This window comes from Bos taurus, chromosome 23, assembly GCF_002263795.3.
Source record: "Bos taurus isolate L1 Dominette 01449 registration number 42190680 breed Hereford chromosome 23, ARS-UCD2.0, whole genome shotgun sequence".
In the NCBI taxonomy this organism is placed as follows: Eukaryota; Metazoa; Chordata; class Mammalia; order Artiodactyla; family Bovidae; genus Bos; species Bos taurus.
In genome coordinates this window covers 47,769,763-47,912,129 of record NC_037350.1, presented here as the reverse complement: position 1 = coordinate 47,912,129, position 142,367 = coordinate 47,769,763, and the positions used below count along the sequence as shown (strand labels likewise).

At 46.2% G+C, this 142,367-nt stretch overlaps 2 protein-coding genes, 2 non-coding genes and 1 pseudogene across 7 annotated transcripts; 3 read left to right on the top strand and 2 right to left on the bottom strand.

The window, feature by feature from the left end:
• Positions 1 to 43,962: 43,962 nt before the first annotated feature.
• Positions 43,963 to 88,021, top strand: DSP (desmoplakin). Of its 2 annotated transcripts, none has more exons than XM_005223866.5 (24): positions 43,963 to 44,416; positions 56,102 to 56,204; positions 57,467 to 57,615; positions 59,386 to 59,560; positions 63,161 to 63,289; positions 64,160 to 64,210; positions 65,100 to 65,261; positions 65,990 to 66,094; positions 67,475 to 67,570; positions 67,891 to 68,016; positions 68,555 to 68,707; positions 69,862 to 70,016; positions 71,172 to 71,298; positions 72,070 to 72,271; positions 72,652 to 72,878; positions 73,559 to 73,725; positions 74,157 to 74,295; positions 75,255 to 75,448; positions 77,037 to 77,199; positions 78,323 to 78,406; positions 78,980 to 79,087; positions 79,685 to 79,783; positions 80,780 to 81,277; positions 84,047 to 88,021. In XM_005223866.5, the coding sequence occupies exons 1-24, from the start codon at positions 44,217 to 44,219 to the stop codon at positions 87,305 to 87,307; spliced, it is 6,873 nt and encodes a 2,290-aa protein (XP_005223923.2). In that variant the 5' UTR covers positions 43,963 to 44,216; the 3' UTR covers positions 87,308 to 88,021.
• TRNAE-UUC (transfer RNA glutamic acid (anticodon UUC)) lies at positions 67,186 to 67,258 on the bottom strand. Its single transcript has one exon. It is a non-coding gene; the product is annotated as a tRNA-Glu (tRNA).
• On the top strand, positions 78,463 to 78,564 carry LOC112443890 (U6 spliceosomal RNA). Its single transcript, XR_003032298.1, has one exon. It is a non-coding gene; the product is annotated as a U6 spliceosomal RNA (small nuclear RNA).
• Positions 88,022 to 95,613: 7,592 nt separating the features above from the next.
• On the top strand, positions 95,614 to 114,290 carry SNRNP48 (small nuclear ribonucleoprotein U11/U12 subunit 48). 3 transcript variants are annotated; one of them, XM_005223893.5, is made up of 10 exons: positions 95,614 to 95,809; positions 99,005 to 99,118; positions 99,377 to 99,437; positions 100,251 to 100,325; positions 104,833 to 105,021; positions 105,456 to 105,577; positions 107,139 to 107,227; positions 107,531 to 107,695; positions 111,590 to 111,659; positions 111,962 to 114,290. In XM_005223893.5, exons 1-9 carry the CDS (start codon positions 95,651 to 95,653, stop codon positions 111,636 to 111,638), a joined length of 1,023 nt encoding a protein of 340 aa, XP_005223950.1. In that variant the 5' UTR covers positions 95,614 to 95,650; the 3' UTR covers positions 111,639 to 111,659; positions 111,962 to 114,290. The 3 variants fall into 3 exon arrangements, with proteins under 3 accessions (XP_005223950.1, XP_002697643.1, XP_059736671.1); XM_002697597.7 differs by having other exon boundaries at positions 111,952 to 114,290; XM_059880688.1 differs by having other exon boundaries at positions 111,590 to 112,666.
• A 20,920-nt stretch (positions 114,291 to 135,210) lies between these two features.
• On the bottom strand, positions 135,211 to 135,734 carry LOC783337 (mitochondrial ribosomal protein S14 pseudogene; annotated as a pseudogene).
• Positions 135,735 to 142,367: the final 6,633 nt, after the last annotated feature.

The window sequence follows — 142,367 nt, the reverse complement described above, 5'->3', positions numbered from 1 at the left end:
CCCTGCGCTTCTGTGATGAGAGGGGGCCCCCGGCCTCTGGGCCTCAGCCCCAGGGCAGCAGGCCAGTCTTCACACACCTAACATCACACAGCGATGGAGGTGAACAAATGGCCATGACTTGCAAAGTGGGTTTTAGACACAGGCATACAGTGAAATGTCTGTACCTCAGAGGCTTTCAGAGAATCTCCTGGAAGAAGTGATTGCAAACGGGCAGCTCCCAGAGCAAAACACATCTCAGGTGCGCCTGGCTTCAGAGAGTTCGGTACACGTAATTCAGAGAATTCGGTACACGTAATCCAAGCATCTCAGATTAGTGAGGGGGAGGCGGTGTGATGCCTGACGTCATTCAAGACTTTGACAGCAGGACTCACCTATGGCTCTTTTTCAATTGTAGAAAGCATCAAATAACGTAACCGTCTTCACCATTTTTAAGTGTACGGTTCAGCGGCATGAAGTCCCTTCACGATGCTGCCACCACCCCACCATCCGTCTCCAGAGCTTCTCCATCTTCCCAACTGAACGGGGCTTCCCAGGTGGCTCAGTGGTAAAGCATCCGCCTGCAATGCAGGAGACCCGGGTTTGATCCCTGGGTCTGGAAGATTCCCTTGGAGAAGGAAATGGCAGCCCACTGCAGTATTCTTGCTGGGAAAATGCCATGGACAGAGGAGTCTGGCGGGCTACAGCCCATGGGGTCGCAGAGAGTCAGACATGTCTTAGTGACTGAACAACAAACTGAACCTCTGTCCCTGTGAATCACTAACTCCATCCCTCCCTCCCCCAGCTTCTAGCAACTTCCCTTCTTTCTTCCTATGAATCTGATGAGGCTAGGAAACTCATACATGTGGAATCATACAGTATTTGTCCTTCTGTGACCAGCTTATTTCTCGGAGTATAATATCTTCAGGGTTCAGCTATGTTGTAACGTGTCAGAATTTCGTTCCTCTTTAAGCCCAAATAATACTATATTCCTTTATGTGGATAGACCGCATCTTGCTTATCACCCGTCGGTGGACACATGGGTTGTTCCACCTTTTGACTCTTGAGAATAATGCTGCTGGAAACATGAGTGGGCTTCCCTGGTGGCTCAGTGGTAAAGAGCTCACCTGCCACTGCAGGAGAGGCAGATTTGATCCTTGGGTCCAGGAGATCCCTTAGAGAAGGAAATGGCAACCCACTCCACTATTCTTGCCTGGAGAATCCCATGGACAGAGGAGCCTGGCTGGCTGCAGTCCACGGGGTCTCAAAAGAGTCAGACATGACTTAATGACTAAGCACCAAAAAAGGAACAAGCGTGTCCAAATAACTCTCTGAGCCCCTGCTTTCAATTCTTTGGGGGTAATACTCAACAGTGGAATTGTTGTATCATCTGGAATTTCTATGTTAAAATTTTTGGTTGAAACCATATCACTTTGGTTTCAATTTATCCACTTCCTTGTGCTCAGTTGCTCAGTCGTGTCTGACTCTTTGCAATCCCATGGGCTGTAGCCCATGAGGCTCCTCCATCCATGGGATTTTCCAGGCAAGACTACTGGAGTGGGTTGCCATTTCCTTATCCAGGACATCTTGCCAACCCAGGGATTGAACCTGGGTCTCCCGCATTGTAGGCAGATGCTTTACCATCTGAGCCTGCAGGGAAGCCCCTGTCTTTGGAAACTCTGGCCTTTAAGAGAGGCAGAGTAAAACTCAAGATTGATTTCTAAAGCATCAAAAACAGTAAAGCATGTAGATTTAGTAAAGCCTTACTTGCTTTTTGTTACATTAGGTGCAAAGTTGAAGGGTTGCTTTTTCAATCCATGTTCCCCAGGTCCGAGGGGTCTAACAGCACTGAAAACAAGTAGTCAAAACCCCAACCTGAAGTCCTGTGGGACCTTGGCCCAGGGGCTCGGGGGTCAGGTGGTTGGAGCACACCTCAGGCTGTGATGGGAGCACCCAGACTGGTGGCACCGTGGGACAAGCTTGCCACCAGGCCTGGGTGGTGTTATCCCACATGGGTGTGGGTCAAGAATGAGAAAACTGCCTCTGATTTATCTGCTAGGTAGCTTTTGCAGGGAGCGAAAATGACTTTACATAAAAACTCTAAAGAGAAATTCACCAAAACTGATATTGGCCATTCAGTTCAGTTCAGTTCAGTCGCTTAGTCATGTCCGACTCTTCGAGACCGCATGAATCGCAGCACACCAGGCCTCCCTGTCCATCACCAACTCCCGGAGTTCACCCTGACTCACGTCCATCGAGTCAGTGATGCCATCCAGCCATCTCATCCTCTGTCGTCCCCTTCTCCTCCTGCCCCGAATCCCTCCCAGCATCAGAGTCTTTTCCAATGAGTCAATTCTTCGCATGAGGTGGCCCAAGTACTGAAGTTTCAGCTTCAGCATCATTCCCTCCAAAGAAATCCCAGGGCTGATCTCCTTCAGAATGGACTAGTTGGATCTCCTTGCAGTCCAAGGGACTCTCAGGAGTCTTCTCCAACACCACAGTTCAAAAGCATCAATTCTTCGGCGCTCAGCCTTCTTCACAGTCCAACTCTCACATCCATACATGACCACTGGAAAAACCATAGCCTTGACTAGACGGACCTTTGTTGGCAAAGTAATGTCTCTGCTTTTGAATATGCTATCTAGGTTGGACATAACTTTCCTTCCAATGAGTAAGCGTCTTTTAATTTCATGGCTGCAGTCACCATCTGTAGTGATTTTGGAGCCCAGAAAAGTAAAGTCTGACACTGTTTCCACTGTTTCCCCATCTATTTCCCATGAAGTGGTGGGACCGGATGCCATGATCTTTGTTTTCTGAATGTTGAGTTTTAAGCCAACTTTATCACTCTCCACTTTCACTTTCATCAAGAGGCTTTTTAGTTCCTCTTCACTTTCTGCCATAAGGGTGGTGTCATCTGCATGTCTGAGGTTATTGATATTTCTCCCGGCAATCTTGATTCCAGCTTGTGTTTCTTCCAGTCCAGCGTTTCTCATGATGTACTCTGCATATAAGTTAAACAAGCAGGGTGATAATATACAGCCTTGATGTACTCCTTTTCCTATTTGGAACCAGTCTGTTGTTCCATGTCCAGTTCTAACTGTTGCTTCCTGACCTGCATACAGATTTCTCAAGAGGCAGGTCAGGTGGTCTGGTATTCCCGTCTCATATTGGCCATTACATTATCTATTTTTTTAAAGATCTTTCTTGATGTGGACCATTTTTAAGGTCGTTATTGAACCTGTTACAATACTGCTTTTGTTGTTTACATTCTGGTTTCTTGGCCCTGAGACACGTGGGCCATCTTAGCTCCCTGGCCAGGCATTGAACCCAAACCCCCTGCATTGGAAGGCGAAGTCAACCCCTGGACCGCCAGGGAATTTCCTAAATTATCTCTTGGTAGAGGGATTGATATGTTTGATAACTTCTTCATATTTTAGAATTTTGTAATGAACAGTACTAATTTTAAATCTTAAAAAGATGCTGTTTTTAAGCATAAAAGGAAATATCCAGAAAAGGCAGAATGATGAGACTACTATTGCTTCATTCAAAAAGATAATGGAAAATAGAATATTGTCAGGCTTAACGTTCAGAAATGACCCTGGAGAGCCAGGATCACAGGCCACGTTTAACCCTGTCACAAACTGGGGACGGTCCTCGGCGTTTTCTGAATCCCTCATACACTCGAGGAAGAAAGGATCTGAAAGAGACCCTGTGACAGCGTGCCGGCCCCGCACACAGCATCTCAGGAAGGGACAATGACTTGCTCAGACTCACTCAGAATCTATTTTTTTCCTACTGTGTGAGCTGTCCTTCTATCTTGAAAGTTTTGAAAGTCTCAGGCACATGAGGGCAGATAAATGTTGAGCTGTAATTCTTAGCTGTGACGTTTCAATTCCTAAAAAGAGAAAGATTTAATGCCTCTGATGGGAGCATGACACCTTCTAAAACAAAGGAAGTCACTAAGACCTGAGATAGACGTTGGAGATTTGGTTGGTTTGGCTGAGAGGAAGCTAGTCTTCTAAAAGACAGGCATGGCTGCTCTGAAATTCAACTTCCATGAGTATTTGTGGGTAGGTAGGGAGAGAGGTGGAAATTGTGTTTGGGGTATATATTCTTGTTTTTAATAAAAAAAATTTTTTTTCCCATGCTCCTGAATTGAAATGTTCCTTCCTCAAATAAAAGATGCTATTTAGCTATGGCCACACCTCATGGCCTGTGGGATCTTACTTCCCCAACCAGAGATCAAACTCATGGCCCCTGCAGGGGAAGCCAGAGACTTAACCACTGGGCCACCAGGGAAGCCTCTTTCTCTATATGGGCCTCGTGAGAAGGGGGCCTGATGGTCTGGAATCTCTAGACCTGAGAAGTGAAGTGCTGGTCCTGCGAGCTGCGGCTTGTGTTGGCAGGTGAATGAATGTGCTGCCGCAGGTGGGGGGCAGAAGCTTGCTGCGTCCCACACCCATTCCTGATTTGCAAGAAAAAAGCCTACCCAGAAGCTGGAAGGAATCCAGAAGACATGGACCAACCCACAGCTGCTCCCTAGAGAGAGGTGTGCCTGCTCGCTTCTCAGGCTTACTGAGTTTTAAGATTAATGAGGGGTTGCTTGCCCAGGAGGCTGTTCCCGGAGGCAGGCTTAGTCCTGACCAGCAGTGTGCCAGGCCGTCAGGACACACGCTCGGGGCCCTGTGAAATCCCCTAAATCACCTTTGCTGACTTAGAATTTTGTAGACCCTCTCGGTCTTTTCAGGCCAAAGGAACTCAGGAGCAAACACTCCCAGGGAGATCTTCCTTTCCTCATCACATCTTCAGAATAAATTGTGTATGTGTGTGCCCAGTTGTGTCTGACTCTTTGCGACCCCATGGACTGTAGCCCACTAGCCTCCTCTGTCCATGGGATCTCCAGGCAAGAATCCTGGAGTGGGTTGCCATTTCCTCCTCCAAGGGATCTTCCCGACTCAGGGATCAAACCTGCCTCTCCTGCTTTGGCAGGCAGATCCTTTACCATAGTGCCATCTGAGAAGCCCCTCAAAGTAAATTAAGGTGAATGTTTTTGCTAATCTGGCTAATCTCAAGGTCCCTTTTAACTTTACCTCACCTGGGAAGAACTGCCTTCCCTCAATTGTGATTCAGGGTTATGCACTCTGCCAAAGCTTGGCGATAGGTAAGAATAACCGGAGGAGCCTTTTAAACTGCTGGATAATGGGCCTTCGCCCAGACCAGTTAAATCAGAACCTCTAGAGTGTGAGGCAGAGAAGGCAATGGCAACCCACTCCAGTACTCTTGCCTGGAAAATCCCATGGATGGAGGGGCCTGGTGCGCTGCCTTCTATGGGGTTGTACAGAGTCAGACACAACTGAAGCGACTTAGCAGCAGCAGAGTGTGAGGCCCATGTGTTGGTAGAAGAAATGCCCGACTGAGCTCAGCCCAATTTGCCGACCTTCAGAATCATGAGCAAATAAAATGGTGGCAATTTTAAGCTTCGAGATGATTTGTTTCACGGCCACAGATCATGTTACTGAAAAAGTGTACGTGCTGGGGTCCGGTTGCTCGACACCCAGAAAGCCAATAAACAGGCCAGGTTGGTGGAAAGGAGAGTTTGGTTTTCAGATGCCGGCGCCTGGGAGAGGGAGGCGGACGTCCGTCCGAAGGCCAGCTCCTCCCGCCCACTCTGGCAACCAGTGGGGCAAGAGCTCTCACAGACGGAAGGAGGGGCCACGTGCGGGAACAGACGGTCGGCCCTGCCAGTCAGCTTCAGATTGGTCAGCGGTGGTCCGACCAGGGTCATCTTGTTGTTTTAGGTACAGTTCCTCTTCGGTTCCGGAGTCCACGGGTTCCCATTTCTTTGAGGCCAGTTCTCAGAATCGTGGCAGCTTGTGTCACGGGTACGTTCTGGTCATCGTGTAGCTAACTGCTTCCACCTGGGGTTTTAGCATCTGTAAGACAGCTCACAGGTTATGGTTCCGAGTATCACCCGTAGCCCTTGAGAAAGAACTGAAGGTCCCTGACGATGCTTTACGGCTACATTATTACTATTTGATCTCCTTTGACTGTTTTCCTTTGTTTCTGCATTCCGCATTTCTCTGATTAAACTTACTCTTCTGCGAAAGTTTTCCACAGACAGAAGGCAAGCAAAGGACACGGAGGGGTGGGGGCAAGACCATAGGGTCCTGCTCCGTTTCAATTAACTGAGATAAACTCTGTATCTCAGCTGAGAAAAACTGAAAGTTGCTCAGGTGTCCGGCTCTTTGCAACCCCAAGGACTAGCCAGGCCAGAATGCTGGAGTGGGTAGCCTTTCCCTTCTCCAGGGTGTCTTCCCAACCCAGGGATCAAACGTAGGTCTTCCACATCGCAGGTGGATTCTTTACCAGCTGAGCCACCAGGGAAGCCCTAGAATACCGGAGTTGGTAACTATCCCTTCTCCAGGGGATCTTCCCAACCCAGGAATCGAATTGGGGTCTCCTGCATTGCAGGCGGATTCTTTACCAACTGAGCTAGCAGGGAAGCCCATCTCAGCTGAGAACCTCTTTGTTAAACTTTACTGCAGGGTTTTGCTTTTGCTCTAGGAATGTAGGATATAGTTTCTACTCTATCATGAGTGGGGCGGGTGGAAGCTGATTTGAAATTGGGTATGAGGTATCTAGGTATCTCTTTTAGAACCAAATTTTTGGGAGTTTTTTATCATTTTTTTTTGAGGGGTTGTGCTGGGTCTTAGTTGCTGCGGGGGCAAGGAAAACAGGAAAACCTGTTTTCAGGGGACCCGGTTTCCCCCTTTGTGTTGGGGGATGATAATAGCAAGACTGTCACCTCCTGGAGGCAGAGATAGCAGCAGCATCCTTGCCCTGTCGTGATTTCCTGATGTAGCTGCACTCAACATCCGTGTATCTCTAGTTGTGGGGGGCGGGATTCTCCCGGCAGTGGCAGTGGCTTCTCTTGTTGCAGAGCACGGTCTCCATGGCGCAGGCTCAGTAGTCACAACACACAGGCTTAGTTGCTGTGCGGCCTGTGGGATCTTCCGGGATCAGGCACCACTAGGGAAGTCTGCCACATTTTGATCAGAGGGAAATCGGAAGTGAGAGGCAAGCCCCCCCGCCCCGTGTGGCCCCCATCAACACCGGGCCGCTCTGTGCGGTCTCAGCTCTGTGCCGCCCTGAGCAGCAGAGGTCCCAGAAGGAGTCAGGAGAGGGAGTGTTGATAGATTCCAAGGCGGGGAGGCGGTCAGGGGTGCGAGGAGGATTGCCAGCAGCAGCCCCTGGGAGACGGGGAGCTGTGCCCCCTGCAGGGGCCTGGACTCTGCGACCTAAAAACTGCCCGTCCTCCAGACTGCTTTACCAAGGGGGCACATCCTCCCTGCCACCCACTCTGCTGCTGCGTCTCCTCCTTCTGGACCCAGGACACCAGCCGCCCACAGCAGGGCCCAGGGGCTTTCAGCCCCACCTCTGACTGGCCCTCTTCTGCCTTGCTTACTTGTGACAGACTGAGAGTTTTTAAATTGGGGTTGGGGGAGTGGCAAGAGAGACTCTGGTTTTAAATGATCAATGTATTAATTAATTTACGTGGCGGTGCCGGGTCTTAGCTGTGGCCCGAGGGATCTTCGGTCTTCGTTGCAGCCTGCAGGATGTTTGGTTGCAGCTGGTGAACTCTTGGCTGCTGCATGTGGAGTCTAGTTCCCTGACCAGGGATCGAACCCAGGTCCCCTGTATTGAGAGCTGGGAGTCTTAACCACTGGACCACCCGGGGGAGTCCTGAGAGACTCTTATTTTGATACTACTGGCTCTCCGAACAGTATCCCTGAGCATTAAGAGTCTTCATTCAGTTCCTCTTGGGACCGCTCCTTCTAACTCAGTTGTCTTTTACGATCCAATAACTCAACTTACGTTGTGTATGTTAAGATGAAGATGAATTACCTGTTATTACATATGATGATAAAGTATAGAAATCCCTGGCCCTACCTTGTATTTTCAGTCTCATCTGCCATGAATTCACCCTCACCTTCATAGCAAGATAGGTCTACAGAGTTGTCCCAAGCCCACTACTCCTTATTGTGTTTGGGGTTCCTTTGCCCATGCTGTTTGCTCTTCCTGGAGTGTTTGCTTGACTTTTGTAAGCCATGAAAATGCCTATTCATTCTTCAGTATTTGGTTTTGATTTTTCCAACCCCATGAAGACCATCACCATCCTTCAACCCCGACTCACTTCTTTTTGTGCCTTTATCAGACTTTATTTTAATGGCCTTCTTAAATGCCAGTCTCCTGTGCTATCTTATGAGTGCCTTGAATACAGGATTGTATCCTTTATTGTTTATATCTGTTTTTCCAACACAGGACTGTCCTTTGTTCATGTGAGTGTGATCAACATTTCTGGAATTTTACACTGAAAGACAAAAAAAGTTAATAAGGGGAATTCCTGAACTTATTTTACTCCAACAGGTTAATGATCTTCTCCTGGGGTTGTTTCCATCTTAGTTATTGCTTAGAATGAAAATTACACCCTTTTGGGGACACTCCCAGAAAAGCTAGTAAATGTTCTCGAAGTCTTTGTTTATCTATAGGATGGCATAATGCCATAAATGAATAATTACACATGTGAAGTATATAATATGCTGTGTAATTAAAGACGATCTGCTAATAGAATCTACCTACCTACAAGAGCTGCCTCTTAGCAAGTCGTCTTCAGGGCCAGTTGTGCAACGTGTCTGCGGAGGACATTCCAAGTAGAACGGAGAAACCATAATAAAGGAAAACCGAGACTTCCCTGGTGGTCCAGTGGTTAAGACTCTGCGCTTCCACTTCCGGGGGCATGGTTTTGATCCCTGGTCCGGAAACGAAGATCCTGCATGCTGTGCAGAGTGGCCAGATAAACCAAACAAAATAAAGGAAAATCAAGCAAAGTAGCCGCCGTAAGAAATCTAACCAAACATCACTTATGCAGAAGTATGTGTATCTATCTCATGCGCGTACGAAAGGCTCTCTTTTCATTTTTCGTTTGTGCTTTTCAGGAGGACCGTTTTCATTTAGGGGTTTAAATATTCAAGGACGTGTCCGATTTGCTGGCAGCTCACTCTTAAATTCAATCGTACAGATCCCTGAAAATCGGCTTCCTGATCCAATCGGAGGTTTAGCATCATCCAAATAAAACCACAGAGATCTTTCAAGAGGCTGGAAGTACATAAGGACCATACATGCTCTCTTTTAAACATGTCTCTCTTTGAAAGCTGAATGTAAACTTCTTCGGTATCCGGGATGTCGTTTTCTTTCCTCCTCACCATCCCCTCTTCACACTTCTTTGTCCCTCTCACGGGGAGCTGGAATTCTCTGTATTTCACAAACACATTTGAGCAGCTACAGTGTGCCAAGCACCACCTTGTACACTACCTCAGTACTCATGCTTTTCTAGAGACGGATGGGAAAACGGCAGCCCCAGACCAGTGTCGGGGGGCAGGGGCAGACGAGGGTGCAGGCGGTGCTGTCCTGGTGCGTGCTCAGTCGCTCAGTCCTGTCCGACTCTTTGCGACCTCATGCACTCTAAGCCTCCAAGCTCCTCTGTCCCAGGCAAGAATACTGAAGTGGCTTGCCATTTCCTATGTACAGATGGTGAATCCCCGACACCTGAGGAGGAGGGTTTGCAATCAGATCCCTGTGCAGAGGGAGCACAACTTTATGAAGCTTTCTCTCTCTCTTGTTTTTTTTAAAAATATCTATTTATTTTTGGCTGTGCTGGGTCTTCGTTGCTGCGAGCAGGCTTTCTCTGGTTGTGGTGAGTGCAGGTTACTCTATTTTGTGATGCACAGGCTTCTTATTGTGGTGACTTTTTTTTTGCAGAGTCTGGGTTCTACTTTATTTAGAAAATAAAGGAAACCCTGCCAACTCTTCTTTTAAAAAATGTGTTGGTGTCAAATATATTTACCAGAAAATTTGCCACTTTAACCATTTTAAGCATACTGGTCAGTGGCATTAAGTACATTCTCAATGTTGAACAAGGATCACCGCTGTTTTCAAATCTCTTTCACCACCCTGAGCAGAAACCCTGTAAGCATCAAGGGTAGAGTGCTACCTGAACAGTAGTAGTCACTTAGGGCTGTGTGAACAAGGCTGTGTATAAACCAGGGCTTCAAAGATGGACAGGATTTCCACAAACAGGGAAGAGGAGAGAGGAAGCCTGGTAGGTGTATAAATGGTGTGATGAGGGATTGTTGTTCAGTCGCTAAGTCATGTCCGACCCTTTGAGGCCTCAGGAACTGCAGCACGCCAGGCTTCCCTGTCCTTCATCATCTACCGGAGTTTGCTCAAGTCCATTGAGTCAATGATGCCATGCGACCATCTCATCCTCCAAGACATGGTGGAAGTGAGTTTAATGCCTTTGTGAACCAAGAAGAATCTGTCTTGGTGTAACTCACCCATCTGGGAGAGAAGAGAGGACCCAGCTACAGAGCAAGGATGGGGCTGAGTTGAAGGGGCCTTGAAGCAAAAGAAATTGTCTGGATTCACGGGTCCCTGGACCTACGAGCTCACCTTACACAGCTTCCCAGGTGGCGCTAGTGGTAAACAGCCCAACTGCCGGTGCAGGAGATGCAAGAGACGCGGGTTCCATCCCTGGTCAGGAAGATCCCCTGGAGGAGGGAACGACAGCCCCCTCCAGTATTCTTGCCTGGAGAATCCCATGGACAGAGGAGCCTGGTGGGCTATAGCCCACAGGGTCACAGAGTCAGACACGACTGAAGAGACCTAGCACGCATGCGCGTACACAGCTTTGGTAAGCATCGCCTTTCCAGTTTCCAGAGGACTGATTGTTCTCTAGTTAGAGGTGGCACGTGGTCCCCAGAGACGCATCCGCTGGAGCAGGTGCCTGGAACAACCACGAGGCACGCCCCTTCGTCTCCAGCTTTTATTCTGTGGCCTCCACCCTGGTCAAGGCCCTTATCACTGCACACCTGGAGTGACTGCATTGGCCTCTCATCTGGCCTCCCTGCCTCCAGCCTGACCTCTGCACCAGCCCACGGGCAGCCCCACGCCATCTGATGAGCCTGAAGTGGTATCTCCCACAGGGCACTCCTTTGCACCAGAGCCCCAGTGCTGGAGTGGGAGGTCTCCCTGCGGGGCTCAAGGCCCTCCGTGGTCTGTCCTGCAGTGAGTGTCCCGGAGCTCCCCACCGTAGCCGCAAACAGAACAACTGCATTCGCCTCACTCATTCGGTTCTTCAGCCGTTTTCTCACCATTCATTACACCTCAGGTGCAGCCAGAGTGGTGGCTGAATTGTGCCTCTTCTAAATGCATAAAGTCTTTTTAAAAAATAAATGTTAGTCAGTCAGTCATGTTCAACTCTTTGCAACCCCATGGACCGTAGCCCGCCAGCCTCCTCTGTCCGTGGGATTCTCCAGGCAAGAATACTGGAGGGGGTTGCCATGCCCTCCTCCAGGGGATCTTCCCAACCCAGGGATCAAACCCAGGTCTCCCACATTGCAGGCAGATTCTTTACTGTCTGAGCCATCAGGGAAGCCCCTAATGTTAGGTCCATGAATCAAGGTACATTTTAAAATATACACATATATTATTAAAATATAAATATTTTTAAAGTATTTTTTCATTTATTAATTTGGCTGCGTTGGGTCTTAGCTGTGGCGAGCGGGATCTTTCAGTTGCTGCATGTGGGGTCTGGTTCCCTGACCAGGGATTGAACCCAGGCCCCTGCACTGGGAGTGCAGAGTCTTAGCCACTGGACCGCCAAGGAAGTCCCTGAAACTCACACTTTCTGTGGGAAGGACCACAGGAGCCACCTTCTAGGACTCCCAGGTTTTAGAATTGCAAAAACAAAGGCCTGGACCAGGATTTAATGACCCCTAAGATCATTCCCAGGGATCAGATTTGACCTCTAGGTTGGGAAGATCCCCTGGAGGAGGACATGGTAACCCACTCCAGTATTCTTTCCTGGGAAATCCCATGGACAGAGGAGCCTGGCAAGCTACAGTTCATGGGGTGGAGAAAGGGTTGGACACGACCGAGTGACTGAACACACATGCGCTCACACACACACAACTTAGGGACTAAACAAGATCATTCCCAAGGTAAATGCTCAAACCAACAGAAGAATTCAAACTTCCAGGGTTATCCTCGTTCTATCTCAGCGCTGCTGAAACAGAGGGACCACCAGGCCCTCCCCAGGTTACATGCTTCTCTTCTGTCCAGTCATTTTATTAATAAGGAATCAAAAATCAGAACTAAGTGTAACCTTGGAGGTCAGTTGATCTAACCTCATCTTATAGATGAGAAAACCAAGGACCAGCGTGGCCTGGAAGGGTTTTGCCTGCGATCAACAGTTTCTTATAACTGAAGTCACACAACGCGCGGCCTTTTGTGCCTGACTTTTTATGAAACGTCAGTCACATTGTCTCCTCGGTCCCTATTTCACCCGCAGGGACGCACACGCTCTTTCCCACGGCCTCAGAGCTCCTCCCGGCTGCCCCCCAGGCTCATCCTCTCCCCTGCTCACCTCGCTTCTGTCCTTTGCCTCGAGTTTTAGATTCTACTTCTGTTGTCACACGGTACTTCTCTTTCTCGAAGTTCCCTTGATTCACTGATCTCTAGTTCCAGCCACGTTGCTGCCTGTCCTGTGTTCTTGCTTAAAGAAACCAGATAATTGTTTTTGTTTTAAATTTATTTTTATCGTATAGTACATACAACTTATTTTATCTTAGTCTAACTTAGCTTATTGAAGTATAGTTGATTTACAGTGATTCAGGTATACAGCAAAGTGATGCAATTACACCTACAAATATATATTCATTTCATTTGTTTCCATTATAGGTGATTGCAAGATTGAGTGCAGTTCCCTATGCTATAGAGCAGCTCCTTGCTGTTGATCTGTTTTATACAGTAAAGTGTATCTGTTAATACCAAGCTCCTAATTTACCCTTCCTCCCTCAGCCCTGCCTTTCCTCGTTGGTAACCATAAATCTGTTTTCTGTGTCTGTGCATCTTTTTGTTCTGTATATAAGTTCATTTGTATCTTTTTTTATTTTTTATTTATTTATTTTTTTTGTATCTTTTTTTAGATTCCACATATTAGGGATATCAAATGATACTTGTTTTTGTCTGACTTATTTCGCTTGGTATGATCATCTCTAAGTCCATTGCAAATAGCATTATTTCATTCTTTTTTAAGGCTGTTATTCCACTGCGTATATGTACTACATCTTTTTTTTTTTTTTACTACATCTTTTTTTATCCATTCATCTGTCTATGAGCATTTGGGTGGTCTCCATATCTTGACTGTTGTAAACAGAGCTGCAATAAACATAGGGGTGCATTTTTTTTAATTATAGTTTAGTCTGGATAGATGCCCAGGAGTGGGATTGCTGGAGCATATGCTGACTTGGATTTTTTAAGGAACCTCCAGGCTGCTGTCCACAATGGCTACACCAGTTTGCATTCCCACCAACCAACAACGGGCGATTTTTAACGCGTCAGCATACACCCAAACCTAGCTGACCGCCCTCACTGAGCACACCAGTCCTTCGGCATCCTGATTACAGCTGGCCTTGCTCCAGGTTGGGAGTGGTCCTCCCTCTGAGAGGGGCCGCTCCGCTCAGCAGGCCTTTAGACCAGAGCTTGCTCTCAGACTGTCATGGCTCCTGAGTCGGGAGCCCGGGTCCGGGTGCTCCCGGAGTCCTGGTGGAGCTGCGGCTGCCTCCCCTGCGGGGCTCCAGGGGGCCATGACTCACCACCACGTAACTCCAGCCCCAGCTTCCCAGGGAGCCTGGAAGCAGGGAAGGCCTGAGAGGCTGAAGCAGACGAGGGGAAAGCGGCGCGCCCAGGGTGGGGCCCTGCGGGGAGGTGCCAGGCCTGACTCAGCCGGCTGTCTGCAGGGGCGGCCACGCCTTGTGCCCAGGTTCCGAATGCCAGGTGGGGAATGTGCCTGCACCAGGCTCCCTCGATCAAGTCAGAACAGGTCTCCTGAGAAGAGTGTTCCCATTAAAGTGAATGGAGTCAAAACAGGCTGACCTCTCTGGAAACATAATTTACTTTCTTTTCTAAATGTTTCCTAAGTGCTCAGGAAACCCATGTTCAATCCCTGGGCGGGGAAGAGTCCCTGGAGAAGGAAATGGCTACCCATTCCAGTACTCTTGCCTGGCAAATTCCATGGACGGAGGAGCCTGGTAGGCTGCAGTCTGTGGGGTCACAAAGAGTCGGACACGACTGAGCGACTTCACTTGCAGTGAACCCTGAGAATGTCAGTTCAGTTCAGTCGCTCAGTTGTGTCCGACTCTTTGTGACCCCATGAATCGAAGCACTCCAGGCCTCCCTGTCCATCACAAACTCCCGGAGTTCACTCAGACTCACGTCCATCGAGTCAGTGATGCCATCCAGCCATCTCATCCTCTGTCGTCCCCTTCTTCTCCTGCCCCCAATCCCTCCCAGCATCAGAGTCTTTTCCAATGAGTCAGCTCTTCGTGTGAGGTGGCCAAAGTACTGGAGTTTCAGCTTCAGCATCATTCCTTCCAAAGAAATCCCAGGACTGATGTCCTTCAGAATGGACTGGTTGGATCTCCTTGCAGTCCAAGGGACTCTCAAGAGTCTTCTCCAACACCACAGTTCAAAAGCATCAATTCTTCTCCACTCAGCCTTCTTCACAGTCCAACTCTCACATCCATACATGACCACAGGAAAAACCATAGCCTTGACTAGACGAACCTTTGTTGGCAATGTCTCTGCTTTTGAATATGCTATCTAGGTTGGTCATAACCTTTCTTCCAAGGAGTAAGCGTCTTTTAATTTCATGGCTGCAGTCACCATCTGTAGTGATTTTGGAGCCCAGAAAAATAAAGTCTGACTCTGTTTCCACTGTTTCCCCATCTATTTCCCATGAAGTGGTGGGACCGGATGCCATGATCTTTGTTTTCTGAATGTTGAGCTTTAAGCCAACTTTTTCACTCTCCTCTTTCACCTTCATCAAGAGGCTTTTTAGTTCCTCTTCACTTTCTGCCATAAGGGTGGTGTCATCTGCATATCTGAGGTTATTGATATTTCTCCCGGCATTCTTGATTCCAGCTTGTGCTTCTTCCAGTCCAGCGTTTCTCATGATGTACTCTGCATATAAGTTAAATAAACAGGGTGACAATATACAGCCTTGACGTACTCCTTTTCCTATTTGGAACCAGTCTGTTGTTCCATGTCCAGTTCTAACTGTTGCTTCCTGACCTGCATACAGATTTCTCAAGAGGCAGGTCAGGTGGTCTGGTATTCCCATCTCTTTCAGAATTTTCCACAGTTTATTGTGATCCACACAGTCAAAGGCTTTGGCGTAGTCAATAAAGCAGAAATAGATGTTTTTCTGGAACTCTCTTGCTTTTTCCATGATCCAGCGGATGTTGGCAATTTGATCTCTGGTTCCTCTGCCTTTTCTAAAACCAGCTTAAACATCAGGAAGTTCACGGTTCACGTATTGGTGAAGCCTGGCTTGGAGAATTTTGAGCATTACTTTACTAGCATGTGAGATGAGTGCAATTGTGTGGTAGTTTGAGCATTCTTTGGCATTGCCTTTCTTTCTTTGGGATTGGAATGAAAACTGACCTTTTCCAGTCCTGTGGCCACTGCTGAGTTTTCCCAAATTTGCTGGCATATTGAGTGCAGCACTTTCACAGCATCATCTTTCAGGATTTGAAATAGCTCAACTGGAATTCCATCACCTCCACTAGCTTTGTTTGTAGTGATGCTTTCTAAGACCCACTTGACTTCACATTCCAGGATGTCTGGCTCTAGGTCAGTGATCACACCATTGTGATTATCTGGGTCATGAAGATCTTTTTTGTACAGTTCTTCTGTGTATTCTTGCCACCTCTTCTTGATATCTTCTGCTTCTGTTAGGTCCATACCATTTCTGTCCTTTATTGAGCCCATCTTTGCACGAAATGTTCCCTTGGTATCTCTAATTTTCTTGAAGAGATTTCTAGTCTTTCCCATTCTGTTGTTTTCCTCTATTTCTTTGCATTGATCGCTGAGGAAGGCTTTCTTATCTCTTCATGCTATTCTTTGGAACTCTGCATTCAGATGCTTATATCTTTCCTTTTCTCCTTTGCTTTTCGCTTCTCTTCTTTTCACAGCTATTTGTAAGGCCTCCCCAGACAGCCATTTTGCTTTTTTGCATTTCTTTTCCATGGGGATGGTCTTGATCCCTGTCTTCTGTACAATGTCACGAACCTCATTCCATAGTTCATCAGGCACTCTATCTATCAGATCTAGGCCCTTAAATCTATTTCTCACTTCCACTGTATAATCATAAGGGATTTGATTTAGGTCATACCTGAATGGTCTAGTGGTTTTCTCTACTTTCTTCAATTTAAGTCTGAATTTGGCAATAAGGAGTTCATGATCTGAGCCACAGTCAGCTCCTGGTCTTGTTTTTGTTGACTGTATAGAGCTTCTCCATCTTTAGCTGCAAAGAATATGATCGATCTGATTTTGGTGTTGACCATCTGGTGATGTCCATGTGTAGAGTCTTCTCTTGTGTTGTTGGAAGAGGGTGTTTGTTATGACCAGTGCATTTTCTTGGCAAAACTGTATTAGTCTTTGCCCTGCTTCATTCCGTATTCCAAGGCCAAATTTGCCTGTTACTCCAGGTGTTTCTTAACTTCCTACTTTTGCATTCCAGTCCCCTATAATGAAAAGGACATCTTTTTTGGGCTCTCACTCTATGAGAGTGTAGAAGAGAGAAAAAAAGCAGACCTTGACATCAAGGAGGCTGGAGGCTAGAACAACGGGGAGGTTTTATATGATCCATCGTGGCCACCTAAAGAAACCAAGCTGAGTGCAGAGAGGAGTGGTGTGGGTGTGAAGCCTCACAAGTTCCTGCATTGTGATCAGGATCTTTCCATTGTGTGTGTATTCATGGGCACAGCTACTACTGACTTAAGAAAAGTTCTGGAAGGGAAAGACTTGATATACAATTAATTTTCAAAAGCTGAGGGATAGCTGCTGTTAAAAAAAAAAAAAACCCTCCAAACCTTGAAAGCAAGTGGGGCTGGCATGTGGACAGATTGGAATCCTCTTGCCCTGGTGGTGGGAGTGTAAAATGATTCAGCCCCTGTGGAAAATACTTTGGCAGTTCCTCAAAAAATTAAGCACAGATTTACCATATGACCCAGCAATTCCGCTGCTGGATATATACTCCAAAAGAAAGCAGGATCTTAAAGAGATGTTTGTACACCCATGATCATAGCAGCATTATTCACAGTAGCCAAAAAGTAGATGTATCCCATGTATTAATAGGTGAATGGATAAACCACATGTAGTCTGTACATACAGTGGAATATTTCGTGTGTACTCAGTCGCTCAGTTGTATCCGACTTTTTGAGACCCCCATGGACTGTAGCCTGCCAGGCTCCTCTGTCCGTGGAATTTCCCAGGCAAGAATCCTGGAGTGGTTGCCATTTACTTGTCCAGGGATCTTCCCGACCCAGGGATCAAATCCATGTCTCCTGCACTGGCAGGCAGATTCTTTGCTGCTTAGCCGCCTGGGAAGGCACCATGGAATATTATTTGCCTTAAAAAGGGAGAATATTCTGACATATGCCACCACATAGGTGGGCCTTGAAGACATTCTTCCAAGTGAAATAAGCCAGTCACAAAAAGATAAATGATTCCATAAAAGATAAATGATTCCATTTGTATGAAGTACTCAGGGTAGTCAAATTCATAGAGACAGAAAGTAAAAGGGCTGGGGGAGGGGCAGTAGGGACTCAGTGTTTGGTGGGGACAGAGTTTCAGTTTGGGAAGATGAAAAATTCTGGAGATGATTTTGACGATGGCTGCATAACAACGTGAATGTGCTTAATGCCACTGAGCTGTACGCCTAATGGGTACAGTGGGCAATTTTATGACGTGTGTATTTTACCATAACTAATCTACACACACACGCCTTGGGGACAGACCTTCAGGGTTTGAATCCCTGTTTCATGGTTTGCCAGAAATATGAGCTTGGTCAGATTACTCAAGGAGCGTGAGGTTTTTGCCATCTGTGAAATGGGCTGTTTCAAGGTCTGAGTGAGACACTCAGGCAGGGCACTTGGCACAGAGCTTGGCAGACGCTAGAGGCTCAGGAGCAGTGGCTATTGTATTGTTGAGGCTTCGGGCGTTGTGGCTGAAGGTCAGCGAGAAGCTGGCCACGGGCAGTCTTGTTTAACGTGTCCTTTTGAACTTGGTCCCCCAAATAAAACAATAAATTCCCACCACATCTATGTACACCTGTGAATACATGCCCACTAAGACCCACGTGGAGAACAGATGAGCCAATATCTCTAGTCAGCACATTTGTGGCATGTGTTCTAAGTCTGTCTTCTCTGCTGCTGTACCAGAGTCTTGCTTTACCCTTAGGTACACGTGTGTAAGGCAGAGATGTCTTGTGATTATGGACACCACTGGACATTTGTTTTCTAGGAGGAACAGCTGGAGTCGTGTCGCACATGTTAAGGTGCTGTCTGCATAGGTCTCAGAGCGAGGCCTGCACGAATGAGCCAGGTGTGCAGTTAGGGTGGCCACAAGGGCAGAACCCCACCCAGGCCCAGCCCCAGAATCTCACTCCTGGACCCCCTGAGGCCTTGGTGTGTTCCCTGGTGCCGGGGGAGTGTCTGGGAAGTGCATCTGCTGGAGGCCCAAGAAAGTCAAGGCAAGGAGAAGAGCAGGAAAGATGCTGAGGAGATGCACCCTGTGGGCCTGAGGTCTTTGAGACACTATTCTGGGTGAAATATGAAAACGTGCATGTATGATTTTGCAATTCCAGTGACTATTTACGGAACAGTGGTTCTTACCTGAGCTCGGGGGTCATGTTATGTGGGGACTCTCTGCTTCTGCTCTGCACCTCCAGGGGACATGCAGCCAAGTCTGAAGGCATTTCCGTTTATCACAATGGGTGTCAGCGATGAGGGTGACAGGGTGTTGGGGGTATAGGGCAGGGTGGGGGTGCCCCTGGCATCTAGTGGGTAGACCAGCTTGTTGTTGTTCAGTCACTAAGTCGGGTCTGACTCTTTGCAACCCCATGGGCTGCAGCACGCCAGGCTCCCCTGTCCTTCACTATCTCCCAGAGTTTGCTAAAACTCATGTCCATTGATGAGGAGATGAGAAGTGAAGTCGCTCAGTCGTGTCTGACTCTTTGCGACCTCATGGACTGTAGCCTACCAGGCTCCTCCATCCATGGAATTTTGCAGGCAAGAGTACTGGAGTAGGTTGCCATTTCCTTCTCCAGGGGATCTTCCCGACCCAGGGATTGAACCCAGGGCTCCTGCATTGCGGGCAGATGCTTTACCTTCTGAGCCACCAGGGAAGCCCAAGAGAAAGGCCTTGCTGGGATTCAAACCCAGGATCTCCTGTTTCCTAGACAGGCGCTTTAACCGATGAAGCCATGAAGCCCCCATTGAGTTGGAGATTCTATCCAACCACTTCATGTTCTGTCGTCCCCTTCTCCTGCCCTCAGTCTTTCCCAGCATTAGGGTCTTTTCCAGTGGGTCGGCTCTTCGCATCAGGTGACCAAAGGATTGGGGCTTCAGCATCAATCCTTCCTGTGAGTGTTCCTGGTTGACTAGAGATGCTGCTGAAAACCATCCGGTGCTGAGGATTCTCCACGCTGCGTTGTCAACAGGGCCCAGGTTGAGAAATCCTGCTCTACAACAGCCAGAAGGGATTAAAAGAAATCACTTCCTAGCTGAGAGGAGGAAAGAAAAGAGCTATTAGAGTTGGATGGTTAAAGGGAATTCCCTGGCAGATCAGCTGTTAGGACTCTGAGCTTTCATTGCTGTGGGTCTGGCTTCCGTCCCTGGTGGGGAAACTAAGGTCCCGTAAGTCACGAGGTGCAGGCCAAAAAAGAAGAAAAAAAATTGAACGGATATAGAGGAGGCCCAGAGACAAAGAGTGCCTTTTGGATACAATTTGGTGTTTTTAAACTTTCTCACCTTTTTCTTAACACACACACACACACACACACTGCTGGCCAGAGGCTGTGTGTGACATTGATTTATCTTCTATTCTGCAATAAAGGTATTAACTGTTAAAATTGCATTTGGTTAGGAGGGGAAATTTGCTTTATAAACTATTCAGTGCTTCTTTATTTAGACTTTCATTGTATTAGTCAGAACTTGTTTCTTATCTTGCTCAACCTTCAAAAGAAATTTGTCCAAACATGAAAGCCTTTTAAGCTTCACAGTGAGTTATACCTGGGAAACTGCTTTATAAGCCACAGATTAAAGTGTGAAAAAGGTTTGGAAAAAGATGTGCTAAAATTTCTGTGGAAATTATGACGGAATATGAGGCTCCCCCATGGGGTGGGATCCGAAGACACGACTTCACACGTCCCCCCAAACACCACCTTCGACAGAACAAATAGCAAAACAGGTTCTGAGTCTGCTGCCTGGGTTTCTATGCTGTTGTCAGGAGACAAGCTGGGTGACCCTGGGCAAGTTACTGAAGTCTTCTATGCCACTATTTTCTCATCAAAAAACGGGGATAACGATAAAATGTGCCTTGGGACTTCCTTGGAAGTCCAGTGGGAAGGACACACTTCCACGGCAGGGGTTGGGGAACTAAGACCCTGCCTGCTGCATGGGGTGTCAAAACAAAGAGCAACCCCCACAAAGCAAAACAAACAAAAAACCCCCAATAGAATGTGTCTCAGGGCTGTTGGGTAGATGAACTGAGACAGCTAACACAGTGATACAGCGAGCCCAGTGCCATGGCCGCGCAAGGCCTCTACAAGAGCTAGCTGTTACAGATGGGCTCTGAAGGCAGGACAATGAGACCTTTCTAAAGGCTGGAGGACAGAAGAGATTTACTTTTAGATATAATCAGTTTTTGATGTCTCTCTGGTTCAAAACAATCATTAAATTTTTTTTTCTAACTCTTCATTTTATTTTTTAAAATGTTATTTATTTATTTGGCTGTACTGGGTCTTCACTGCTTTGTGTGGGCTTTCTCTGGGTGTGGCGAGCAGGAGCTCCTCTCTACTTGGGGTGCTCGGGCTTCTCATTGCAGGGGCTTCTCTTATTGCAGAGGATGGGCTCTGGAGCACGGGTTCAGTAGTTGGGGCACGCGGGCTGAGTTGCTCTGAGGCATGTGGAATCTTCCCAGACCAGGGATCGAACCCATGTCCTCTGCACTGGCAGGTAGATTCTTAACCGCTGGACCTCCAGGGAAGTCCTATTCATTTTATTTTACTTGATTTTATTGACATATAGTTGCTTTACAATGTTGTGTTAGTTTCAGGTATACAGCATAGTGATTCAGTTATGTATAACTATTCTTTTTCAGATGCTTCTCTCTTAAAAGCTATTACAGAATACTGAGTCTATTACAGAATACTGAGCTACTACAGAATACTGGTTATCTGTTGATATCGTAGTGTGTATATGCTTAAGTTGTTTTAAAACTGTCAAAAGGTAATTAATTTTCTTTCCCGCTCTCAGAAAATAATAAGCCATTGTGATAGTGGCAACAATGAATGCTTACAAAATTAGAAAAGAGGATTCATGAAAAAAGAGCCCAAGAAAGAGCATTTAGATGATTTACTGCAAAAGGACATTAAAGAACAGGTTTTGTGTTTATGCATATTCCAGATGTTCAATAAACATTTATTGGCAAATAAAGCTAGGAGGTACTTCTTGGAAGAGGAGAAGAAATGTGATAAGGGAAGCTGCTGCTGCTAAGTAGCTTTAGTCGTGTCCGACTCTGTGCGACCCCATAGACGGCAGCCCACCAGGCTCCCCCGTCCCTGGGATTCTCCAGGCAAGAACACTGGAGTGGGTTGCCATTTCTTTCTCCAATGCGTGAAAGTGAAAAGTGAAACTGAAGTCGCTCAGTTGATAAGGAAAGGCTGGGTAGTAAAAATGAGAGAAGTCACTGTGTAGCTGAGACACTGACTTACAAACTGCTGCAGGAGTTTTAACGTGCTCCAGCAAGGATGCCGAGGGAATGGTTTTTACCCCTGGCTGCACACTGGGGGCATTTTTAAGAATCCTAAATCCCAGACTGATAAAATCAGACTCTTGGGGGCTCGAACCTGGGAATCTGTATTCTGGAGTCCCTATCAATTCCAACGTGCAGCCACGGCTGGGAGACAATGCTCTACATGAATTCTTCTCAAACTTGAATGACATGAGAGTTGCCTGTAGATTTTAATTAAAACTTTCATTAAAACTGGTTCAGTGGGGTGTGTGTAAGGGGAGGGAGCAGAGGGAGGAAGCAAGAGGCTACAATGACCCATTTTTAGGAAATTCCCAGGAGAGGTCCATTCTGCAGTTCTAGGGGTCCCATTTGGAGCTGCAAGTCTCAGAAGCTTTGAAAATGACTCCATGTAAACACCAGTATGTTATCATTCTAAAGTGCTACCGTTCTTCTTTGAGAGGAAATTCATTCCTTCAACAAATGTGTAAAAACCTTGTGTAGCTTCGTGCTTTTGGAGGGCTGCGAAGATGAATAAGTAGCTCCCTTCCCGTGAGTTGTTTACCTCTCATCTTATAACGAGGAAATGGTAACCCACTGCAGTGTTCCTGCTTGGAGAATCCCAGGGACAGCGGAGCCTGGTGGGATCGCACAGAGTCAGACACCACTGACACGACTTAGCAGCAGCAGCAGCATCTTATAACGGATGGCATTTAAGTTAAGAAGAAAAGAGAACTTCCTGACTGTGTGGTGTTCTGATGGCAGTGAAATGGGGTGGATATCGAGGGGTATTCGGGTTGGAGGATACTAGGAGCAGGAGCTTTGCTTCAGAGAAGTACCGAATGAAGACTATCTGTGCGAAGCAATAGCAGAGGCTGGAACATTCAGGAAGGAGGTGGAGGCAATGGATAGGTGAGGAGACCGAGTATCTAGGGTTTCATAAAAGGAGCCTGTACATGGTGGTGAAGATTTGGAGGTATCTGAGGGAAGAGACCTTGCATCTGAGGTTTTATTTGGGAACCTCCATTGGCCTCTTTTATTCATGGGGCTTAGCAGGTAAACCAAACACAGAAGCTCAACAGCAGAATTTCTCTAAAATCTCATCCACGTGTCATTTGCATCTTCTGACTTTCAAACCACGTGCTTTTTGCATCTGATTTACAAATGCCCAGGCCAACTTAGTCACATGCCAGCGCCCAGGAAAGCTAGAGCATGAATCTTCCTAAGCAATCTTCCCCTCACATCCCCACATATTTAACATTGTCCAAAAAATGATGGCTACCCAGCGTGAAGGATGCTTAATTCAGGGACTTGCCTGGTGGTCCAGCAGTTAAGACTTGGCCTTTCAAGGCAGGGGCTTTGATCCCATCCCTGGTCTGGAAACTGAGATCCCGCATGCCTGCAGCCAAAAAACTAAAACATGAAACAGCAACTATATTGTAACAAATTCAATAAAGACTTTTAAAAATGGTCCACATTTTTTAAAAAAGTGCTTCATTTATTCCCATGTTGTCAGAATTGGCAGCAAATGGATGAATGGCCTAGTTATTGGGAGCTTCATGTTCATCAGTCACACGTCTGATACCAACTTTGCTGAGCCTGGCCAGCGCATCACCAGGACTGCCAAATCCCCAGCTGCTTATGGAAGCACCAGATCTGCTGGATCTTCATAAAGCAGGACAAAGCTGCTGCTCCTTACCGCATGCCAACAGGACAGGAGTGCCTTGGACCATCCCTGCCCCAAGCTTGAGAGCAATTACATTTTCAAAAGGAGGCCGTGTTCCTTTATCTCATGAAAAAGTAATACTTGTATGAGACTTCCCTGGCAGTCCGGTGGTTAAGACTTCACCTCCAATGCAGGGGGTGTGAGTTCAATCCCTGGTCGGGGAGCTGAGATCGCACATGCCTCGTGGCCAAGAAACCAAAACAGAAAACAGAGGCAATATTGTAACAAATTCAATAAAGGCTTTAAAAATGGTCCATATTAAAAAAAAGTTTAAAAAAGGTAATACTTGTACTTGATAAAACATTTAGGAAACATAGAAAAAGATAAGGGAGAAAATAAAAAGCACCACAGCCCCTTTGTACCAAGATAGGTCCTGTTAATATGTTGATAAATTTCTTCCCTGCCATGTTTATTCCAGATGTGGGATTATGCACCCTAGACAGCTTGGCTAGCCTACTTGTTTGCTTATTGTTCTTGTTAAATAACGTAGAAGGGGGAATTTGTTTTCCTTAGTCATCTTCTCTGATGCTGGGAAAGACTGAGGGCAGAAGGAGAAGAGGGCATCAGAGGATAAGATGGCTGGATGGTATCACCAATGCAATGGACATGAGCTTGGGCAAACTTTTGGAGATGGTGGGGGACAGGAAGGCCTGCTGCAGTCCATGGGGTCACAACGAGTTGGACACAATTGGGCAACTGAAAAACAAGTCTTCTCAAATCCATTCAGGCAAATAGCTCTCCTTGGGTATGAACTCTGACTGGTGGGCCACATCCTCCATGATCACATCCTCAGTTTCTTCCCTACAGAGCGCAGTGTCTGGTAAGTTAATTGTCCTGTTCTCCAGAGCCTTGAGCCTGGATTACTCTTAAACTCAGTCAAGAGTGATTCTGTCTGTGATAGGAATTAGTTAAGGTTGGTAGACTTTGTTCATTCCCACTCTCGAAACATCTTTGGGTCTATGGAGATCCCAGGCTTAGGGTGGGTAGCCTCTATTGCTCCTAAAGGGCCACCTGGGCGTTTGTAAAATAAGGTAACATTTGCTTGACTGACTGTATCATCCACCCTCGGGACCTTTTCATGCTAAATGCTCATTATTTCTTAGGCTGGCCCTTCCCTTCTCACCTGTCCATTAACACTAAGCCTCATTAGCCAAGTCTATCAGCAAGCTTTTATTGCCCGTTGTCAGCTCTGGAATTTTAAGAATGGCCATGAGCAGGTCCCTGAAGCTTCCCTGGGAGGCGACTGAGACTAGAGATTCATGGTTCATGGAGCCCACGAGCAGTGGTTCTCATCCGTGGTGACAGGTTGGAGTCACCAGGTTTTGCGCTGAGGCTGAGCCTCAGACCAGGTGAATCAACATCTGTGAAGATAGGATTCTGGCTTGTAGCCTTTGAAGCTCTCCCGAGTGACTCCAGTGGGTACCCAGGCTGGAGAACAAGAACCGTGGAGAACTGATTTTCATCTAACTGGCTGCACCTGGGGATATTATTAAAACATTTAAATGCCTAGGCCCCACCCCACAATGAATGAGTTGGAATCCATGGAAAAGGAGTTCAGGAAACTGTATGTTTTCCCAGCTCCTTCAGATGACCTGAGACAGAGTGTGTGGTGGGAACCATTGCCGTCGGCGATCTAGTGAATGAGAAAAATCTAGATTTGAACCCATTTTGGGCTCTTTGGCTTTGCAAGCCATGCATGACTGTAAGATGATAAGTTTGCTCCAGGAAGCCACGTGGGGGAATGGACACAGCCCTGGGCTGAGCGGGAAGGACCCTTAAAGCCATGACTCACGACTTGCTGTGTGATGCTGGACAAGTTCCAGAACCTCTCCGGTCAGGAGCCCAGATCTGCCTCCCTGTGATTTCTACCCAGCTTTGTGTTTTCAGACTTTCTTTATTCTTTAATTGGTGTCCTATTGGTTTTCATCTGGGATCAGCATATAGCATGATGATCAATTTCTATATGGTTCTTCATATAAGTATTGATACATTTTAAGGCAATGTAATTATAATTCTTCCAGTTATTCTATTGACTTTCCAGCTTAAAGTTTGGCAATAAATTGTTCTTTAAAAGAGGACTCCCCTGGTGGTCCAGTGGTTAAGAATCCTCCTTGCAGGGCAGGGAACTTGGGTTCAGTCCCTGGTTCGGAACTAAGATCCCACACGTCCCAGAGCAACTCAACCCGAGCACGCCACAACTAGAGTCCGTGGGCCCCAAGGAAAGATCCACATGATGCAAGGAAGATCCTGCCTGCCAAACCTGAGACCCAGCGCAATCAGAACACAGACACAGACACACACACACACACACAGGAAACAAAACGAGGCTCGCAGAGGACCTTGAGGGCCTTCTGCTAAGTGCAATAAGTCAGGCAAATATTGTATCATCTCGCTTATCTGTGGGATCTTAAAAAACAAACCTAGAGAAATAGTCACGTGGTGGTTCCCGGGGACTGAGGCGTGGGGGGAAATGGGGAGCTTTTACCCGAGCCTACAAACCCCAGGCATAAGATGGATAAATTCCAGGAATCTAATGTACAGCAGGGTGACCGCAGGGACAAATCCTGAATTACAGGTTTACTGGCCACAGAGATGGGATTGTCTCTGGGCAGGCAGTGGGGTGTCCCGTTGTGGAATTCAGATACATTTAACTTGAAAATCTCACTGCTTTTTCATGCAGTGATGCAAAGACTTTTAGTGCGGAGTATGAAAAAGTGACAAAAGGCCTTTAAGAGGTTTTTTTTTTTCCTAAATGGGAATGACTTGTTCCTTCTGCCAGTTCTTGAAGCTGGAGAAAGCAAGGTAGAGGGCGGACGCTGGAAGAGAAGGCTTGGGAGCTAATGGTTCTTACGATCCTGCTGCTGGGGGTCGGGGAGGGGGCGGGGTGGAGATTAGGAGAGGCATGGCAGCCAAACCTGAAGGCCCAGTATGCAGGGACCTGAGCCCCGGTGTTCGGTGTTCGCACGTGGTTTGCCTTCTTCCTCCAGGAGTGCTGATGGACAAGGAGAGGGGCGGTTCCTTCTGAGCGAGAACGTGGTGGGGAGGCAGCTGTGCTCTGCCAGGTCACCCCACTGAACCACCAGGCGCTCAGCCCCATAGACACACCCACTGAGCCACCCTCTTAGGTGACCCGTGACCTTGATTAATGGCCACTATTCTGTATTCATTGCTTACCAGCAGGTGAATAAGGCCTTTGGTCACACCAGAGAAGAAAACAATTAGGAGAGGACAGGCTAGATGACCTTGTGACCTGCAGAGCCTAGACGCTTATCTGGCCCATCGGTTTGGGCTCCACAGAAAGTGTAGCTCCACTTTAATAAGGCAGGCCGTGCTCCTTCTCCTCCTGGGGAAGCTCCAAACACTTGCCTCATGAAGACACACGCTACTCCTGATTGTTGGTTTCTAACCACCAGTCACCTTCTTTAGAGAAAATGTATACAGTTTTGAAATTGCTTCTTCTTTTATTCAGATTCAGTTGGCAATGAAATAGCCTTGACATGTCTATGTAGGCATTTTCAGTCAATTTTCGAGTATAATATACACCCATTGTGTGTGCACGCTAAGTCACTCAGTCGTGTCTGACTCTTTGTGACCCCATGGACCGTAGCCCGCCAGGCTCCTCAGTCCAAGGGATTATGCAGGCAAGAATACTGGAGTGGGTTGTCAAGCCCTTCTGCAGGGGATCTTCCCAATTCGGGGATCGAACCTGCATCTCTTAAGTCTCTTGCATTTGCAAGCGGGTTCTTTACCACTAGCGCCACCTGGGACGCCCCATACAAGCATCAATACGTGAAATCGTGAGTGTACAGGTTTGTGCATTCTCATACCCAGGTACACACTGTCTCCAGGTTGAGAAATGGAAGCTTACCTTCACCTCAAAAAGCCCCTTCTCTAGTTACTGCCCACCCGAGGTAAACACTACCGCCACTCTAACACCAAACCACTGAGCTCTGCTGTGCTCAGTCGCTCAGTCGCTCAGTCGTGTCCGACTCTCTGCAACCCCATGGACTGTAGCCCGCCGGGTTCTTCTGTGCCATGGGGAGTCTCCAGGCAAGAATACTGGAGTGGGTTGCCATGCCCTCCTCCAGGGGATCTTCCCAACCCAGGCATTGAATCAGGGTCTCCTGCACTACAGAAGGATTTTTTACCAGCTGAGCTACCAGGGAAGCCCACCAAACCACTGCTGCTGCTAAGTCGCTTCAGTCGTGTCCGACTCTGTGCAACCCCATAGACGGCAGCCCACCAGGCTCCCCCGTCCCTGGGATTCTCCAGGCAAGATCACTGGAGTGGGTTGCCATTGCCTTCTCCAACGCGTGAAAGTGAAAAGTGAAAGTGAAGTTGCTCAGTCATGTCCAACTCTTAGCAACCCCATGGACTGCAGCCTACCAGACTCCTCCATCCATGGGATTTTTCAGGCAAGAGTACTGGAGTGGGGTGCCATTGCCTTCTCTGCTCCAAACTACTACAACAGTCTAATTTTGAACTTTCCCATTTTCACAGTTAACTAGTTTAAACTGGTCCAATGGATAGAGCTTCCTTGGTAATATTTTTATGTCCGCTATTCTTAGTCGTTCAGTTGTGTCCGACTCTTCTGACTCCATGGACTGTAGCCTGCCAGGCTCCTCTGTCCATGGAATTCTCCAGGCAAGAATACTGGAGTGGGTTGCCATGCCCTCTTCCAGGGCATCTTCCCAATCCAGGAATTGAACCCAGGTCTCCCACATTATAGGCGGATTCTTTATCATCTGAGCCACCAGGGAAGCCCCTCCCCACCTTTTTTTAATGTCAGCGATCATAATTCTAAAGATGCTATTTTGCTTCAGCATCCCACCAGGCTGATGCAAAGCCACGGAGCTTACAGGATAAAGCATCTTTCCCACAGGTGAGGTCAGTCTTTTTGTTTAATCCTTTTGTCACGGAGGAAGCAAGATGTGCTGTGAACGTCTCCAGGCAGCTGGTGCCTTTCATGGATTATTTGTGGCTCAAATTCAAGCTAAATATGTTTGCAAATTCTGTGCACTTGTAGACTATGCATGTGAGTGTGCACACAAATACCCTTTTTTCTGTTTTGATTTCTTGTTTTCCTTTTTCTGTCCTCAGAAGACCACCTTCTCCACTCTGTGCTCCCCTGGCACACAGACCCTCCTCAACAAATCCTGCTCTCCAGTATTCATCACCGCTGCACACACTGCCTTGAACTGCTTTTACTGTTTATCACACAAAAGGCATAACTTTTATCACACATAAGTTATCACACATAACTTCAGAGGATACCTTTTTCACTTCTGCTTTTGATATAAAGACTAGGAAATCCAGACCTGGAAGGGGAAGAACAGATAGTAGAACCAACCATTAGCATGTGTGACCAGCCTGAGGGTCAGGCCTGAGTTTCCCATGAATGAGGGGATCTGTAGTTATAGATTTGTTTGCTGAAGGCAAGGTGCCATGTTTATTAACTCACTCATTAACTCATTCGTTCACTTCCTGAGCCCTTTAATGTGCCAGGCTTTGTGTTAGAGGCTGGATTTGCCAAGGAGGACCTCTGTGCTTTACACCCAGGGAAACCTTGCAATAGATAATGCATCTGACCACAGATCAGAAGATTCCAGGTTCAGCCTCTGGCTGGCTCAAAACCCTGATAGCTCAGCAGTAAAACATCTGCCTGCAATGCAAGGACAGACAGGAAATGTGGGTTCCATCTCTGAGTCGGGAAGATCCCCTGGAGGAGGGCACAGCAACCCACTCCAGCGTTCTTACCTGGGTAATCCCATGGACAGAGGAGCCTGGTGGGTTACACTCCACGGGGTTGCAAAGAGTTGGACATGACACAGCACACACGTGTGCACAGACTGACGTATGATCTACGTCAAGAAATTAGGTGTACAAGAAACTCTTGATTTCCTAAAATAGAATATTGGTGCTTTTAATGATGCCCTATATATATTATAGCACTCTAAATGCATTTTCGGATAAAGATAAGAGTATTGTGCATGTTTCTCTATAATAAATCAGGACAAATTCTGTATTGGTCAGCTTGTCATAAATCCAGTTCATTATTACTTTATAAATTAAACCCAATCTCTTCGCTGGTTAATTAGCAACAATGTGTTGCCATCCTCCAGGGCTTGCCTCCCTGGAGGTAACGGCTAGCTCACATTTAGCTGACCTCTGTCCTTTCAGCTCTACAGCAAGAGTGAGAATCACCCACCAACATCTACGTGTTGCTGTGAGATCTGTTGGCGGTCCAGTGGTTAAGGCTCTGTACTTCCGATGCAGAGGTTGTGGGTTCAATCCCCGGGTAGGGTACTAAGATCCCACATGCTTATGGCTTGGCCAAAACAAACACAAGGTTCTGGTTAAAAAAAAAAATAGAGTCTCATGTCAGAAGAATATCTAGACGTCTTCAAGGAAGTATTCAGTAAGTGTATGAAAACACATTGAATAGTCTTTGAGTTGTGCAATAAGTTGTCAGTTCTGTGTGTCAAATGCTTTCCTGCAGGTTCGTGGCCACAAAGAAGAGGGACAATTAGAGTTTCGCCCATGGCACAGGGTGGAGGGCGATTCTCTTCTTCCGGTGGCACACAGCCTGTTAGCAGTTGACCGTTGGCTCATTTCCAGCTGACGGAACTCATACCTGTCAGCTTGGATTCCTCTGAGGCCCGGACTGCAGAGAGGAAAGAGGCGGGTCAGATGAACTCGCTCAATGGGATTTAAGTTTATCCGACGGAACCCACTACTGGAAATCCCTTTATCACCTGCAGTAATTATACTGTGTCGTCTGTGGGCTGAGATACCACCCTAGCCCCCATTCTGTATCCTTGTTGAATACGGAAGAGACATCAGTATCAGAGCTCTGCCCCAAATTAACACTCCTTCCCATAGAGAATTCTAGACCCAGAAGGGACGAGTGCCCCTTTACAAGGTGCCTTCACGTGCCTGCTCTCAGCTCAGGGTCAGCAAACTCACAGGTCAATGCTTTCTAGTCTCTGGGATGTGGACGCCTGAGGGGGAGAGGGCTTTTGTTGTGGGTTTTCCAGTGTTATCCATAGCTGAGTAAATCACGTTTTATATCTGCAGGTTGTTCTTGTTGAATTCTCAGTCACGTCCAACTCTTTGCCACCCCAGGGACCGTAGCCCACCAGATTTTGCTATCCATGGGATTTCCTGGCAAGAATACTGGAGTGGGTTGTCATTTCCTTCTCCAGGGGATCTTCGCAACCCAGGGATTGAACGTAGGTCTCCTGCGTATCCTACATTGGCAGGCGGATTCTTTACCACTGAGCCGCTAGGGAAGCCCAGATCTATCTGTACTATCCAACCAGTCCATTCTGAAGGAGAGCAGCCCCGGGGTTTCTGTGGAAGGAATGACGCTAAAGCTGAAACTCCAGTACTTTGGCCACCTCACGCGAAGAGCTGACTCATTGGAAAAGACTCTGATGCTGGGAGGGATTGGGGGCAGGAGGAGAAGGGGACGGCAGAGGATGTGATGGCTGGATGGCATGACTGACTCAATGGACGTGAGTCTGAGTGAACTCCGGGAGTTGGTGATGGACAGGGAGGCCTGGCGTGCTGCAATTCATGGGGTCGCAAAGAGTCAGACACGACTGAGCGACTGAACTGAACTGAACTGAGGAAGATGTGATTAGGATTCATAAAACATCAATTGGTTTCAAAACCTTGTTATATGCATGGCAGTGTTTCTCATTATGTACTTCCTCCATTGGTTGCTAAAAGAAGCATGATTTTGTTTATGGGCAGATTTGCAATTTTTAATAATAAAGTGGTCCTCATAATTTAAAAGTTTGGGAGTCACTGTTTGACAGTGTTAGCAGTCTATGTTTAACTCATGGATGACTTCCTCCAAGCTGCATAAAACATTGAGGTGTGGTCATTGCAAAGCTGCTGTCATTGCGATCTTTGAGTCCTTTTCTGTAAAGGTCAAAAATATTATTTTATTGTGGCACTCTAGCTCAGTAGTTGAAGCATGTGGGCTTAGTTGCACCACAGCATGTGGGATCTTAGTTCCCTGACCAGGGATTGAACCCACATCCCCTGCATTGCAAGGGTGATTCTTAACCACTGGACCATGAGGGAAGTCCCCATTGCATTATTCTTGACTGCATCCTTTTCCGACTCCTTCTGTCTAGCTTGGGAAATACAATTTAAGCACATAAGAGATTAAAAGTTAAGAAAACGCAGAGTGAAAACATGCGGTATTTGATCAATTGTCAAAGGCTTTGAGCTCAGAGGAAAGAGTGGGATGAGGGGAAGGAGACAGAAAGAGAAGCACAGAGTGCCACCCAGGAGTCCGGACATTAGATCAGGTTTCATGCTGCTAAGTCGATTCAGTCGCGTCCATCCGACTCTGTGCGACCCCAGAGACGGCAGCCCACCAGGCTCCCCCGTCCCTGGGATTCTCCAGGCAAGAACACTGGAGTGGGTTGTCATTTCCTTCTCCAATGCATGAAAGTGAAAAGTGAAAGTGAAGTCGCTTAGTCGTGTCCAACTCTTAGTGACCCCATGGACTGCAGCCTACCAGGCTCCTCCGCACATGGGATTTCCCAGGCAAGAACACTGGAGTGGGTTGCCATTTCCTTCTCCAGGGCAGGTTTCATAGACTCTGCTAATTACCGTTGGAGTGCCCGGGATCTGATTGCCTGACCATGGTGAGCCCCTGTTCTGTTGTCAATAAAATCAGGATTATAATGCCTCCCTCACAGTGTTATTGTGAAGATGGTTTATGACAATGTGCTCTAAATGCTTTGTACTACACCTGGGACATGGCATGTACAAGCTAATGGTGGCTATTCTTTGTTTTATTGGATTGTCATCCCATCAGCATTGAAAGGATGACATTTATTTATGCTTCCCCAGAACCCAGCACAATGCCTGACTCATAATAGGTACTAAAAGAAAATGTTTGCTGAATGAAAGGATGGAAAGATCGTAGGATGAATTGTATTAATGAGTCATGTGAGCTGGGAGGGTCTCACGGAGAAGCAAGACTTAAGGTGACTCCAGCAGAAAGCACAGAGAAGGTGGGTGAGTGTTGCCCGGGGGGATGGGCAGGAACTGAAGCACAGAAGCAGAAAAGTGCAGGGTGGGTAGAGGGTAGGTTGGGGTACAGTTGTGCAGGGCTCTGGATCCTAAGGCTGGGAGTTTGCGTCTTGTCTGCTGCCAGCAGGGAGTCAGTGTGATGTTGAGATGGTGAGTAAGGTGAGGAGGGAAACTTTCAGAAGGTTAGTCTGGAGCAGGAAAACGATATCCACACCACGTGTCCATCCCGAACAGACGGAGTCCCTGACCAGTCAGTCAGTCAGTCAGTCAGTTTAGTCGCTCAGTCATGTCCAGCTCTTTGCAACCCTGTGGACTGCAGCACGCCAGGCCTCCCTGTCCATCACCAACTCCCGGAGCTTATTCAAACTCTTCTCCATTGAGTTGGTGATGCCATCCAACCATCTCATCCTCTGTCGTCCCCTTCTCCTCCTGCCTTCAATCTTTCCCAGCATCAGGGTCTTTTCCAATGAGTCAGTTCTTCACATTAGGTGGCCAAAGTGCTGGAGTTTCAGCTTTGGCAACAGTTCCTCCAATGAATATTTAGGACTGATTTCCTTTAGGATGGACTTGTTGGATCTCCTTGCAGTCCAAGGGACTCTCAAGAGTCTTCTCTAATACCACAGTTCAAAAACATTAATTCTTCAGCACTCAGCTTTCTTTATAGTCCAACTCTCACATCCATACATGACTAATGGAAAAACCGTAGCTTTGACTAGATGAACCTTTGCTGGCGAAGTAATGTCTCTGATTTTTAACACGCTGTCCAGGTTGGTCATAGCTTTTCTTCCAAGGAGCAAGTGTCTTTTAATTTCATGGCTGCAGTTACCATCTGCAGTGATTCTGGAGCCCCCCACAATAAAGTCTCTCACTGTTTCCATTGTTTCCCCATCATCTGCCATGAAGTGATTGGACCAGATGCCATGATCTTAGTAACAACTATGGAAGCAGAGAGAGAGCGTTTAATAGCATAATAAGAGATAATGGGACTTCCCCAGCTGGTGGCTCAGTGGTAAAGAACCCGCTTGCTAATGCAGGAAACACGGGTTCGATCCCTGGGTCTGGAAGATCCCCTGGAGAAGGAAACGGCAACCCCCTCCAGTATTCTTGCCTGGGAAATCCCATGGACAGAGGAGCCTGGTGGGCTATGGTCCATGATAACGCAAGAGTCAGACGTGACTTAGCAACTAAACAAGAACAACAAAGGAAATAATAGAGATTAAGGAGAGCCTAACTGTCTCTGTGTCTTATCTTGTCTCTATGAATTCTTCATGTGGTCATTTAAACCATTGGCCAACACACATACTGATGATTCTGAGATGTACAAGATGACATTTTAAAAACCACGGCAGGTGAATGTTTAGCTACAGAGGAGACATGCTGAAATTGGAGGGTCAAGGAAGAGAGGTGATTTGAGCTCCAGGCTGGGCGTTTTCCTCTCGGAGACTTGGGAAGATAAAACAGTCGTTCGATTAAGGTGGGTAGTGGAAATGGGTTACTTCAAGAGAGGAAAAACTGAACCAAGCAGCTAAATTGCCGACAAGAGAGACTCGGATTGCAAGGAGGAAGGTGGTTGCGGAGCAGGGGGAGCCCGCTGGGTGGGGACACAGGGCCGACTGACAGGGATGGAGAGGAGCCGGAAGGCGGTGGGAGGAGCCAGGTGCGGCCCCGCCTCCTCCTGCCGTCGCCTGGGCTGGCCTGGGCCCGCCCCTCCGCACTCGGCGTCGCCTGAGCAGGAGGAAGCGGGTGGAGCCTGGAGGTGGCGCTGGAGCGGGCTGCCTGCCTGTGTTTCGTTTTCAGGAAAGAGGGCTGAGTGACTGTGGAGGAAGTTATTCTTCCAGATGAAGGAACCATTTCTGGAAAGGGATACAGGTGAAAGAGAGAAAGAAAGAAGGAAGGAGAGAAAGAAAGAAAAGGGCCTTCCTTTCCCCTATTCTTAAGGGAGTCCATTCATTCATGGACCATATTTATTAAATTGAAAAAGCCCCACTTTCATTTTCTTCCTGTAACCGCCATGTTTACTGACTGCTGATTTTATTGCCACAAAACTCTCTGCCAGCCATAATATACTTGTTTTCTCCTACACTGGGGAAATGCAAGAAGGATGTTTAGGTTGAACCCACCTCCCCTGCAAGTTTTTAAAAAAAAATAATTTTATTTATTTATTTACTTTTACTTTTGGCTTATTAGAAAAGACCCTGATGCTGGGAAAGGTCGAAGGCAGAAGGAGAAGGGGACAACAGAGGATGAGATGGTTGGATGGCATCACTGACTCAATGGACGTCAGTTTGAGCAAGCTCTGGGAGTTGGTGATGGACAGGGAGGCCTGGCGTGCTGCAGTCCATGGGTCGCAAAGAGTCAGACCCGACTGCGCGACTGAACTGAACTGATTTGGGGCTGTCCTGGGCCCTTGTTGCTGCGCGGGCTTTTCTCTAGTTGCAGCGAGCAGGGCCTACTCTCTTGTCGAGGCGCACGGGCCCCAGGGCCTGTGGGCCTCCATAGTTGAGGCTCCCCAGCTCTAGAGCACAGGCTCGGTAGCTGTGCCGCATGGGCTTATGTGCTCGAGGCATGTGGGATCTTCCTGGGTCAAACCTGTATCAGATGGATTCTTTACCACAGAGCCAACCGGGAAGGCTTCCTGCCAGTTTCGTGTTTGAAAAATGATAGAACATCCTGATAACTGAAGGTTTCATAAAATGTACCAAGAACCCGAGTGGCTTTGGACCTCTTGACCACAGTTCCACAAACAGTAGACAATGGAACAAGACTTCCAACAATCAGAGGGAAAATATTTCTCTTCTAGATTTCCATACCCAACCAAATTATCAGCTAAGTATGTGTAGTAGTGGGAAAAGAATGCTTTGGGACACACAAATTCTCAAAAATTTATCTCCCAGGTACTTCTCAGTAAAGTAGGTGGAAGACGTGTGTGATCAAAATGAGGGAGTGAACCAAGAGAGGGAAAGGCACGGGAAGCCAGAACACAGGGTCCAGCCAACACTCAACGGGCAACGGGGACCCTTAGCGGGAGGATGGAACTTCCTCTCAACAGTGGAGGAGCAGGTCTGGAGAGCAGTGGACCCAGATTAGAGCAAGTCAGAACATTCCAGGACGGATTTCTCCCTTTCTTTCTCTTGTTATCTCCTTTTTAAAAAATATTTTGTGGCTGCCATATCTTTTTGAAGAAAAAATTGTAATACTTTTATTGAGGTATAATTGACTCAAAACATTATATTAGTTTCAGGCATGTAACATAATGATTCAATATTTGTATATACTCTGAAACGATCACCACACATAGTAGGTCTAGTGAACATCTGCCACCACACATAGTTACAAAAACAATTTTTTTCTTGTGATGAGGACTTTTGATTTACTTTTTTATCAGCTTTCTTTTTTTAACTGAAGTATAGTTGATTTATAGTATTAGTTTCAGGCATATAGCAACACCGCGATTCAGTTAGATATGTGTGTTTTTCAGATTCTTTTTCATTATAGGTTCTTACAAGATAATGAACATAGTTCCCTGTGCTCTGCAGTAAATCCTGTTGCTTATCTATTTTATGTACAGCAGCGTGTTATCTGTTAATCCCATCGTCGTTGTTGTTCAGTCGCTAAGCGTCCACCTCTTTGCGACCCCAGTCTGCCAGGCTTCCCTGTCATTCACTCTCTCTCGGAACCTGCTCAAACCCAGGTGCATTGAACCGGTGTTGCCATCCAACCGTCTCATCCTCTGTTACCCGCTTCATACTCCTAATTTATTCCCCCTCCTTCCTCTTTGGTAACCATAAGTTTGTCTTCCATGTATGAGGACCATCTCTGTGTGAGAAGATGGGAGAATTCTGGAGATGGATGGTGGTGATAGTCGAACACCTTCGTGAATGTACTAAATGCCACTGAACTATACACTTAAACACAGTTTAAAGGGTGAATTTTATGTTACTATATTTTTAAACAATTTTGAAAATAAAAACTATAAGTGCTGCACAAATGAATTGAGTTATAATTATTTTTCACATACTGATATATATCAGACTTTTAAGACTCAAGTATTAAAGGACCTCACTTTTATTTTCAAAACCAGGTACAAAGGCTACGTTTTTCTTTTAAAATTGCACATGTTTGTTTAAAAGATCTATGACTAGAAATGTGTATTCTAACAAATAGATCTTCCAGTAATAACATCTATGTTTTTTTATGTCTTGTAATCATGTTTAATGTAAAAAAAGTACCATTTTTAATGTAAAAAATTATAATTTTAATGTAAAAAATCTGACCGTATGACTTAAAAATTGCCTTTTTTACTTTACATTTTCCCTTCAGTCTATGCAAGCACTCTCATTTTCTTCAAATTTTAAAAAGATTTTAGATTTACACACCATTTTCTTAACATTTATTTTTAATGATAACTCTGACCAAAGTGTAATATTAATGTAAGTGCCTCTTACAAGTCAAGTCCCTCTGTAGTTAAAAAGGAGGTTTTAAAACCCTCCTTTTGTGTATTACATATTTTCTCAGGAATACATTAAATAGGAATACTGACTTTTGTTTTAGGAATACAGTAATTCAGATTTTAAATTGAGAGATTATTTTTTGCCTTATTCAGTAAAGAAAAACAAAAGCTTGTTCAGAGATGACAGATGACATCTCTTCTGAGGGCCAGGGTGGGAAAGGACTCCAGATGCTTTGCTTGATTCCACCTGGAGCCAAATTGCTAAGTGGTTACAACTCCCAGGGGCCGTCAGACAGGTTTCACGGTTTCACGGGAATGACGAGTAGCTCTCCACACCCACCTCTGCAAGACCGAACAGCTTCAGGGGTTGCTGAAACTGCCTCAGAACTGTGCTATAACTTTTTCCTGAATGTGAAACGTTTCTGGCTGATGTCAGCAAGGTTTAAATGTTTCAGGTTAAATTCTGAAAATCAGTAAAAAGAAAAGCACAAATTAAGTTAGACTGGATGTCAAGGGCATTGATTTATGGCAGCAGAAACACTCCTCCATAGTCTCCTCTCGATTTTGGATGACTTTTTGTTGAGCCCAGCTCTTGCTAAAGGGAAGCCAGGGCTAAGGAAGGATCACTGGGAAGACCCTCCAAGCACTTTCCTGCATCCCTAGGGCAGGACTGTTTCTCTAACACGCCTTTGGATATGGTCATAACCACCTTCCTCGGATTGCTCCCTGCTCCAGCCCTGCCTCACCCTCTGTTTCTCATCCACAGGGAATGCGATTTGCCATTAATGTGAACCTTCTAGAACAGAGGTGTGCTGTATAGAAAGCTCGAACAATTGCCCCTTACCACTTTTAAGAAGCCTTTTTAAAACAACAAAATAATACCCTTAAAAAAAAAAAAAGGCAATACTAACAAGACATTTTAAATGAGGTTGGAAAATGCTCATAACATAATGCTAACTTAAGAAATTGGAAATGAATCTGTATGGGGAATCTGACATCAGTTTGGTTAAAAAAAAAAAAAAATTATTGGGGAAAAAACCTAGAAGAAAATCTACAAAAATTGTTTAGCTTGATTGCTTTGGTCTGGATTGTACATTTTAGGTGAAATTTTCTTACCTGTTCTATGTTCCCTTCTACTTTTTGTGAGCCTCCTACAGCAAACACACACACTGTTATAACCAAAGGGTGGGGGAACCCCAGCTTTAGACTCATCCTTCTAAGCAAGCCCCTTGCTTGATTTGCTAGCAAACTGTCCGCTAGCATCGAGGTCTGCCCTCACAGGCTGAGAGCGGGGCAAGAAGTGTAAATTCTCATGGCCTCTTTCCACTGTGTATAATCAGGAGTTCGAAGTGTTTCTTCCTAATGGTCTATAATCTTTCCAAGTCTGTGACAAAATTAAACTGTCATAACCTTAGAGTCAGAAAAAGCTGAGGATGGGTTTTTTTTCCCCCTCCCCTAGCTCCTGCTCTATTTAGATTCCCACTTTCTGTGTTTTTGTAATACTACCAGTTGACTTCGGTTTCATATTCTGCCTCCTGCTTTAGCTGCTTTAGTTGTCAACATAATTGAAGACAGGAGTTTTTAAAATTTTATTTTGTAATATTATTTTTTTAGTTTTAAAATTATATTGAAGAATGCTGATTTATAATGTTATGTTCATTTCTTCTATGCAGCAGATGACTCGGCTATACATGTATATTCTTTTTCATATTCTTTTCCAGTGTGATTTGTCACAGGGCGTTGAATGTAGCTCCCTGTGTGTTTTACTATTATTATTTTAAGGAACTTATTCTTTAAACTTCCTTGTGTGGACACTTCTCTCTGAAGCAGGGAAACAAGGTGAATGCAATAAATTCTTCATGACGATAAAGTGATAATGGTTGGAGGAACTTGCCTGTGAATGTCTACAGTTTGGAATAATGGTCACTTCAGACAGTAGGTGACATTTGGTTTGCCCTAGACTCTACCCAAAGTTAGGTGTCAGATCATTTATGGCTTCATTTCCATTCTGACTTCATGTTGTTTGTGTATGAATCTCTAGTTTCACTTTTCCTAAAAGATGGAGGCCATATTAAAAGCCAACAACAGTTCACCCAAACCAAATCGAAAATATGCCCTGTGACTTGAAGGAGTCAAGAAAGACAATCAATCAGCTCATCTATAGGAATGTGGTTAAAAATGATGAGTAGTCTTTTTGATGTAGCTTCTGCAAAGCATGCTGATTACTTTCTTGTCACTGCTTTTCCAAACATCCTATGTCTAGTGTAGGAAAGTAACAGTTGATAATTTTTGGTTTCAAACTAGCACCAATCATTGCTCAGAAAGATATCCTTTCATGCCTGATTGGACAGGAATTTTGACCTTGTGGAAAGGGCATGAGACTGGAAACAGAATTCTGACATTTTACTTATTAAGTAACTCAAGGAGGCTTCTTAACCTCTCTGGGACTCCCTCTTTCCTGTCACTAACTTGTGGTTTTCGGTTTATAGGCTCTCGTGTTGAGGGAACGCAGTGGATAGGACTGAGATCCCAGCAGGCTACAGCCAGCCTGGCCCCACCACGACCCAGCCAGCTGCTGGCTGTCCTCACAGGGTTTCTTTGACAGAGAGAGCTCTGAGGCTTTCAAAGTTTTGAAAGCACCTGGGATAAACGTTCTTCAAAGCAGATTTCGTTTCTGAAATCCTCTGTGGAATATACATTTTGAATTCTTTCAGTAAAGGCTGAGTGTGGCTGTCGTTCAGTTGCTGAGTCATGGCCGACTCTTTGCGACCCCAGGGACTGCAGCAGGCCGGGCTCCTCTGTCCTCCACTGTCTCCTGGAGTTTGCTTAAATTCACGCCCACTGAATTGGTGATACTGAGTAGCTATTCATAATTTTCTTCATGGAGCTCTTAGCACATTACGTATCCGTGTGGTGCTGGTGGCTTATTATCTGTATCTCGACTCTGTAGAACTTTGTGTAAGTGTTCCAGTCCCAAGACTGTAGAACGGTAGTCCCTCACAAGTGTAAGCTTAGAAAACTCCTTTGAGAGCATATTTTGAAGGCTAGCTTATTTCGCTCCTGTATCCTATTCAGTGACTGTATGCTTGCCCAAGAAAATTAATGTGAATTATTGTTTAGCTTGCTGGGTTAGAAGTCACTCGGCCAAGGGCACAGGTCTCTTCTGTGTACCATACCTGTGCGTATCGTCAGCCATGCCTCTGACTTCCAGCCTCCCGATCTTGCAACCTGGGGCTCTTAATGAAAGAAGATTAGGCAGGAAAGGACAGATGAATCTCCAGTATCTATGCTGTCCAGCTAAAGGGAGTCAAAAAAACATGCTCAAAACACGCAATTTATTAGATATCATCTGTCCCCAAACCAAGGGGCAACTCCTCAGTACAGAAACAGAAAGTGTATTTGAGATGTTTCTCTCAGCTCTACAATTTCTGAAAAGTTAATCCCCCTCCTCTGGCAAAAACGAAAAACCACTAGAAACAGAAAAATTCTTCTGTTCCCGGGCCCTTGAACCAAGGAAAATAGAGTTCTGGGCTAATTTATATATTTCACAAACATTTTCCCATTTCTGAAATGGAATTTCTGTGGGTTTATGAAACTGCTTTCTTCATTTAAAGCTTCGGACAGTTTCAACAACTTTAGGAGAGATTGATCTTATTTTTTATAATACCGAGAACACAGATTTATGATTTCTGGAGGATTATAACTTATTCATAAAAATAGAAAAATAAAAGTTCCAATTAAAGAATCCTACTTCCCTGGGAATTCCCCGGGGGTCCCGTGGTTAGGACTTGATGCTTTCACTGCCAGTATCTGGGTTTGATCCCTGCTCAGGGAACTAAGATCTCTCAAGCCTCATGGTGAGGTCAAAAAAGAGAAAAAGGATACAACTTCTGTGGCAGGCAGGAAGAACAGCTATTTTAACTCGCAAGTTGTAAATCTTTTCTGTGGTAAAGGATTATCATTTATCCCCAAAGAGATAGGAGACAGTTCCCGTGGGATTTTGACCAAGTAAATGGTTTCGCTTAATCTCATTGAAATCAAGGGGCTCTGTTTCATTTAAAAAATATGTTCAGGATAGGACTGATGCCTGTTTCCTAACCGCAAGGTCATTTTTAAGGTCAGCTAGAGAGAAAGTGACTTGTCAGTGATGTGTCTCTAACAGTACGAGGGGACCTATCTACAAGTGGAAGGAAAAAATAGCCGACCTTCCTCGGGTCAGCTAGTGAGGACTGTGCCAGATGTTGGAGTCTAAACTTCAGCAACCTAGTTGTAAGGAAAAAAGCTACTTTTTAACCCCTTTCCTGTACCCCAGAAATTCTGAAGACATACCATGTAACAGCAGACCTAATATTGTATTGCAATTATTTGTTTTCCTACTGCAGATGAAATCCTACATGAGTGCCCAGTAATGAGCCTACAGTAGACGCTTTATAACTGCTTTCTAAATGTGTGTGCGTGTCAGTCTCTCAGTCGTGTCCGACTCTTTGCCACCCCATAGACTGAAACCGCCAGGCTCCTCTGTCCTTGGGATTCTCCAGGCAAGTGCAGTGGGTTCCCATTCCCTTCTCCAGGGGATCTTCCCTGGATCAAACCCGCATCTCTCGTGTCTCCTGCTTTGGTGAGCGGATTCTTTACACTGTGCCATGGACTACCCAGTGTGAATTATCAGGGAGACCCTGCCTCTGCCACCCGCCCTCCCTGCCCCAAGTTGAGCAGAGCTTTTGCCACAGTGGGAGCTGGTTCACAGATGAGTGTTGTGGTTAAGGAGGCTTCTACTGTGACCTTCTTACTACACATTATTGAAATAAAGAAATCCCTGAATTTTTAACATTGAAGTTTTACTATAATGTTTTTGAGGACAGTCTGTGTGTTTTCCACAGTCTAACATTGGTCCTTCTGCATAAGAGGTTATAACTACTTGATGAATGAAGAGGTACATAGAGGTATTTTATACATTATGGACTGATATCCTGGAAAGGTTTCTCCCCTCCCATCCATGGGTATCAGCCACTTGTACCGATGCGGACTTCCAGCCACTGATTCAGTTTCAGAAGAAGCACTGTTCTTGTCCGTGTGTGTGTGTGCTCACTCAGTTGTGTCTGACTCTTTTGCGACCCCATGGACTGTAGTCTGCCAGGCTTCACTGTCCATGGAATTTTCCAGGCAAGAATACTGGAGCAGGTTGCCATTTCCTTCTCCAGGGGAATGTTCTTGTCTATATATCTGTGTTTGTGAAATCTTTTGAACACTATCACATTTGCCTTTATTAGAAGAGGAAATTGAGAAAATGTTGGGAATTACTGAGCGTGCTAACAGTGGTAAACTTTTATCTCATGATATCTTTAACTGCTTGGACTTAGGCTGGTGACCTCTGCAGTTCGTGGTGGAGAAAAAGGATATGCTGTCCAAGATTTGTGCCTAAAAATTGAGGGGAAATTTGGAGTGCTATAAAATGGGATCTTTAGAGAACTTCCATTCTCTTTACAACATGCAAATATACATACAAAGATAGTTTGATTTTTGTTCTTTTCAGTTTATACATATACATACAAATATAGTTTCAGTTTATACACATACATACAAATACAGTTTGATTTTTGTTCTTTTCAGTTTACACATATATATACTAATATAGTTTGATTTTTGTTCTTTTCAGTTGATAAACATTGCAGAAATATATTGTATAAGATGATGAGTTAACTGTCATTGTTTAGAGAGAGGACAAGTATTTATTATAAAGATCTTTAAATGGTGTTTATTACAGAGTAATTGAACACTTTTTCTGAAGTATAAAAACAGCTTTTTATGGACGGTGTGACAAAGACCGCGGTGTGGGTCACACTCAGGCACTAACTGGGAGCGGTCCTAGATCAAGTTGCTGGAATGTTCTGCTTTACTCATCTGTAGCCAGTGGACAATCTCTGTCCAGGGTTCTCTGCTGCTCTCAGGGAGGCTGAAGCTCCCTGACTTGTGGAAAAGCTGTTTCTAAAAGGATGGGTCCAAGGTGCTGGTGCCCAGGGGCGCGCAAAACAGGAGTGGTCCCCGAGTTTTTTAAGTAAAATTTGGAAACGGTCTCAGGGTGGCAGTCTTTGCAATTTCTCGTTTAAAATGACTGATCATCATCAGACAGAATGAAAGAAACTGCAATTTATAGTTTCACGGTGCCCTGTGGAAACCGTAGTGTTTTCTTCTTTATCTTCACGCCAAAGAAATTAGTTATTTACGGTGAAGACTTCCCCGGAAAGCAGTGATTCTGGCTAAGGACTCGTTTCACGCGTCGGAAAACGGACTTCTTCAGTATTCTGAATTACCAGACTAAAAGAAAATTTTTAAAAAGCCTCCAAACAAAACCTCATCATCTACGCGTTCTCTCAATAGTTTCTAGAGGAGGCTTGGCCGGCACCGTTTCCAGGGATAATCAAAAGTAAATGTTTAATAAGTAACTGTGCAATCGAATGACTTCTATTTTTCAGCTTATTTCCGCCCCGGGGGCCGTAAAATCCTCAAAAAAGGGGGGGCCGTCTCCCTCCCCTCCACTCCAGCTCGGGGCGGCGCGCACGCCCTGCCCTCGGCCCACCGCGCGCCCCAGGCGCTCGGGTCCCGGGCCCCTGCCCCGTCGAGTTACTCAGGCCCCGCGCGCAGGGCGGAGCCGCGGGCCGGCGGCGCAGGTGGGGAGGGGCGGCCGGGGCGCGTCGGTGACACCCGCGGGGGAGCGGGGAGGAGCAGCGGCCGCACCCCGCCCTGGGAAGAAACCGGCCAGGTGTGGCTTCGGCGCCCGGCGCCAGCGGGGAGGAGACTCGCGCCCCCGCCAACCAACACCACCACCCGCCCGCGGCCCGGCTCCTCTGCGCCCTCGCCGCGCTGCGAGCCGCAGCTCCCGCTCCCGGCCCGTCCCCGGCGCCCTACCCCCGCCCGCTTGCCGCGCTCGCAGCGGCCGGGCCGGCCGCAGTAGAGAGGCGCGACCTCGCGATCCTTCTGCGTCCCCAGCTCAGCCCCGGCGTGGGGCCTCTCCCGGGAGCCCCTCGCCCTCTCCGAGCCGGCCGGCCCTCGCGTCCGCCCCGGAGCTGAGCGGCGCTCCGAGTACCCGCCAACATGAGCTGCAACGGAGGCTCGCACCCGCGCATCAACACGCTGGGCCGCATGACCCGCGCCGAGTCCGGCCCCGACCTGCGCTACGAGATGACCTGCGGCGGGGTCGGCGGGGGCGGCGGCGGCGGCGGCGGCGGGGGCACCAGCAGGATGTACTACTCGCGGCGCTGCACGGTCACCGACCAGAACTCGGACGGCTACGGGTGGGTACCGGGCCGGGGCCGCCACCCTCCCCTGGTACCCTGGGACCGGGAGGGATCCCTGACCGACGGGGAAACTCAGGTCCCGAAATGGGACGGTCGGTCAGTCCGAGGTCCTGCGCGCATTCCTCGCTCGCGCTGGGGCCTGATCGGCGTGTCCCGCGCGCGCCGCGCTGACCGTGGGGGGCGCGTGCGCCCGGGGAAGGGAGCCGCTCTTACGCGCCCGCGGCCGGCCGGTGAGGGTGCCGGCGGGGCGCGGGGGTCCCGGCTGCCCCCCGGAACTATCCTTTGCGCGGCGTCGCGTTAGTCTAGGGCCACAGATGGGAGGTCAGGCGGACGGGGCTGCGACCACCAAAGCCAACTTCTCTAACTGTAACCAAAAGTAAAGCAGTACAGAAGCGGGGGCTCCGGCCTGCGCGCGGGCCGGGGTGGACTCGGCGGGCGCTACTGCTCATCGCCAACTCGTGGTCACCCCGAGACCCCGTCCGCAGCGGCGCCTGGGCAGCTCGGCCGCCGGGGGAGGCTTTTGTGTAGAGGCTGCGCGTCCCGGCCTCTGGGGGTCCCGGGTCGAGAAGGCTCCGCTTTGTCGGCTTCTCCTGCTACCTAGACCGAGTTGCCTGGAGGGGGCGGCGGCCTGTTCCCGCGCCCCCCGGCCCCCCAGTCCGGATAGGCCACGCCGCAGCTCCGGCTGGGGAGCACACCTGTGGCCCCGCGCCTGCGCCCTTTGTCTCCTGGTTTTTCAAATGCACCCGAGAAACGACCTCGGTGTCGGGGTGGCGGAGGGCGGGCGCAGACTCCTGCGCTCCGAGCCGGGGCTCGCGGAGGAGCGGCGCCGCGTCCCACCCCCGCCGGCCCGCCACGCCGGGGGCGCCCTGGTCCAGGTGCCCCGGGGAGAGCGGTGGGAAGAGGGCCAGGTCTGCCTCCGAGTCAGCGGGGAAATCCAGCGAGGGGGGTCACTCGGGTGGGGGCGGAGAAAATAACGAACCTACATTTACCCGGTCCCTGGAGCCGGGGTCACCCACCTGAATCGTGAGAATTTCTCGGCCCTCACCCCGCTTTCCGCCCCCTGCAAGTCCTTGCCTTGTAGGGCTTTGGGGAAAAGAGGCCTGGGTTCCAGAAACTGCCGACCTTGCCTTGTGGCCTTAGGCTGGGGAGGAGCAAATTGAATCCTCTCCCGGGGGTTTTGTTTTGCCAGCGGTTTTGGAGGCGGGGACGGACTCGAGTTGCAACGTGCTTTCTGCTTCGATTTATTCATTTCTTTATCTTCCTGGAGCAACTTGAAATTTTATTTTCCCTTTCTGAGTGAACAAAGAACCGTCTCAATCTTGGCGCTCTTTCTTTTCTTACTAATTTTCTTTAAAAAATTGGATGGCTCTCTTTAATGAACAAAATCCGCCTGGGGGTTTCCAGAACAATGTGCCAAGCCACTAGGGAGGCTGGGAAGAAACTTTTGCTCGTTTTCACTTTGGTGTTTAAGTTAGTTTGAAAACTTGGCCAACCATTTAAATCCGAAACTTTACTTCCCCCTCCAAGTCTTCCAGTATTTGGAAAGCACATGCTTTTAAATCCACCAATACATTTAAAGCCATTTAAACCCAAGTCAGAATTAGCAAGGCCACTTCTTTCCCGTATTTTATGAACCAAATTGTTTTTCTTTTTTTAAATGCTCCTGTTATCCTGTTTTAAATTGACAATACACATTATTATTAATGGACTATTTCATCCCCTTGGCTTCTCCTAGAAGTAAATTTGTAATTAATATCTTGCTTAATGAACCGCATAAAAAGACACGTGGTTTTTAAGAATTCTTAAATTCTTAAACCTTAAATTTGGGCGCGGTTCAATGTTTTCGCATAGTAGAACATAATTTTTTTGTGTTTGGTTTTCCCAACTTGAAGGGTGTTTGTAAATCTGTCAAGTTTTACATCTCTGTGGGAAGGGAAAACTGACTCAAGTGAAAAATGACCTAACTTCGAGGGAGGTTGTTTTTCTGCTCTTTGCTGTGGAGCTGCCAGGCCGAGGGGCGGCGGGGGGCTGGTGCGGGCCCTCAGCTGGCATGTGGCCGGGGGTCTCTGTGGATCCAGGGACTGGAGTTTCTCCTGGCCTGCCCCTGCCTGGCGGGTGCTGTCGCCCTTAGAGGCCGAGCATTATCAGCACACACACAAAAGCCAGCAGAAGCTGAGGTCTGCATTTTACTGAAACAGCGACTGAGGGTCCCTGCACACGGCACACCTGTTTTCCAGGTTTTGGGTTTTTTTTTTTTTTGTGGTCTTGTGCCGAGGGAGTTTGTTAGTCCCTGGCAGGGACTTTGCAGAAGCAAGATGCCATCTCTCACCCGCCTGCCCTCTGCCAAATGAATGTTGAGGAAGGATTTTAAAAGCACTTTTCTGGCCAGAAGTTTTTCTAAATTGAGGTGCTTTGTTTTTAAAGGAAAAACAAAAGGAAAACAAAAAGAAGCCCCTCTAAACCAGCATGAGAGCGACTGGTTGAATCTAAACTCCTTTGTTTCTAAAACTCCCACTTTATTGGCTGAATTGGATTGGTGATTTTTTTTGCGTGATCCGTGTTTGCATGTAGCCCTTCCCTAAATACACTGATTTGATTGTGAACAGAGCCCAGATCTTATTTTTCCTTTGGAAGTGGCTTTACAGTCTCTTGCCTTGGTCGGTCCTTTTCTTCGAACAGTTGTCACTGTTTAGGACCTAACCGTTCTCACTCTGACAATCCCTCCTTCCCTCGTCTTTTTCGGCTTTGTTTCAGACTGCATGGAGTCTGCAGTGACTTTATTTACCTTCTGCTGCTCTAGCTTAATATTTTCAAGTTTAGTACATACTACATGCTTAATAATGAAAGAGGTTTATTTTTGAAAATTTAAACTTTGGATTTTTCCTATGTAGGATGTTACTGTTCTCAATGAAGGAGAATCACTCTAGTCTTTCCTGTAGAAATCACAAATCTGTAGTGAAATTTGGTGGCCAAGTGGCCAAGTCCTCCAGTTAGATCTTCCGCTGATAAAAGTGTGGAATTTGTAGGATTACCAGCCAAATACAGTCACTGAGGGCTTCCCTGGTGGCTCAGCTGGTAAACTGAATGCCTGCAGTGCAGGAGACCTGGGTTCGATCCCTGGGTCGGGAAGATTCCCTGGAGAAGGGAAAGGCTACCCACTCCAGTATTCTAGCCTGGAGAGTTTCATGGACTGTATAATCCATGGGGTCGCAAAGAGCTGGACACAAGAGTGGCTTTCACTTCACTGTCACTAAGCCACAGAAATATGTCATATAATGGTAACGCTTTTCTCCAGAACTCACAGTTTCCAAACCAGAATGTGTGTGGTCCCTGTGCTGTGCTGTGCTTAGTGGCTCAGTTCTGTCTGACTCTTTGTGACCCCATGGACTGTAGCCTGCCAGGCTCCTCTGTCCATGGGATTCTCCAGGGATTGCAGGCGGCTTCTTTACCATCTGAGCTACCAGGGAAGCCTCACTATTTGGTACCTATTTTAAACTACCTTTTAAGAGAAGCCTGTTTCTTAGCATGAAATTAAACAGGCATATTTGCATTTAATTTTAGAGTGGGAAGGGGATGCTGGTGAGGACATAAACCTCACTTTCCCACTTGAGAGACAAAGAGATTAAGACTTGCCCCGAATCCCAGAGTCCACGCGTGGCTCGTCCGTCTGCCCTCTGCCCTCTTGTACCTTCAGACCATGTGCTGAAGTGTATGAGACTGGACAGTCCTGTCCTTCCAGGAAGAAAGTACATTGAGTGCGTGTATTCGTTCACTCAGCCAATGCTTCCTGAGCATCTGCTGTGTATTAGATGTTGGGGAGATTCAAAGGTGGGAATACAAAGACTTATGGAAGGGAGCGGATGCTCTTTAAGGGAAGATAAGGACATAAGTACTCTGTTACATAGGAGGGGCGCCCATGACTCAGGCTTCATAAGGGACATGATAACGTCTATAGTGGCGGCACTTGGAAGACTTTGTTATTAAGGCAGTGGTTGAATTGGACTTTGGGGAATTTCAGCTGGTAGAGACAGGTGGGCAGAGAGTGCTCCAGTGGGAGGGAAGAACAGGAGAAGAATATGAGAGCTGGAAAACCGGGAGCAAGTTCAAGGGTTAGAGAGTGGTGGTCTCCTTATGGAGCATTTGCTGAAGTGGGGACACAGTAAAGAAGTAGGGAGGCAGGGTGGGCTGGGGCAGAGCCTGGGAGACCCAGACTCCGTGGTGGGAGATTTGGGTAGGCACAGGGGGCCCGCTGCAGGTTTCATCCAAGCCAGTCAGGGTCTCTGTTGAAGGAGCAGGGAGATGAGACCGTCACAGAGAGCTCTGAGACTGTTTTCAGGGCTTGTACAGGTGAAGGTGGGAGGTGATGAAGGCGGGAGGTGATGAAAGTCTGGTCAAGTTTGGTGGCAGTGGGACAGGAGGTAGATGTGATGGAGTGGCAGCTTCAGCTCAGAATTGGATCAGAGAGGCAGCGGGGAATCTGAGAAAACAGGCTCAGGGGTGGGTGACTCAGAATGGTCATTCTAAATGTTTAAATGGGAAATGATGGCGAAGTAAGATTTAGTGTCGCTTAATATAAGGCAGGTGATACCACTTACATAGTGATTAAGTTTAAGTAATATATTTGATACAAATATCAGATCTGTGGTTAATAATAGTTACATCACCACAGGGCAGACACCCACGATGGGCCAGGTATATTGTTGTCTCAAGCTTCAGGACAGACTTCCCATTTCACAGATGGAAAACTGAGGTTAACGTAGTTCCGTGACTTGGCCTAGGTCACACAGCTAGTTAGCAGTTAAGCTGCCTTTGCGTCCAGTATACCATCACGGCTCAAGAAAAGATCAAACCTGAACATCTCTTCTCCTTGTAAACTCTTTATCCAATGCGTTTTTACTTCTTTTTAAATTGTTGCATTCCTGGGATGTATTTTGTAACCATCGTGTTCTTTGATTCACACTCCTGTAGAGTTTCCATCTGCTGAGGAATGCAATTAAGCCCACTAATTGCTGGGCAGATCTACAGAACAGCTTCCAACAAGTAGTTAATTTTTTCTCTAAATATGGGCATAATTTCATTGTTGTTTAGGTGGCTGAAATGTCTTGGGAAAGACAAAAAGTGCTGATGCCTCCACGCTGACTTCTTGGGGTGGATCCCAGGAGGGCTTGGGTGTGTCTTGGGGAGTCTAACTCTCAGCCGACCAGTCTTTCCGGACTTCTCAGAGGTTCTGGAAGGAGTGGCTGAGTCCGAGGCCTTGGTGCCTGGGGCCCTGCTCCCCACCCTTTGCTTTTCTCTGTCTCCCTCTTGCAATCCTGGGAAAATGGGCAGGTGTGGTTCTGATGTGGAAACCACCGCCCTACAGACCCCAAGACTCCGAGAGACAGCATCTCGTAAAATGCAAGCATGGCCCCATCATCACGGGCACCTTAGCACCAACCCCCTGGGCTGGGGAGGATCCAGGACCTTCAGAGACCCTAGGAATTCGAAATCTAGATTTCATGAAGATGATGACCCAGGAGTGGGAGGCTGTAGCCGATAGGTCTAAGTTTTTGCTTGGAATTCAGTCTTGACATGTAGACATTTTTCCCTTGCTTCATCTGGCACCTGAAAAAAAAAAAATTGAAATTTGAGTTGGCTTTTTGGGTAGTGGCTCAGATGGTAAAAAAAAAAAATATGCCTGCAATGGAGGAGACCCGGGTTGGATCCCTGGATGCGGAAGATCCCCAGGAGAAGTGCGTGGCAACCCACTCCAGTGCTCTTGCCACGAGAGCCCATGGACAGAAGAGCCTGGCAGACAACAGCCCGTGGGGTGGTAAAGAGTCAGACATAGCTGAGAGACTAACAACTTCAATTTTTTCACTTCTTGGTGGATAACTAGATAACTTCTACATGACTTTTTTTTTTTTTCCTATAGACATCAGAAGGACTGTAAGTTTTCACATAGGGACAGAATTCAAAATAGAAATCCGTATTTTGGCTTTGAATTTTTAAGGGTCAAATATTCATCCCCACTTAATACAGGAAAAGAAAGCATGTTTTTCTGATCCTTTTAAAAAATGTCTTTCATGCAGTTAAAATGTATCACTCTCTTTGAAGTGTCTCACATTTTATTTTAGATCTTACAGATAATTTAGGAATTAAAAATTACTTGACAAAGTCTGAAATGCCTCGCACTTAGTACTCAGTCATCATTTCTCCTTTTTTTTTTGCTTCTCATTCTACCCTCAATTTGCTGCAAGATATCCTTAAAATTAGGCAAAGTTCAATATTATAAATTGGGGCAAAAACCACAAAGTGAAAAATCAAAGGGAAATCTAAGAATCATTTCACAACAGCAGCCTCTGCTCCTCTGTAAGAGCGACCCGGCAGGAGGATTTAGTTCCTGTGGGGCTTTCACCCTCGGGGGCTCCTCCTCTAAACATCAGGCCAGCCCTGGGAGGTGGCTGTGTTCCTGCAGAAACCCCAGGCCCCTCCAGTCTAACTAACTTACTCCAAGTCACAGGCTGTCTTGCCGGAAGTGGCCGAGCAGGGGGTGGCCCCCAAACTCTTTTCTGAAGTTAATGATCTGTAATCGGGTTGCCCTCCCCACCCCACCCCCACCTTTCACCAACAAACCGTGTGAAAATGGTAAGCATGGAGAGGAAGTGGACCTTGATTAGAGTACTGGTTCCGCAGATTCTGGGTGAGGACAAAACGAAGGATCAGAGGAAGGCTTCTTTCTAACATTGATAGAAAAACAACAACAGCAACAGCATTTTTTTGCCCACTCTTCGGGTGAGGTAAATGCGCTACCTGATGGATCTTTGGAAATACCAGCCTTTGATTCGCCTTTTTCTTCCCCTTTCCTAAACCAAACAAACACGCATTAGAGAGCTTCTGTGTGCACAGCCCTGTGTTGTCAGGTGTGTGTAGGAGTTGAAAGCAGCTGAGATGTGGGACTTTGCTCTCCAGGAGCAGGCCAGACAGGTGTGTAAATAACTGCAGAATGGGGGCAGAGGTGTGCCGGGAAGCTCTGTGCATGGAGGCCGCAGCCCTGGGTGTGTAACTTCTGATACATGATGTTTCCACTGACATGTATTTAGTGAGTCTTAAAGGTAGGGTATTTTCCTTAGATGAAGTAAGCGATTTTTTAAAAAACAAACTCCATGGATGTTTTACTTAAGCTCTTTTAAAGAAACTCAAACAATGTATGGAACGTGTTTTGAACCTTGTAAGGAGCTAAGCAGATAGACTTTAAGTCTATGTTAATGAAAGTAAGTTTCAAGAGTATTACGTAATCATCATAATTTCCATCAAATATTTATTGAGTTTTTCCAAGGTCATTATTCCATGAATCTGAATACACATAAGACATCATTTCTGGCACACGTCCAGGGTCCTGTGTTGGTGGAATGAATAAAAAGAGAGAGATAGACAGAGAAGAGACCGAGCGAAGGAAGGAGGAAGAAACGAAAGAACGAACCGAGTGGGAGAGAAAATATGTACACGAGAAATACAGAGTTGGGGACACCGGTCAAATATCTAATGAACAGCATGAACGATTGTAAAAGACTTTTATAAAGCAAAGTATTAAAAAAAAAAAGTCTTAGTCTTGTAATGTTGCACGCCCCTTTTCGAAATATTTTTCTCGTGTTTTTTTCTATAATCTTGGGAAAAGTGCTAAACTAATGACGTCACAGTTAATTTTGGAATTTTTTTTTTCTTTAAGAAATGACTGTTACTTGTAGGTAGTAAAATAAAACAGAAAGCTCTATAATACCGGTCTTGCTTTCATGTGGCCCAGTTGGATGAAAATCCTGACCATGTTTTCCATTTAGCCTCTGATGAAGGGAGCTTTATGTAAACCTGCTGCAACCCTTACTTGTTTAAACAAGTTTTAGGAAGGATTTTCAGAAAAAGTGTAGGCAGGTCCTTTGTTGTATGAATCATTTGTCTTTGTGAGTTTGAAGATAAAACAGGATTTCAGAGATGTTAAAGACTTTTAAGGACACGTGTTGTTTTTTCAAGGCAAGCTATTAATTTTGGTCAAAATTATTTTTTATTGATTTGACCCAAATGAGTTTTCTTTTCTTTCTTTCTTTTCTTTTTTTTTTGCATTGATATCCTTCATCATTCATGTCACTGAAATAAAATTTAAAAAATGAACTTTGACGTCTTTAGTTCAGTTCCTAACATGGTTTAAAATCTCTGCACCCCTAACACCAGTTTGTACTGGTTCTGAAAATTTCTTTGAGGCTAAGGATTTGTAAAGTCCTTATGTGCTTGTTAAATAAGTATTTATTTAAAAGTGATTTCTTCCTGTCTGATGGAATTTCGCATTTTCCCAAAATGCACTATATGAAGAGGAAACTTTATTATCTTTAAACAGAACGTAGACTTTTGAATTATTTTCAATAGGAGTAGTGCGTTTGTTGGCTTCATAAAATAAAGTTACAGAACAAATGAGCTAAGGAAATTTTAGATAGACTCTATCTAGCCTAACAGATGAGTTAACTGAGATCTAAAAAATGTCAGATATTAACTAAAAAAGATCTAAAATTATGTGAAAAAATCTTTTTGCCTTAAAAAAAATTTGAATGACAAAAAACCATCAGTGTTTCCTGAAGCAAGCTCTCCTGGCTCCTCTGCTGTAAGGTCCAGCCTTGCAAAGCATCTGGGTGTCTGGTGAGTCAGAATCCTGAGCAGACACAGCCTCCTTGATTTAAGTACAGCCGGTTCTGTGTGGGTCTGTCACAGGGCGGATACAGGACCGCTGAAATGTCAAGTTGGATTCTCTTTCCTCGTCAGTAAACCTCAGGGGGCCTGGGTCTCCCTTCCTCTGGTCTCATTTTGACAGTGTTTCCCAAGGATGTTCAGACTGAAGTAAGATTTTAACAGACGACAGACGGGAGCTGTAGGTCTTGCTTTAAGGACCAGTCTTGAAAGGTTGTGTCTAAGAGAAAATTTGCTTCATCAGATCATACTTTCCTATCGACCAATCACAGTACCAAGCGTTCTTCATTACACTGTGCTTGCAGTTTAGCTTTTCATTTTTCTTTTTTTATACTTTTAAAGAGATTAGATTTTTGTGCATGACAGCTGTTAATCTATTTCCTAACATGCCAAGGCAAACACAGAGGGTTTTAGCGGCTGTCAAGGGTGTGTATAGTGAACACAAGCATGTCTTTTAGTAAAACATGAAGAATTCTTTTTAGTATTATTAACAGACTGTGGAGTTACTTTTTTTTTTAAGTGCAAATTCATAATATTTTAAGCCAACATTTAATTGCTTTTCCTCTTTTTCCTGGATACAGTTCATTTCTAAGTGTCATGTAACTAACTACTCTAGTAGTTGGGTAAAGAGAGCTGATGAGTTAATTTTGTTGTCAAAGGAATCTAGTGGCATAAAGTCACTTTAAAAAGACCTATATAGGGACCTGCCTGGCAGTCCAGTGGTTAGGATTCTGTGCCTCCACTGCAAGGGGCGTGTGGGCCCAAAAAGATTTGCATATATATACTTAGAGACTTTCATTCGCAAGTTTGGCCTCTCTGCTTCCTTTTACTTTTTTAGTGTTTATTGTTTTAATTTTTTACGATACGGACAACCCCCAGCGAACATCTTGGCCAAGCCCTTCCCTTACCCAGAGTTCCCATCTGCACCTGCCTAGGAACTCCCTGTGCCAGTTTTTATAGTCCCACACATGATTAAGTCATTTAAGAAACTCAGACTTTGCACTGTGCTGAGAGTGCCCTCTCTGCGTGGGAGGGACTGGCATTCTTTGTGGGAATCACCCTCTGAACCCAATCTCGTATCAGAAAGACCCAGTGTTTCAGAAGAAGGTCCTCTCATGCCTCTGCAACTAGGAAAACAAATGTAATTCACAGGACTCCCTAATTGCCTACCCATCCTCGATTCTCAGTGACGCTTCTGTGCTTCTTAATGTCTCTGTCTCCTGAAGTTCTTTCCTCCCTATTACAATAGGTGCCTTTTGGAAAGTGTTCTAAGTCAATTGGAATTTTGCACAGGTTTTGACAAGGGCTGGAGTCCTGTTTATATCTCAGCAATCCCAGAAGGTGTGCCAGGCCTCCTGCCTGATTCGGCGTGGGAGGCGGAGAAGGGTGGCATTCATGCGGGGAGGGTGGGGCGCCCTGGTTTTGTTGGGTGGGCGGTGCCCGGCCTGCCTGGAGCAGCCCGGGCCCCACCTGGCAGCGGTTCCCAGGGGAGCTGGTTTTTCACCCACGCACTCTCAGCCGGTGCTGGCATGTCGGGAGCCCGGCTGGCAGGGACGGACTGCCAACGGGTGGCAGCGAGAGAAAGTGCCTCTCTGAGGTGAGATGAGGCGGAATCAGGAGTGGAGGGAAACATCCCACATTCTTGTAACCCTACCCCATCTCTGCCTAGTACAGCCTGTGCTTTTCAAACTTTTTTTTTTTTTTTAACGGTGAAATTCTTCCTTTAAAATGCACAGACACCCTTCCCGACACACACACACATGAAAGAAAGTCCAGTGCATTGAGCCGGCGTCTGTTTTATCTGAAAGCTTGGGCTGGCCTGACTGGTGGCTCTGAACGCTGGCAGGAGCTCAGGTTTCTTGTAGGACACCCTTAAAGTCTTTCCTGAACAGTAATAATTTAATGGGCTTTAAAGGTCTCTTAAGCTAAGCCGTAGTGGGCTGTGCTGTGGCATAAGGTATCTTGGCAAATTAAAAAAAATAAGACTTGTTTTATTATAGATGACTCTTTATGTATATCTGGAACAGACTGAATTTCTTTAATTTCTTTCTTTAAAATGTAGAATATCTAGGACTTCCTCTGTGGTCCCGTGGCTAAGACTGCGCTCCCAATGCAGGGGGTAGAGGTTCGATGCCTGCCTGGGAATGCCGCAACTAGGAATTCACATGCGCAATTAAGACCTTACACAGCCAAACAAATGAATAACAAATAAACTGTTTTTTTAAAGTGTAGAATATCTACAACCTTCTCCTTAAACACCACCCTTGTTTTAAGGTTTCTGCCACTTCTCTTGCAGTAAAGTGCTGCATTTGCAATACACTTGTGGCTGAGCATCGTCATACAGGATAATATTCCATGGTCATCTTGAAAGGAAAAGTGCCTTGTTTTTGCATTAAAGATACTTAAATTTGCCATCACTTTCTTCATTCTGTATTTTCTTAACCATTATCATCTTTTTCTGTAATTGCAGAAAATAGTTTTGCAGAATAAGCTTTTCTTTCATCTCCTATAAGTGTCCTCACAGACTGGTCGGGGAAGCCCTGCAGCTCTGGGCTGAAGCCCCCTTTTCCAGAGGGACTTTTGATGGCATTGACGTCGGATGAGTGACAGAGAAGATGCTAGAAATGCATTTCCACAACTCGTCCAGATTAGACCTTGTGCTGTGCTTAGTTGCTCAGTCGTGTCCAACTCTTTGCCACCCCTGGACTGTAGCCCACTAGGCTCCTCTGTCCGTGGAATTCCCCAGGCAAGAATACTGGAGTGGGTTGCCAGGGGATCTTCCTGACCCAGGGATCAAACCTGCATCTCCTGTGAAGCACACATACAAAAAGGGGAGGGGGACACAGAGACCCAGCCGATGTGAACAACTGGGAGACCTGGGTGAAGTGTTTTTGCATCTTTTCTGAAAGTTTACAGTTTTTCAAAATTGAAAAAAATTTACCACCTGCCTTCTCTGTGTTTTTCCTTCAGTCAAACGGGAACGATGTCCAGGCACCAGAATCAGAACACCATCCAGGAGCTCCTGCAGAACTGCTCCGACTGCCTGATGAGGGCGGAGCTCATCGTGCAGCCCGTAAGCGCGCTCCCCCCACCACCCCCAGTGCCGACCGCAGCTGCTTCTGTTCCTGGGCTTGCTCCTACTGATGTAGACTCATGGACCTCTGCAATCTCACCCCTCACTTCCTTCACACACACAGCACGTAGCGATGCTTTGGCTCAGAACAGACTCCCCCGCCTACCTGCAGGGTTGCTTTCACCATGGGAACTAGTTTTCACGCCTTTTCCCCAGCAAATGCATACTCTGTGGACTGCCGCCCTTTTGGGATTGCGGTCACCTGTGATTGTTTATGTGACTTGGTAACACTTTCTCCTCCTAGAGATGGACCCTGACGTGTGTATGTCACTGGGTTGTCATGGATTGTGATGTACACCATCAATTTCATGTCATTTTTTCAGGAAAATTTACCATCTTGTGAGAACAGTTCTACAGGAGAAACGTTACAAAGTATGGGAAAGTGAGCAATTAAAACCTGAGGGGAGATGGTAACATTGGTGAAGGCCTCACGCTCCTGGATGTTACTGAGATAGCGTAGGATCTCACTGAAACAGGCGTAGAAGTCAAGGGATGCGTGATTTTACCTGAGTGCCCATCATTCAGCTCCCTCCGAAAGTGGCGTTTCGCTAAGTATCACTCATCATCAAAGTCAGGGCAGTTATTGGCTCAGTGCAACCACCCAGACAGTTTTTTTTTTAAGAACTGAAAAGTTAAAAAAAAAAAAAAGAACTGAAAAGTTATTTCCTACAAGATGCAGGAAAAACTCAGTTTGTGTGTTAAAAAAAAAAAAAAAAAAAAGACCTTATCTGGCATAATGATACAGGGCTTTTACCACAGCAGAATTCTAGTTAGATGAATGGCTTGCGTAAATAAGAAAGATAGGCATTTAACATTGAAGCAAGGGCGAGATTAGCAATCTTTGGATATGCTTTTAAAGGCCTCTCAAAATTTAAAATACAGTCTACAATTTTGGTTTGTAACAGTGAAAGTCTCACCCCATGGACTGTAGCCTGTCAGGCTCCTCTCTCCATGGAATTCCCCAGGCAAGAAGAATGGGTAGCCATTCCCTTCTCCAGAGGATTGAACCCAGGTCTCCTGCATTGCTGGCAGTTTCTTCAAATTAATAAGATAATTTTCATTTAAAGATTTTTTTTGCAGTTACATGGAATGGGGGGGGAGCTTATTTAAGTTTATAGCAGAAACTTTCGCTTCCAGTTAGCACACATGAAGCTCTTCTTTCCCATATCGTGTGTTCCCTTCACGTGACTTCTTTCTTGTAGGAACTGAAGTATGGAGATGGAATTCAGCTGGCCCGGAGCAGAGAGCTGGACGAGTGTTTCGCCCAGGCCAACGATCAGATGGAAATTACTGATAGCTTGATCAGAGAGATGCGGCAGATGGGCCAGCCCTGTGATGCTTATCAGAAAAGGTATTGCAGGGACTTCCCTGGCGGTCCAGTGGCTAAGACTTGCCTACTTGCACTGGGGTGCAGGGGACCTGGGTTCGATCCCTGGTCAGGGAACTAGATCCCACGTGCCGCAACTAAAGATCCCTCACGTGACTACAACATCCTGAATGCCACAACGAAGATACCGAGTGCCAGCTAAGACACAGCGAAGCCAGATAGACATTTTTAAAAAAGAGAGAAAGAAAAAAGGTATTGTCCACAGAGCGAGCATGGTGCAGACGGGCCTGCAGACTCCTGCAGGGGTTGTGCAGATGTGGTGCAGGAGTTATACTCAGTCCTCGGACCCTGGTCTTCCCATGAGGGAAGCACAGACGTTCTCCGGGAAAGGCCCCCTTGCTTGATAATTTCGCCTCTTTTTTGGGTCTCTAATACAAATCACCTAAACCCACTACCTTCATCTTTTGTGGAATCACGAAGCTGCCGAGCAGTGAATTAAACAGGCCTGCCCAGGAGGGTGTGCTCCTTTTCAAAAGTCGAGTTTGCTGTGAGGTGTTCACCGTACTTCCACTTAGGGGGCAACAAAAGCCTTTGGCGCGGTCGTTGACTTTTGAGTCTGAGATTAAGTTGAGGACTTCCCTGGTGTCCCAGTGGCTAAGACTGGGTGCTCCCACTGACGGGGGCCTGGGGTACATCTCTCAGCGAGCTAGAGCCCACATACCCCAACTAAGAGTTCACCCTGCAATGAAGATAGAAGGTCCTGCATGCTGCAGCTGAGACCTGCTGAATAAATATTTTAAGTGAATAAATATTTTTAAAAGAATGAATAAAATAGAGCTCAGCTAAGTTTACTGCATACAGAAATGAGACTCATAGAGTTGAAGATGCCGTTTTATGCAGAGGTGTGTAGTCTGATTTTGTGTGATCATGGTATTCAGAGCGTGGGGTCCTAGGAGACCCCCGGGCTGGAACTCATGAGAAAGTAGAAGATGCTACCAGGTTGGGCAAAGGCAATTACCCTTCCTGTGATGCTTCAGGCTTGGAGCAGCAGAATACTTAAGGTTTTGTCTATGACTAAGGTTAAAAAAAAAGCCTATAAATAAAACATTCGTGGGCTTCTCTGGTGGCTCAGAAGGCAATGGCAACCCACTCCAGTACTCTTGCCTGGAAAATCCCATGGGCGGAGGAACCTGGTAGGCTTTAGTCCATGGGGTCGCTACGAGCTGGACACAACTGAGCGACTTCATTTTGACTTTTCACTTTCATGCATTGGAGAAGGAAATGGCAACCCACTCCAGTGTTCTTGCCTGGAGAATCCCAGGGATGAAGAAGCCTGGTGGGCTGCCGTCTATGGGGTCGCACAGAGTTGGACACGACTGAGGCGACTTAGCAGCAATAGCTGGTGGCTCAGTGGTAAAGAATCCACGTGCCAGTGCGGGAGATGAGGGTTTGAGCCAGGAAGATCCCACATGTCTCAGAGCAACTAAGCCTGTGCTGATGCTACCTAGCCTGTGCTCTGGAGCCTGGGAGCTGTAGCTAGTGAAGCCCGTCCGGGTGCCCTAGAGCCCATGAGAAGCCCCCGCGTTGCCACGAAGAGTAGCCCTCACTCTCTGCAACGAGAGAAAAGCCCCTGCAGCAATGAAGACCCAGTGCAGACAAAATAAATAAAATTATAAAAGAAAAAAGAGGTCATAAAAAAAAGAGCACGTGTGGTCCCTGTACTGACCCAAAGGGGGATGGTTGCTTCAGGGGCTGTCTTCCTGCCGCGGTGTGATGGTTCCCCTCTCCTTTCAGGCTGCTGCAGCTGCAGGAACAGATGCGAGCCCTCTACAAAGCCATCAGCGGCCCCCGCGTCCGCAGGGCCAGCTCCAAGGGCGGCGGAGGGTACACCTGCCAGAGTGGCTCCGGGTGGGACGAATTCACCAAGCGCCTCACCAGCGAGTGTCTGGGGTGGATGAGGCAGCAGAGGGTAAGCAGCTTCCGGCGGGAGGAGGTTGGTGCTCAGAGTTCCCGGCCCTGCGTGCGAACCGGGGCAGCTGGGGCAGTGACCCGGGCCTCTTGCTGTTTTCTCCTTTTCCTCATCTGCTTTTATTTTGGAATGAAGGCTTTTATTTAGAAATAAATGAAACTTCCGGGGATTTTTTTCTTCTTCTTCTTCCTCCTGTGGCTTAGGGAACCAGCCTCATGGCTTTATAGTCGTACTTTATCACTCGAGTAATATTTAACAGGTATGATTGAATTGGTAGGTTGTGAAAATCTAGTTCTTACAGGATCATCTGTTATGGGAGTTCATGGGCTAAAACATTTCATCCCTGAGCTCATCAGGTGTTACCGAGAGGTCCCTAAGAGAAAGAAGGAGAACGTTGTGGAGGTTCATTTAAAATGGTAAGGAATTGGAGGAGCTGGACAGGCAGGGAGACTGGATCTTCCAGTTTGGGCTCATGGGTTGTTTCATCTTGTATTTTTGAAGTGTCAGGCGTCTTGTGCAAGCGTGACATCACTGATGTGGGAGTGAAGTGAGGTGCTGGCACCCGATGTGCTGAGCCCCGAGAATTGGAGTTTCTACAAAGGATTTTTCACTGCTAATGATTGTTTTGTTGTTCTATGTAGTAATTAGGAGCTGTAATGAACAGGTGGCAGGAGGAATGTACCATCATCATGTAGATGGGAATTTTATAGTGAGTACTGATCCTGACGAACCATCCTTCTCTTGAGAACGTGGGCGTGTTAGAATGATCAGTTGTGCAGAGGTGGGATCGCGGTTGTCAGAAATCGTGGTTTTATGACTTGTTCTTGGAAGAGTTTGGCAGTGGTTCTGAAGTTTCTCAATCTTTTTTGTGGGTGTTCTTTCCCAAGTGTGAGGGCTTTTGGGACTAAACATTCATTCATTCGCTCAGTTAACCTTTTCTCCCGTGTCTGACAAACGCTTTGTAACACTCTTATAAGAAGGTGGGGCTTATAGAAGAGCAAAGTTGTAATTCCAGAAACGTAAATACAAACCTATTTGCAGGTTTCCGAACTCCCTTTAAATCTTTGAACACACGTTTCCGAAGCGTTTGCTATATGTTGACTCCATGCCAGAAAATGAGGGTTCCAAAGTTGTGTCCCATAGCCCTAAAAGCGAATATTACTGAAGAAAAAAAAGATATATACGCACCCAAGTGCCAAATTTCTATGCAGAGCAGTGTGGGGTTGATAGCTGGGTTTGAGCTGTAATAAAACCGTGCTCAGATAGGAGTAGGGAGGGGATGGAACCATCAGAGAAAGCTGGGCAGAGCTCCTGGAGCCTGGACTATGTCGGGAGGATCAGTGACATTAGGTGAAACAACCTTTGAACCAGACGACTTCTAAAATGGCAGATCCCCTTACTTCTTCTTAGTCACTATGACAGTTCTATAAAATGACAGTTCATACTTTGTCACTTTCTGAATTCATGTTGAGTGTAGCTTTGTGAGAATCCTTTGTAGCAAAGGCTCAACTTTTTTTTAATCTGTAAACATAGCATTTTATTAACAAAATGTTTACACTATCCCTACAGTACAATAAGTTTTGTAGTGACTTAGCATGGTATCCTCTAGAAAAGTTTGGTATAGAATATTCAAGCTAAAACAGTAGTTTAAAAGTATGCCAAGGCTCAACATTTTTGTTTAGTTGATAACTTGTGTCCAACTCTTTGTGACCCCATGGACTGTAGTCCGACAGACTCCTCTGTCCATGGGAATTCCCAGGCAAGAATACTGGAGTAGGTTGCCATTTCCTTCTCCGGGGAATATTCCTAACCCAGGGGCTGGCAGATTCTTTACCACTGAACCACCAGGGAAGCCCCAAGGCTCAGCATTTTCAAATTTTGAGCATTTGAAAACAGCATTATCACATGGACTCACTTTTCCATTGTGGTGAGGAAGGGGGGCGTCTTCTAATGGATGATATTGATGAGGGTTTCAAAGGAACTGTGAGCTGTTTTATCCCTTGTTGCCGGTTTGCTCTGAGCTTCTCCAGCCTTCCCTCTTATCCCTGCTTCCTGCAAGCCTGCATTCTTCCTGTCATTCCCGGGGGACTGAGCCGCAGGGCCAGCTGATAAGGGAGAGGTGTCTCCAGCAGCACGATTGGCACACAGTCGCACAACTCCTGGGCCAGGGTCTTGTTTCCCTGATTTGTGTTTCTGCTGATGAACAGGGCAGATACTGCACACCTGGCTGGTAATGAAGGCGGGCTTGGTCATTTCATTAACTTCCCGGAGCACTCGCTTGCTTTGCTTTAAGGTTGAAAGGAGCCATGGGAGGGCAAGGTCAGAGTCCCGGGTAACTTACGGTTGTCTGGTGGGCTGCCTTTTCTGAAGGCTCGTCAGGTACATGCGAACGTGGATGTGGCTCAGAACAGCATGTGTTGTCCCCACTGCAGTACTGTTCTGGAATGTCTGCGCTCGCCATGTCCGAGAGGTCTGGCAATTGACACGAGCTCGTGCCAAAGAAAGATGAGATGATAGACTCGCCCCAGCGTGCAGCTTGTGAAATAATTTGTTGGATTCTTATTATTTGGCACTCTGAAATTGAAGTAATGGAATTAGAAAGTTAGGTTTGCTTTTTAGAAAGCTAACATTAATCCATAATCTTAATATTGCCAATATTCATTGAACTGAAGGTGTTGGATATATATTGTCACTTCTCTTTGAAATGGGCCGTGGAGAGTTTTGCAACCCACAAGGCAGTGCTAAATTCTGGATTTAAAGAGCCAACAACTGCATTACTCAAAACAAGTTGAAGAAACAAACAATGAAAAATTGTCTTAGGCCAACTGTTAAGCTTGGGAAGTAGTACTTGATTGAGCTTAATGAACTACTTTTGATGCCCATTTAAAAGCAACTGAATATAGAAACTTCTGTCAGCATCTTACCACACTGTGTCATACTTAGATCTGCACTCACAGCTGTGTATACACACAGGTCACTTGGACGTGCACAGGTAGATTTTTTTTTTTTTTCCCTTCAGAGTGCACGGTCTAGGTTTCAAGGATCTCATTACAGAATCATCTCTGCTCAGCCCATCTTGAGATGAGGGCAGATAAGTTGAGGGAACCCCCAGCTTTTACTGTATTGGGCAACCCCCACGAGCTCTTTGGGATTCCCTAGCCTTTACAACGGAGAAGGCAATGGCACCCCACTCCAGTACTCTTGCCTGGAGAATCCCATGGGTGGAGGAGCCTGGTAGGCTGCAGTCCATGGGGTCGCTAAGAGTCGGACACGACTGAGCGACTTCACTTTCACTTTTCACTTTCATGCATTGGAGAAGGAAATGGCAACCCACTCCAGTGTTCTTGCCTGGAGAATCCCAGGGACGGGGGAGCCTGGTGGGCTGCCGTCTATGGGGTTGCACAGAGTTGGACACGACTGACGTGACTTAGCAGCAGCAGCAGCCTTTACAAACTTTTTTTTTTTGGTTTCAAAAATATCGATTAGTTACAGCTTCATTTCTTTCTGAGTGGAAGCTTAATATGCGCCGCAGCCGCCTGGCCACCAGGGGTGCTGTCGAGGAGGGAGTTGGAAATAAGGGCCCTCTGTCTCCCGTGGCAGGCGGAGATGGACATGATGACCTGGGGCGTGGACCTGGCCTCGGTGGAGCAGCACATCAGCAGCCACAGGAGCATCCACAACACCATCGGGGACTACCGCTGGCAGCTGGACAAGATCAAAGCCGACCTGGTACTTGGAACTCTTCCTTGTAGAGGCTTCCAACAGTGTACTGAAGGGCGCTGTAGTTACGCCATCCCAGGCAGCCCAAACAGGAGTCTGTGATTTCTTCCCCAACAGACTGGGATTTTTTTTCATCTTGGCCTGTAGGCATTTTTTTGAATATCGAAGTGTAGTTGATTTACAGTGTTGCGGTTAACTTCTGCTGTACAGCACAGGGATTCAGTTATACCTGTATGCATTATTTTTCATATTCTTCTCCACGACGGCTTATCGCAGCATATTGAGCACAGTTCCCTGTGCTGAACAGCAGGAACTTGCTGTCTATCATCCTGTATATACTGGTTTACGCCTGGTAATCGAAACCCCCAATCCACCCCCGCCCGCACTGCCCGCTGGCAGTCTGTTGTCTGCATAGGCTCTGTTTCTGCTTCGCTGATGAAGTTCATTCGTACCGTTTACATCACTGACTTTTGTCCTTAGCCCGAGATGCTCGTCCTTACTTCTTCCACTCTTTTTTTTTTTTAATCTACTTTTATCTGCTTGAGTATCTGATCAGGTCTCTCCCTCTTTTCTCTAAGTTCTGAGGAGTCCTAAATGATATTTTCAAACTTTTAAAAGGTTGTGTAACAGCGAGTCTGTAAGTGATAGGGATGAGCCCTTAACTTTGTAGGGGTGCCACCACCAGGCCCGTGAACTTTGCCCCCAGACCGACTGGGAAAGGTCCCTGTGGGTAAAAGTTTCCATAGAACAGCTATTTCTTGCTACTGGGGAATCGGAAGTTAATATGTGTTTGACAGAAGGAGGTTTGGAAGGGCTGTTCTTTCTATGTAAACCCTCAAGGGGAATTAAATAATTAACTCGCTGTTGGTCTTCTTCTAGCGGGAGAAATCTGCAATCTACCAGTTGGAGGAGGAGTATGAAAACCTACTGGTAAGACGACTTATTTCTGAAAGCTCTGTGTTTAGTGCAGTTCGGTCTTGTAAATGTGGACCTGGGGATTAAAGCACCTGCTTGGCGCTATCCTCAAGGACTCTGGAAGTACCTGGAAGTATATGAGGGACTTGCAGGTGCTAATTTCATTTCTGCTGCTGTTTTCTTTATAAGGGAATTTTAAAAGAATTTTTTCTGAAGACAGTACTTAGTGCTACTCTGTTTGCAAGCTGAAGGGTCCCGTCAATAGCCCTTGTTAAATACTTGCAGTTAAAGCCGTAAAGCTTTTCCACTTGTGAACTGCAGCCTTTTTACCAAATATAAGCAAAACTAAGACTTGTTTCTTTAGAGAGAGGTTTTCCAGACCATCCTTACCGTTTTATGAAAAACTGAATCAATTCCTTGACTCATGAAAAGAGGTATTTCTATTCTTCTGCCTATTTGAGTCACCCTGTCTTCACTTTTCCAGTGTTTTCCCAGTTGGCCATGATACTATTTAAATAACATGGCTAGTAGCGACACAGCTATTTTCCAAGGTGATGACACTTTGAATTTCGGGGACGTTGGAGAGGGCAAAGAGAGCTTGGTTTATCTTTGTAAGAATCTGTTTTCTCTTTATAGTCCAAAGCTAATTAGTGAAGCCAAACATCAGTACATGAATCAAGACCCGTCTGGATCAAGCTAGTTCATTGAATCTAAAATTGTCCCCTTGTTCCTAAGTTTGGGTGGGTCCTTTCTACCTCCCAGCTGATCACTGACTGCAAGAGATTTGACTGACTCTTGGGATTTTTGTTGGTGAAAGGAACCAGCCAGGGTTTATCTGTGACGTCTGCAGGGAGCACCATTCATCTGCATATTGTCCTAACGCTGCTTTGACCGTCCTATGCAGAAAGCGTCCTTCGAGAGGATGGACCACCTTCGGCAGCTGCAGAACATCATCCAGGCCACGTCCCGCGAGATCATGTGGATCAACGACTGTGAGGAGGAGGAGCTGCTGTATGACTGGAGCGACAGGAACACCAACATCGCCCAGAAGCAGGAGGCCTTCTCGGTAAGCCCCCGGGAGTCGCGTGGCAGTGATTGAGGCATTTGTAATCGTGTAATCGGCCACCTGTCATTCAGCCTTGGTGGAGAGAGCGTGAAAAACCATTCCTTTCTGAAGGCTTTTCAGTGCCTTAAGATGGGCAGCGCGGTGCTTAGCATCTCAGAAGACAGAGGAGTGAGGTAGTTCAGTCAGATGTCCCTGAGTGCACAGCGAAGAACGTGGTGGCTTAGACCTGAGAAGTAGACAGTCTCAGTGTGTGCTATGGGCTTCCCAGCTGGCTCAGTGGTAAAGAATCTGCCTGCAATGTAGGAGACCTGGGTTCGATCCCTGGGTCAGGAAGATCCCCTGGAGAAGGAAATGGCAACCCACTCCAGTATCCTTGCCTGGAGAATCCCGTGGACAGAGGAGCCTGGTGGGCTACAGTCCACGGGGTCACAAAGAGTTGGACACGACCTAGGGACTGAGCCACAGCAACAAGTATGTGTTGTGACTGTCACTTCACCTGTGTGAATTCGGATGAGACGTGTCACCTGTCTGGCCTCAGCCACATACTGGATCTCAGGCATCCTTTCTGGTCTTAAAAATGCTACAGTTCTTGAGGAACACATCACACAGTTCTCTGGCATTGTTCATTTCCAAGATGCAGTTTTGTATTTGATTCCTTTAAGGATGGTGGGAGGGATGGAAAGCTGCCAGTGACTTACTCTAAGGATTTGCTTCTCTTTCATTCACAGATACGCATGAGTCAGCTGGAGGTTAAGGAGAAAGAGCTCAATAAGCTTAAACAAGAAAGTGACCAACTTGTCCTCAATCAACATCCAGCTTCAGACAAAATTGAGGTGGGTTTCATGAGATTTATATTTTTATCAGGGGAAGAAAGGGGACACTTTTCAAAAAATAAGACTATCTAAGAAACAAAAAAGACCATACAAATGAGTAGTTTTTGCCCATTGCAAAGCCATGACAAGTTTATTTATCAACACCCTAGACCAGGGATTGGCAAACTTTTTCTAGAAAGAATCAAATAATATAATATTTTAGACTGACAGGCCATTTGGTCTTTGTTGAAATTAACTCTGCCGTTGTAGTGTGAAAGCAACTGTAGCAACATGTAACTGAATGAATGTGGCTGTTTGCCAATAAAACTTTATTTATAAATGCAAGTAGTGGGCCGGATATGGCCCTTGAGCTGTAGCTTGCTGACCTCTGTCCTAGACTGGGATCTATGGGATGTACTCAAGGCAGACTCCTTGTCCAAAGGCTGACTCCCTCTACTGACAATCAGTGGGCAAGAACTTTTATGGATGGTGGGAGGGGCTATATGCAGATATAGCACATTCAGCTCTGATAGTCATCTCAAAATTAGTCATGCAGTGATGACTGGTGTCATCTTGATGCTTTTAAGTACAGTTAGTCTTTAGTTTCAGGATCAGTCTGTTCACATTTATTTGAGGCCAGTTCTCAGAATTGCGGCAGCTTATGTCATGGCTACAGTCTAGTCATCATGACAACTCACAGGATATAGCCCTTGAGGAAGAACTAAAGATCCTTGACTTTGCTTAATGACTAAACTATTAATATTTAGTCATGTTGGACCATATTCCTTTGTTTCTGCATTTTCTCACTTCTCTGATTAAGCTCATTGTTTGGGTAAAGTTTTTCCACAGACAAAAGGCAGTTTGAGGACATGGGCGAGGGGGTGGGGGCACGGACCATAGGGTCCTGCTCCGTTTCTCCTTGAGCCTCCCTGTGATCTAACAGCTAAACAGGAATAGGACTTGATGCCCCTGCTTTATCCTTGTTCTGACTGGTCTGTTATAATTGGTCAGGAGCTATGTCATTTGGATGAATATTTTAACTAATACTTGTAAGGATACCCATTTGTTAAAACTAGGTCTTTTTTTTAACTGCACAGCCTACAGGATCTTAGTTCCCTGACCAGGGATTGAACCTGGGGCCACAGCAGTGAAAGTGCTGAGTCCTAACCACTGGACCACCAGGGAATTTCCAAAATTGGTCTTAAAATTTAATTTCTACCATACCAAAAGGTTCCTGTTGGGAAATTCTAGTTTCAGTTTTTAGAAAAAAACTTTACTTGATTTGGAATTAGATTTAAAGAACTGCTTCAGACTTCTCACTGAGGCTCACCCATCTGTGGATTGACGGATGCCTCTCCACGGCTGGGTGGTGGAGAGACGGCTGCTGTTCTCTTGTTTCAGGCCTATATGGACACCCTGCAGACCCAGTGGAGCTGGATTCTTCAGATCACCAAATGCATTGATGTTCATCTCAAAGAAAATGCTGCCTACTTTCAGGTTTTTATCCTCAGCAACCATTTAAACTGTCTTTTGGGTCTTGATGCCTTCTCTTTTGAATGTGTTTGAAAAAGCACTGAAAACAGTATTTACAATATTTCGTAAATACTATTTGTTGGGGTTTAGCATAGAGGAGCGTAGACGAGTCACCAGTCTTTCAGATAGTCTTGCGCTGTCCTGTAAGTTTCTGCTCTAATCTTTTCCTTTAACCACCTGTCAGATAGACTCGTAGGGAAGATACTCCTGCAAGTTGAAGTACTAGGTGATGCTGCGTGTTCAGTTGCTTTTAACTGACATGGAGTCACCCCCGTTCTTCACAGTTTTTTGAAGAGGCTCAGTCGACGGAAGCCTACCTGAAGGGTCTCCAAGACTCCATCAGGAAGAAGTACCCTTGTGACAAGAACACGCCCCTGCAGCGCCTGCTGGAGCAGATCAAGGAGCTGGAGGTAGCGTCTCAGACGCAAGCCCTTTCCTGGGAATAAAACAAACGCACCCAACCATGGATTCAGACTGCTGTTTGGATTTGTGTTGCTCTGCAGAGCAGTGAGTGCTCAAAGCTCAAGCAAACCTTATCTTCACTTTCAGTGGCTTTTCTCAAATACATTTCTCTGCATGCTTAGCTACTGTTGCAGATTACTTCTGCTTCAGTAGTTACCATTGCTCTAAACAAAACGGGAGAGAACGCTGATGACCTAACATGAAGATCCCTTTGGAAAAGCGTACGTCACATGTTATCAGCATAGTCCTCTCACACAGTGATATGCTTCCCCGCCCCTAATTCATGGCTGTGTTGCCTCTGTAGTGGCTTCTTATGAAAGGTACCTATGGTCCCTGCACACAAATGAATGGGTGGCTTTTTACAGCTAATGCAAATACAAACTACTAATTTGTATTGTCATGATAGCTACAGGAATGCCATTTCAAGATCTCACCTAATTTTCAGAGAGTATGTATGTTCAAGGATGATTTTATTTGCAATTGCAGAAAGAACGGGAGAAAATCCTTGAATACAAGCGCCAGGTGCAGAGCTTGGTAAACAAGTCCAAGAAGATTGTGCAGCTGAAACCGCGTAACCCGGACTACAGAAGCAATAAACCCATTATTCTCAGGGCTCTCTGCGACTACAAGCAGGACCAGGTGTGTGCTGTTACTCAGAATGCTGCCGAAGTGTTCCCTTTCTCTATGGGTGGATTTCTGTCCATCGAGAGAGCAGAATTGAATTTAGGTTTCAGGGAGCACCCTAGTAAGTGTCTTTCTTTTGTATACCAAGGGGCAGCTGTTGAAAGAATGGAGTGATTTTGTTCTGAATCATGTGATAATCATCAATAAGTAGGACAACAAGTATTTTTAAACTACTCTAATTCTGTTTTAAGGCTTAAGACTTCTTTTCTTCTGAGATTAAAAGCAAACAAGATACATGGCCACTATGCTGCATGTAAAGGGAATGTCACTGCGGATTTTATGTATTAAATGAACACATCAGTTCCGTAGGCTCTGTAGTCAATACAAACATTTATATGGAAAGATGGCTCCATTTTAGCAAGTTTTAATGAAATTCCCTCAACTCTATTTTCTTATAAAAATTATGGAGGATTTAATAAATGAAAATGTGACTAGTTGATGAGATGAACATAAAACAATGGAGTTTATTTTACCATGCAGAAATGGTTTTAGAACTTGGCTGGAGAGAAGGAAGAAATTGAAATGGAGATTGAAATACCTACTTGTCAAACTTGTTACGTTAATAGTTAAGATAGATGTCTTAATTTACCCATTTTTTTTTTTTAATTTACCCATTTTAAGAAGCTATCTAGTTGATTTAGAAAAGAAGCAATTAGATGTTGGAGTTAATTTAGAAAGTTGTTTTTCTGGGGACCTGATACCAGAAATTTTTTGTTTTTATTTAAAAATTTTAACAAGTGAATGAGATGTGATGTCCACACACTGAAATCTACTATATGAAACAAAAACTCAAAAGTGTGGAAAAGTCAGGGGGTGAATTTTTGCTCTATAAAAGGATTTATCACTTCACTGGGGGACTCCCCTGGCTGTCTCCTGGAAAGTCACTCCTCCTAATTCCCTTCAGATACACCTTGTAGACTCACCTGTTGTATTTAAAGCATCAGTCCTGTTGGGTTGTGTCAAGGTCAGCTTGAATGGAGGAGCACTTAAGTGTTTCAAAGCTTCAGCACTTTGCATGTTGTCCTTGTGGCTGCTTCTGTTTTTTGAGCAAAAAGATACAAATGTGGGCCTGTGGATCAAGCCAAAACACGGTGCTGCTTGCCTTGCAGAAAATTGTCCACAAAGGGGACGAATGTATCCTGAAAGACAACAATGAGCGGAGCAAGTGGTACGTGACCGGCCCGGGGGGCGTGGACATGCTCGTGCCCTCTGTGGGCCTCATCATCCCTCCGCCCAACCCTCTGGCCGTGGACCTCTCGAGCAAGTACGTAGTTCAGGTTCTTGCTGGCTGTGATGTGGACACGGGTGGGGGAAAGTGCGGCTGACCCCGGTACAAACACTCAGACACACCGCTCCACACTGCTGTCACCCCCCCAAAGTGAGATCTGGTGAAGGTCCCTTTGCCTTGTCTTGAGATTTTATGGTGAAGATACTGTACTTATCATTGGAAGATGAAAAAGAATGTTTGACAGTAGAGGAACTCATCTTGACCATGCACTTGAAAGGCATGATTTCAAAATCCTTCCTCCTTTAAGCCATCGATAGTCTGACATATTGGAGAAGGGAAAGGCAACCCACTCCAGTATCCTTGCCTGGAGAATCTCATGGACGGTCCATGGCATCACAAAAAGTTGAACAGGACTGAGCAACTGAGTGCACACACACACAGTCTGACATGTAGCCACAAATAGAATATGTGGCTAAACATTTCACAGAAACGTTTGGGCCATCAGTAAGTAGCTGGAACATTCGCTTGACAGGTTGTCCAGGACAGATTCTTCCAAATGTTTTATAAAGGAAGTTTTCAGCCCATTCAAGGTGGGGTGAGCATAGCCCAGGGAATATTTCCAAATGCCAGAAGCCATCAGAGTTCTATGACCCGAGACCCATTTCTTCCTGCCAGCATGCATGGAGTCAGACCTCTATCAATTAAAAAGCTGCTGACAAATAACCCAACCACCCCAAACTGTACTGCGTGTTTCAACCAAAATGATTCCAGAGTATTAAACCCCTGTTGGTCACTGAGAGTATGCTTTTGGGTATTGGTCCAAATCCATCGAAATGTTGTTGTTTACTTGCTAAGTTGTGTCCACCTCTTTTGCAACCCCGTGAACTGTAGCCCACCAGGCTCCTCTGTCCATGGGATTTCCCAGGCAAGAATACTGGAGTGGGTTGTCATTTCCTTCTCCAAGGGAGCTTCCCGACCCAGGGATCAAGCCTGAGTCTGCTGCATTGCGGGTGGATCCTTCGCCGCTGGGCCTCCGGGGAAGTCCTTACTGAAATGCTGATGTTTTGCAGATACCCACGTGCCCGTTGCTCTCTTACTTCTCCTTTGAGCTCTCTGTGCCATGGGGCCAGGTCTCCCCTTCGGGATGAACTTGGAGAACCAGGCCCGCATGTTTTCCCTTGTGCCTCCTAGGATCGAGCAGTACTACGAAGCCATCCTGGCCCTGTGGAACCAGCTCTACATCAACATGAAGAGCCTGGTGTCCTGGCACTACTGCATGATCGATATCGAGAAGATCAAGGCCATGACCATCGCCAAGGTAGGTCCTCAGGACCCACTCGCTGCCCAGAGGGGCTGCCCAGCCACTCCCCGCACTGCAGTTTCTACCAGACAAACCTAGCTGTGCAGCTGATGCTTTTGGGGTCAGCAAAAGAGTCGGCTGAGCCTTCCTTAGAGGTTCTAGTTCATCCAGCACAGATGGGAGGAATGGCACCGGGCTGCTTACCAGAGGACTAATTAAAGTTACCCAACAAGCCAGACGTCCCTGTGGCAAAGGCATGTGGTCCTGTGATCCTCTGGATCCCCTTCTCCTTAATAGACATAATGGATAATGACGTCATAATTATTGACTGGATAGCACAGAAGTAAATGGTAGGGTAGGATTCTTGGAATCCAAAGCACTAGCTACCCTAGACCGGTAGTTTTCAGATTGTGGTCCAAGAACCTCAGGGGGAGAGGTCCTCCAAGAGGACAGGGTGGACGGCAGGGAGGGTAAGTCTGGGGGCTCCCCTTCACTCTTCTTAGAGCAGCTTTGCTGTGATCCACTTGACTCTTGGGGTTTCTGAGTCCTGTTTCCTTTGAAGAAGAAAATCTCATAGGAAGAAAAAAATTGACAACTCGCTGCTGTGGTTCTCAGGAGCAAGGTCTAAATCCTCAAAGACCTCTTCTGTCTTAATGGGTCCTTGAGGGGCGAGGCCTCAGGCCACTACCCTCCACCCCCCACCGCCCCCAGCATGCTGCGTTTCCCAGCAGACTCCCCTTGGCCACTGTGTGGGGCCTCCAGAAACACCTCTGCCGGGTTTATTTCCAGCTGAAAACCATGCGGCAGGAAGACTACATGAAGACCATCTCTGACCTCGAGCTACATTACCAAGAGTTCATCAGGAATAGCCAGGGCTCGGAGATGTTCGGAGACGACGACAAGCGGAAGATGCAGACCCAGTTCACAGATGCCCAGAAGCACTACCAGACCCTGGTCATACAGCTGCCCGGCCACCCCCAGCACCAGACAGGTTGGTTTGGAGCCCTCTCTCTTTGCAGCCACCATACGTGCAGTTTTCGAAAGAAAGGACATAGTTTGCCTTAGTTTTGGAATCACTTCTTTGAAAGATCACATTTCAAAAGTCATTTCGGTTGGAGGAGAATGGATACATGTATATGTATGGCTAAGTTCCTTTGCTGTTCACCTGAAGCTATTAATTATCACAACATTGTTAATCGACTGTACCCCAATACACAATAAAAAGTTCAAAAAGAAAGAAAAAGATGCTAAGTTTTCAGAACCCAATCCAAGGGAGTAGCAACACTCTCATGCAGCCTAGCTGTTTTCTTGAGGCCTCGCAGCCTTCTTGCCGGGAATTCTCTGATTTTTGTGGTCCTAACATTTTTACAGTAACCACGACTGAAATCACTCACCTTGGGACCTGCCAAGACGTCAACCACAATAAAGTAATTGAAACCAACAGAGAAAATGACAAGCAAGAAGCGTGGATGTTGATAGAGCTCCAGAAGATACGCCGGCAGATGGAGCTCTGTGAGAGCAGGATGGCCCTGAAGAACATCCTTCTGGCAGATCAGGGGTCTTCCCACCACATCACAGTGAAAATAAACGAGCTCAAGGTAGGCGCTCGTTACTATTTTGCTTGATTCCAGGTATATTTATATTTAACTGAGAACTAATGGAAAAAACCTCCTGGTTTAAACATTTTTAGGCTTGAAAACCTTCGTTTTCAATAAAAGGCTTCTGGCCCGACTTCCTTTTCCTTTCCCATGCTTCCACATTTGTTGAACAATACCAGGTTGGGGATTAAACTGTCTTTGCTGTTAGATGATGCGTTGCTGAATCAGGCTGTGTGTTCCTCCTTTTCTGCAATATAGTACTTTGTAGATTTCCTAAGTTTTCACAAGCATGAATTTGGCTTCTGCCCGAGACAGCGTATGATGTGGGTTAGACAGGTAGAATGATATTCTTTGCAAACAGGAAATGGACGTGGAGAGATTTGGTTGGGGGAGTGGGTGTAAGAGCCATGGAGCTGGGACTGCAGCCCAGGTGCTTCGGCGTCAGCCTCAGTCGTTCCTTCTGCTCAGCCAGGCCTGGGCACAGCATTAGAATGTCTGAGGTGTACTTTCTAAGGAAGAGGGTTGATTGACCCAACAGAGGCTGGTAAGGCCTCCCTGATGAAGGACAGGAAGGGTCAACTCTCTCTTGAATCATTCACATTTTGTGGGCTTTTTGAGGGCAAGAATGATGGTGATAGGCATACAGCTAAATCAAAGGCACTTTCCTTCTTTCTGGACAGAGCGTACAGAATGATGCTCAAGCCATTGCTCAAGTTCTCAACCAGCTGAAGGACATGCTAGCCAACTTCAGAGGTTCGGAAAAATATTGCTATTTGCAGAATGAGGTATTTGGATTGTTTCAGAAACTGGAAAATATCAACGGCGTGACGGACGGCTACTTAAATAGGTAAACACGACTGACACTGACCTCAGATACTCGGCTTTTCTCAAGCTTCATTTTGTGAGACTGCATTTGCTTTATGTGCTGGTTGCTGGAGCCGTTGCCTGTGGTTTGTCTTTTCATGAGGGACTCACATTTTCTGTGCTTCTGGGAGAGGATCCTCCAGCCTAGGGCGCCAGTCCCACTGTTCTGAACTCCGGTGTCTCTTCTAACCAAGGCAGCCTCTTCAGGCCAGAGCTTAGAATTCTTCCATTAATGCAAAGTGGTGTTCTGAATCATGAAAGTGGGGGGAAAAGCAATGCATCGCTGTGCTGCTTCTAAAATAAGCAAAATCAATTTTTCTCTGCTTTAACATCGTTCCCTTTTATGAAGAGTGGCAAGAGCCAAAGTCTAATTGTGTCATCGGCAATTTTATCTGCCTCTTTGGCTCCTGACAGCTTGTGTGCTGTGAGAGCCCTCCTGCAGGCCATTCTCCAGACAGAAGACATGTTGAAGGTTTATGAGGCCAGACTTACGGAAGAGGAGACCGTGTGCCTGGATCTGGATAAAGTGGAGGCTTACCGCTGTGGACTCAAGGTAATAAGAGGAGTTTTAACAGCGGCCCAGTTTATTTTGGAAAAAATGCAGGAATACTCAGTCCCCAGTGATAAAGCTTCGCTATGTCTTCATGACTTTTGAGGATTACTGGATTTTGTTGGCCACACGTGGTTGACATCAGCTGTTATCCCCAGAACGCTGTTGTCCAGAGCACGTTGGCAGGACCTACCTGAGAAGGTCATTTGTAGGGAGATTAGCCTAGTTAAGTCTAATTAAGCTGGTACTGTAGTATTGGGATGGGCTTCCCCAATGCCTCAGCGGTAAAGAATCTGCCCGAAGTGCAAGAGCCACAGGAGACTCAGGTTTGATCCCTGGGTCGAGAAGATCCCTGGAGAAGGAAATGGCAACCCACTCCAGAATTCTTGCTGGGAAGTTTCATGGACAGAGGAGCCTGGCGAGCTACAGTCCCTGGGGTCATAAAGAGTGGAGCATGACTTAGAAGCTGAGCCTAGTACGGTAGCACTTTTCAGAGCCTGAGATATGATATTAAGTATATTAATCACAGTGTCCGACTCTGTGATCCCGTGGATTGTAGCCCACCAGGCTCCTCTGTCCACGGGATTTCCCAGGCAAGGATATTGGAGTGGGTTGCCATTTCCTTCTTCAGGGGATCTTCCCAACCCAGGATCAAACGTGTATCTCTTGCATCTCCTGCATTGGCTGGCAGATTCTTTAACGCTGTGCCACCTGGGAAGCCCAAATATATTAACAGATTTTATAATTTTCCAGGAATGGAGTGGAGTGTGATATATAGCATTCCTTAAACTGATTTACACATCAATTTTTTTTCAAATTCTTTTTTTTTTTCTTGAGTTAGCACAAGAACTAGGTCATTAGCACAAATATTAGGAAATGCAGTCTTTAAAGATATTTTCCTTGCAGTGTAGCATCAAGTGGGAATGAGGTTAATTTGTACTTTTTTTTTTTTGCTGTGACAGAAAATTAAAAATGACTTGAACTTGAAGAAGTCCTTGTTGGCCACCATGAAGACTGAACTGCAGAAGGCCCAGCAGATCCACTCCCAGACTTCACAGCAGTATCCACTGTATGACCTGGACCTGGGCAAGTTCAGCGAAAAGGTCACCCAGCTGACAGATCGCTGGCAGAGAATCGATAAGCAGATAGACTACAGGTGTGCCAGACTCCTCCCACACTTTCTGCCCGTTTGGTTGTTCCCAATATAATGGCACTTGAAGTCGTCACTAAAGAAAACAGTGGTTCTGGAGACTGCCCTGGTGGTCCAGAGTTTAAGGCTCTGTGCTTCCAGCGCAGGGGGTGTAGGTTCGATCCCTGGTTGGGGAACTGAAATCCTGTATGCCCTGTGGCTTGGCCAGAATCCAAAACAAGAGGCCAGTGGTCTTGTTCGTGTGTCAGTTCGGCTTCCTAGGTGCCTTCTTCGCACGCTGGCAGCTTTGCTGGGAGTGGAAGAGACCTCAGCCCAGTAGCCAGGCTCGAACTCACTTATGTCGGGTACCCTCCAGGCTCACAGGGAAATAAGGGAAGCCGTTGATCACGCTCTGCTGTGCCCCCTAAACTCCTGTTATGACCGTTTGTTAGAAGGAGTAGTGACTCTGAGGGAGCATTCTCCAAAATTTAGTGAAAATTAAATCTTATATTTAATACGAAAGAAATGCCTTACTGCAAATGAGGATTTGAAAACAGCTCCTAGAAACATCTCTACTGATATATAATTCACACGCCATGCAATTCACTTTCAATTCACAACTGAAAGTATACAATTCAGTTGTTTTTAGGAAGTTCAGAATGTGTAACCATCACCACATTCCGAGTTTGGAACATTTTCATCACCCTAAAAAAGAAACCTTGACGACTTCCCTGGTTGTGTAGCGGTTAAGACTCTGCACTTCCACTGCAGGGGACACAGGTTTGATCCCTGGTCAGGGAAGTAAGGGCTTCCCTTGTGGCTCAGCTGGTAAAGAATCTGCCTGCAATGTGGGAGACGTGGGTTCAATCCCTGGGTTGGGAAGATCTCCTGGAAAAGGAAAAGGAAAAGGCTAGCCACTCCAGTATTCTGACGTGGAGAATTCCATGGATTCTGTAGTCCATGGGGTCGCAGAGAGTCAAACACGACTGAGCAACTTTCACTCACTCTTCACTCACACTCACGAGGAACTAAGACCCCGTGTCTGCGTGGCATGGCCAGAAACAAAACCTTGTACCCACTGGCACTTTGCCCCGTTTCCTCCTGACCTTCCAGCCCCAAACAACCACCACTGAACTTGCATCTCTATAGCTTTGCCTGTTCTGGGCGTTTCATATAAATGGAAAGATATGATGTGTGGTCCTTTGTGACTGTTCATTTTTTTTTTTCATTTAGCATAACATTTCCCAGGTTCACCCATTGGGTAGCTCATGTCAGTACCCCCACCTCTTTTTCCTGACTGTATAATATTCCATTGAGTGCCTAAGCACATTTTGTTTATTCTTCCATCATTGGATGTATATTTGGGTTGTTCCCAGTTTCTGGCTATCATGTAGTGCTGCTGCACACATTCACATGCTAACTTTTGTGTGGATGTGTGTTTTCTTGAGTGTGTGCCCAGTGGCATTCTGGGTCATCTGGTAACTCTGTGTTAAATACTTCTGCAGAGCAGCAGCATCGCTATCTGTGGGGTCGCACAGGGTCGGACACGACTGAAGCAACTTAGCAGCAGCAGCAGCAACGCTATGATAATTTTATTATCTCTTATTTTCACCAGATTATGGGACCTGGAGAAACAAATCAAGCAACTGAGAAATTACCGTGATAACTATCAGACTTTCTGCAAATGGCTCTATGATGCCAAACGCCGCCAGGATAGCTTAGAATCCATGAAGTTTGGAGATTCCAACACGGTCATGAGATTTTTGAATGAGCAGAAGGTATAAGCAGATTTGTCACTGCATAGATTTCACTGGGTATAAGCTGTATCTTCCTCTGGTTTTCATAGGAGTGTTGAGGTTTAAAGTGATAAGTTTTTTAAAAATGTATTTTATTGAAGTATAGTTGGTTTACACTATTGTATTAGTTTCGGCTGTACAGCAAAGTGATTCAGTTATACATAAATATACAGTCTTTCCCATTATGGTTTACTATGAGATATTGAATATAGTTTCCTATGTTATACAGTAGGGCATGTTGTTTTTCCATTCTATGTATAGAAGTCTGCATCTGCTAATCCCAGATTCCCAGCCTCTGTCTCCCACCAGCACACACACTCAGCACTGTCTATGAGTCTATTTTATTTCGTAGATAAGTTCATCTGTGTCATATTTGAGATTGCGCATGTAAGTGACAGTATATGGTGTTTGTCTCTTTTCTTCCTGACGCACTTCACTTGGTAGCGCATGTAAGTGACAGTATATGGTGTTCGTCTCTTTTCTTCCTGACTCACTTCACTTGGTATGAAAATCTCTGGGTCCGTCCATGTTGCTGCAAATGGCATTATTTCATTTGTTTATTTTACGGCCGAGCTACTCCCTTGTGTATATGTACCTTATCTTCCTTATCCATTCGTCTGCTGATGGATATTAGGCTGTTTCCGTTTCCTCGCTATTATAAATAGTGCCCTTATGAACGTAGGGGTGTGTGTATCTTTTCATGAAATGATAAATCTTTAACACCACTAGTCCATTTGGGGAATGCTTAAATAAAGCCCAGAGGAAAAGCAGTTGAGATATTTACAAAGAAATGCAATGATGAACGTAGAAATAATGTTATGTTATAGTAAAGTATCTTTACAAATTGAGTTAACGGGACCAGAAAAGAATGCTGACTAGATAGTAACCTCTTAGATCATAAGAAGTTGAAGATCTTCCTTCTATTTTCTGAATAGAAAACATACTCATCTCCTGAGGTTTAACTGTGAGACTATGGGGTCAGAACAGGTCTTAAACTGGCGGGGGGAGGGGGGAGACAAATAACAGTAGTTAAAGAATGAAAAAAACATTTATTTTAAAATATGTGTACACTTTAACATTTGTAAATATTTTCTTTTCTGTGTAGAACTTGCACAGTGAGATAAGTGGCAAACGAGACAAATCAGAAGAAGTACAAAAAATTGCTGAACTTTGTGCAAATTCAATTAAGGTATGTTGGTTTCAGAAAGCCTGTTTGTGTTTCATCAAGAATATTATGAATGGTGTTTGCTTTGGCAGCATGTATATTAAAACGGGAATCATACAAAGACGATCAGCCCAGCCCTGTGCAAGGATGACATGCAAATTCATGAAGTGTTCTGTGTTTTTTTATTAAAAAAGAACATTATTGACTACATTATTTTCTGATGTAAGACATCATCTTTCTTTAAAGATGATAAACTTCTTGAGGACAGCAATTATGACTTTTGTGTATTCTCTTCTGAACAAACCATAAACACTTATGATCCATTAGCCTGAAGTCATTATACACTGGCAGTATCTGCGGCAGTGGGCTGGTCTTCATCTTTAGACTGGTGGTGTGGGCAGAGATCTCTGTTTAGCTTATAAAGATGTGCCACTGGTTTAATACTATCATAGGATGCTTGGACACTAGCAGCACGTTATGGCCTTTGGGGTTGGACATCGGAAGTACAGCGTGGTGATTTAAAACTGGAATTGTAGCTGCCAGTGACTCCTTTTAAGTCAGTTACGTATGTTTTTCTGAAACGTCGTTATTCTGCAGGATTATGAACTGCAGCTGGCATCATACACCTCAGGACTGGAAACTCTGCTGAGTATCCCTATCAAGAGAACTGTGATTCAGTCTCCTTCTGGGGTGATTCTGCAAGAGGTAGATAAGTTATTACCTCTCTCTGAGAGCCTGCCCCTCTGTCTGCATCTTCTTTCTTCCCTGTCCCCTTCCTGTCTTCCCCACTCTCCCTGAATTCATCTCTTGCTATAGGGAGGGTTTCCATTCAAAACGGTTTAATAGGTTATCCTCTCTCTAGTGTAAATCATCAGTATAAGATGCATTTTAGGAAATGATCAGTGAGAAGTCTGGGTCTATTTATACATTAGACTCTCTGCAGAAACTGGGCTTAAACTCTGGGTTTATTGAGAGAGACATTTAAAAAGTGGAAAATATCTAGTCAATTTCTAAAGACAACTTCTTCTCAAAGATATCAGAGAGCATCCCCCATATCAGAGGGTTTAGGGGGCATACCCTAGAGGGATGAGGATAAAATGCATGGTTTTAGGCCCTTCGTTTTATTGCACTTTATTGTTTTATTGGATTTTGGAATTAGCACAGATGAAAAAAGGAAATTCACTCTCTAAGTTATAATTTCACTATTGGATTGTTTTAGAAACAGAATTGGTCAGCTTGCATAGGACTTCTTTTGAAAGCAATGTCATTGACCGGTCCTTGCGTATGTATCTTTCCTCCAAGGCTGCAGATATGCATGCTCGGTACATAGAGCTTCTTACAAGGTCTGGAGACTATTACAGATTCTTAAGTGAGATGCTGAAGAGTTTGGAAGATCTGAAGGTAATCTACTCACTTTATTTCCACGGACGATTGAAAAGAAAATAGAATGGAACTTAATTACTACTGCCTTGTTGGGTTTTTTTAACTTTTTCTTTTGCATTGGGGTACAGCCGATTAGCAAACAGTGTTGTGATAGTTTCACATGAGCGGTGAAGGGACTCAGCCATACGTATACACGTACCTTTTCTCCCCCAAGGCCTCCTCCCTTCCCGGATGCCGCCTAACACGGAGCAGAGTTCCATGTGCTGTACAGCAGGTCCTTGTTGGTTATTCATTTTAAAAATAGCAGTGTGTACATGCCCATTTTTTTTTTCCACTGCCTCATCTTAACATGGATATTCCTTGGTGAAACTGTATTTCCTCTAAATAGTATAATACAGTTCGTTCATAAATCAGGTATCAGTCCTGTTCTCCAGTTCACTGCAAGAAGTGGACTGAGGTCATATTTTCAAAATTATAGCTATTGTACTTTGCCAAGACCCCCAGGAATTTCATTTAACATTTGGTCAAGGAATTAGCTTTATTTCTTTGTGTTAAATTAAGACGAACACCCAGGACTCGCTGGATTTGAATTTTTCACGTCAGGTGATTGTTGAATTTACTTCTCATTTCTAACGCTCGTGCTGAGTTTATATGGAAACTTACTTTATGCCTGGAAATTAAGGACAGTAATTTAGGAAATCATAAGCTTTTGGTCTTGAAAGAAATTCCTTCATTTGTAGATATTGAAGGAAGCCGAAACTCAGAGGATAGGTCCCTTACTAAGATCATGTAAGCTCCCGATGGAAGAATGACGAGAGTAGGGATTTCTGGGATGTTTTGCCTTCCTAGCTTTTGCCTTGTATCACGCTTTATGTGCTTGTTTGTGTGTGCGTGTGTAGTTGTGTACCAAGAAGTGAAGAAAGCACATGGGTCTGCTGGGGAGGAAGTACTGCTTCTTTCTTACGATGTCGGGGTATGTTTCTTTCAACACCCTCTCTGATTTCCCTTCCACAGCTGAAAAATACCAAGATCGAAGTTCTGGAAGAGGAGCTCAGGCTGGCCCGAGACGCCAACTCGGAGAACTGCAATAAGAACAAATTCCTGGATCAGAACCTGCAGAAATACCAGGCGGAGTGTTCCCAGTTCAAAGCTAAGCTCGTGAGCCTGGAGGAGCTGAAGAGACAGGCCGAGCTGGACGGCAAGTCGGCCAAGCAAAACCTAGACAAGTGCTACGGGCAGATCAAAGAACTCAACGAGAAGATCACCCGGCTGACGTACGAGATCGAGGATGAGAAGCGCAGGAGAAAGGCCGTGGAGGACAGGTTTGACCAGCAGAAGAGCGACTACGACCAGCTGCAGAAAGCACGGCAGAACGAGAAGGAGAGCCTCGGCTGGCAGAAGATGGAGTCTGAGAAGGCCATCAAGGAGAAGGAGTTCGAGATAGAGAGGTTGAGAGTGCTGCTGCAAGAGGAGGGTGCCCGGAAGAGAGAATATGAGAATGAGCTGGCAAAGGTAAGAAACCACTATAATGAGGAGATGAGTAATTTAAGGAACAAGTATGAAACAGAGATTAACATCACCAAGACTACCATCAAAGAGATATCCATGCAGAAAGAGGATGATTCCAAAAACCTCCGCAACCAGCTCGATAGACTCTCGAGGGAGAACCGAGATCTGAAGGAGGAGATCGTCCGTCTCAACGACAGCATCCTGCAGACCACGGAGCAGCGGAGGCGGGCCGAGGAGGACGCCCTGCAGCAGAAGGCCTGTGGCTCCGAGATGCTGCAGAAGAAGCAGCACCTGGAGATAGAGCTGAAGCAGGTCATCCAGCAGCGCTCCGAGGACAACGCCAGGCACAAGCAGTCCCTGGAGGAGGCGGCCAAGACCATCCAGGACAAAAACAAGGAGATCGAAAGACTCAAAACTGAGTTCCAGGAGGAGGCCAAGCGCCGCTGGGAATATGAAAACGAACTGGCTAAGGTCAGGGCCAATTATGACGAGGAAATCATCAGCTTAAAGAACCAGTTCGAGACGGAGATCAACATCACCAAGACGACCATCCACCAGCTCACCCTGCAAAAGGAAGAGGACACCAGCGGCTACCGGGCCCAGATAGACACCCTCACCAGGGAAAACCGGAGCCTCTCGGAAGAAGTCAAGAGGCTGAAGAACACTCTGGCCCAGAACACGGAGACCCTCAGGAGGGTCGAAGAGAACGTCCAGCAGCAGAAGGCCACCGGCTTGGAGATGTCGCAGCGGAAACAGCAGCTGGAGGTTGAGCTGAGGCAGGTGACGCAGATGCGGACGGAAGAGAGTGCCAGGTACAAGCAGTCTCTGGACGATGCCGCCAAGACGATCCAGGACAAAAACAAGGAGATCGACAGGTTGAAGCAGCTGATCGAGACGGAAGCCAGCCAGAGGAAGTGCCTGGAGGATGAAAACGCCAGGCTGCAGAGGGCGCAGGGCGAGCTGCAGAAAGCTCACAGCAGCGCCACGGAGACCATCAGCAAGCTGAAGGTGCAAGAACAGGAGCTGCTGCGCCTGAGGCTGGACTATGAGCGGGTGTCCCAGGAGAGGACTGTCCGGGACCAGGACATCGCCCGCTTCCAGACCTCCCTGAAGGAGCTGCAGCTGCAGAAACAGAAGGCAGAGGAGGAGTTGGCCAGGCTGAAGAGGGCAGCCTCCGAGGACTCCTCTAAGAGGAAGAAGCTGGAGGAGGAGCTGGAGGGCATGCGGAGGACCCTGAAGGAGCAGGCGATCAAGGTCACCAGCCTGACCCAGCAGCTGGAGCAGGCGTCCATCGTGAAGAAGCGGAGCGAGGACGAGCTGCGGCAGCAGCGGGACACGCTGGACGGCCACCTGCGGGAGAAACAGAGGACCCAGGACGAGCTGCGGAGGCTGGCCTCTGAGGTTGAGGCCCTGCGGCGTCAGCTGCTGCAGGAGCAGGAGAGCGTCAGGCAGGCGCAGACGCGCAACGAGCACTTCCAGAAGGCCATCGAGGACAAGAGCCGCAGCCTGAACGAGAGCAAGATCGAGATCGAGCGGCTGCAGTCACTGACCGAGAGCCTCACCAAGGAGCACCTGATGCTGGAGGAGGAGCTCCGCCAGCTCCGGCTGGAGTACGACGACCTCCAGCGGGGCCGCAGCGAGGCCGACCACGACAAGAACGCCACCATCGCGGAGCTCCGGAACCAGCTGCAGATCAGCAACAACCGCACGCTGGAGCTGCAGGGCCTGATTAACGATTTACAGAGAGAGAGGGAAAACTTGAGACAGGAAATTGAGAGATTCCAAAAGCAGGCCTTAGAGGTATTCACAAATATTTGATCGCCGCTTGTTGCCGCTTCACTAATCCCCTCCGCGGACCTCTCCGCCGGGCTGGAGGCTTGCAGCCCTCTCACGTTTTCTCTTTGCTGTTGTCTGTCCTCATCAGACCCGCGGTGGAGTGATTGTGGTGCGGTTGGCCCCTCTCTTCTCTCACCGGCGTTCTCTGTGTAACCCACGCTGGCTCCACCTTTAGAACCTTCCACCGGGTGTAAGACCTGATATCTCTTCCTCTTGATGTTCCACTCTGTTTTCTAGAAGACGGCGGCTCTTACTTTGTGAGCTGCGACCTGCGTTTGTAGTTAAAATCTTCCTAAATAAAAGCCACGTTAAAGGGCTTTTTCAGCCATGTTAAATTGCACGCTTTCTGCACAGTTTTTAAATCACTCTTTCTTGCTTGCTTTTCATGATTTTTTCTGCATGCATTAGTCTATGCTCTTTTCATCCTAGCCCTAATATGTTTCTTTTTGTTTGGCTTTTCTTTTAACCCCTAATTTTAACACTTCTTTAACTTCTAACATGTTTGACTTCTGTAAACAATATTTGTGTGGGGCTGGGGGTGGGGGTGTGGATGAGTCCATAGATTTGTATAGCTTTATTAAACACGTCAATATAGCTGTAACAGGTGGCATGTAGGTACAGCCGGTGTGATAACCTGGAAAAAAATTTGCATATTTGTTCAAACCATAATTACTATTAAGAGTAAAGCAGGTATACAACTGCTCGTATCTCCTATGGAAAAGTATAGTAAGTATAGAAGCCATTTATCAAAGTGGCAATGTATATGTACAGATTTTCTTTTTCCCACGAACTTGTAAGATAAAATAACAGTACAACTAAGGAAAGAGGGAAAGGGCAAATAAGTAACTATATGTTGTACAAATAACAGGAAAAGAGGTCCTATGATATGATGACACCATTATTTTTTTTTTCCATTTCTTTCTTTTTGCATTTTAGGCATCTAATAGGATTCAGGAATCCAAGAATCAGTGCACTCAGGTCGTGCAGGAGAGGGAGAGCCTCCTGGTGAAAATCAAAGTCCTGGAACAAGACAAGGCCAGGCTGCAGAGGCTGGAGGAGGAGCTGAGTCGCGCCAAGACGACTCTGGAAGCGGAAAGCAGGCTGAAGCAGCGCCTGGAGTGTGAGAAACAGCAGATCCAGAATGACCTGAACCAGTGGAAGACGCAGTACTCCCGCAAGGAGGAGGCCATCAGGAAGATCGAGTCAGAGCGAGAGAAGAGCGAGAGAGAGAAGAACAGCCTTCGGAGCGAGATTGAAAGGCTGCAGGCGGAGATCAAGCGGATCGAGGAGAGGTGCCGGCGGAAGCTGGAGGACTCCAGCCGGGAGACGCAGTCCCAGCTGGAGACGGAGCGCTGCCGGCTGCAGAGGGAGATCGACAGGCTCAAGCAGCGCCCCTATGGGTCCCACCGTGAGACCCAGACCGAGTACGAGTGGTCCGTGGACTCCTCCAAGCTGGTGTTCGACGGGCTGAGGAAGAAGGTGACAGCCATGCAGCTGTACGAGTGCCAGCTGATCGACAAGGCGACCCTGGACAAGCTGCTGAAGGGGAAGAAGTCCGTGGAGGAAGTTGCTTCTGAGATCCAACCTTTCCTCCGGGGAGCGGGAGCCATCGCTGGGGCGTCCGCTTCCCCGAAGGAAAAGTACTCCTTGGTGGAGGCCAAGAGAAAGAAGTTGATCACCCCAGAATCCACAGTCATGCTCCTGGAAGCCCAGGCAGCCACAGGTGGTATAATCGACCCCCACAGGAACGAGAAGCTGACGGTGGACAGTGCCATCGCGCGGGACCTCATCGACTTCGATGACCGCCAGCAGATATATACGGCGGAGAAAGCCATCACTGGCTTCGATGACCCATTTTCCGGCAAGACCGTGTCTGTGTCAGAGGCCATCAAGAAAAATCTGATTGATCGAGAGACCGGAATGCGTCTGCTGGAAGCCCAGATTGCTTCGGGGGGCGTGGTGGACCCCGTGAACAGCGTCTTTTTGCCGAAAGATGTGGCCTTGGCCCGCGGGCTGATTGACAGAGATCTGTATCGTTCCCTGAACGACCCCCGGGATAGTCAGAAGAACTTCGTGGATCCAGTCACCAAAAAGAAGGTCAGTTACATGCAGCTGAGGGAGAGGTGCAGAATTGAACCGCACACTGGGCTGCTCCTGCTGTCAGTACAGAAAAGAAGTATGTCCTTCCAAGGAATCAGACAGCCCGTGACCGTCTCTGAGCTGGTCGACTCTGGTATATTGAGACCGTCCACTGTCAATGAACTGGAGTCGGGTCAGATTTCTTATGACGAGGTTGGTGAGAGAATTAAGGACTTCCTCCAGGGTTCAAGCTGCATCGCAGGCATCTACAACGAGACCACGAAACAGAAGCTTGGCATCTACGAGGCCATGAAAATTGGCTTGGTCCGCCCCGGCACCGCCCTGGAGCTGCTGGAAGCACAGGCAGCAACTGGCTTCATCGTGGATCCCGTGAGCAACTTGAGGTTACCAGTGGAAGAAGCCTACAAACGGGGCCTGGTGGGCATCGAGTTCAAGGAGAAGCTCCTGTCTGCGGAACGAGCCGTCACCGGGTACAATGACCCTGAGACAGGAAACATCATCTCCTTGTTCCAAGCCATGAACAAAGAGCTCATTGAAAAGGGCCATGGCATCCGCCTGCTGGAAGCGCAGATTGCAACCGGCGGGATCATCGACCCGAAGGAGAGCCATCGCCTGCCTGTCGACATCGCCTACAAGAGGGGCTACTTCAATGAGGAGCTCAGTGAGATTCTCTCAGATCCGAGTGATGATACCAAAGGCTTCTTTGACCCGAACACTGAAGAAAACCTTACATATCTGCAGCTGAAAGAAAGGTGCATCAAAGACGAAGAAACTGGCCTGTGTCTCCTTCCCCTGAAAGAGAAGAAGAAACAGGTGCAGACGTCCCAGAAGAACACCCTCAGGAAGCGCAGAGTGGTCATCGTGGACCCGGAAACCAACAAGGAGATGTCCGTGCAGGAGGCCTACAAGAAGGGCCTCATAGACTACGACACCTTCAAAGAACTGTGTGAGCAGGAGTGCGAGTGGGAGGAAATAACCATCACTGGCTCGGACGGCTCCACTCGGGTGGTCCTGGTGGACAGGAAGACGGGCAGTCAGTACGACATCCAAGACACTATCGACAAGGGCCTCATCGACAGGAAGTTCTTCGAGCAGTACCGGTCCGGCAGCCTCAGCCTCACTCAGTTCGCAGATATGATCTCCTTGAAGAACGGCGTGGGTGGTGGCGTGGGCGGCATCGTGGGCGGTGGCAGCAGCACCGGGGGTGGCCTCAGCGATGATGTCTTTGGCAGCTCCCGACAGGAGACCGTCAGTAAGATCTCCACCATCTCCAGCATCAGGAATTTAACCATCAGGAGCAGCTCCCTATCTGAGCCCCTGGAAGAGTCCAGCCCCATCGCAGCCATCTTTGACACGGAAAACCTGGAGAAGATCTCCATTTCGGAAGGGATAGAGCGGGGCATCGTTGACAGCATCAGCGGGCAGCGGCTTTTGGAGGCTCAGGCCTGCACGGGCGGCATCATCCACCCGACCACGGGCCAGAAGCTGTCTCTCCAGGATGCAGTCTCCCAGGGCCTGATTGACCAGGATATGGCCACCAGGCTGAAGCCCGCTCAGAAAGCCTTCATTGGCTTTGAAGGAGTGAAGGGCAAGAAGAAGATGTCGGCGGCAGAGGCGGTGAAGGAAAAGTGGCTTCCCTATGAGGCCGGCCAGCGCTTCCTGGAGTTCCAGTACCTCACGGGGGGCCTGGTGGACCCCGAAGTACAAGGGAGGATAAGCACGGAGGAAGCCATCAGGAAGGGGTACATCGACGGCCGGGCAGCTCAGAGGCTGCAAGACACCAGCACCTACGGCAAGATCCTGACCTGCCCCAAAACCAAGCTGAAAATTTCCTACAAGGATGCCATCAACCGCTCCATGGTGGAAGACGTCACCGGCCTGCGCCTGCTGGAGGCTGCCTCTGTGTCCTCCAAGGGCTTGCCTAGCCCCTACAACATGTCCTCTGCCCCGGGCTCCCGCTCCGGCTCCCGCTCCGGCTCCCGCTCTGGGTCCCGCTCCGGCTCGCGCAGTGGGTCCCGGAGAGGAAGCTTCGATGCCACAGGGAACTCCTCCTACTCTTACTGCTACTCCTTTAGCAGCAGCTCGATCGGGCACTAGTGGTCAGCAGGAAAGGTGGCTAGACCTCGGCGCTCGTTTATATGGATTTTCACTGTATTCAGTAATAGTAAAAGCAAACCTCGTGCTTGCGGGAGAGTGATAGAAGTTTTTAGGCTTAAGAAAACATAGCCAAGGGGAGGGGGGTGGGAATACACAGCAGAGGCTGTTCTGGCTTTCTATCTTCTTAGCTCATCTGAACTAATGTAATACACTGGATCTAGTATCTATGAAGTAGCGGTAGTTGGTTATAAGGATAGCACAGATTGAATCTAGAGTTTGTTTCCTCTCTTCTGTGTTTAGATTTTTGATCACTGCTTCTTGAACTTCTTCTGGCCAATAATCCAGATTTCTATGCTTGGTGAAGAAAATAAAATTGACCTTATAGTCATCAGTCTGCTTCTCATCTAAATATTTCTATTTTATGTATTAGGAGGAAATTACCCTACCCCCCCCCACCCCCCCCAAAAAAAGAACCCCTCTGAAACTCAAATGTTTGGAATAAGTCTCCTTGGATTGCATGACCCATGACCCCATATACTCTTCAGTGTACCTGTTTGGTCTGGTATTAGTTTGACTGTACATGCATGATAGTAACAATCTTTGCTTTTCTTCTATCAAAGTTTCCTGTTTATTTTGCTTGTCGTTGTCTACGTACTTTCAAAAGGTGTCTTTATGAAGTTTGCTATTCCAGCAATAAAGTTTTAAATGTTTGAAGTTTTTGCGTTTTGATTTCATGATATGTTCATACACACAAGGGCATTTAGCAGAAGCTTTTTGTTTATTGTAAAATATGCCTAAAACTGTTTACTAAATACCTATTAGGCTCCCCTGGTGGCTCAGGTGGTAAAGAGTCTGCATGCAATGCAGGAGACCCAGATTCAATATGAAAGACCATTAAAAAGCTGTTTTAGTTCTGAATTTTTGTTAGAAGTTGGTCTTGTGAAGGTAGTTTTTTCAACATTTCTGTACTAGGTAGAGTATCAGAAAGAAGCCTGTGTAGAGGCCAGGTCGGAGGTCTGCACACACTTCTAGTTTATTCTGGGCAGTGAATAACATAGGCTAATTCACGGTCATACCCTTTAAAAACATGAAGTGGCTAAGATTCCATTTTGGGTAGCCTTAAACTACATGGTTGCATTTTTGTCCCCTAAGAGGAAAGAATTGATTTTGAATCTGTGAACCAGATTCCAGAAGAGTTCTTGGTTCTCTGTTGAAGCCTATTCTTCAGATCAAAGAAAACTAGTTCTATCACATTAGGGGCCCAACAGTTATGACCTCATTTAAACTTAATTTACTCTGTAAACGCCTTGTCTCCAAATAGTCATGTTGGAGGTTTTAGCTTCAACCTATGAATTTTGGAGGGGACACAATTGAGTCCATCCTAAAGGCCTAACCTAGAACAGGGGTCAGGAGACCTCTTTAGGAAATGCTGATGAACAGAGCAACCTGAAGCAGTGTAAAGGAGTTCTTTGGATTGAAACGGTACACCCGCTCCAAGCTGCTGCCAGAGTTGCATTAAGCTCTGAGCTGAGAGGGCTGGGCCCTGGAGAGTGGACATACTTGACCTGGGCCGAGGTTTGATCTGGTTCACATACACTGTACATCCACAGGAAAGGGAAATTTTCAATGACAGTCATCACTTCACATCCAAAAATAGTCTCACATTTTCCAGGAGGCTTGGCAAAGTATGTAAATGCAAACAAAAAGTAAGGATGCTGTGGGCCGAGTGTGTATAGAATGCTTCTTAAAACACAGCCACTTGCAGCTACGGGACTATTTCCGTATTATTAACTTTGTGTGTGTGTGAGTGTGTGTGTGTGTGTGTGTGTGTGTGTGTGTGAGAACTCTGCTATTTACCTTTGAAAATAGTTGTTCACAAAAGTATCCTCCACTGTTTCTTTGCCTCATGGAAACAAGTGCAAAGGAAAGCAAAAATTTGGGGAAAGCATCAGGCTTGGGGAAAAGAAAAAAAGAAGGATTAGATTGTAGGAGTTATTAAAACTATTTGGGGAAACCAAAAGGGCTGATAAAGTGAACTTGGGTTAATCAAAACAAGGAAGTACTTGAGGGCTAACAGGGTACATCAAAGAGACAGGTGGTTATAGTGGCTTCCCCTGGCCAAACTTGGAACCATTTGAGCATCAACAAGAATTATAATGGTTAAAAAAAAAGTCCAGAATACTCATAGGATATAAATGGACATTGATTATTAATGGCCCAAATCAATATGACAAGTGCTCCTTATCCTTTAGTAAATGCCTCCTGCATTGCTCACTTGTGTTGACAGCATCATTATGACTGTCAATTATCAGTGATTTACTTCTTCAAAAGAAGTCCATGGAACCATGGGAGAATTTTTAATTATTGATTTACCCAACTCAGTTTTCTCAAAAATATCAATATTTTGTATTGTTTATAATTTCTGCAAATACATTTCTGCTTAAAAACTAGAATTATGATGGTAATGGAGTATGTAATAATGAATTTTAAAATCCTTAATAATTTAAAAAAACCTGAATTTCATAGTGAAACAAACAGAAAAAATGAAGATGTGGTAAGAATGGCAGCTAATAAATGTAGGAGCCATGATAGAAAATCATCGTTTATAACTGCTGACGTAATCAGATTCAGGGGAGCATTGTGTGACTGTTGGAAATAGAAAGTTCACATGGCTTCAGAGTATCATCCTTTGGATTACTTCCTTCAGTTCAGTTTAGTTCAGTCGCTCAGTCGTGTCCAATTCTGTGACCCCATGAATCGCAGCACGCCAGGCCTCCCTATGCTATGCTATGCTAAGTCACTTCAGTCGTGTCTGACTCTGTGCGACCCCATAGATGGCAGCCCACCAGGCTCCCCCGTCCCTGGGATTCTCCAGGCAAGAACACTGGAGTGGGTTGCCATTTCCTTCTCCAATGCATGAAAGTGAAAATGAAGTCGATCAGTCGTGTCCGACTCTTAGTGACCCCATGGACTGCAGCCTAACAGGCTTCTCCGTCCATGGGATTTTCCAAGCAAGAGTACTGGAGTGGGGTGCCATTGCCCTCTCCGCCAGGCCTGCCTGTCCATCACCAACTCCCAGAGTTCACTCAGACTCACGTCCATTGAGTCAGTGATGCCATCCAGCCATCTCATCCTCTGTCGTCCCCTTCTCCTGCCCCCAATCCCTCCCAGCATCAGAGTCTTTTCCAATGAGTCAACTCTTTGCATGAGGTGGCCAAAGTACTGGAGTTTCAGCTTTAGCATCATTCCTTCCAATGAACACCCAGGACTGATCTCCTTTAGAATGGACTGGTTGGATCTCCCTGCAGTCCAAGGGACTCTCAAGAGTCTTCTCCAACACCACAGTTCAAAAGCATCAATTCTTCAGTGCTCAGCCTTCTTCACAGTCCAACTCTCACATCCATACATGACCATTGGAAAAACCATAGCCTTGACTAGACGGACCTTTGTTGGCAAAATAATGTCTCTGCTTTTCAATATGCTATCTAGGTTGGTCATAACTTTCCTTCCAAGGAGTAAGCGTCTTTTAATTTCATGGCTGCAGTCACCATCTGCAGTGATTCTGGAGCCAAAAAAAAAATAAAGTCTGATGCTGTTTCCACTGTTTCCCCATCTATTTCCCATGAAGTGATGGGACCAGATGCCATGATCTTTGTTTTCTGAATGTTGAGCTTTAAGCCAACTTTTTCACTCTCCACTTTCACTTTCATCAAGAGGCTTTTTAGTTCCTCTTCACTTTCTGCCATAAGGGTGGTGTCATCTGCATATCTGAGGTTATTGCGATTTCTCCCCGCAATCTTGATTCCAGCTTGTGTTTCTTCCAGCCCAGTGTTTCTCATGATGTACTCTGCATGTAAGTTAAATAAGCAGGGTGACAATATACAGCCTTGATGTACTCCTTTTCCTATTTGGAACCAGTCTGTTGTTCCATGTCCAGTTAGCAAATACCAAAAGGAAAATGTACAGTTAGAGTTCTGAAATGTAGAAATGGAGTGATGCTTCACCCCTACCAAGTGATCAAATTTAGCTTTACTAACAGCAGGAAAATCTAAGCTATGTGTCCTTTATAAAGTGTAATAAAGCGGTACACACATCTAACAAAAAATGCTTAAACTGAATCTAATCATAAAGGGAAAAAAATCTGACAGATCCAGAAAGAGGACTGTTCTACAAGATGACTGAGTCCTGACAAAATTCAATGACTTAATTTAAGAAGGAGAGTGTGGGGACATCCTTGGTGGTCTAGTGGTTAAGACTCCTTGCTTTCACTGTGTGGGGTGCCAGTTCATTCCTGGTTGGGGAAATGAGATCCCTACTGGCCACTGTGTGTGTGTTAGTCACTCAGTCGTGTTCGACTCTGTGACCCCATGGACTTTAGCCTGCCAGGCTCCCCTGTCCATGGAATCTTCTAGGCAATAACACTGGAATGGGTTGCCATTTCCTTCTTCCACAGGATCTTCCCCACCCAGGGATTGAACAGATTCTTTACTGTCTGAACCACTGTAGGCAGCCAAAAAAATAAAAATTAAAAATAAAAGAGTGAGGGAGGCTTTTCTAGAATAAAAAAGAACCAATTATAGCTCATGGTTTGAAAAAAGTGATGAAATGGTTATAAAAGGAAATTGGGGGACAACTAGAGAGAGAGATGAATATTACTATGAACTATTAATTTTCTTGGGTTTGATCATATATTGTGCTTATGTACTTTTTTTTTTCTAAACTTTAAAAAAAATTTGGCTACGCCTCCCGGCATACAGTTTCAGTTCAGTTCAGTTCAGTCGCTCAGTCGTGTCTGACTCTTTGCAACCCCATGAATCACAGCATACCAGGCCTCCCCGTCCATCACCAACTCCTGGGGTTCACTCAAACTCATGTCCATCGAGTCGGTGATGCCATCTAACCATCTCATCCTCTGTCGTCCCCTTCTCCTGCCCCAAATCCCTCCCAACATCAGGGTCTTTTCCAATGAGTCAACTCTTCGCATGAGGTGGCCAAAGTACTGGAGTTTCAGCTTTAGCATCATTCCTTCCAATGAACACCCAGGACTGATCTCCTTTAACATGGACTGGTTGGACCTCCTTGCAGTCCAAGAGACTCTCAAGAGTCTTGTCCAACACCACAGTTCAAAAGCGTCAATTCTTCAGCACTCAGCCTTCTTCACAGTCCAACTCTCACATCCATACATGACCACAGGAAAAACCATAGCCTTGACTAGACGGACCTTTGTTGGCAAAGTAACATCTCTGCTTTTCAATATGCTATCTAGGTTGGTCATAACTTTTCTTCCAAGGAGTAAGCGTCTTTTAATTTCATGGCTGCAGTCACCATCTGCAGTGATTCTGGAGCCAAAAAAAAAAAATAAAGTCTGACACTGTTTCCACTGTTTCCCCATCTATTTCCCATGAAGTGATGGGACCAGATGCCATGATCTTAGTTTTCTGAATGTTGAGCCTTAAGTCAACTTTTTCACTCTCCACTTTCACTTTCGTCAAGAGGCTTTTTAGTTTCTCTTCACTTTCTGCCATAAGGGTGGTGTCATCTGCATATCTGAGGTTATTGATATTTCTCCCAGCAATCTTGATTCGAGCTTGTGCTTCTTCCAGCCCAGCGTCTCTCATGATGTACTCTGCATGTAAGTTAAATAAGCAGGGTGACAATATACAGCCTTGATGTACTCCTTTTCCTATTTGGAACCAGTCTGTTGTTCCATGTCCAGTTCTAACTCTTGCTTCCTGACCTGCATACAAATTTCTCAAGAGGCAGGTCAGGTGGTCTGGTATTCCCATCTCTTTCAGAATTTTCCACAGTTTCTTGTGATCCACACAGTCAAAGGCTTTGGCATAGTCAATAAAGCAGAAATAGATGTTTTTCTGGAACTCTGCCAGCGGATGTTGGCAATTTCATCTCTGGTTCCTCTGCCTTTTCTAAAACCAGCTTGAACATCTGGAAGTTCACAGTTCATGTATTGCTGAAGCCTGGCTTGGAGAATTTTAAGCATTACTTTACTAGCGTGTGAGATGAGTGCAATTGTGCGGTAGTTTGAGCATTCTTTGGCATTGCCTTTCTTTGGGATTGGAATGAAAACTGACCTTTTCCAGTCCTGTGTCCACTGCTGAGTTTTCCAAATTTGCTGGCATATTGAGTGCAGCACTTTCACAGCATCATCTTTCAGGATTTGAAATAGCTCAACTGGAATTCCATCACCTCCACTAGCTTTGTTCGTAGTGATGCTTTCTAAGGCCCACTTGACTTCACATTCCAGGATGTCTGGCTCTAGGTCAGTGATCACACCATCGTGATTATCTGGGTCAGGAAGCTCTTTTTTGTACAGTTCTTCTGTGTATTCTTGCCACCTCTTCTTGATATCTTCTGCTTCTGTTAGGTCCATACCATTTCTGTCCTTTATCAAACCCATCTTTGCATGAAATGTTCCCTTGGTATCTCTAATTTTCTTAAAGAGATCTCTAGTCTTTCCCATTCTGTTGTTTTCCTCTATTTCTTTGCATTGATCACTGAAGAAGGCTTTCTAATCTCTCCTTGCTATTCTTTGGAACTCTGCATTCAGATGCTTATATCTTTCTTTTTCTCCTTTGCTTTTCACTTCTCTTCTTTTCACAGCTATTTGTAAGGCCTTCCCAGACAGCCATTTTGCTTTTTTGCATTTCTTTTCCATGGGGATGGTCTTGATCCCTGTCTCCTGTACAATGTCATGAACCTCCATCCATAGTTCATCAGGCACTCTATCAGATCTAGTCCCTTAAATCTATTTCTTACTTCCACTGTATAATCATAAGGGATTTGATTTAGGTCATACCTGAATAGTCTAGTGATTTTCCCCACTTTCTTCCATTTCAATCTGAATTTGGCAATAAGGAGTTCATGATTTGAGCCACAGTCAGCTCCTGGTCTTGTTTTTGCTGACTATATAGAGCTTCTCCGTCTTTGGCTGCGAAGAATATAATCAATCTGATTTTGGTGTTGACCATCTGGGGTGATGTCCATGTGTAGAGTCTTCTCTTGTGTAGTTGGAAGAGGGTGTTTGCTATGACCAGTGCGTTCTCTTGGCAAAACTCTATTAGCCTTTGCCCTGCTTTATTCCGTACTCCAGGGCCAAATTTGCCTGTTACTCCAGGTGTTTCTTGACTTCCTACTTTTGCATTCCAGTCCCCTATAATGAAAAGGACATCTTTTTTGGGTGTTAAGTCTAAAAGGTCTTGTAGGTCTTCATAGAGCCATTCAACTTCAGCTTCTTCAGCATTATTGGTTGGGGCATAGGCTTGGATTACCGTGATATTGAATGGTTTGCCTTGGAAAGAAACAGAGATCATTCTCTCGTTTTTGAGATTGCATCCAAGTACTGCATTTCAGACTCTTTTGTTGACCATGCTGGCATACAGGGGGGGTCTTAATTCCCCAACCAAAGATGGAACCCCCGCCCTCTGCAGTGGAAGCACCAGAGTCTTAGTAATCACTGGACCGCTAGGAAATTTCCCTCAGTTGTTCTTAGGAGATGCGTAAGTGAAGTTGCTCAGTCGTGTCCAACTCTTTGCGACTCCATGGACTATAGCCTACCAGGCTCTTCCATCCATGAAATTTTCCAGGCAAGAGTACTGGAGTGGGGTGCCATTTCCTTCTCCAGGGTATCTTCCCGACCCAGGGATGAAACCTGGGTCTCACGCATTGCAGGCAGACGCTTTACCACCTGAGCCACCAGGGAATCAGTGTGTGGGACCGTGTGTATGGAGAGAGTGGGAGATAGGCCAAGTATTAGCAATTAATAAGCGGAGGATGGCTACGTGAATGCTCATTGTACAATTCTTTAAACTTTCCTGTTGCTATAAGCCTTTTTTTTTTTTAATGGCGGGGACGTGGGATTGTTGATTGGATAACACCTTTGGGAGAAGGCCAAGGGTAAATGCATACAGAGTGAGTGAAAGTCACTCAGTCCTGTCAGACTCTTTGCCACCCCATGGACTGTAGCCTGCCAGGCTCCTCTGTCCATGGGATTCTCCAGGCAAGAATATGGAGAGGGCAGCCATGCCCTCCTCCAGGGGATCTTCCTGACCCAGGGATCGAACCTGGGTCTCCCGCACTGCAGGCGGATTCTTTACCGTCTGAGCCCCCAAGGAAGCCCAATACATCCAGAAAGCGGGTGAAAACAGCCACTTCAGGAAAAAACCGGAAGAGACCTCTCAAACGCCCCACTTCCCGGGCCGTTTCCCTATTGGCGGTTCCAGTCACGTGGCAGAGTGGCCCCGCCCCTGCCCCAGAAGCCCGTGCGTGCGTACGCGCCGCCCGCAGTCTCTCAGCTTCTTCCGGGAGCCGGCACTGGCGGTGGAGGCCATGGAGGCCGAGCTTCCCCCGGTGGAAGAGCGACGGCGGCTGCGGGAGGAGCTGAGCGAGTTCGTGGAGAGCTGCCGGCGGACGCTGGAGGAGGTGACGGCGTCGCTGGGCTGGAGCCTGGACCGGCTGGAGCCCGGGGAGGAGGCGGCGGCGGCCGAGGTGAGAGGACCGCGGGGCCGTCGGCGGCGGGCAGGGCGCGGCGTCTGCAGGGCCAAGAGGGGGAGCGCGCGGGACTCGGGGGCTGTAGCCTCCCGGTCGCTCGCACCGCTCCCGGGGAAGCCGAGGAATCGCGGCGGGCCTGCAGTGAGATAAGCGGGCAGGCCTGGTGTGCTGCTTGGCGGCTTGCCGTGTCCTCCGCGCGTGGATTCCGCCTTGGCACCAGATTCGGGGTCGGGAGAACTGGGGAGTTGATGGGAAACAGTAGAAACAGTGACAGACATTATTTTGGGGGTCTCCAAAATCACTGCAGACAGTGACTGCAGCCATGAAATTAAAAGACGCTTGCTCCTTGGAAGAAAAGCTATGACCAACCTGGACAGCATGTTAAAAAGCAGAGAAGTTACTTTGCCAACAAAGGTCCATCTAGTCAAAAGTATGGTTTTTCCAGTAGTCATCTATGGATGTGAGAGTTGGACAATAAAGAAAGCTGAGTGCCGAAGAATTGATGCTTTTGAACTGTGGTGTTGGAGAAGACTCTTGAGAGTCCCTTGGACTGCAAGGAGATCCAACAAGTCCATCCTAAAGGAGATCAGTCCTAAAAATGCATTGGAAGGACTGGTGTTGAAGCTGAAGTTCCAATACTTTGGTCTCCTGATGCTAAGAACTGACTCATTTGAAAAGACCCTGATGCTGGGAAAGATTGAAGGCAGGAGAAGGGGATGACAGAGGATGAGATGGTTAGATGGCATCACCGACTCAGTGTACATGAGTTTGAGTAAACTCTGGGAGGGTGATGGACAGGAAGGCCTGGTGTGCTGCAGTCCGTGGGGTGGCAAAGCATTGAACACGACTGAGTGACTGGACTGAACTGAATCAGGTTCTGTGTCTGGAGAAGTGGGGAGTTGCGGGTCGCCTTCCTCTGCCACGAGATGGTGCACCTCTGACAGGGGTGACAGCATTCTAGGACTATTGAAGGATTCGGTACCAGCAGCTCTCCCGGACGTTAGGATTGCTTTGGGAAGAGACATAGGCAAGTGTGTTAGGGTCAGCAATCGTGATCTTTAAAAATATGCATATTATTTACTTTGGCTGCGGCAGGCCTCAGTTGGAGGCACGCAAGCTTTTAGTTGCAGCATGTGGGATCTAGTTCCCAAGCCAGGGATCGAACCCGGGCCCCCTGAATTGGGAGCAGAGTCTTAGCCACGGGGACGACCAGGGAAGATTGGGAGCACAGAGTCCTAGCCACGGGGACCACCAGGGAAGTCCTCAGTTGTTGTTGTTTTTAATGAGATGAAAGGAAGTGCTCATGTGGCATCATACTTCATGAGGCCTTCATGAGGCCTACTATGCTTTACGGGTTTATGATTTTTTAAAAAACCCTTTCATTGTTTGGAGGTATAATTGAGGCTGTGAATTCCGTTGAGTGTAGCCTCCCAGGCCTTTCCACATCACTGTGCTCCCAGCAATGTAGTAAATTTAGATTTCTTTTATTAACAGTTAAATAGCTCTTTGTTTATGTCACTTACTGTACATTACCTCCTTTAGTACTCACAATGACCCTATGAGGTAGGTCCCCTCAGCCACCTTTTACAGATGAGAAAACGAACCCAGAGAGGTGAGCATTTGTCCCAGGACTCGTTGCTGTTAAGTGGTAGTCAGGATGGGAACCCAGGCATTCTACCCCTGAGAGTCTTGTGTGCCTCGTTGCTTCGCTGCCTCTCTACAACTCCACTCTAAAATTCCGAAATTCTTGGGAGTTCTGCAGTGGGCCGGTGGTTAAGGCTGCCTTCCAGTGCAGGGGCGTGGGTTCAGTCTCTAGTGAGGGGACTGAGGTTTCACATGCTGTGGGGTGTGGCCAGGAGTTAAAAAATAAAATGAAATTCTGATAATCAGTTGTGGGTGTGCATCTCATGTTTGCAAAACCAACACCTGATATTCAGGAGAGTGACTGGCATAAAGATCCTGGTAAGCGGCATTGCTAATTCCTAGACCAGTGCAGTACAGAAAGGCGGTGAATCTTCACTTCTCTGCTGGAGTGCTTTCATCCTGTAACTGAGTGCACAGCAGTCAGTTTCTACCCTCCAGTGACTGCTGGTGGTGAGGGGGATACAGAGAGTAGCCGCTGTGTGCTACAGTGTGAAAAAGTCTGTGAAGGGTGAGTCAGGATGGCTGGAGGGCACGCGGGTTATTGTAGGCTCTGGGGTGGACGGCCACAGCTTCCTTTGTAAGGTGAATTCTAAACTGACAGATGAAAGGAGCTAAATTAGCTAGGTGCAGCACAGAGAAAGCGTCAACAGCATGGGTAGAAATCCAGAGATAAGGCTATGCACAGAACAGGAAACCTTTGGAAGTTAAGCATAGCTAAGAGAGCTTGGGATGTGGGGGAAGAGGGGAACGGTGGCTGGTGGGGGCCAGAGCTTAAAGGTCCTTGTACAGCTGTGTTGAAGAATCTATATGTGTGTGTGTATATATATATATATGTATATATATATTTTTTTTTAATGAGAACAGTAGGGGGAGATATGAAAGTACTTGAAGCCAAAGTGTTAGTTGCTCAGGCAACTAAATTTTAATTTAATAAAATTATAACTGCTTATGTTTATTGAATGTGTGCTATTTACCAGGCCCTGTCTGAATTGCTTTATGTGTATGAATTCAGGTATAATTTATTTAATCTTCACCGTAGCTCTGTGTGAGTAGTCCTGCTGTTAGACCCATTTTACAGATGAAGAAACTGAGAGAAAGGAAGGCTCCTGACCTTGACTACGTTCGTACGGTCATTAAGTGGCAGGCCTCGGACGCACCCTAGCTGTGGTGTGGAGAATGGAGGCAGAGGGAGCAGATGGCAGGGGCTCTTGTCACCTCGGATGGAGAGGACAGTGTCCTGCAGGGACTGGGGCAGGGGCGGGGGTTATGGGTAAGGACCTCCGAGTTCCTCAGGGGGAGATGGTCAGTGAGGTTGTCCAGGCAGTGAGCATACATACATCTTTCAGGAGGTGGGCTTTGAAGGGTTGGAGCGGGACAGAGGCTGTAAGGGGTAAAGAGAACCAGGGAGGTTGTTTTTTAACGTGTACGTACACTCACACGGGAAGTGGGGTGGAGAGACTTACAGAAGAGGATGCAAAACATTTACTGGGATGGTTATTTCTTGAAAAATGATGTACCTTTTCCTTTGCTTCTGTTTGATCTTTATAGGATGAAGTTGCGATATGCCCGTATGATTCCAATCACCACATGCCTAGATCGTCTTTAGCAAAGCACATGATGTCTTGTAGATTGAGGAGACTGGGCTACACCAAAGAGGAAGAGGTACCGTATATTTATCATGTGTATGTCATGTGGTTCATGCGTTAGTAAATCCTCACAGTGTGGAAGGTGTAGTGTGAGGTTTTCTGAGAAAATAATAGTCATTTGTGAGGTGCAGTGGGATTTGCCTTGTTTTGCAAATGATTGCAAGAAATGCTTAAATGATACTAAACCTATTGTTGGTTTATGTCAAATATTAAAGTAATCATCTGATACTGAAGGACATTAAAATTTGTTTTTTTTTTTTTTTTTACCATTTAGGATAAAATGTATAATTCTGACTTTTTCTATGAGAATGCGAACGTACCTTCAATTACTTTGAGTAAGTATTATTATAATTTTTAAATGTCTTAGTGAAGCTGTATGTGTATAGGTATTTATATTCATTTTTGAATTATCAGAAGAGTGGGCTTTGTAAGTATCCTGATGATTGATTAAGAAAGGTATTGCTTACAGTGACACTGGTTTACTCAATCTGAGATTTAGAGACCAGGTTTATAATGCACACCAGAAATCCTCTAGAGCATCCTACAATAGGGCACACTCCTGCCTTCTTGGTTATAACAAAACCTGGCCACACACATACGTTGAAGATAGAGCCAAGGATGGAAACGTGTTCTGAGTGTTCACCGATTACACAGAGATTAAAGTCTTGGGCTCTGGAATCAGAATGCCTCATTTAACTAATTCTGTCACTAATAGTTGTGTGGCTTTCAGTAAGGTAATTAACCGATTTTTTTGCCTAGATTTCTTTGTAAAATAGGAATGATGCTAATAACACATGTAAGGAGGATTAAATATCACATATGTAATATGGTTATCATACTGCCTGACACTTAGCTGGGATTCACGAAATGTTAGATATTACACTGGTTGCTAAAATTTGCGGCCGCAACTGCTGCGTGCTTGATTATATTATGTGTTTTCTGAACTGCTCGAAGTCTGGTTACTTATTGGATTCTGGTGGATCAGAAAGAATTCTGCATTCAGATGACCACAGCAGCAACGTGGGTTTTAAGATTCTGGAATGTTTCTCAGTGTGCCCAGAGAGCTTGGATTATTGGAACCTAGTTACTAATTCCATTGTGGACACTGATGATTCATGTTGTGTTTATGGATTTTTTTTTTTTGACAGATAAGGACTCACAATTCCAGATAATTAAACAAGCTAGAGCTGCAGTTGGAAATGATGGTGATTATTATAATCAAAGTAAGTGGCATCATAGTTTGAGCTAATTAGTTAGACTGTTTTTCTTCCGTAGCGCATATCACTAATTTTCAAGAGAAATCTCGTGAAAACATTTATGTGGAATAGGTTAAGCTTTCCATCTGACATTAGACTAAGTATTTGGTGTCAAATAAATGCCCTGAGTAGACTGTCTCACCCTGAGATTTCCGCTCTCAGAGCACTGTTATTGTTGTTACTGTTTAGTTGCTTAGTCGTGTCTGGTTCTTTGAGACTGCATGGATTCTGGCCTGCCAGGCTCCTCTGTCCATGAGATTTCCCAGGCAAGAATCCTGGAGTGGGTTTCCATTTGCTTCTCCAGCGGATCTTCCCGACCCAGGCATTGAATCCCCATCTCCTGCGTTGCAGGCAGATTTTTTTCCACCGAGCCACCTGGGAAGCACCTCTCGAGAATTAGCCCGATGTTACATGTAAGGATGTTGAAGTGCAACATGAGAGGAAAGGCTCAGGCTGAGGAAGACCCAGCCCCGTCCCTGCCCCTCGTAGTGAAGCACGGACAGTGTTAGATGTACAATTTCAGAGGGTTGTGGGTACCTGGTGCCCAGCTTTGGAAGCTGGGGTAAGAGATGCTACCTAGGACTTCACTTTAGCAGAGACAAGCTTAGAATTTTAAGTTTCAGCTTTTAGGAAATTGGAAGAACTTCATCCTTCAAAATCATAGAAGTAAATGGGTAAATGGAATTAATAGATTTCTGACTCTAGGTAGAACATCCAGCCAAACCCTGACTGGCTCCTTTGATAAAGGTTCTCAGTTGTCTTTGAGCTTTCTGAAGGTACCTTTCTCTGAGTACCTAACCTTTTTCTTCCTTGTTTATGTTTAAGGTCATGACCCTGTTGTTGTAAGCCAGTATCTGGGCTCAGTTTCTCCCTCGATCGCATTGTGGCTTTGGAGGGAGGAAGTCTGTTAGTCTCAGTGTGTTGGTAGCAGCCAGAAGCATGTTTCCTGTGTTTGCTGTTTTGAAGGATCCATGTAGTTCCAGGTGTTACTCTTTGAGAGGGATGTTTGACTCTCATCTAACTCAAAGAGATACTGAGCTGTGGTCAGTTAAGCCTTTTTTGGCCATTATTCAGTTAAGACCCAGTTAAAAAGTAGAGGATTTTATTTGTGTGTTTTGGGAGAAGTTACTAGTTTTAACTTTATTTGATCTTAGCTAGTGAGATTTACTGAATTTATTTTATCTACTCCAGCATCTGTTTTTTTCAGATAAGGAAATAAACCCTGTCCAGCAGAGGTGATGAAAGAAATTTTGGGGTGCTTGTTCTAAAGTTCCTCAGTACTTTGCTATTTTAGAAGAGATTCTTTTCGTTTTGTTTTTTTTTTCCAAAGCGCTCTTGTGTATTTCATTTCTCTTTGACATCATAGTTGTGATAGGTTAGACAAGTATTTTCTCTTCCATATTAGGTGAAGAAATAGAGGAACACAGAAGTGAGTTAACACTTTTGTGCTTTAATATAAGCTGGATTGAAAACCTAGCTCTGAATTTTGTGGATTTGAACGTTGAATTTGGTTCTTTACAAAAGCAAACAGTTACTTTAAATGAATAGTTCTTTCAGTAGATAAAAGGAACTTTGATTTTGGATTTTTGTACTGTCTTAATATTTAATTAATTGTTAAGGACAACTTGTTATATCATCTGTAATCCTCTTTTTAAAACTTTTTTTCATTTTATGTACAGCTCTGCAATTTCTCAATAGAGATGATTTTTTGTGGCCCACTTATGTCTTACACATTTAAAACTTTTTACCCCAGGACAAAAATCTCTTTAATATCTCATTGATGTTTACTTTGAAGGAATGATTAACATGAGCAGCTTTACATTTTCCATATAATTAATATTTTGTTGGTTATGTACTAAATTTTAAGTTTCTTATATTTTCATTTCATTGGTCATATCAGGCCCAAACTCAAGGTATAGAATTCTCAACCTGTTAATCTTTGTCAAAGCTTGAACAGGCATTAGATCTACCTATTTACTTTCAGATGTAGTTATGTTGGAATAAACAGTCATTTTATATTTGATGATCTTTTTCCTTCAATATTAAAAATTCAAGTCACTGTACTTGAATTTCATGACATCTGTGTGGCTGGTGGCCATGATTTGAACATGAGTTATCGGGCTAAAGCATCCTAAAGAGATGGAGATGACGGTTCTAACCCTGATCTTTTTCTCCCACTTGTGAGACTTCAGTGGATCATTTTATCTGTAACAGCCTCATTTCTGCGTCTCATGTTAGGAAATTGACTTAGTATGAATTCTTCACAAGGTTCTGAATCCGTATCTTCGACACAAGTTAATATTTAATACTGTTAAATATATCATTATTTAATGTTAACATTATTGATATTTAATATTGTATTTCACACATGTGAGATGGCATGTGATGGCCACCAGGACTAACGGAAGAATGAGAGTTCCAGTTACCGAGAAAGTAGAGTGGAGTTTCAGTCTGGGGTGATGGCAGAGTTCTGGCGGTGGGCAGAACTGAGGGTGCGAGTAGGAAGGGTGTGCTGACTGCCGCCGAGCTCTCCACCCAAAATGGGTCAGATGGCAGATTCCATGTTGTGTCTATTTTATGGCAATTTTTAAAAACTATTCTTAAAAAAGTACATAGAGGGTCACAGTTAGTATGACGACAGCTCATTCAGATAGATCTCCAAATCTTATAGAAACTTCATCTGAACTTTTTACGTTTTGTGGAAATGTGAGCTTCTTTATTTTTTTCTTTTGTCAGAAATATCTATGTTCTGAATGATTTGAATGCCGTTTGTTGTTTAACTTTTCCTGTACTTTTTCTTTTTCAGTAATTGGGGTGAGTATAAAGAGGAATTAGGAACCTGAATGTACTCCTTATTTAAAGATATGCAGTATCCTTTTTGCAAATGATATCCTTTTAAAAGTATCATTCAAATTTCTAAACTTTATCTTAATCACTGTCAAAACATTATAGTGTTGACTTGGAATTTTAGTTGAATTTCAAAGACTTTAAGTATCAGTCTTGACCAGACAGAAATTTTAAGATGAATAAAGAAAACTCCAAAATACTTTAAGGAGGAAGTTACACTTCTTTGCTTACAAAGAACAGGCAAAGGTTTGTGTGCAACGTGTTTTAAAATACATCAGTGTTGTTTTCATCTTTGTTTTTCTTCCAAAATATGTAGCCTATAATCATATAAATTAGGTTTATCAAAGATAACTCACTTTTGTATTACTAAATGAAGTGTTCAAAGTCTGGCTGCATAGAGGGGCTTTTCCTCGTGTTTGCCAGAATTAGAGTAGGAGGGATTGACAGTGGGGAACCCTTCCTGCCCGCTAATTCAGAACCTCTTACTAGTAAGATCGTTACCCGTCGCTGTTACTGCACGCCCCCAGTTCAGTGTAGCTCTCCTGGTAACTTAGAGCCTGTGACGTCGTCCCTCTTCTCGCGCCGTCACCCTTAGTTCATGGTGGGCTCGCATGTGAATTCTTGCTTTGCCACTTCGTAAGTATCTGAGAAGAGCTACTGGTTATATATTGCCCTGTGAACCTGAGTGATGACTTTAGGGGGACCTGGCAAACATTAAAAGGATTCCTTTAGTAGCTGGTGTTCTTTGTTTGCATTCATGGATAATGAAGTCTAGAAAGAATCTTTTTAAATTGCTTTATTTACAGTTACAGTAATTTTTTATTTCTTTGAGAAAATTTGAATCTCAAAACTTTTCTTCAATGTTTAATACATCGTATCAAGGTATTGTATTTACTTTTTTTCATTAATGAGCAGATTATAGAAAGTTCTGTGATTTTGGGGGGATGGGGCACTTGCTGTTGACAACTTTCTTCAGTTTGGTGAAGCCTACCTGCTGCTGCTTCTGAAAATTAAAAGAAGTTTTAGTCTCAGTGTGTCTTTCTCTGATCTGAGGAAGTTTGGGATTTCTGCCCCTTGGTCCGTAGCTCTAAGTCATTGCCTGAATGGGATATATTTTGACTGAACCATATCGCTTGGTGTCTCATAAATATGTTTTTAACACATTTTTTGTATTTCTATATTTTATTTTCAAGGGGGCTGTAATGTGTATTTCCTATTAAAATCATTTTCCTTCACCTTTTGTGCGGAAAGGCGTATATAGAGAAAATTCATATCTACTTTTACAGTATGGGGAACCTTTTAAAAGTTTTTTTTTTTTTTTTTTCCAATGGGCAAATTGTCTTATGGTTATTACTGTTGCCTTCATGGGATCTGTCCTAACACTGTCGGGGGGAATAGCCCACACCCACGTCCGCCCTTTCTGTGGATGCAGCATTCGGGATAGAGTCAGTGTTGGCCATTAGCACACAGGTGGCTGTTCTGCATGTTCAGGGACTGCTACGAAAACAAATGGCTTGTGTTAATTAAACGTCACATTGTTACCATGCACGTTTAAAGGTGAGTATCGTGGGTCGTAAATCCAGAGCTTCATGTATTATTTATCCTTGTGATCTTATTTTTACTCTAGGGCTGTATTCTTCATTGCCTATTGAAGTTCCTCTGAATCACAAACGGTTTGTTTGTGATCTCACTCAAGCCGATCGTCTTGCCCTCTACGATTTTGTAGTTGAGGAAACAAAGAAAAAACGCTCAGATTCTCAAATTATCGAAAATGACAGCGATCTCTTTGTAGACTTGGCTGCCAAAGTCAATCAAGGTTTGAGATGAATATCTTAGTTTTCTATTTCTTAATTGTCATTTCGTCCTTTAAGTGTTATTAAGATGATTTGTCAGGCCATTTTGAGTTGGAATAGGATGGTTTTGTATCATCTGATATTAACATATGTTAAGGTGTTTACTTAGTACTTGAAATTTTGTTCTCTGATTGTTACACCAAGCATACCTTTCTTCCGTAAGAATGTTACTTAGAACTGGGCTGTTACTTTAATCTCTGTACTTAAAACACTCTTTATGTTCAACTAATGGCTAGAGAAAAGGAATGATATAAAATAGTCCATTTATACAACATAAAATTTTTGAAGTGCTACATTAAAATATAAAATATCAGATGATTATGGTGTTCCTTCCCTCTAATTCATAAGAATTTAGAGTTTCTGATGATGTAATAATTTTATTTTGTTCTTTTATTAGATAATAGTCGAAAAAGTCCGAAATCTTACCTTGAAATCCTGGCAGAAGTGAGAGATTACAAAAGAAGACGCCAGTCCTATAGAGCTAAGAACGTTCACATAACCAAGAAGTCATACACCGAGGTAAGTTCTGCGTGATTGTGTACAGCCTTGTTGAACACACAGGTTTCCCGTACGCAGTCATTGCCTGTCCCGTGGTTTCCACAGTTGCCGAGAGGTTTTCTGAGAGGACGAGGCTCCATTGTGGTCACGTCTGATTTGTATTTGCTCCGTCACATTCAGACCCAGCCTTCACCAGGCCAAGGCTCTCCAGGGTACAAAGACCTTACGTAAAGAGGTTGTACAGTCTTACAAAAATACTGCTTTTGAGAAAGTGATACTGCATCATGATGAGAACATAGATTTTGGCTGTAGACAGACCCAGGCTTGAGTTTTGATTCTGTAATTTATTACTGTCTGTTTGACCTGGGCAAATGATTTGAGCTTTTTAAGATTGAGATTTTTTTCATTTTTGCAGGGTTATCGTGAGATGTAATGGAAATAATGCTTATGGACAAAGGAATTTTTAATAAATAGCTTTTTTTGGCAGAAACTTAGTCCTTTTATGTACTCTACTAAACATTTGGGCTTAAGAAGTGTTTTGGTATAAATTATTTGTAACTTACAGTATTATGTATATAATAAAATTTAAGTGTGTTGCTGCTACTGCTGCTAAGTCGCTTCAGTTGTGTCCGACTCTGTGTGACTCCATAGATGGCAGGCCACCAGGCTCCCCCGTCCCTGGGATTCTCTAGGCAAGAACACTGGAGTGGGTTGCCATTTCTTTCTCCAGTGCATGAAAGTGAAAAGTGAAAGTGAAGTTGCTCAGTTGTATCCAACTCTTCGCAACCCCATGGACTGCAGCCTACCAGGCTCCTCCATCCATGGGATTTTCCAGGCAAGAGTACTGGAGTGGGGTGCCATTGCCTTCTCCGTTAAGTGCATTAATCCGTGATTTAATTGCTAAGTTGTGTCCCTGACTCTTCGACCCCATGACCTGTGCCCCACCAGGCTCCTCTGTCCATGGGGTTTCCCAGGCAAGGATACTGGATTCCTCCTCCAGGGTATCTTCCCGACCCAAGGAGTGAACCCCATCTCCTGCACTGGTAGGTGGATTCTTTACCACTGAGCCACCAAGGAAGCCCGTTATCTGCATATGATCTCTGTTTATTTTACACCCACTCACTCCCTCTCTCCTCCTGCCCCAGCAGTCGGTGGTCTGGGAGCAGATCCCGGATGTCTTTCATCTGTAAAAACGCCCATGTTTCCCACCCTTTTAGTGGTTTATCGTATCTCAGTGGTCTCCAACGTACAGATGAGTTGCGCTACTGCAGACAGGACACAGGACTCGCTCGTGTGTGTCCTTCTCCCAGATCACCCAGGGTTGACTCGTGCCCCCTTCCTGCGTGTGCACTCTGTCTTTCTGCGCGTGATTTCTAAACTCTTCAGGCTGAGTTAACACGTGTCATGATCGTGTGCCCCTGAATCCTCAGTGTGTTGCCTGTTTGTGTTTCTTAGACTCCACACCTCCCACAGTCCGCCGTATCGTAGCTCTCTGGAAATGTTTAACTGATCGCGAGCAGTACCGTCTGCTCGTTTCTCAAGCAGCTTTCTTACCTGGCAGTTGGTTCCCCCCCGCCCGCAGGTGATCCGGGACGTGATCAACGTGCATATGGAGGAGCTGAGCAGCCACTGGCAGGAGGAGCAGGAGAAGGAGGCAGATGGGGCGGACAAGTATGTCGTCGTGTCTTGGTGGAAGCGGTCCTCTGTCGAGTCTGTTGACTGTCACTGTCCAGCTGGGTCCGAGCACCTCCAAGACCAGTCACAGCACACTGTGATTCATCCAGAGGCTTCTTCCTCTTCCTGTTTCCACAGTCGTAAAACATACCATGCAGAGCTGTGTTTCTTTGCCTGTCCTCTTACTGGAGTGCAAGATTATGCATATTTACTTGGTCTCTGCTATAGAATGTTGGGCTCGAGGCTGGTCTGTCGTGGAGATCAGTGGTTGAAACTAGTTGACCGTTCTTTCTGTCTCAGGAGCGAAGAAAGACGGTCGGCCTCAGTGGACTCGAGGCATTCCGGGGGGAGCCATCTGGACGGCGAGTGTTCACGGCATAGACGGGACCGAAGTCGGAGCCCACACAGGCGGAAAAGAAATAAGGACAAGGACAGAGGCTGGGACTCCCGGAGAAGGAAGGAGAGGTAAGTCCGGTGGGGCGTCGTTTGTTGCCGAGCTGTTTGCTTCTGACACATGGACAGTCCTTCCGTCACAGGCCATGTCGAGAAAATGGAGTGTGAGCACCGCGAGGTCCGGGAGCAAACAGCTTGTGAGGGTCCTTCACGTGTGTCCCGTTGCAGGGCGGCTGTCCACAGCTCTGCGGGCGTGGCTCGGTCCGCCTGCTCGGACCTGGTTTCCCTATGTCATTAACTGCTTCTCAGCAAGACACAGGAAAGGAATGTCTGGGCAGAAGGGTGGCCGCGTTGCAGAGGTGTTTGCCTGGGTCTTCCTTCCGTCCCTCAGTATCTGCCCCTCCCTTCCTGTTTTCCTGTCATCGTTCTTTCCTTCTCTTGCTAATCCCTCAGATAAAGGGCGTTACTGAGTCAGAGGAAGGCCCAGGCTTTATGGCACTCAGCTCGGCCCTTGTTGGGATTCCTGATAGAGGTTTGATCAGTGGGGAGATATAAAGTGATACTGAGATAATGCAGGTTGGCGGAGGCCTGTTCGTGTGTCCCAGCCGCTTAGTGGACACACGAATCACTCCGTGGACCTTAGCTTGGCCAGGTCTGCCCCTGGATTCATCTGTTTTCCGCTCTGCTCGCCTGCCCCCGCACGTCTGTCCTGGTTGGCGATGACCAGCATCCATCCTCCTAAGCCAGAACTCGAGAGCTTGCTAGCTGCTGCCTCACTCCTCGCCGTCTGGGCTGGCTGTCATCGGTCCTGCGTGACGGGGCCCCTCTCACGCTCCCTGCCCCTCCGCCCTGAGCTCTGTCCTCTGGGAGTTTTCCTGGTTGTTCTGTCTCTATGCTGGTGCTGTATGGACCTGTCCCTCCCCAGCTGCTGGAGTGAGCCTTCACCTCTCAGGGCCTTTCAGCAGCCGAATGCTCGTGGTTTACAGCAGCTCTCGAGGCCTCCGGGAGCAGGGCACTCGGCCCTCCACTCTGTGTTTTGCCCACACCCCTTGATTCCATAGCATCTGCCCTAGCCAATCCGGGCCACGCACTGTTCCTCGTCCCCGCCGTGCCTCATCCGTGCCTTTCCACCTCCTGTTCTGCTGCCTCTTTGTTCTTTTAAACTGCTCCTCAGCCTTTAAGATGCAGCTTCGTCATTTCCGCGAAGCCTTTTTTTCCCCATCTTGTTGCCACTCTGCCCAGCACCTGCGTTTCATTGACCTTAAGTTATTTTTCTCCGTACTGGACTGAGCTCGTTGCAGGCAGGTCCGTGTCTTGTTTAGTGTCATTTGCACAGTGCTTGTCTAAAAGTAAGATCTTAAGTGGTATCTCTTCAGGATCAGTGGTGATCAGGAATCAGGCTTATTGGTTTAATAATTCTGCTCATCTTGTTATCATTCAATTCGTAGGTTTAAAGCTAGCTATGAGTTCAAAATGTGAAGTAGTTTCTTGGTAGTCCCTTTTGATTCATTTACTGAAGGATAATCTCTGGTCATTGCGTACACATCAACTCTTGATTAATTAAAGAAAATTGTGCTTTTTCTGGTTTCTTAGTTCTTCCTCCTCTTAAGTAATTTTTGACATGTCCAATCAGTCCCTGTTGACTGATACACGTTCAGATCAGATCAGTCGCTCAGTCGTGTCCAACTCTTCGTGACCCCATGAATCGCAGCACGCCAGGCCTCCCTGTCCATCACCAAATCCGGAGTTCACTCAGACTCATATCCATCAAGTCAGTGATGCCATCCAGCCATCTCATCCTCTGTCGTCCCCTTCTCCTCCTGCCCCCAATCCCTCCCAGCATCAGAGTCTTTTCCAATGAGTCAACTCTTCGCATGAGGTGGCCAAAGTACTGGAGTTTCATCTTCAGCATCATTCCTTCCAAAGAAATCCCAGGACTGATCTCCTTCAGAATGGACTGGTTGGATCTCCTTGCAGTCCAAGGGACTCTCAAGAGTCTTCTCCGACACCACAGTTCAAAAACATCAATTCTTCAGTGCTCAGCCTTCTTCACAGTCCAACTCTCACATCCATACATGACCACAGGAAAAACTGTAGCCTTGACTAGACAGACCTCTGTTGGCAAAGTAATGTCTCTGCTTTTGAAATGCTATCTAGGTTGGTCATAACTTTCCTTCCAAGGAGTAAGCATCTTTTAATTTCATGGCTGCAGTCACCATCTGCAGTGATTTTGGAGCCCAGAAAAATAAAGTCTGCCACTGTTTGCACTGTTTCCCCATCTATTTCCCATGAAGTGATGGGACCGGATGCCATGATCTTTGTTTTCTGAATGTTGAGCTTTAAGCCAACTTTTTCACTCTCCACTTTCACTTTCATCAAGAGGCTTTTGAGTTCCTCTTCACTTTCTGCCATGAGGGTGGTATCATCTGCATATCTGAGGTTATTGATCTTTCTCCCGGCAATCTTGATTCCAGCTTGTGCTTCTTCCAGTCCGGCGTTTCCCATGATGTACTCTGCATATAAGTTAAATAAACAGGGTGACAATATACAACCTTGACGAACTCCTTTTCCTATTTGGAACCAGTCTGTTGTTCCATGTCCAGTTCTAATTGTTGCTTCCTGACCTGCATACAGATTTCTCAAGAGGCAGGTCAGGTGGTCTGGTATTCCCATCTCTTTCAGAATTGTCCACAGTTTCTTGTGATCCACACAGTCAAAGGCTTTGGCATAGTCAATAAAGCAGAAATAGATGTTTTTCTGGAACTCTCTTGCTTTTTCCATGATCCAGCGGATGTTGGCAATTTGATCTCTGGTTCCTCTGCCTTTTCTAAAACCAGCTTGAACATCAGGAAGTTCACGGTTCACATATTGCTGAAGCCTGGCTTGGAGAATTTTGAGCATTACTTTACTAGCGCGTGAGATGAGTGCAATTGTGTGGTACTTTGAGCATTCCTCGGCATTGCCTTTCTTTGGGATTGAATGAAAACTGACCTTTTCCAGTCCTGTGGCCACTGCTGAGTTTTCCAAATTTGCTGGCATATTGAGTGCAGCACTTTCACAGCATCATCTTTCAGGATTTGAAATAGCTCAACTGGAATTCCATCACCTCCACTAGCTTTGTTCGTAGTGATGCTTTCTAAGGCCCACTTGACTTCACATTCCAGGATGTCTGGCTCTAGGTCAGTGATCACACCATCGTGATTATCTGGGTCGTGAAGATCTTTTTTATATAGTTCTGTGTATTCTTGCCATCTCTTCTTAATATCTTCTGCTTGTGTTAGGTCCATACCATTTCTGTCCTTTATTGAGCTCATCTTTGCATGAAATGTTCCTTTGGTATCTCTGATTTTCTTGAAGACCCTGGTCTTTCCCATTCTGTTGTTTTCCTCTGTTTCTTTGCATTGATCGCTGAAGAAGGCTTTCTTATCTCCTCTTGCTATTCTTTGGAACTCTGCATTCAGATGTTTATATCTTTCCTTTTCTCCTTTGCTTTTCGCTTCTCTTCTTCTCACAGCTATTTGTAAAGCCAATAGTCTCAAAACCTAAATATGGATGATTTCCTTTAGTGAGGATAAGTTGAGTGTCAGCAGGACGTACTCTTTGAGACCCACCCTGAGGTGGGATGACCTGCAGGGAGCTGAGCTGGGAGCCGGGATACGGAGCTCAGAGCTCTGAGTTCCTCCTGTGACTCCAGAGTCCTGTTTGAAGTGAACTCTAAGGTCATCCACCTTGTACATATATTTTAAAGCACAGCTTTAAAAAAATCCATTTCCTGTATCCTCATCTCAGTTTTGTCCTGTATTTTTAGTGATACTTTTTTTGCTTTACTCTTTAAAAAAAAACCCAAAAACTGTTCTGTTTTAAATGCATGTTTTAACTTGCTCTGGTTTATATCTGATGTAAATACATTGCTGTGAATTATTATTTTAAAGCTTTGGTCATGTTTTTTCACCTCTTTCGTTTCAGGGATGGGGAAAGACATCACAGTCACAAAAGAAGAAAGCAAAAAATGTAAAGCGGAGTGTCTGTGCACACGGTAATTAGGCCTGGGCCCCGGTGACCAGCACGCTGGTGTCTGGCATCATTGCTTTCAGTAGGAGCATGTGCTTGTCGGCCGTTCAGTGCTCATATCATTATTTTTCAATAAACACCTCTCACAGCATGAGTACATGATGATGCTCTAGGGCTTCATTTTCCTAGTTGATCGCCTTTTGTTGCTGATTGTGTTTCATTGTCTTTTTTTTTTTTGTATAATTTATGTATCAAAATATTCTTTAAAGTGTGTGTTTAAGCTGTGTAACTAATAAATAAATGCATTCTTACTGTAGAAAATTAAAGCTTACAGATAAGGCCAAACAAGCCCTGGAGCACCACCTGTGGCCCCCTCGGGGGTAACGACTGGTGAACTGTAGCAGAGAAGAGAACCCAAATACGCATCAGAAGAGGAAGGGCAGACTTGTGATAGAGCAGCATATCAGACTTGAAGAGATAAACTGTATTATCATGAATAGATCTAAGAGACATGATGCTAAATGAAGAAAAGCAAGTTTCAGAAACACATCCAAGTTCCATCTGTGTAAAGAACAGCAGTGCACGTTTCTGTGACTTCTTATATGTATATTAGTCACTCATTTGTGTCTGACTCTTTTGTGACCCTGTGGTTTGAAGCCCACCAGACTCCTCTGTCCATGGGGATTCTCCAGGCAAGAATACTGGAGTGGGTTGCCGTTCCCTTCTCCAGGGGAACTTCTCGGCCAAGGGATTGAACCCAGATCTCCTGCATTGGCAGGCAGATATTTTTACCATCTGGCCACCCTATATGTATGTAAATATATTTTTAAAGGTTCAGAAGAACTTTCAAACTCGACAGTGGTTACTTGGGGGAGGAGGTATAGATGGGAGAAAGGATGGGAACCAGGATTGGAAGGTGGTCAGAGGGAAGTTTAGCTTTATCCACAATTTTAATTATTCATGTTAATTTTTTAATAATGTAGTATTTGTGTTTCACTTGTTAATTAAAAATAACTCCTTTTTTTTTGTAAATCAGCTTTATTAAGGAACTGTTTACATATAATGAAATTCATTCACTTTAAGTGTACATTTCATTAAGTTTTGATAGACTTATGCCCCTCCTCCATGTAACCTTCATCTCAGTCAAAATAGAGAACGTTTCTGTCTCCCTCAGGTTCCCTCAGAGCCCTTTTCCCAGTTTCTCCACCAGCAGCCCTAGACAGACTCGGCTCTGGTTTTTGTTGCTGTTGATGAGAAACGTCTTTCCCAGGATCCATGTAAACGGAACGCTCCTGCACACTTCTGGCCGCCTCTGTACAGGTTGGTCTGAGCTGTGTCACATGACTGAAGTGACTTAGCAGCAGCTGCAGCCTGTCCTCCTCGTATTGTACTGTACGCTGGATCGTTCAGGTGAAAGTTTGACCTGAAATGTTAAACCTTGTACGTGAAGAGCGGTGTCTTGAATCCGGGGAACCCAAGTTAAAGATTCCCCAGTGAATTCCACATAGAAATAAAACCTTGATCATTTGAGTCTGTAATGGACAACGCCAGGAAGGTCGACTGTATCTAGATCCGATTGGCTGCTGGGCCAATGTATGGAAGAAGCACTGATTTATAAGGAGGGAATCACCTTACCAGTATGAAGCCCTGTTAGTGCCATTGTATGTAATTTCCAAGTGCAAAATTCACATTTAAAAGTCTTCAAAGACTTTGGAGTTGACATAATTTTGAGCTGTATGAAGTTTCTACTTTTGTAGGTCAGATCCATTTGATCAAGTTTCATGTAATATAACAGTTTATAATGTTGTTTGTTATGATTTCAGTGACTTTACTAACTGGAAGACAGTTTACTAAAAAGTAAAACTGAAAGATGTACTTGGGCTTTTAGTGTGAGAGGGGGAAGGAGTGGGGGAGGTGGGACGGGAAAAATAGGATGGTGTGCGTGCTTTAATGGATCGCTAGATTCACTTGTGTGCAAGAAACTGCCAAGTTTTTGTTCAGGTGACTGTTCCTGAGGTGTGTCTGTATAGTCTACTTGTCTTTGATTTTAGTATTAAGATAATGATGGCTGGGAAACTTCTTTCTCTCTTATCTGGGGCTGTGAAAAATTGGTAGCATTCCTTCTTCAGTGTTCGGTAGAATTTATAAGTGAAGCCATTTGGAACTAGAGTTTTCTTTGTGGGAAAGTTTTATCTATGAATTTAACGAAATGAATCTATTTCAAGTATCTATTTCTTCTTGAATAAACTTAAATAGAAAAAAATTGAATCAAGGCCAAATGAAGCAGAAGGAAGATAACAGGAGCATAAATTAATGAAATAGAAAACTGAAAAGCAATACAGAAAGAAATAAAAGCTGGTTTTTCAGAAAGATGAATAAACTTGATAAGCCTCTAGGCTGAAGGATCTAGCCAGGAGGGGGTGGGGGGAAGACAAGTTACTGATAACAAGAATGAATGTGGAGATGTTGCTATAGATTCTACAGACATTTAAAATGATGAAAAGGAAATATGAACAATATACCAGTAAATTCAACAATTTAGATGAAATGGGTAAATTCTTTGAAATGCACACTCCCTGCAGTTGGAAGCATAGTGTCTTAACCACTGGACAACCAGGGAGATTATGAAGAAATTTAATAAAACGTGTAAGACCTGCATGCTGAAAATGATGCATCTTGCTGAGCAAAATTAAAGACTCAAATGAAGAGACACTGAAGCTGAGGGTGGTCATCCGATCCATTAAACCATAGGTAGCTTAATAGTGCCATGGGCTCAGTCGTGTCTGACTCTGCAGCCCGTGGTCTATAATCCTGCCAGGTCCTTCTGTCTATGAAATTCTCCAGGCAAGAATATTGGAGTGGATTGCCATTTCCTACTCCAAAGGATCTTCCTGGCCCAGGGGTTGAACCCAAATCTGTATTGACAGGCGGATTCTTTACCACTGGGGCACCTGGGAAGCTCAGCTTGCTTAATAATGAACTGCCTCACCAATCAAGCTGGCTTTAGTTAGTTTTTTTTTTAACCAAACCTTGCCTGTAGATCAGGCCTCAGCACTGGGCTTTCAGGAACGTGGCATCAGCTGTATCCAGTTCAAGCCCCAGCTGGTTAGGACTGGCTGGAGCCCTCAAGACCCTCCAGCTGGAGCTGAGTTGGAAACCCTGCCTTCAGAGCATGCAGACGCTAGTTTTCTGAGGGACGTCTGATGGTGAAGCCTGTAGCTTGGTGCCTGCACTAAACCAGGTTACCTCGCCGTTTCCTTCTCCGTAAGCTAGCTCTTCCACGCTCCCCATGCCTCAGCTTTATCCCGTAAGTATCCCAAGCCCCTGGCCTTCGGGGAGGCGGATTTGAATTGTTCTCCCGGCTCCTCGTGAATAAACAACCCCCTTCTCCGCTGCACACCTCAGCGTCTGGCTGGCTGCGTGTCAGACAAGTCTGGTTTGGTAACAGCACCATACTCACAGACTGTTTTAAGTTACCAGTTTTCTCTAGATTGAACAACAGTTTCAATGCAATTTCAACACATTTCCAGAGGCTTTTCTTTTTTAGAAGCTTGTTGTTGAGGAAATTGTTCAGTCACTAAGTTGCATCCGACTCTTTGCGACCCCATGAACTGCAGCACACCAGGCTTCCCTGCCCTTCACCATGTCCTGGAGTTTGCTCAAACTCATGTCCATTGAGTCAGTGATGCACTCAAACCATCTCGTCCTCTGTCGTTCCCTTCTCTTGCCCTCAGTCTTTCCCAGCATCAGGGTCTTTTCGAATGAGTTGGCTCTTCATGTCAGGCAGCCAAAACATTGGAGCTTCAGCTTCAGTCCTTCCAGTACATGGTCAGGGTTGATTTCCTTTGGGACTGCTTTTATCTCCTTGCTGTAGGGTATACCACCTGAAGAGTGTGGGAACCTTCCTGCAGGTCGTGAGTTTTGACTTCCACTGGAGGTGCAGCACCCAACCTAGGAATTCTAATCCCAAAGAGGCAAAAAGAGCAAGCATGAGGGCATCAGGAACCAGACCACACTGGAGATGGAGACGGTCCTGGGAGGCAGAAGGGAAGGAGATGGGGGAGCGGTGGGGGAATCCTGTTTGAAGAACAACCAACCACCACAACGACCCTTCCCCCCCAAAGAAAATTATTGTTGGGATAGAGTTTATTTGATTCTTTGGAGAAAAAGAACAATCTGGATCGGAGGAGGCAAAATTACAGTTTTATTGAAAAAAAAATTTTTTATGACAAATAAGATACATTTCCTGTAACTTTGTTGCCAGGTTAGAATGGGACTGTCAACTGGAGGCAATGGTCTGTGGGGTTTGTGAAAAAAGATTCTGCCTTTCAGACACTTCAGTTTATTGCTGCTGCTGCTGCTGCTGCTGCTAAGTCGCTTCAGTCGTGTCCGATTCTGTGCGACCCCACAGATGGCAGCCCACCAGGTTCCCCCGTCCCTGGGATTCTCCAGGCAAGAACACTGGAGTGGGTTGCCATTTCCTTCTCCAGTGCATGAAAGTGAAAAGTGAAAGTGAAGTCGCTCAGTCGTGTTGACTCTAGCAACCCCATGGACTGCAGCCTACCAGGCTCCTCTGTCCATGGGATTTTCCAGACAAGAGTACTGGAGTGGGGTGCCATTGCCTTCTCCGTTCAGTTTATTAGGGGTGGTCACTTATAGAAGGTCACTAGGCAGGCTGTGAACAGAGAGGCCACGTGAACGGGGAGAGGGCTGTCTGGGAGATTCCTAGACCTTCCTCTCGGTTTGGCTGTGAACCTAAAACATCCCCCCCTGCCCCAAAAAAACTATTTTAAAAATATTAACAAAAGTGCCTTTGTTTTCCAGGAGAAAAATTAAGACTTAAAATTTTCAAAAAATTCTAGGAGGTCAGAGGTTTCAGAGTAATATATAATCAGAAATGAAACAGTTTGTTTCATATTTTTCTGGCTTCCTTTGATGAAGTCACATTAAAAGTCAAAATGGAGAAGCAAGTCTAAATCTCTGAGCCTCAGGCCTTCAGAATTGGGGGCAGTTGGTAAGCTGGATTCCCTGCTGAAGGGAAGCACTGCCTTGGGTGGGGGCACTCACCTTAACCTTGTTAGCCGGGCACCCCGTCACCTGGCATCCCACCCCAAAGGTCACATGGCTGAAGGACAGGCCAGCACCCCCTTGGAACATGGGCTTGGTTACACGAGTCCTTCCACGAGTGTTCACGTGAGAACACTCTTGAAGAAACCAATTTCATGAGTTGTCGAATGTATCATGCCATCCAGAAGTAAAACATTTCAGAACATTTCAGAACCATCTAGGCCAGGAAGGAGCAATGTATTTGCAGGACAAAACAGTTTTGCAGTGAGTCTGCTATGGGAGCCGAGAGAGGCAGCTGTCTTAGGTGGAGAGAGCATTCTTTTACTGCTTTATGGAGGATTTTCACTTTCTCAGCTACTCTGCAAACCAACTACTTAAAAAAAAAAAAAAAAAAAACAACTGTATTACTGCTGGGTAGATAAGGGTGGGAGGCATTTCTGTCTAGGGACCAAAGTCACGCAGGAGGAAAGAAACAGGCTGGCTTTCCCCTTGTGTGTGTGTTTTTTCCTGAGCTGAGCAGGAGAAAGTAAACCATCTTTCTTGCTCTTTGCTTGAGCTGGAAGTGCACCAGGTGGCAGGAATGGTGCTGGTCTCAGAGAAGTGCCTCGGGGTCGAGGTGGATTGGCACTCACTCCACCCTCCTCGTGTGCGTTCCTGAACCGGGGACGTTGCAGGCTCAAAGCCACGTCTCCGGGCTCCGTCGCAGCAAGGGTTGCTGTTGACACAGAGGATCAGCCAGCCGTGAACCGGTGGGCGTCTGCTGGCGCAGCTGCGAGCAGGTGCAGGAGTCGTTTCTGCGGCAGGAACGTGAGCCGAAGACCCCGGCAGAAAGCGGGCCATGTCCCTTGTGGGTGTGCTTTCCCGGTCCTCCTGGAGCCGAGGGCATTTGTCCCTGGAGCTGCAGTGGCAGTGGCTTCCTTATTCTTTTAGTGCCGTAACTTTGCGAAGCTGTGTGAGCCCTGATCTGTGCCAGCTGCTCTTAATTTCCCAGTTCCTGGTGTGGCAGAGGCGGCGGTGCTCTGGGCTGGCCAGTTCTGGAAGGCGGTTCTGGGAGTTATTTCTGAAGGCCCCACTTAGCGCCCACTCCTGCAGCCCATTCAGTGATTTTGTAAGCGCCCAACCCCTCAATTCATGTGCATTGTCTTAGCCCGTTCAGGCTGCTAGACTATCACAGGGTGGGTGGCTTAGACAGCAAACATTGATTTCCCTTGGCTGGCCCGAGGGAAGTCCAAGATGAGGGCATGGGCAGGTGCAGGGTCTGGTGAGGGCCTCCTGGTTCACAGGCAGATCGCCGTCTCCTCGTGTGCCCTCGGCGGTGGGAGGCTTGCCGGAGATCTCAGGTCTCTGTCTATAATTCCGGTCATGGGGCCCTCACCCTTGCGACCTAGTCGCCTCCCAAAGCCCCCACCTCCAAATACCATCTCCCTGGGAATTGGGTCTCAACTTGTGAGTTTTGGGGGGACACAAACATTCGGTCTAGAGCCTGTGTCGTATGATCGGTGCCTCTCAGAAGCACGAGGGCATCTCTTTCCTGAGTATGTTCTGTGGATGTCTCAGGCTACGTTTCCTGGGACGCAGACCAGTGAGGAGCGACAGTGGTTTCTCTCTGTGGCGGATGCCCTGGTGCATTTGGCCGCCTCCCACCCTGATGCAAGCACCGTCAGTGTCCGTCCACAGCGGAGGAAATGGGGCTTGGGGGACTCAAGTGACCTGCCCAAGGCCACCAGCCTGTCAGCAAGGACGCAGGTTGCAAAGCCGGCACGTTCCCTCACAACCCTGCCCCCATTCTGGAAACCTGGCATGGGTTACGAGGTCAACTGGATTTTTGCTCATCCTGTGTGCTTGGGATCCAGTGCTCTGCTTTTGTGTTCCTGAAATTCTTCTTCCTTTTTAGGAATGTTTGCTTGTTTATTCGGCTGTGTTGGGTCTCAGGGCGGCACTCAGGATCCTCACTGTGGCGTGTGAGAGCTTTCCTTGCAGCCCACGGACCCTCTAGCTGTGGCATGTTGGCACGTGTGGGGGCCGAGTTGCTTCGAAGTATGTGGGATCTTAGTTTCCTGACCAGAGATGGAACCCGAGTCCCCTGCATTGCAAGGCGGATTCTTAGCCACAGGACCACCGGGGAAGTCCCCCATCTTGAACTCCTTGGTGATTTTATCGTTGAATTTGCGTCTTGTGATGCAGATAATGCAGATCAGATGGGATAATGGCGCCCTTGATAGGGCTTCGCGCCTAGCTCCCTGAGTGCTCCCTCCTCTCTCCTCCTCCTGGGATGCGGTGGGGGGGTGGGGAGGGGGGTGGTGGTGGAGGTGGGGAGCTTGGGCACGCTAACCCCGGAGGAGGGGGTGAGCTGTGGGTGTCCAACACTCCGCCTGTGACTGTGCCTTTGCCTGTGGGAGCGTGACATTAGGACAGGTCAGGAGAGATCACGGAAGAAATGAAAGGTCTTTTTGTTTTCCCGCTTCTTGAACAAGGGGCCCTGCATTTCTATTCGGGGTGGGGCCCAGGGAATTGTGCAGCTCTGCCCTTTGACTCATCCCCTGGTGCTTTTATTGAATAACTACATGGACTTACTTGTCCACATTAGAGAGTGCTGTTAGCACATAAAAGAGGAGATAAATGGCACCCGTCTTTGCTCTTTTATTTTCACTCCCAGTATTAGCATTCTAAGATCATCACTCTTTTGATGTACCAACATTCTTTAATATCTATTTGGCAAAGAAACAAGGCATTCATCCTGGAATTAAAGGTTAACGTGGTTAAAAGTTATGAATTTTCCTTTTGGTGCAGAGTTTAGCCATAGTACAGATACTTAGTGTTTCTTTTTATAGTCTTTCCATTTAAGGATGCCCAAGTGTTGGATGAATGTACTATTGAGAGGGAAAAAAAATGCATAGAGGTTTAAAAAATTCTTGGGACTCCTCTGGTGGCCCAGGGGTTAAGACTCTTCACTAGAAGCACAGAGGGTGAAGGGTCAATCCCTGGTGTGGGAAGTAAGATCACATATGTCTCTTGGCATGGCCAAAAATTTTAAAAATTAAATAAAATAGAAAAACTAAAAAAAAATTAAAAAGTCACTTTTGCTGAAATAAATTATGCACACTTTGAAGGGTGATTGTTTTTTAATAGTAATTTGATATATTACAGATCAAATGGAGTGCCCCAAATAGGAGCACAGCACACTAACACACGTAGATACATGAGTCCCCAGCCCCATGGTCACGAAGCCCCCAGGTGACTGATGAAGCTAGCGTGGTCCGCGCTCACAGACCAGCCTTGGCGAACTCCCGCCCAATCTGTTGGTTTAAGGCAATCAGGTTTTTGCTATATTTCATCCTCTTTCAAGGGTCTTAAAATTCTGATATTTGAGGCAATTGCTTTGGGAAGATGAGGATGGAATTGTCTAGAAGAAATTTTATTTCATTTATTCCTTAGAGAGGAAGGGGATATAATGGAAGATTTCTTTTGATGAAAGACCTACATGAAGGAAATGGTATATTTGTGCTTTTAAAAAACATTTTTAAAAAAAATAAAAACATGTTTAGATGGGTTCATTTTTGAATTATTTTGATATTGAGTTTTATATTAGAAGTTCATATCTTTCTTTATTCATTGGTCTTCAGGAATGAAGGCAATGACATATGAGGATTCTTGGTTCTTCTGGATTCTTAGGCAGCTGGGCAATAATTCTTGACGATTAGGTAATTCAAAACCTTATTAGTCAATTTACAGTTGATGCACATGGCTTGGCTCTCCTCCCAGAGCCTGTTTCACTCTCCTAACATCTCCTCCATCAGCAGGGGCAGGGGCCTAGAAAGGAAACACAAGCATGCACAGCGGTGCTGTGACCCTCGCTGTGTGATCTGGGGTGCTCTGAGCGCACTCAGTACCCTGGTGGTTATTGGTGCTCCCTGACTTTACCGTGACGTGCAAACAAAACCCGTGATCAGCAGTCACTCACTCTAAGGAGAATTTGCACAAATAGATTCCCTCTTCTGGACTTTGAAAATCTGAAATGTGATCTCTGATAAAATGAAAGGATTTGTTTACCTTAGAGGAATTGAAAGTCGCAGATGATGGGGAGGGATTTTTTTTTTTTTTTGAGGGTTTTTTTCTGATATCACAGTAATCATACTAGCCTTGTTTAGGCTGGCTCTGAGCCTGCGGTTGTCTTTCTAGGGTTGGAAGAGGGTCTGAGGCTTCTTTCCTCCATTGTCTCTCTGCCTCCATGAAAAGCCCAGGATGGAAGCTGAGGGCTGGGGCGTCAGGAAATAGGGAGCTGGGACCCGGCACTTGCCCTGCCTGAACATGAGGTCCCTTCCCTCCCTCATGATTCTTCAGCTTCGTATGCTTAGTTACTCAGTCATGTCCGACTCTTTGTGACCCTATGGACTGTAGCCCAGGCTCCTTTCTCCAGGCAAGAAGTGGTTGCCATTTCCTTCTCCAGGGCATCTTCCGAACCCAGGGATGGAACCTGGGTCTCCTGCTTGGCAGGCAGATTCTTTACCATCTGAGCCACCAGGAAAGGTTCTTCAGCTTTAGGAACTGCTGTGAGTCCAGCCTTCTGTCATCCCCGAAATTCAGCCTGGATCTTGTCCCCACCCTGTGCCTAAGGGTGTCAGCAGTCCCTTACTTGGCTTGCAGGGCAGTTAGGACTGGAGGGTGGAGGACTGGTACCACGTGTGACCAGGAGAAGCTTAGCTTTGGGTTCTGGAGGCAGGTATGCAGAGAACCCTGTATTGGAGGAGCTGAGCCCTGCCGAAAGTGTATGTTCGCTAAGTGGCCTTCAGGGATATTATGGTTGGGATTTGCCTGGAGCTCCAGTGGTCAGGATCAGTGCTTTCACTGCCATGGGCCCAGGTTCAATCCCAGGTCAGGAAACAAAGGTCCCACAAGCTGCGAGTCTCAGCCAAAGAAAAAGAAAGTATGGTTTACTGTGAAGTACGCATTTCACAAAGACTTAGGAGGTAATCGCTGTTCTTTCACCAACCAGCTATGACTTTGGACAAATAATGTAACTTCTCTAAGTTTCCTTATCTGTAAAAAAGGGGTTTTCTCAGATCCTTCCCAATAATATAAATCCTATGTCAGTGATCCTATTAGGAAAAAAGTCATTGTCATCACCGATTAGAGATATGGTAGAATTAACAGAGCATGAAGAGAAAAATTGAAAATATGGTTTTGTGTGTGTTTGTGTGGTATAATAAAGACTATACCTGGCTTTTATCCTCAGTTTCTGGCAGAGCTTCAAAAACCCTTGGAATTTCCTGAGACAAGAGTGTTTTGTTATGCTAATGAAGTGACTCTGGGAGGGCCCCCAGAAACCTTCCCAACCGGGGCTGGTCACCAGAAAGCCCACACAGTTAGAGTGTTGGAACTTTGTAAATTTAAGGTGTACAATGTGTCGATTTGATACATTTATATATTGCAAGATGATTACCACCAGATTACCACCAGGGTGTTAGCTGACATCTCCATTTCCTCACGAGGTTACTTTGTTTCTGTGATGAGAGCTTTTAAGACCCCATCCAGGCAAGGAAGATACAGCGCAGCCAAAAATATAAAACTATTCTCTGGGCAGCTTTCATGTGAATTCAGCGTTGTTAGCTATAGTCACCCATGCTGCACAGATCAACAGGACTGGTCAATCTCAACCAGAACCGTGTACCCTTTGACCAATAGAGTCTCACCATGTCCCCCGCTCCCCAGCCCTTGGCAACTATCACTGCACACTCTGTTTCTCTACCTAAAGCTTAGCTATTTTTCTGTTAATTATATGTTCCTGCTTGTTTGACCCTATTTTCTATTACAACTTGTTGACTTTAAAAAATGCACAAGGTGAGAGTTACAAGTTAAACTGTATCTGGGGCAAAGAGAGGCCTGCAGCCTGGGAGACAGCAGCTCAGACAGCTCTTAGACACGGCTGGGAGAGGCAGTGGGGAAGGTCAGTATATATCTGTGCTTTTGGTGAAGGCAGAATACATGCAATTAAGCGCATATCTGTCCAGAAGGTTTCTGCCGGTCTCTGAAACTTTGCTCGTCACGAGGAACAGTCGCCATGGTGAAGGATTTTAGTGCTTTTCTAGATACGAAGAGATACAAGAACTGGGCTCGTAAAAGCAGCTCCTGAGAATACCTATCTGAAGACCTGTCCTGCCAGCCCCCCCGTGGCCCCCATCCCGTCACACCAGCACAGAGTGTCTCATTTCCGACCTCCACCCTGAACCCCTTTGAGGGGTTGTTGCAGGTCAGCAGCTGTAGCAGCTCATGATTGAAGCCTTGTCGAGGAAGGTGGCAGTTTGTAGTTGACAGATCTTTTGAAAACGTCTTACTGGCTTGTCTCAGCCATGCTAAGAATAAGCAAGGATCTCGGTGGTCTAGACTGGGGCGGCAGGTTCTGGTGATGGAGGCCCTTGTACCTGAAGAACCGACCTCCAAGGAGCAGGTGTACTTTCTCTGTCACCTGACCCGTTCAGAAGCGCCTGGGTTATTGGAACAGCAGAATTCCCGCGTGCACAGATAAAAGCATTCGTTAAAAACAACAGACTTTGGACAAATTGATGTACACTCATTTCTTCCGATCCACAGACATCCTCCCAGGCGAAGACCACAGTCTTTGGGGAGCTCAGGTTGTGGGAACTTCCAGGGTGCCCGTTGGCTGTGGTACTTCTAATCCTCCTCCACTGATCCAGCAGCCAACGAAGCAAGGATCACCCATTTTAAAAGCATTTTCAGTCAACCATGGTGGGCTGCTTTCCCACTTAGAGTGCTGTACCATATTTGGCCGAGGAAATAGTCATTATTTCCAAGGGCAGTAATGGTTGGCTATTTGGGGCAATATGGAAATTAATTTGTGGAAAGAGTCATCAGGCTCCTAAGTGTTTGAAAGCAGGCAAATCACCAGCAGAGTCTTAGGAGGCAAATGGCAGAGGAAAGGCAGCTGCATCTACCTGGAGGGGGACAAACCTTCCAGCTTTTTTCGTTTGATAAAAGATGTGTAACTGAATCACTGTGCTCTAGAGTGGAAATCAACACAGCGTTGTGAATAAGCTATAGATCAATAAAATAGATCTTTAAAATAATTTAAAAATTATTATTTATTTTTGACTCCTCTGGATCTTCGCTGCTACACACAGGCTTTCTCTGGTTGTGGAGAATGGGGGCTTCTCTTGCAGTGGCTCCTCTTGTTGCTGAGCACAGGCTCTAGATCTCAAGGGCCCAGAAGCTGTGGTACATGTGTGGGCTCTGTTGCTCCAAGGCATATGGGATCTTCCCAGAGCAGGGATTGAACCCTTGTCCCCTGCATTGGCAGGCGGATTCTTAACTACTAGACCGCTAGGGAAGTCCGGTAAAATAAATTTTTTTAGGAAAAGAGTTTCCCATGTAAAAGCGAAGCATCATGTAAAACACTTGACCAGCTTAAACTGGCTTCGTCTCCCTCAATAGGTCTATTAATCAAACCTTGAGTTGTTGTACGGAGACAGCCATGCAAGACGAGAACTCAGAAACCAAGAACCTTCAGTCCATGGAATTGGAAGGAAAGAAACGTTGCCATTGGCGCGCTTTACAAAGCGAGAGTTCTCTCATCAAGGAAAACCTGGCTTTCAACAGCAGGAGTACGTTATGTGGGAAACCTGACTAAACAGCATCCAAGTTTAAAATTCCACCATCCCCTTAACTTTCACCACGAGCCCTGGATCCTGGATCTCGGAGTCAGATTTGAGAACCTTGTGTGTCAAGCTTACAAAAAGGTTCTTTTTTCAAGAGTTGTAGCCATAGAGAAGGCTTTTATGCAAGTTGGGCAGGGAGCCTTTGCTTCATCTCTCCCCAAAAGGGGTAAGTGCTCAGGTTTTATCCCAGATGTCTTAAAACCCAAGAAAAAGGAGAATTCCTGTTCAGTAAAGATGATAACATTGGTTGTATGTCTAAAGAAACGGAATGATCAAGTTGTAAATCTGTGGTTCCTCTAGTGCTTCCCAAAAGGACTGAGTGCCTTAGAAGGAAATTTCTATTGTAGCTTTGGGGCATTGAATGCTGCTGCTAAGTCACTTCAGTCGTGTCCGACTCTGTGCGACCCCATAGATGGCAGCCCACCAGGCTCCCCTGTCCCTGGGATCCTCCAGGCAAGAACATTGGAGTGGGTTGCCATTGCCTTCTCCAATGCATGGAAGTGAAAAGGGAAAGTGAAGTCACTCAGTTGTGTCTGACTCTTAGCTAAAAGGAGCTAAAGTGGAACCCCTGTCGCTGGAGCGCTACAGAATCAGATGGAATTGCCAGCGCCAGTGGCTTTCGGCTGTCTTGTTGTGAGACCCTCTCCGCATGGCCTGCTGTGCTGGTGGTCCACACAGGTAGGGCAGCCCCTCTATCGAGGCCGTGCCATGTCCTGTGACTACGGAAACTCAGGGCCGTCCAACACCTCTGCCGGGTGGAAGAGGAAGAAGAGGCTGGAAAGAGACGACAGGTAAGAGCAGCATTTCTCAGTCTCTGAAATGCTCCCCACCACGGCCTGGCCCTCCCTGTGGCCATCTCTCCCTTGGTGTTTTCCATTTGCCTCAGAGCCACATACGAACGTGCAGGATGAATGTTTCCGTCCCTGTGGAACAGTGGGGATATTGAGGTCATTGTGTGGCTAAGTGCTGATTGGAGTTGGAAGGGATATGCTGTTTGCTTTTTTTTTTTTTGCTGTTTGCTTTTAGAAGACAAAAGCAGAACAAAACACAGTTTGGAAGCAGCTAATGTAATTGAGCAGCTCTGTTCTGCCTGGCGAATCTTGTGACAAATGAGGAGTCCTGGGAACACTGAAGAATCAATACTTTTGAACTGTGTTGCTGGAGAAGATTCTTGAGAGTCCCTTGGGCAGCAAGGAGATCCAACCAGTCCATCCTAAAGGAAATCAGTCCTAAATATTCATTGAAAGGACTGATGCTGAAGCTGAAGCGCCAATACTTGGGCCACCTAATGCGAAGAACTGACTCATTGAAAAAGACCCTGATGGTGGGAAAGATTGAAGGCAGGAGAGGAGGAGGACAGAGGATGAGATGGCTGGATGGCATCACAGACTCAATGGGCATGAGTCTGAATAAACTCTGGGAGTTGGTGATGGACAGGGAGGCCTGGCGTGCTATAGTCCATGGGGTCGCGGAGTCGGATGCAACTAAGTGACTGAGCTGAACTGGGATCCATGCTGAAATGGGAGAGATGGCCAGATGAGCAGATTTGAGATACCGTTCAAACCCTGTGCCCCCAGCCTGCTCAGGAAGAAATTTCAAACACCTTTCACACGAAAAACACTCGAAGATCCACATCTTCCTTCTCTCATTTCACGTCATCTTTCATTAAACTCAGGACACCCCTGCCGCCTGTGGTCTCATTTAATTGTCTACTAGTCTTAGCACCGGCATCAGCAGCCTCCTGGGAGGGGTCTTCCCTGGTGACCCAGTGGCTGAGACCCCATCCTCCGCAGCGCAGAGGGCCCAGTTCCTTCCCTGGTCTGGGAACTGCATCCCACGTGCCGCAACTACGAGTGCCCGCCGTAGCAAAAAACAAAGAACCTTCTTGGGAGGCACAGAGTTCCCACAACATTTGGGCTATCCTTCTAAAAGTTTTTTTTACATTGTGGTGAAATATAAATTTACTGTTTTAACCAGTTTGAAGTGCATGGTGCAATAGCAGAAGCGTATTCACATTTCTGGGCCACCATCACCACCAACCATGTCCAGAGCTTTTTGCATCTTGCAAGATTGAAACTCTTTATCTGTTAAAAATAACTCTCCATCCTCTCCTCCCCTCAGCCCCTGACAACCGCCATTTGCACTCTGTCCCTGTGAATTTGCTCTGCATCCCTGACTTAAGTGGAATCAACAGTGTTTATCCTTCGTGTGTGTGTGTGTGTGTGCACGTCGCTCAGTTGTGCCCAACTCTTGTGACCTGCCAGGCTCCTCTGTCCATGGGATTCTCCAGGCAACGATACTGGAATGGGTTGACATTTCCTGCTGCAGGGGATCTTCCCGACCCAGGAGTTGAACCAGGGTCTCCCGCACTGTAGGCAGACTCTTTACTGACTGAGCTACGACGGAAGCCCATAGGTTTATCCCTTAGGTGGAGCTCACTTAGCACAATGGCCTCAAGGTTCGTCTATGTGGTGGCCTGGGTTGGAATATTTTTTCTTCCATACCCCATATGTATGTACCACATTCTGGGCTATACTTTTTATCTGGCATTTGATATCTACTGTCACTTAGCTTGAAAGCTGCATGGGGATAATAAGACGCAAAGGATTCATATTTTAAATCTTTTCCAGGTATCCAGCATATCGTTAAGTACATGTTTTAACAGGCCCGTCAGGGCTCACTTTACACACACTCCCCGAAGTCCATGTCCTGGTGCGGAGCGGGCCGGCACTGACTTTCTTTCTTTCTTTTTTTTTCCTTATCTCTTAGTCTTTATTAAAGGAAAACAGAGATGAATGGAAAATGCCATCCTAACAGCATGAAGATCAAATTAAGGAGTGAGATTGCAGGGAAACAAATATTTTGTACTGACCTGTCACAAACACTTACTCAGATACAAGAAAGCACACACCACACTTTTTTTTTTTTAACCCTGAAATGATTCTGGCTTTTAGATTTCTAAATTCTCTATTTTCAGAGTTTACCTTTTTTCTGAACACCCACAGCACTGATGTTAATCAAGGTTACAAAGTCACTGATACTAAAATCTTACCACCAAATAGAAGCGGCTACTTCTTAGTATGGAAATTCAAATACCTTATATCTTTTGTCTTTTAAAAACAGTATAAAATACTCTAGTTTTCTTCTGTAGATAGCCATGGAAAGTAATCTCCAGTACTTCAGTGACTGCTGCTAAGTCGCTTCAGTCATGTCTGACTCTGTGCGACCCCATAGACGGCAGCCCACCAGGCTCCCGCGTCCCTGGGATTCTCCAGGCAAGAACACTGGAGTGGGCTGCCATTTCCTTCTCCGCGGCACTGACTTTCTATGAGTAAGAGAGGGTAACCTGGTTCTATCAAACACTGATGGCTTGTCTGATGGGTTAATTAAATAATTCATTCACCCACGTACTTTGTGTGCTCCTATCGCATGTCAGGCAGTTTGGTAATGACTGAGGCCACAAGGCAGATCCAGCACTTGCCCTCAGGGAGGTTTTTTCCTTAATTAAAGTGTAGTTGATTTACAATATGCTGATTTCAGGTGTACAACACAGTGATTTCTTTATGCATAAATATCCTCAGATTATTTTCCCTTACTCAGGGAAAAGTCTCTCAGTCGTGTCCAACTCTTTGTGACTCCATGGACTGTAGCCTGCCAGGCTCTTCTGTCCATGGGATTCTCCGGGCAAGGATACTGGAGTGGGTTGCCATTTCCTTCTCCAGGGGATCTTCCCAACCCAGGGACAAAACCCAGGTCTCTTGTATTGCAGGCAGACTCTCCCATCTGAGCCACAGAGCCAGGACGCTTTTCCCTCGAAGGCTATTACACAGTTCTCAGTATGGTTCACTGTGTTCTGCAATAGGTCCTTGATGGAGTCTTTAATGGAGGAGAAATGATAGCGTAACTTCCCAAATATATGCAATAAATATAAGCTGTGGTAAGAGCTAGAAAGGAGAATTATAGATAGGGAAATTGTGTTTCTGTTGTGTCTGTTGTTCTAATGAACTTTTCAAGTAAAAAAATTAAAGTTCATTGGCTTTCGGACCTCTGGACTTCCCTCTGTCAATTTCAACCTCGAAACCCTCCTTCCTCCAAAACCTAGTCCTGTGACCAAACAACAGATAATGAGTCAGCAAAAGTTGCCAGCTACAGTCCACAAAGGGAAGAGCTGATTGTTAATAGAGGTCAGGAGAAGAGTAGCCAAGAACAGTTGAGCGGCTCCGTCTGTCCTGTTGCCCAGCAACGCCTGACTCCACCCTCCCAGAAACGGGGTCTGGGAGGGATGAGTTCCTGAAATCTCCGCAGATGAGAGCAGTGGTCTCCAAACTGGAGGACGGCGGAAGAGAGGGTGCTCAGGGAGGAGCCGGAGAGCCAGCAGGCGACCTCAGAGCTGGTCAGCAGGACAGTGGAGGGGAGGACTGAGCTGGACAGGCGCCGCCCCTGAGAGGGCTGGTGGGGGACAGCAGCCAGCAGGGAGAAAGAGACAAAGGCTAAAAGCAGGCGCTGTCAGGAAGCCAGGAGAAGGGGTGAGCTAGTGTTGTAGCCACGCGTTCCGGGGAACAAACCCACTCAGGAGGACAAGCAGACAGCGGGGTGCAGTTTATTACAGCGGCGGGCCCAAGGCAGCGTCTCCTCTTAGCCAAGGACCCCGACCAGTTTTTGTGAAAACCTTATATACCCTAAGTGTACGTGTCCAAACCCACCTCCCCAAATTCCCTGAAACTAGTCTGAACAAAGGAAGAGAAAGATCCAATCAAAGTTAACCTGTGATTCACATGCCTTAAGCCTAGTTAGTTAACAGTGGACAATTATCAATAGGCCTGTGGTCATACCCCAATAAGCATAATAGAATTTATGATTCTATTTGGTTACACAGGCCTGTGGTCATACCCCAATAAGCATAATAGAATTTATGATTCTATTTGGTTACACAGGCCTGTGGTTATACCCCAATAAGCATAATAGAATTTATGATTCTATTTGGTTACACAGATAATTACCGTATTCTTTTAGGCAACGGAGAGTCTAGGTACAAGCCCTGGGGCTCTTCCATCCGGGGGGCCTGGTTTTCCAGTTGGTCTGTCATGTCCATAGATACTGGGCTTATAGCTCAAAGTCCACAGTCCAGCCCAAGACGGAGTCCTGCTTTCCAGATGGAGCCTGTTCTGCCTGTTTCCTCCTTCACTAGGAGGAAGGCTCTGTCTACTGGGTGAGCTGGGGAATCACGGGGGCGGTTCTGGGGGTGAACCCTGGCCACTGTCTGTCATTAGATCTGGCAGAATGGAAGTGATGGTTCCCTTGACACCCACAGTTGGAGTGGAGTCAGATGCTCCAGCTAATGACACCCAGGCCCCCTTGAAAATCACTTTGACCAGGGGGCAGGCAGGGGGTGTCCCGGTGCCAGCGATCCACGGTGGTTGGTAGAGGCACCTAGTGCGTGTCTGTGGAGACAGCCTCACAGGCGGGACTCCCAGTCGCCGTGAGCTTGGGGTTGGGTTAGCCTCCAGGGACGCACAATGCAGGCTCGCCATCCGGGCTCCTGTGGTTTCCTCATCATCTCCATCTGAGTCTGGCTTTTCCTTTCTGTTGCAAGAAAAAACTTGAGCATCTGAGATTAAAAGGACATTATCTAGGGGCCTTCCCTGGTGGTCCAGTGGTTAAGACTCCGCCTTCCAGCATGGGTGGTGTAGGTTTTATCTTTGGTCGGGAAGCTAAGATTCCACATGCCTGGAAGCCAAAAAAACAAAGTATAAAACAGAAACAATACTGTAACAAAATCAATTAAGTCTTTAAAAATGGTCTGCATCAAAAAAGAAAAATTATTTGAAAAAGGACACATCTCCTGGGTAGAGAAGCCCTGTAGTCCAGCCCACTCTGCTGAGAACAGACCCCCATCCGCTCCCAGGGGCGGGTGCCCATCTTCACCTCCCAGTTTAGCTTCCCCAAGGGAAGCAGCTAATTGATTCTGGGAGCAAACTGAAAGTCTCTCAGGGGCTTGGGGGCATCTCTCAGAACTTGTCTTCATCTCAAAGGCAGAATGTGGAAAAAAGGTTCATTGATCCCTTTTCATTTGGTATCAATATTTCTCGTAGTTTGGTGCGTTCATTTTGTCATCTTTGAAAACATGAGTTACTATTAACCACGTTAACAAATGTGACTGTCTTTGCAGAATGTTTTAAAGTATTTTCCCCTCTTCTTTGTGGCTTTCTTTCTCTTCTTCAAGGAGCTCCAGGTAACTTGAGTGGGAAAGTGAAACTGTTGGTTGCTTAGTAGAGTCTGACTCTCTGTAACCCCACGGACGGTAGCCCGCCAGGCCCCTCTGTCATGGGATTCTCCAGGCAAGAATACTACAGTGGGTTGTCATCCCTTCTCCAGGGACTTGGGTGGAAAGGAGACCTGACCTCCAAGTCTTGTTCTTTGGGATGTCCTGCCTCGGGGGAGTTGACGAGGGGCAGGACACAGGACCCCTGGCCTGGTCAAACATCCCTGTGCCCCCAGAATTTCATAGGAGTATCAAGGCACTCGACACCTGGAAACTACTCAAACCAACAGGGGCTTCCTGTCATCAGTCCTCTAAGACTGGCAAAAAACATCCTTGTCACTCACCAGTACAGCCAAGTGACCTGGGGACTGGTCACTTGCTGTCCGAGGGGTGCTGGTGACCCACCCTTTTGCCTCGGTCCAGGGAAGACTCTGCCAACTTTTTACTTCCCTGAAGATGGAAAGAGTACCTTCTGAAGGACAGAGGTCAACTGTCCCTTCCCCTCCAACTCAGGGAATGTGGCCACCAAGTTGAAATTTACTTGATCTAAAGAAAAATTTAAAAATCCATTTTATCAAGTGTATTGATGGCATCCCAGGTGGCACAGTGGTAAAGAGTCTGCCTGCCAATCCAGGAGACCCAAGAGATGTGGGTTCGAGCCCTGGGTCGGGAAGACCCCCTGGAGTAGGAAATGGCAGCCCACTCCGGTCTTCTGGCCTGGAGAATCCCATGGACAGAGGAGCCTGGTGGGCTATGGTCCATGGGGTGGCAAAGAGTCAGACAGAGCTGAGTGCACACACACTAGTGTGCTTGATTTTGAGGTCTGAGAATGTCACGCCCATCTCATATTACGTTAATTTGCAGAAGTCAGGATACCATCCGCGCTTGATTTTGTGGTCCCTGGAAAGGCATAGCATGCAGAAACGCAGCCCACAGTTAATTCCAAACTGCTTTTCCCCCTTGGAAACCCTTTTTTGAGGGGTTGATTTTTTTTTTTTTCTAAACAGCAAGGTATATTTCTTCTCCTTTCTCCCCTTATTGTAAGCTAAAATCATATACAGCCACTCTAGTAACACAGTTTGGCCGGTTTTTTTTTTTCCACAAAGTGAAGTGTACGCTTACCACATGATCCAGCAATCCCACTGCTAGGGTATTTACCCCAAGAAGTGAAAACACATGTCCACACAAAGGCCTGTACTTGGCTGCTCACAGCAACTGTCCTCATAATAGACAAGAACTGGAAACAATTCAAATGTGCCACTGGTCAAAGGAGCACAGTCCATCCGTACAGTAATGGATATTCATTGTATGGATATTCATTCAGCAAGCTGAATGAGTTACTGATACAGGTAACCTCATGGATGAAGCTCAAATGTATAATGCAAAGTGAAAGCAGCTTGGATGCAAGAGAACATACTGGATGATTCGAGTATTTGAAATTCTCTACAAAGCGAAACCACAGTGGCAGAAACCAGAGTGCTTGCCAGGGGTCAGGGAAGGGCGGAATCGACAGCCAGAGGACACGAGGGAGCTTTTGGGAGAGTTGGAAACGCTGTGTGTCATGACTGGTGATGGGAACCATGTGTCAGAACTCATCACGCTTCACACATAAAACTGGAGAATTTTATTGTTTAGAGATTATATCTCAAAAAGTGGACAAAAATCACGCAGGAGAAAGAAAGAAAGATACAAGTAATGAAGACTGGTTCCCGAGCCCCAGGAGGAGCTCCCGGGTTGCTGAGGTGAGGTTTTCTTTACTGCTCTTGATCTGCGCACACGTCCCCCCCTCGCCACCGCCCCCTGCCGGTGCTCAGGCTGGAGCTGCCCTCCCACCTTCTCCAGTGCCTTTTCTTCCTCTGGGGAGGAGCCAGGCTGTCTGGGTCCAAGGGAGCCAAGGGGAGCCCTTCCCCACGGAGTCCTTCCCTAACTCCCGCGTCAAGCTTTTCCTTTGAGCTGGCCCTTCACTCCCTCGGCTTTATTGCTGACCTCGGGCAAGATTTATCAGGTGTGTGTGAGTGAAGGTGCTCAGGCTAGAGAATAGAGAAACAGACCACCAGGAAAGATACAGAACGAAAGAGAAAGGCACTTATTTTAAGGAATTGACTCCCACAGGGTGTTGGAACTGGCAGATCTGAAAATTGCGGGGCAGGCTGGGAATGCCCTGAGAGGAGGCAGTTTTGAGTTCGCAGGCCGGACACGCAGGCAGAATTCGTCTGCCGCCGTCCAGAGGCGGCCTTCCTCCTTGTGCTAAGTCGCTCAGTCGTGTCCGACTCTTTGGGACCCCATGGACTGCAGCCCGCCAGGCTCCTCTGTCCATGGGATTCTCCAGGCAAGAATACTGGAGCGGGTTGCCATGCCCTCCTCCAGGGGATCTTCCCAACTCAGGGATCGAACCTGTGTCTTTTATGTCTCCTGCACTGGCAGGCAGGTTCTTTACCATCAGCGCCATCTGGGAAGCCCTTTTTCCTTCTTAGGGGGACATCAATCTTTGTTCCTAAGGCCTTCAGCTGGTTAGACAAAGCCCACCCAACATGTTTGAGGGTAATCTGCTTTATTCAAAATCTACTGATTTGAATGTAAATCACATCTTTAAAAGAAAACCTTTTTACACAACACCTCAACTGATGTCTGACCAGTCAATTGGATATCATAGTCCAGCCAAGTTGACACATAAAACTAACCATCACAAATGGGTACCCACATCTTCAACAGCCTCTTTCCTGCCACTTAAAGGCATTAAGTGCCACCCAAAAGCCTGGGTTTGGGCTCTAGCTCTTTTGTTTGCATTGCCTTGGGAAAGTTCCTTGTCTCTCTGGGCCTCTATTTCCCCAATATAACCCAGGAGCAGCAGTAGGATTGTTAACACAAGGATTAAATGAGTTAACGCAGTACCTTCAAAGAACCTAGATAAGTACTCAGCACATATAACCTAACTACTTTATGCCCGGCATTGTTCTAAATTTCACAATTACTAGCTGATTTTCCAGAAAAGTTTCTATTCATCTTAAAATTACATTTATTGGTTGAGAAACTCCTTAATCACTGCCAATGAATGACTTGAATCAAGGAAGGTGGTGGGAAAGCAAATGTTTGCAGAAAATTGGACGAGATAAAGAAATGGGATTCGGAATTTCCCTGGTGGCCCAATGGTTAAGAATTCACCTCACAGTGCAAGGGACACGGGTTTGATCCCTGGTCCGGGAAGATCCCACATGCCATGGAGCAACAAAGCCCAGGTGTTGCAACTTGTTCCCACAACAAGAGAGTCCCTGGGCTGCAGTGAAAGATCCCAAATGATACAATGGAGATCCTGCAACTAAGACCCAATTCAGCCAAATAAATAAATTTTTATTAAAGAGAAATGGTTTTCAAATTCAAATATTAAAAAAAAAAAATGCCCCAGAATCTTCCTCCTACATACTTCTTTATTGACATTTTCAAGTCCTGCCATTTAAGATAATTTTTAAAGACTTCTTGATCAGTGATATTTTTATTTTGTTATTTAATCGTTCAGTTCAGTTTAGCTCAGTCACTCAGTTGTGTCTGACTCTTTGCGACCCCATGGACTGCAGCACACCAGGCCTCCCTGTCCATCACCAGGTCCTGGAGTCTACTCAAGCTCACGTCCATTGAGTTGGTGATGCCATCCAACCATCTCATCCTCTGTCATCCCTTTGTCCTCCCGCCTTCAATCTTTCCCAGCATCAAGGTCTTTTCCAATGAGTCAGTTCTTTGAATCAGGTGGCCAAAGTATTGGAGTTTCTGCTTCAGCATCAGTCCTTCCAATGAATATTCAGGACTGATTTCCTTTAGGATGGACTGGTTTGATCTCCTTGCAGTCCAAGGGATTCTTAAGAGTCTTCTCCAACATCACAGTTCAAAAGCATCAATTCTTTGGCACTCAGCTTTCTTTATAGTCCAACTCTCACATCCATACGTGACCACTGGAAAGACCATAACTTTGACTATATGGACCTTTGTTAGCAAAGTGATGTCTCTGCTTTTTATTTTTTTATTTTATTTTATTTATTTTTTTGTCTCTGCTTTTTAATATGCTGTCTAGGTTAATCATTAGTGTGGCAGATAAAAAGTGTCTTTTCGTATATTATACTTTAAACATACATTTGTGAGCTGATAAGAACTCAGTCGTCATCACCAATCACCTTCCATGGGAAAATGTATTCTATGATCTAAGCAAATAACGTACAAACTTTTAGTCAGTAACCTGTCTCAAATTGGCTGACTGTCTATTTTAAATACAGACACTATAATGAAGTAGTTAAGGCCCAGGGTTTTGTAGGTTTCAAAAAGCCCAGCCCGGCCATCTGAAGTAGCATCTTCATGGACAAGTTGTTTAAACCCTCAAAGCTTCAGTTCCTCCACTTGTTAATAAAGATAACAATACTATGTCATAGATTTGTTGGAAGGATTAAAATGAATTTTTCTAGCACAGAAAAAGTGCTCAATAAATGAAATTATTCTACTCTAGAGATCATAATATTCATAATACTTCATTTACTTGGTGTCAAATCCATTTTTTTCCCCACAAACTTCTTTTTTTTAATTACTCTTTGCACTATGCTTGGGAACAATATGTTTAGAAAACTATTATTCACTGACAGAACACTCAAATAAAAATCAGGTTTTTATCTATTAGAAAAGTCTCTTCTTGCCTAAATGGTTTTCCTGCAAGGTCAGTAGGTTCTGGAGCTGATCACCATATTTCTTGCTGGATCCCAGACAGTTGCCCATGATCAGCTAAGTGACGGAAGACGATACGGCTGAGCCTCCAGGGCCGCTTTACGCCTCGTGGACGGGACATCATAACACATGGATTTCTGATTCTAACGGGGCAGCTATCCTGGGGAAGGGCAGAAATTTCTTCATCAGCCACCTCCTGAAGGTGTTTTGGAAGAATAATATTCTTCCTGAGAGAATTGATCCATAGCCTCTCATCTGCATATTCGTAGGCCATTTTTCTTCTGTTTACATCACGCAACATTCTCCAATCGACATAGTAACTTCGAGCTTGGCCTGAAGCTGATGAAGGAACCACCTGCCAGACGATCTGCAGCAGAGATCCGAGCATGGAGGTAGCCATCTTGTTCACCGCAAATGTCAAACCGCTGCCACTTTATTCTCAAATCCTTATACTTTGCTTTCCAAATGAGGAACGTGGGCAGAGGTATTAGTAGTTCCTCCTCCAGGGACTCCCCTGGTGGCCCAGGGGTTAGGACTCTACGTCCATTGCAAGGGTCACAGGTTCAACCCTTGGTTCAGGATCTAAGATCCTGCATGATTCATGGTGTGGCTGAAAAAAAAAAGTATCCCCTCTTCCAAACTCTCTAAGGATATACATTCATCCACGTTTCTCCCAAACTATTTGTTTCCACTTAAGAACTTCATAACCCACTGTCATCTGGCTTCACCAAGCAGCACTGAGGTCAGCCATCACCTCTGCTTCGCCAAACCCAAAGGGCCCTTTGGTAACTCAATCGGTAAATAATCTGCCTGCAATGAGGGAGACCCTGGTTCGATTCCTGGGTTGGGAGGGTCCCCTGGAGAAGGAAATGGCAATGCACTCTGGCATTCTTGCCTGGAAAATCCCATGGACAGAGGAGCCTGGTGGGCTACAGCCCATGGGGTCCAAAGAGTCAGCCACGAATAAGTGATTAAACCCCCAAAGAATACTTTACAGCTTTAAATTACTGGGTGTCTCTGCTGTGTTTGATTCTATCGAACCCACTGCAATGGTCTGAACCGTGTCCCCCTCAAATTCATAAGCTGAGGTGCTGACCCTTAGTGCTTCAGCTTGTGATGGCTATTTACTTGGAGACAAAAGCTTTTAAGAGACAGGTTAAAATGAGGTCACGAGGGTGAGCCCTAACCCGAGATGACTGCTGTCTTTATGAGAAAAGGAGAAGAGGATGCAGACACACCCAGAGGGATGACCAAGAAAACAGAGAGAGAAAGCAGTTGCCGTCTACAAGCCACGGATAGAGCCTCAGGTGAAACCACCTCGCTTTTGGACTTTCAACCTCCAGAAACATGAGAAAATCAGTCTTTCCTGTTTCAGCCACCCAGCATGAGGTCCTTCACTATGGCAGCCCTGTAGCAGGTCTTCCCCGGTGGCTCAGATGGCAAAGAATCTGCTTGCGATGAGGGAGACCCAGGCTCAATCCCTGGGTCAGGAAGATGCCCTGGAGAAGGGGATGCCTACCCACTGTAGTATTCTTGCCCGAAGAATTCCATGGGCAGAGGAGCCTGGCGGGCTACAGCCCATGGGGTTGCAAAGAGTCGGACACGAAGAAACGACTCACATACATAGCAGAGTAATACAGCCTCTTTTTTGAAACTTCCTGCTGCCAGGATTCCAACTCCCTGTTTCTCCTCTGGAGAGAATTTCGTCCTCTGCTCATCTTAGATGTTGATGATTCTCAGTGTGGATGTTCTTTCTCATCCCGTAGTCTCTGTCCAGCAGATGTCACCTACTCTCAGGTTCTAACCATGTTGACAGTAACCAGTTTGCTTGTATTTTGACTATGCTCACAGTAGCTGGTGACTTCCGCCTAGCCCTCTTGCAGGCACCATGTTCGTGTGTGAAACCGCACACCTCCCCTGAATACTCTCCACTTATTTCAGATCCCGCAGTCCAAACCTGCCATCACCTTCCCTTGAAATTGGCTGTGCTTCCCACGTTCTGGTCCTCTGCATTCAGTTCACACCAACATCCTCTTGTTCACCTGTGAGAACCTGAGAACCAGTCTCCAGGTCTCCCTTTCCTGATATCTGTCACCTACTAAGTATATGCTAAACCCTCTTGCCCTTTCCTTGGACTGCAAGGAGATCAAATGAGTCAATCCTAAAGAAAATCAGTCCTGAATATTCATTGGAGGGACTGATGCTGAAGCTAAAGCTCCAATACTTTGGCCACCTGATGCGAAGAGCCATGACTCATTGGAAAGGACTCTGATGCTGGGAAAGATTGAAGGCAGGAGGAGAAGGGGATGACAGAGGATGAGATGGTTGGATGGCATCATCGACACAATAGACATGAGTTTGAGCAGACTCCAGGAGATGGTGAAAGACAGGGAAGTCTGGCGTGCTGTAGTCCATGGGGTTTCGAAGAGCTGGACACGACTGAGTGACTGAACAACTTGTCCTTTCCATATTGACCATCCTGCTCTAGTCCCAGGGCAAGCATCTTTTAGCTAGACTGCTGCCATCATCCCCTCCTTGTTCTTTCTGCCCTCAGCCTCTTTCTGAAATCCATCCCAGTTGCGGTTGCCTAGGGGACCACCTGGCAGTCACCCTCCGCCATGCTCTTCCCTGGATAGCAGCAAGCATCCTTTGAGTCTGAGAGAGTATCACCTTCTCCAGAGAGGGCACAATTGGACAGGTAAGGACTGACCAAGAAGATGCTATTCAGGAAGAGGCTGGAGGCCTGAGGAGGCTCGTGTGGTCCTTCAGAACCCCTGGCGAGTCTTTAACAGGACAAGAATTGGAATCGCCCTCAGCTTTTGCTATTTTCCCCAAGGTGTTCTTTAAGGGTTGTTGGGCTGATGCAAAGTCGCCTACTGCCACCTTATGGCGGAAAGCTGAAATGAAACTCCCAGGGATAAAACTGTGCTAACTTCTAAAAAGCCTGATCATCCCTGCTGTTGCAGCGGAGGAGTTATTCTGTGCTCGGCCTAAAAAATTACTTCTATCTGGTATTGTCAGTTCTTTACTGACTCATTTTCATCAGCACCCAAATCTGCTGATTGATCATCATCTTCAAACCAAACCAAACCAAACCAAGAAACACTAGACTTCTCTCTAGTTACCACCAGTTTCTCTGCTCTCCTTGGTGGCAAACCTCTACAAAAGAGTTTTCTTTCTTTCCTCTTTTGACCTCACATGTGGCATATGGAATCTTCATTTCCCTGGCCGAACCAATAGCCCCTGCATTGAAAGGACGGAGCCGTAACCACCCAGGGAAGTCCCCCAAAGAGTTTTCTATACTCGCTGTCCTCTTTCCTTCCTCTTGTTCCCTCTTCGATCTCTTTGAGATCAGGCTTTTGCTGCTAACCTTCTCCTAAACTGCTGGGTCAGGCCCACAGGCGGCTTTGACTGCCCAATCCAATGGCCCAGTCTCAGTCCTCATCTTGGCCAACTGTAGATGCCATCACTGCTGGGCGCCTTCTGGAAACTCGTTCCACCCTCCCCAGACCCCCTCTCCCCTGCGTCTCCCTCCTGCATCGCAGGCCACCCCTTCCCAGGGTGCAGCGTGGTTCCTTCCTTTACCCCTGGGCTCTGAGCACTGGGATGCCCTGGCTCACTCTCCCCACCTCCTCCCTGTCTCCATCCACTCCCCAGACTGTCTCATCAGTCCCTCCACGGTCAGTACCCTTCACACGTTGACCACTCCTGCCTTCGCCTCTCAATTCCGGGCTTGGTATCACCCCTGCATGTCGAATAGGGATCTCAAGTCAAAGCGTTAGTTGCTCAGTCGTGTCCGACTCTGCGACCGAATGCACTGTAGCGCGCCAGGCTCCTCTGTCCATGGGATTCTCCAGGCAAGAATACTAGAGTGGGGTGCCATTCCCTTCTCCAGGGGATCTTCCTGACCCAGGGATCAAACCTACATCTCCTGTGTCTCCTGCACTGGCAGCCAGGTTCTTTACCACGGACGCCTACAGTTGGGTAAAATTACCACAAAACTATTCTCCAATAAAGCACTGAATATCTCATGTAACGTATTGGGTACTGGACTCAAAGTGAAGAGCAGAGTGGTTGTCTGGGTTTGAAACGGTCCAGGTGTATCAGTTGGGTTGTTTACGCTTGTGGTCACATGGCTGACGAGGAGCTGCCTCTGCCCAGCGTCCACGGGGTCGCAAAGAGTCGGACACGACTGAGTGACTGAACTGAACTGAGAGTCCTGAAAAGATCACACTGTGCATCCCTAACCCAGAAAATGACCAAAATTCAAAATGTGAAACATGTTTCTACTGAGCGTGTATTGCTTTCACGTCACTATAAACTTGAAAAACTGTATCGAACTGTCATAAGTCAGGGACCGTCTATATGATGACGTGTATCCATCTTTATCCTATAGAATACTTCTACATCCCTAAAAGTCCTGTTGTTACCAAACCCAGGTCTGGCTGCTCGCCGCTTTTGAGCCGGTACTCAAGTAGGAAATGAAAGATTGCTTCATTTCCGAGGCTGGCAACCCCCGGGGAGAAGGTGGACTCCTGTCCGAGAACCCACTCAGACTTGCTGCTCAGGGGATGGGAGCTTTCAAAGGAGAGTCTCAGGGTTGTTCGGGCAGTGGGAGGGAGCAGGGCAGCACCGTCAGCTTGGAATCAGCCATGCGCTGGTCTGATCAGCGTCATCTTGGTGGTTTTAAGTACAGTTAATCTTTAGTTCCAGGGTTTGTTCCCACTTCTTTGAGGCCAGTTCTTGGAATTGTGTGACGTGGAGCGGTTTAGGTCATAGCTTCCATTTGGTCATCATGTGGTCATCTTCTTCCCCCTTGGGGGGCTCCAGTGTCTGCAGACAGCTCACAGGATCTGGCTCAGAATGTTATCTACAGCCCTGGAGGAGGAGCTAAAGGTCCCCAGCTTTGCTGAGTGACTAAACTGTTACACTTTGTCTATGTAAAGGCTTCGAGAGTAAAGCCTAAGTTCCAAGACCAAGGCGGTGCTTGCCCTCTGCGCTCACCTAGGCCTCCTGCCCCTCCGGTGGTGGTTTAGTCCCTCAGTCATGTCTGACTCTGAGACCCCATGGACTGCAGCCTGCCAGGCTCCTCTGTTCACGGGACTTTCCAAGCAAGAATACTGGAGTGGGTTGCCATTTCCCTTCCCTCTAACCCTGAGAAACCCCTGAGCCTTTTACTGTCTCCATAGTTTTACCTTTTCCCTACGTTGTATAGTTGGAATTATATAACGTGGCCATTTCAGATTGTCTTTCACTTAGGAATAGGCATTTAAGGTTCTTCCATACCCTTTCAAAGCTTGACAGCTCAATTATTTTTAGTGCTGAATGATATTCCATTGTCTGGATGTGTCTTTTTTTTAAAATTTTTTATATCCATTCACTTATGGAAGAACATCTTTGTGGCTTCCAGGTTTTGGCAATTATGAATAAAGCTGCTATAAATATTGCACGCAGGTTTTTGTGTGGACCTAAGTTTTCTACTCCTTGAGGTAGATTGCTGGATTGTATAGTAAGATTATGCTTAGCTCATAAGAAACAAGCAAACTGACTTCTAAAGTGTCTGTACCATTTTGCATTTCCACCAGCAATGAACCAGGGTCCCTGTTGCTCCATATCCACCCGCATTTGGTGTCGTCAGTGTTCTGGATTCTGGCTGCTCTAAAAGGTATGCAGTGGTATCTTACTGTTTTAACTTGCATTTCATGGGCGTAATGAGCATCTTTTCGTGTGCTTACTTGCCATCTGTATGCCCTCTTTGGTGAGGTGTCTGTTCAGGCCTTCAGTCCATTTTTTAGTTGCATTGCTTGTTATTGCTGAGTCTCAATCAATTTTTAGTTTTATTTTTGCCCACAGAGAGAAGCCACCATTGCCAATTATTTTTCTGCCCTGGGGGGATAGAGTGGGGCAGGGCTTCCTGGTGACTTGATTGAAGTCACCCATTCCTCTGGTCTCCAAATTGTAGGAAGATAAGGAACGTCCCATGAGGAAGGAAAGGGAAACTCCAGTCTTTCCCTTTTCTTAAGCTTTTGAGTTATTTTGTTTTTGGCAGTTCTCGGTCCTCGTTGCTGTGAGGGCGTTTTCTCCAGTTCTGGAGAGCGGGGAGCTGCTCTCTCCTTGAGGCGTGGGGACTTCTCACTGCGGTGGCCCCTCTTACTGTGGCTCCGGGCTCTGGAGCCCAGGCTCAGTGGTTGCGGCTCCCAGGCTCAGTTGCTCCAGGCATGTGGATCAACTTCAGAATCAGGGATCAAATCTGTGTGTCCTGCATCTGCAGGCGGATTCTTCACCCCTGAGCTACCGGGGAAGCCCCTAGCTTTTCCCTTTTGAGGTTGAATGTTATTTGGATCTTACTGATTGGGAAGGCTCCTGCTGAGGGAGGTCAAGAAGCGATCCCTCCAAGGCCTTCCTGGGGCCACCAGTCCCGAGGGGACAGGGACTGGACTCAATGGGATGATGCAGGGTGTCATGGGGGAGAAGACAGTTCTGAAGTCTTTTGGGTGGGGACACCTCTCTGCTGGATTTGGGTCATGTCTGCAGTGGGACATGGCAGGGAGTCTGGGCTGGTTTGGGGTAGAGACCTTGGAAAGTGGGATTCTGTGTGAAGAATTGCTCCATCGTGAAGCCCACAGTGGGCTTCCCAGGTTGGTGCTAGTGGGAAAGAACTGCCTGCTGATGCAGGAGATGCGAGAGACATGGGTTCGATCCCTGGGTCAGGAAGATGCCCTGGAGGAGGGTGCGGTGACTCACTCCAGTATTCTTGCCTAGAGAATTCCATAGACAGAGGAGCCTGGCAAGCTACAGTTCATGGGGTCGCACAGAGTCAGACACTACTGAGGTGACTTAGCATGCATGATTGAAGCCCACAGAAGCATCAACGCATGAGCGATTGCTGTGAATCACAAGACGAGATCTGCTCATAGGTCTTGTGAACCCCGATGCCTGGCTAGGGCAGCTCATTCTGGAGCAGCCGAGTTCTGGAGGTGACTGTGGCTTCCTTCAGCCTCAAGGGCATTTGTCTGCTTTCACTTCTCGTGAC

Excerpts from the sequence above, each read along its gene's own strand:
- DSP (XM_005223866.5), top strand. The coding sequence starts at position 44,217 with ATGAGCTGCAACGGAGGCTCGCACCCGCGCATCAACACGCTGGGCCGC. Across the intron at positions 59,561-63,160 it reads GGTGGATGAGGCAGCAGAGG|GCGGAGATGGACATGATGAC; the intron begins GTAAGCAGCTTC and ends CTCCCGTGGCAG. Across the intron at positions 66,095-67,474 it reads CAGCTTCAGACAAAATTGAG|GCCTATATGGACACCCTGCA; the intron begins GTGGGTTTCATG and ends CTCTTGTTTCAG.
- SNRNP48 (XM_005223893.5), top strand. The coding sequence starts at position 95,651 with ATGGAGGCCGAGCTTCCCCCGGTGGAAGAGCGACGGCGGCTGCGGGAG. Across the intron at positions 105,022-105,455 it reads GGCTGCCAAAGTCAATCAAG|ATAATAGTCGAAAAAGTCCG; the intron begins GTTTGAGATGAA and ends TTCTTTTATTAG. Across the intron at positions 105,578-107,138 it reads CCAAGAAGTCATACACCGAG|GTGATCCGGGACGTGATCAA; the intron begins GTAAGTTCTGCG and ends CCCCGCCCGCAG.